At 39.3% G+C, this 136322-nt stretch overlaps 4 protein-coding genes across 8 annotated transcripts; 3 read left to right on the forward strand and 1 right to left on the reverse strand.

The window, feature by feature from the left end:
* Positions 1–8604: 8604 nt before the first annotated feature.
* On the forward strand, positions 8605–44441 carry rapgef4a (Rap guanine nucleotide exchange factor 4a; the record flags this gene model as incomplete). 3 transcript variants are annotated; one of them, XM_083922346.1, is made up of 31 exons in its annotated part: positions 8605–8672; positions 12070–12212; positions 12331–12419; positions 12852–12998; positions 25487–25559; positions 28674–28732; positions 29740–29790; positions 29905–30011; positions 30965–31086; positions 31190–31373; positions 31469–31553; positions 32024–32084; positions 32226–32302; positions 32410–32556; positions 33951–34066; positions 35421–35506; positions 35878–35984; positions 36525–36662; positions 38235–38323; positions 38470–38500; positions 38598–38676; positions 39042–39188; positions 40565–40662; positions 40988–41113; positions 41228–41406; positions 41502–41592; positions 41667–41717; positions 41880–41967; positions 42098–42162; positions 42270–42324; positions 44305–44441. In XM_083922346.1, the coding sequence occupies 31 exons, from the start codon at positions 8605–8607 to the stop codon at positions 44430–44432; spliced, it is 3087 nt and encodes a 1028-aa protein (XP_083778472.1). In that variant the 3' UTR covers positions 44433–44441. The 3 variants fall into 3 exon arrangements, with proteins under 3 accessions (XP_083778472.1, XP_083778473.1, XP_083778474.1); XM_083922347.1 differs by having other exon boundaries at positions 36534–36662; XM_083922348.1 differs by having other exon boundaries at positions 35878–35969.
* Positions 44442–46708: 2267 nt separating this feature from the next.
* map3k20a (mitogen-activated protein kinase kinase kinase 20a) lies at positions 46709–73127 on the forward strand. 3 transcript variants are annotated; one of them, XM_083922073.1, is made up of 20 exons: positions 46709–46875; positions 48327–48516; positions 49928–50015; positions 55957–56058; positions 56894–56959; positions 57073–57101; positions 58337–58474; positions 60264–60350; positions 61505–61579; positions 61686–61792; positions 64915–65050; positions 68274–68318; positions 68416–68446; positions 68539–68678; positions 68779–68841; positions 68946–69035; positions 71589–71705; positions 71843–71917; positions 72051–72201; positions 72339–73127. In XM_083922073.1, the coding sequence occupies exons 2-20, from the start codon at positions 48358–48360 to the stop codon at positions 73064–73066; spliced, it is 2427 nt and encodes an 808-aa protein (XP_083778199.1). In that variant the 5' UTR covers positions 46709–46875; positions 48327–48357; the 3' UTR covers positions 73067–73127. The 3 variants fall into 3 exon arrangements, with proteins under 3 accessions (XP_083778199.1, XP_083778201.1, XP_083778200.1); XM_083922074.1 differs by lacking the exon at positions 46709–46875 and having other exon boundaries at positions 48286–48516; XM_083922075.1 differs by lacking the exons at positions 68274–68318; positions 68416–68446; positions 68539–68678; ... (4 more) ...; positions 72051–72201; positions 72339–73127 and adding an exon at positions 65806–67165.
* A 1233-nt stretch (positions 73128–74360) lies between these two features.
* cdca7a (cell division cycle associated 7a) lies at positions 74361–77223 on the forward strand. Its single transcript, XM_083922087.1, has 10 exons — positions 74361–74421; positions 75197–75325; positions 75410–75535; positions 75631–75831; positions 75958–76035; positions 76122–76292; positions 76392–76517; positions 76622–76771; positions 76860–76996; positions 77091–77223. Exons 1-10 carry the CDS (start codon positions 74401–74403, stop codon positions 77122–77124), a joined length of 1173 nt encoding a protein of 390 aa, XP_083778213.1. The 5' UTR covers positions 74361–74400; the 3' UTR covers positions 77125–77223.
* Positions 77224–118299: 41076 nt separating this feature from the next.
* LOC310952893 (transcription factor Sp3-like) lies at positions 118300–129258 on the reverse strand. The gene is made up of 6 exons (XM_083921731.1): positions 129117–129258; positions 128661–128761; positions 123488–124724; positions 121630–121816; positions 121344–121540; positions 118300–120096 (listed from the first exon to the last, which is right to left on the reverse strand). The coding sequence occupies exons 1-6, from the start codon at positions 129121–129123 to the stop codon at positions 119804–119806; spliced, it is 2022 nt and encodes a 673-aa protein (XP_083777857.1). The 5' UTR covers positions 129124–129258; the 3' UTR covers positions 118300–119803.
* Between the last annotated feature and the right edge of the window lie 7064 nt (positions 129259–136322).

A 136322-nucleotide genomic window follows, 5' to 3' on the forward strand; every position in this document is an offset into this window, starting at 1 on the left:
CTTTGGCCCTGAGTCCCGAGACCCTTACTGATGTCGTCAAGGTTATCTTGGATTGAGATTTAAAGAGAAAATCCACATTATCAACTGGATGTTTGGGTTTTTTAAAGTAACTTCCATTGAAGAGGCATTTCATAAAATATGCTATTGAGTTGCATTATATAAAAATGTAAGATCCAAAGTTTGTTTGGAGCTCCTAACTTTATTTCTCAGCAGTTGCTGCTTCGTTTTGTCTTTTTTTAATCCCCCAACTGCATGGCCAAAGCCCCAGGCCAATGGGTTTTGGTTATCTGATTAATAGGCCCTTTTCAACAGAAGACGTTTTGTTGACATTTATGTCATAGTGTGGAAAGCAGTTGAAAGTGATTAAATCAGTGAAGGCTGAACTTGATTTAGTTGCAGTCTTCATTTCAACCTTCCCTTGCCTGGCAACCTACCTGGTATTGTCTATGCTGGCTCAGAAACAGAACAAAGCCACTGTAATGTTAACAGTAACACCTGTACTATGGGTGGAAATGTCTGCTGCGAGAAAGGGAATTTGCTCCACAAAATTAGGCCTACAATATTTAGTTTTTTGTGTGCAGGGGCCGCTTGTCATATCGCGTTATAAGACCATTGCTTTTTATGACTTACCTAATCTCTCATTGGGGAAATTCAATTGTTGTTTCATTATGTTTACCATAGTGACATATTCCCAGGGTTTAACGTTCTCAGGCATCTTGCCTGATTTAAGACATAGAGCGTAGACCCCTCATAGATTATGGTCTTAGTGTAGAAGTGTATAATTCAACCAAAGAGTGATTTCACACTAGAGGGATTAAGTATATTTATACATGGAAAAAATCTGTAGGAGTACCTCTTGGTGACGGTATGGTGTAAACAACAACAAAGGAAAGCAAATCTATAAGTAGCTATGGTACATTTTATACCCAAAAGCATGTAAAGTAAATTTGCCTTCAATCAACAGAATACACCGAATTTGCTCTGGCTGTGCAAAGTGTTTTGGGACATTGTTTGATAATATATATATTTTTTCATTTCAAATTCATTATGCTGCAAATATGAGTGATTTCACATAACAGATGGATAAAAAATAAAAAAGCTCAATGCATTTAGCGTTTACTTACTTAACAGTCATGTTGAAAATCATTGGTCCTCTCTCCAGAGCATTTTGGCTCTTGTTTTGCAGAACCGAAAGTTTTCATTGAAATCGGCCACAACAACACTGAATGAAAGTAAGATTTCCTTGGTGTCTAAGAACCTGCATTGAAAAAATATTATCCAATCAAGCAGACCTAAAGATCAAATGAGATAAGATGTTCTTTGATATGAATATTTGAATATTTTTCTTACAAGATGATACATTTGCATCGCTTTTAAATCCCAATGTTACCATGTATGAAATTTAACATGAGGAGTATTATGTAACAAGAGTGATGTAATTATTGATAAATATGAACCAGACTGCAGCAAGAGGCCTAAGCAGATGGTGATCTATTTAGAAGGCATGACCATTTTTTCGGTTGCCTACAGTGTAATCCCATTTACATTTTTAATTACACAAAACATGAAATATTGAACCCTCAGCGCTGAGTTTTTTCTTCCAGAGGGCATAACCGTTTGCCTTCAATTATTAGATTCTCTTGGTAGCATATTATGAAAATAGATCTTCATGTTGGGATAATTCAGCCCATCATAAACTGTAAATTAAAACATTCACCAAGACGTCTCTGGAAAAGGTCCAGTTCTCAGGCATTTCCTCTGGAGTTATCTGCCCTCACATTCCATTTGAGACTTGGTTATCTGATATATGGGGTTTTTATATAGCTCACATATATATAATTTATGTAAGTGTCTGTCTGTGTGTTTCTAATGTGTTTTGTATTCATTTGTTAAGTGTAAATCCAATGACATTTGGCACTGTGCAGGCATGTGAACTCTTGGCCTAGGAGTTAAAAAATTTGAACAGTGTTAACTATGAAGCAGTTTTTAACATAGTTTTCTTCGGCTCTGGAATTTGTACTTTGCTAAGTAAGACTAATGTCTGCTAAAACTAATCTGACATGTCCTCATTTTCATATGAAAAAGAAGAAACAAATCCATTTTACACTAATAGAAGTTTTACACGCCAGCAGGAGCAAACATCTTTCCAATTCCAAATGTTCATCAGCATTTGGAATTATGCTGTGTGGAAGAGTCGCATGTGTCCATGAGTTTACCATTTCCAACTTGCTGTATCATCTCCTAGCAACTGTGGATCTGAAAAGACATACTGTATATACACAGTAAGTGGGCTTTCTCTCTGGGGTAACATGGCACTCCGCAGCCAAGCCAGTGGTGCCTATAGCAACCCTTGAAACAACATCGAATGAGCAAGTCAAATGGAAACAGGAGCAGGTGAAGAGTAGGTCAGATTATCCATTGGAACCTTTGAGGCAATGTCTCAAACTCAATCCAGCTAGGCACAGCTAACAGAACAAAACTCTCTCTACACCTGGTGTTGTTCTTTTTTGCTGAAGTGGGTTAGATGTTTAAATATTGCCACCGTCAGTGGAGTGCTTTTCAGTATGAATAGCAATTCTACAACCTTTTAAGGATACAGGATTGTTTGCACATTCATTTGGCTGCAGATATGAATCACTCACTGCAATCTTAAGTTGGCAACATGCATACGTATGTGATTTAATGGTTACTCAGAGAGAGCAGTAAGTTGCAGTTGTTTGTGAGCTGGTACCTTACGAGATAAGTAATAACAAAGGTGTAGTGGCAAAGTACTGCAGTGCATATTAAGATCTTCACACATAGTTATGTGTTGGTCTGTTGCTTCTGCGAGTTGTTGGTATGCAGCGTTACAGGAATGTATGTTTTGTGTTGTGCATGCTCCAGCCTGAGCTCAGTCTTGCATCCTCACTATTTATCTTAGTGGGGGGGGGGGGGGCAATGTTATAGGAAGTGTAAAGGGTGGACATCTGAGAGATAGAAATGATGTGCACCTTCAAAGTGTGGTTGTGCTCATTCTTGACTACTGGACCAGTAATTTGACAAAATATTCTTAATTCCAGGTCCACTTACTACAAATAAAAAGCTAGTAAGTTGACCTTTAGCTAATATATTTTAGAAAAGGCGTTTTCAGTAGGTACAGGACAGTATACTAATTTAAAAAAAATATGAATATATAAGATGTCGGCAACACTGTGACTCAAAATGTTTCAAAATGAACTATAAGATACAGAACATTTCTTGGAAACCACACATCGTTGTGGACATTTTTCTCATGCTAATTAGCCCTTAATATTTCAGTGCCAGACTTAGGCCTTGGTTACATTCCCAAACAATCTTTTAAATCAATGTCAAGGCAGAATGATACTCCTTCTTCACTCTAAATGGGGGAGGTGAATCACATCCTGCCCTGATATGCTCATCTACTTCCCTGTTACACATAAAATGCTGCCATCTGGTGGCAGATAGAAGTAGATGATTTTAAATATTAGTCACAAAAATCTGATAAAAATCCTAAGCAGTGACAACTTGTATCATCATCTCCATACCCCTAAACAATAAAAATAAATGTGTGTGTGTGTGTTCAAACCATGGAAGGAGCAAAGAATGCTTTGTTATTTTTTGTAAAACGGATAAAACCCCTCAAGCGTTATACTATTTTGGATGCACTTTGCTGATTCTTTTGTGGTTTAAAACATATATAACACACATTTTCAATTTTCACCAGGTAAAGACACAACTTATTTTTCATCCAAGGTCACACTCTTCAATTGAGTATGTGAATGAACTTCATCTAGAAGTTCAGATATAAACTATAATTACAGCATATCGTTTGTATGCCTCCGCTGAAAAGTTGAGTTGCACTTTACATCCAAACTGTTTAGACTTACATAATATAGGAAGTGGAGACTTTGAAGGAATTTAATAATAACCCCAAAACATATGTCTCCGGCGGGGGCTGTCGCCATGGGGTATTGTGGTTGCATGAGACATAAAACAGGTTTTGATTTGTGATGTTTTGTGTTTGTTTTGTGTTGTATGTAATTATATCCTCAAAGCAATTTCAGTCAAAAACAACTGGACTGGTTGTTTGTCTAAGAAGACGTTTCACCTCTCATCCAAGAGGCTTCATCAGTTCATGTACGCATCTGACCAGGCTGGGACTGGTCCAACTAACTGGTGTGGAGATCCAGGTATTTAACCTCTCACAAGGCCGATGATGTCACTGAAACCCTTTGTGCTCCAAGTGCCCACGCCCGTCGTTAGAGTGACAGTCGGTGGTGGGCAGTTGGTTTCGACGTCGTTAGTGCTCTATTGAGTCTGAACGACAGTCGTTGGGGTCACCCGGGCCATGTGTGAACAGTTGTCCTTTGAGGTTAGATTGTTGAATCTCCTGGGAAGGGACGAAAGGGCGGCATTGTAAATTGGAGATAAGTGGTGTCTCAGACCCCCTCCTCTGTTTAGCGATGGTTTCTCCACTTTAACATAGATGGCTTCTTTTACTCCTCTTTCAAACCATCTGTCCTCTCTGTCCAAGATTTGGACATTGCTGTCATCAAAGGAGTGGGCTTTCTCCTTGAGGTGTAAGTGGACAGCCGAGTCCAGGCCTGAGGAGTTAGCTCTCCTGTGTTGGGCCATGCGTTTATGCAGTGGTTGTTTTGTTTCTCCAATGTAAAGATCTTTGCATTCCTCGTTGCATTGGACAGCATAAACCAGGTTGCTTTTGTGGTGGTGTGGTGTTCTGTCCTTCGGATGTACTAGTCTCTGTCTGAGTGTGTTACTGGGTTTGAAATACACAGGGATGCATGGACTTTGTGAACAAAGTCCGAGACCTAAAAATGGATCCAGATGAAACCATGGTGTCCTACGATGTGACTTCCTTGTTCACCTGTATTCCAACCATGGAGGCCTTGGCCACGGTAAGAGAGCGGCTCACACAGGACATTTCCTTACAAAACCGAACAAATCTCAAACCAGACCACATTTGCCAACTTCTGGATTTGTGCCTGAATACCACATATTTCCAGTTTAATGGCATTTTTTACAGACAGAAACACGGCTGTGCCATGGGTTCACCAGTGTCCCCGATTGTGGCAAATCTGTACATGGAGGAGGTAGAGGGCAAGGCGTTGAACTCCTTTAAAGGAGTAACCCCAAGCCATTGGTTCAGATATGTGGACGACACATGGGTTAAGATCAAATCCAAAGAGGTGCAAACTTTTACTGAACATATCAACTCAGTGGACAGAAACGTCAAGTTCACCAGAGAGGAAGTTAAAGACAACAGCTTGCCCTTCTTGGACTGTGACGTCCATATGGAGAATGACAGGAGCCTCCACATAGGGGTATACAGAAAACCCACTCACACGGATCAATATCTACTTTTCGACTCTCACCACCCTTTGGAACACAAGCTTGGCGTAATCAGAACACTGCAGCACAGAGCTGATAACGTACCCACTAGCTCACAGGCTCAAGGGGAAGAACGCAAGCACCTGAGAGGCGCCCTCACAACTTGTGGCTACCCCAGCTGGACCTTTGTTAAAACGGCAGCTGCCTCCAGAAAGAAAACCAAAGTGGTTGAGAAAGAAAAAGATAACAGGAGAAACAACATAGTCATCCCATATGTGGCTGGGGTATCGGAGAAACTCAGGAGGATTTTCAACAAACACTGCATCCCTGTGTATTTCAAACCCAGTAACACACTCAGACAGAGACTAGTACATCCGAAGGACAGAACACCACACCACCACAAAAGCAACCTGGTTTATGCTGTCCAATGCAACGAGGAATGCAAAGATCTTTACATTGGAGAAACAAAACAACCACTGCATAAACGCATGGCCCAACACAGGAGAGCTAACTCCTCAGGCCTGGACTCGGCTGTCCACTTACACCTCAAGGAGAAAGCCCACTCCTTTGATGACAGCAATGTCCAAATCTTGGACAGAGAGGACAGATGGTTTGAAAGAGGAGTAAAAGAAGCCATCTATGTTAAAGTGGGGAAACCATCGCTAAACAGAGGAGGGGGTCTGAGACACCACTTATCTCCAATTTACAATGCCGCCCTTTCGTCCCTTCCCAGGAGATTCAACAATCTAACCTCAAAGGACAACTGTTCACACATGGCCCGGGTGACCCCAACGACTGTCGTTCAGACTCAATAGAGCACTAACGACGTCGAAACCAACTGCCCACCACCGACTGTCACTCTAACGACGGGCGTGGGCACTTGGAGCACAAAGGGTTTCAGTGACATCATCGGCCTTGTGAGAGGTTAAATACCTGGATCTCCACACCAGTTAGTTGGACCAGTCCCAGCCTGGTCAGATGCGTACATGAACTGATGAAGCCTCTTGGATGAGAGGTGAAACGTCTTCTTAGACAAACAACCAGTCCAGTTGTTTTTGACTGAAATTGCTTTGAGGATAACGATGACCTGGACGAATGAGAACATTCACAGGCCTATGTAATTATAAAAAAACAAAAAAACAACTCAGACCCAAAAACTCAGTGATTGGTTTAAAGTGATGAAAAAGAAAGAAACGTTTTTCTTCACTCTTTTGTCAGCACAGAAGGCATTGTGAAGCTGCACCACTGAGTCTTGTCACTTCTGTCTCTGTGTCAGTTTGTTGCCAAGGTAACTGAGAGACACCATGACCCTTCCATTATGTGGCCTCTTATTACAAAGCATTATTTTCTCAGGGACATAATGAATATGCTCACTTCGATAGGAGGCAAGCTGTCAGTCCCTATAGAAAGTGTGGCAGGAGGCATTCGAAGTTAGTTACACAAGCAGAAGTACTCAAGGAGATGCAATGTTCATGAGTCAGTGAATGTTCCTGATGAGCTTCCATGTCGATACTTATCATGATTACATGGATGTTAGTCCCTCCATAGGGTCACCTCTTTGACAGTCACTCATTTTGCTGACTGGCCACTTTATTCAAGGCACACGTACCCATGTCCTCCACCTGCAGACAGTTGAGAGTTGCTCCATGGTCAATGTATGCAGTCATGCATGTGGCAACATGACATTTCTAGACCTCAACCTGCAAGGCTGTTTAAATGAAAAATACTTCACAGTCACATCTTAACATCAGCGAGCGTGGGTGTGGGAGTGAGATTGTGACAGAGTAAAGGCATTAGAAGTAAAATAAACACCTCTATAGAAAAACTGAACAACTCGATTTCAACTTGAAAAGACATTGCCAGCAGAAAATGCCTGGAAATGATTTGGTGCTGAAGCTACAGTGAAAAAAAGGTTAATGTTTGCAAAAATATAAAAAAGCTGAATATTTGAAGAGAAAATTGAAAAAGCTGAATATGTGCGAAAGTATGAAAAAGCTGAATATCTGAAAAGAATATTTAAAAAGCTAAATATGTGCAAAAGTGTGAAAAAGCTGAATATTTAAAGAAAATAATAAAAAAGCTGAAATTGTGCAAAAGGCCAGCTCTGTGAGAACCAATCAGAAACCAGCTCTGTGTGAGCCAATCAGAGGCCAAGTCTGTGAGAACCAATCAGAGGCCACCTCTGTGAGAGCCAATCAGAGGCCAACTCTGTGAGAACCAATCAGAGGCCAGCTCTGTGAGAGCCAATCAGAAGCCAGCTTTGTGAGAGCCAATCAGAAGCCTGCTCTGTCAGAATCAATCAGAGGCCAGTTCTGTGAGAGCCCATCAGAGGCCAGTTCTCTGAGAACCAACCAGAGGCCAGCTCTGTGAGAGACAATCAGAAGCCAGCTCTGTGAGAATTAATCAGAGGCCAGCACTGTAAGACCCAATCAGAGGCCAGCGCTGTGAGAACCAATCAGGAACAGCTCTGTGAGAGCCAATCCGAAGCCAGTTCTGTTAGAACCAATCAGAAGCCAGCTCTGTTAGAACCAATCAGAGGTCAGCTCTGTGAGAGCCAATTAGAAGCCAGCGTTGTGAGAACCAATCAGAGGCCAGCTCTGTGAGAGCCAATCCGAAGCAAGCTCTGTTAGAACCAATCAGAGGCCAGCTGTGTGAGAGCCACTTAGAAGCCAGCTCTGTTAGAACCAATCAGAGGCCAGCTCTGTTAGAACCAATCAGAGGCCAACTCTGTGAGAGTCCATTAGAAGCCAGCTCTGTGAGATCCAATCAGAGGCCAGCTCTGTGAGAGCCACTTAGAAGCCAGCTCTGTTAGAACCAATCAGAGGCCAACTCTGTGAGAGCCCATTAGAAGCCAGCTCTGTGAGATCCAATCAGAGGCCAGCTCTGATATATAGGTATATTTTGTTTTATTGTGCAATTATTCTGTATTAATGTGATAAATAGGAGCTTAATCTGTAGTTTAAGCCATTAGTTAGTGAATAAACATCTCACGTGACTATGTGAATTCAACATAAGGCTGCATAAATTGAGCTCTTCGGAAAAACAGTTGCCCTTTTCAGCTTTGCGAAGTAGTCACGTTGTTTCCCTTACTTCTACGGCTTCACAGCAGCAGCAGCAGCAGCAGGAGGGGCAGTATACAGACCGTCAGCACAGCAGTGAATGAGTGGAGGCAGATGAAGTGTTGTGGTCCAGCCCTCTCCTCCACCTCCACCTCCACCTCCGCTGCAGCAGTAGCAGCAGCAGCAGGATCTCAAGATGGTAGCAGCGCACACTTCTTCACATTCGTCGGAATCTGCCGAGTGGATCATTTGTCTGGATAAGAGGTATTTATATCATGCCAATGCGAATCATCTTAGGCCACTGTGCGATTCACGGAATAATGACACGTTTTTTAATTTCATCAGAACTCGGGCGTTGTGTTTCACTAGCTTAATTAAAACATTGTCTGCTCTGTAGTTCTAATTTTCACTACTGAATTAAGACCTAATTCTCTAGAGCTTTATTGAGGTTTCTCGTGCCGTTACTGCGTTCATATCAGGACACGACTGTGCACAACTGTATAGCTCTGGGCAAACTAAATTAAATGACTATTACAGAAACACTGCAAGAACAAGGCTGCTAACTTTGGACAGGCGTTTGATATATGCTGGTAAATGTTTTATTTTCACCACTGGCTGCAAATATAGGCTACCCTCTGGCTGTTTCAGTTACCCACAAATTGTGATCATTGTTAATATCCAGGGCAAATACTGTGATGGTTCATACCTATAACCACAAATCACTGCAGAACACTTGACCAGCAAGTGCATGAACGCCTGCCATAGGAGGTATTAAATCCCCAAGCAGCTGCAAGGGACTGCTTTAAAAAGTGGTCTCATAACAAGATCTATTATAAGATCAGTTGTGTTGCACACCTGTAACGTAGCCTACATGTCTGTCAGCAAAGAATTGCAATGTGTGTGATCGTGTACGTGATATGTGCAGATTGATTAATTCCATTGGGGGATTTGTTGTTGCATACATTTTACACACTAACTCAAAATAGAAGAAAGTGAACATTAGTTCTTTACCTTTATGTTGTATGTCACAGCTCAGGTGTGCAAACGGACCAGAAACAGGGGCTCTGACAAAGAAAAGGTCCAAAGTGCATCAGCTATAAACAGCAAAGTGACGCAGTGTGCCAGATGTGTTTACACAGTGATGTCCTCTGGCTAGTCCTAGAAGCCACCTGTGTCGCTTAAATAATACAGTTCTTGTATGACTCACCTTTTCCAAATACCTGTAGCAGCATGTACGCTGCACTTTATTGTTCTGTTGCCAGTTTTTGAAATGCAGGTCAGGGGAGGAACATGTATGTCTCCATGCATATCCTAAAATATAAGTGACACAAAACCACAGTTGTCCCTTAAAGTGTTTATATTGCCACAGTTTAATACAGAGCTTTCGGGATCTCACTCTCAAAGTGGCGCAAAATAAATCTGTGGTCTTTATCGACACTTGCATACATCAAATGTGTATGAACTATCAACGGAGAAATCTGGAAGAGTCGGACGTGACTAACACTGATTAGCTCGGGCAGTTTGGTGAAGGCATTCAAATGAACACTAATATTGCTCAAAATAGCACCATCCTCTACAGTAGCATGAGAAGAGTCCCTAAAACGAAGCACCAACAATGTAGTTAGCGAACCCAGACTTTATTAGAAGAGTGTTTTGAAAGACCTACAACTGGCCCTGGTACCAGCTCCTCTCGTAATAAAGTCCATTAAAGTCGATTACCAAATGCGATCCAAAATGAGCCCATTGGTGCTTCGCCTTATGCGTATGGACTCTTCTCATGCTACTGCAGAGGTTTGGTGTTATTTTGAGCAGTATTAGTGATTAAAAAGACGTTTTAATGCCTTTACCTTACTGCCCCAAGCTAATCATTGTTAGCCACGTCCGGCTGTTAGCGGCTCTCCCGGATTTCTCCGTTAATAGTTGTTACATGAAAAAAAACTGTCTCCATGGCCTTACTTGATGTTTATAAGAGCATGGGATGATTTTGTGCCGGAATTACACTGAAAGACTTTGAAGTCTCACGCTCTGTAACTGGACTGTAAATTAGAGGCAGCTGCTACATTAGGCTCATCGCCCTTTGTAGTGTTCATCCTGCAACAAGCTACCTTGTGAGGAAAACATTCTCAGATTCAGCACCTTTTGAAAACTTTTTTGTTGTTGACCTAGCTGGTTTTCAAATAACCACCTTGGCTTTGAAACTCAGGCTCCCACACATCTGCCATCACATCTTTGCCTTGTTGTCCTCACTGTGTAGCGTGTTTGATAAAGTACGCAGTGCTGAAATAATACAGAGTAGTGGTGTGATCATACAGTCCAATCACAATGACCAAGGGGAAGAGATACTTTAATGTGACAACTGTGAGTTGGAAGTTTACCAGGGAATACACAATGAGGTCTATTTTATTGTACTTTGACAGGACGGATTGTTGACGCAGCCAAGCAAGCACTTGTTTCTCTTTCTGAATCATTGATACAGTTTGGATTCATTTTTTTAAAGGATGGATCTGGATTTAAAGGTGATGTAAGCTACAGTACATCCACCCACATGTTACATCAGAGGCTCCAGATTCAGTGTAATACATTTTGGGGAACAGGCAACAGAGGAGTGAGAGAGATAAAACATACACCGACACATCTGTGATGATGTGAACATGATCAGCAGTTTCCTCCACAGTTTGGTCCACTCACGTTGTTAGAGCTCAATGTGATTAACAACAATGTAAAGAGTAGAGCCAGACTGATATATATTGGCCTATGCAGACATATCGGTGTCTATCAGTATTGGTATATTATGCGCGGATATGAAAACCTTTTTTACGTAACATTTAATGCAGTAAACAATACTTCAATACTTGATTTAGAAATGGTGTAGTGCATATACACTTATTTAAGTGCAAGGCAATTGACTGATACTGAACAGACTACTGTTTACTGTTTAGAAGTACATAATGTTTGGCTATTTATTTAATTTAATTCATTTTAATAATGAAGTCAGTGGTAAAATCTCACTGGAGATTTAGAAATATTACAATGCTTAAGTTTCCAACTGAGCCCCCACTGTAACTGTAGTTAAAATGAATAATAATTAAAATGATTATTTATAATTATTTAAACATTAATAATAATAAGGCTAATATAGGTAGCCATAATGTATTATTATAAGCCCCAACAGTCAACCTTTAATTTCTAACTAGCGGAGGGTATCCATAAGACACATATGCATCAGAAAGCATGTTGTGTGTTTATGAGTGTAGTCATAAACCATTATGAATGCATTATAATTTAATATGACTACCTTCATAATGGACCATAGAGGTGGTCTTCATAGAAAGTGTTACACACAAAATCACGCACAAAACAAAATAACAATGAATAAAATGAATGATAAACCGAAACACAAAGTCAGAATAATACATTTCTCATGAACACCACTTAAGACTTACATGTTCGATAAGCAGCAGGATGAAACTGGACAAGAGGACAGTGTTCCTCAGGGATACTTTGGTGTCACATCTTTTCTGCAGAGGTGCATGTTTTCAGGATCCAGGACAAGATGCACTTACAGTATGCTGACTCAAGCTCTGCAGCCTATTTTGGTACCTTATGTACATTTATTTTCACAGTTACCTGTACATGGACACTTTTCTTTTTATTTGTTTAGACCAGCAGAACGCTCTGGGGAGGATGTTGACATAATCCTGGCACGTCTGAAAAACGTGAAGGCCTTCGAGAGATTTCACCTCAGTTTGCTGCAGCAGATTTGCCTGTGTGGATTCTATGAGTGCTTGGAGAAAGGCATCACCTGTAGGTCAAATTACAGGCTGAAACAGTCATTATTGGCCCTAAAATAGAAGAATACTTTTATTATTATGTATTTTTAAAAAGTATGCTGATTTTGTTTGAAACTGTGCTTTGTTTTTAGTGTATCGCCAAGGAGACATTGGCACCAGCTGGTATGCCGTCCTCTCTGGTTCACTGGATGTCAAAGTTTCAGAGACATCAAGTTATCAGGTTTGTCTAAATTGGCATTTCAACATTACAATCTTTGAGTGAAGATTAAAATGATTTTGTGGGTTAAGGTGCACTTTAAATCCATTATGCATGCACCTGCAGCTTGTTTGGAGTGTGGGCTGTAAAGAGAATTTTGCTTGTTACGTTAGGGGGCATTACTGATTAGTTTTAATGCTGCAGCTTCATGCACGTTAGTCGGTTTGTCTGGGTGCTGATTGGAGTAATTTCTTCCATCTATCACAAGTGTCCAGGTGATTGCCTGTAGCATTTGAAAGAGAGCTGATCTGTGCTCCTCAAGTGCCTCATACAAAGGCCCTTTTCCAAGCAGAATAAGGACATTACATTAGCGTTTTACAGGTTTGTCTAGATGGATGTTTTGTCCTAATGGAGGAATGATGGTCATTCAGAGCACCGCCTCTGTTTCTGTTACAGGATGCTGTTACTATATGCACGCTGGGCACTGGCACCGCATTTGGGGAGTCGATCCTGGATAACACTCCCCGTCACGCCACCATTGTCACACGGGAATTCAGTGAGCTCCTACGCATTGAGCAGAGGGAATTCAGGTCTCTGTGGGAGGTGAGTACCTTTATCTGCTTCCTTCTTCAGAGTATCTATGGCTACATTGCAGTTTGTTGTGACACATCTCAGAGATTAACTCAAGGTAGGTGCCTTCAGAGGACTGCTAGCAAAATATGTAGACCCTACAAAACATATAGACATTTCTGCCAAGGATTCATTTATCCACATTTTCTGGAATAAAACTAGCCCGCAATTAGCAAAAATAATGAGGTAATAAAACATTCAGCCAGACTATAAGGCTGCAATGAAACATGAATCCCATGTGTATAATCACCCATATTAACAGGTAAAATATGTCTGTTTTTGTCATCGATAAAGCAGATCTTCAACAGCTCAGTGGGTCACTCTAAGAAAGCCTGCATCTCTGATCATTCATCCTTTCATTTCTGACCTACTGAGGGGGCTGATATAAGCCAGGGAACAGCCACCTGTCTTAGTTTGTTCTTGTTATAATTGAAATGTTGAATGTAACAACTGTGACGAATTGAGCGAAGCGCAAGCCAAAGCGTGGGTTGGCGTTAAGGCTTCTGTGTCTTGTGGATTAGTGGAGGCTGGATTGGGAGGTTAGTGTTGGTCCCCCTGCAGTAATAACATGAGCTGTACATTTGTTATACTGTAACTGTTTGCTCCCAAGTTTGTGTGTAAGCAAAAAAATACTGGCTTTATCAGGGTGTAGACGGTTTACGCTGTTTGACCACTAGATGGAGGTGCAGTGCTGAAGAGACACAGATTCTTTCTGGTTCTGGTGTTTACTGGTGTCCTTGTATGCGCTAATTCAGTCGCTCAACACAACTATAACACAGATCAACTCTTCATATAATATAACATGATACCATAGAAGCATATCTCGCTGTACTAGGACGAACATGACATTCAACATACAAGAGTATAGATTGATTTTGACAAGATACTGAGGAGAAATTATATTTTATCACAATGCTCATCCTTCCATCTCCTGCATGTTAGTTGTGAGGAGTCCTGTCTTTCAGCTCCCCCCCTGCTGGAGCCACTTCAATGGGCTGGTTTACACAAAGAGACAGCCCATTTCCTCTGGGACCAAAGGGCATAAGTGGCTTTTAGATTATGGGCTGTGTCCGTGTCAGCGTACTGGCCAGCAGCAGTGCGACCGGATATTTAACCCTGTCTGGACGTGCATTGAAGTTCACGTGGAAGTACTGCTAGACTACACGTTTCACCTCTGCCCTGAGGCGACCTCTTCACTAAGGTGCGTTTCAGATGAGAGTTTGTGGCTCCTGATTCTGGCGTATCTTGTCCTTAGATCTATCTGGTCTCGTTTTTTTTGTTATGTGATGACACACTGTGAAGTGACTGTTGAGCTGTAGTTTGGCCAAAGAATGTTTAACAGATATTATGGGACTGCTTTTATTTTGGAAAGTATCTGATGTGGTTGCAATTTTATTTGTAGTATAACCTAGTTATGATGAAGAAGCAGAAACCTTGTATCACAAGTTTTCACTGATGCAGCTTCAGTTTTCTTAATTTTATGTAGCTTCTAGCATATTTTGGCTGACAGCATTGGGTAAATCATTTCTAAACTTGTGTATATTTTCCAGCTGTCTTGCTTAAAGGATTAACTAAAAGTATAATTTTGGCGCAAAATCGTCACATGGTCTTTTTTAATACTTTCATACATCAAATAAGCCATCAAGACAGTTTTTTTATGTATAAAAGCCCCAACAACGTAGTTAGTCGACCCAGAGTTTATTTAAAGAGTGTTTTGAAAGACTTACCAACTGGCCACGGTACCAGCTCCTCTCGTAGTAAAGTCCATTCAAGTCGACTACCAAATGCGATCCAAAAGGAATTAGCTCATTGGTGCTTCATTTTATGTTTAGGGATACTTATTACACTACTGCAGAGGTTTGGTGTGATTTTGAGCAATATTAGTGGTTAAAAACCCGTTTTCATGCCTTCACCGTACGGCCCTAGCTAATTTGTCTTAGCCACGTCTGGCTGTTAGCAACTGTCCCGTATTTCTCAGTAAATAGTTTATACACGGAAAAAACTGTCTTGATGGCTTATTTGATGTATTAAAGTGCCAAAATAGCCATGGAATGATTTTGTGCCAGAATTACACTTAAAACTCTGTTGGAAATTATTTTTTTTTGACACTGTTATCAACCACTGTATCATACTAAAGTCCCCCTCCACTCACAAAGATGTTCGGATTATTATTAGTTTACTTGGATATTTTAGCTTCACTGTGCAGAATGATGCATCTTCAGAGTTTGACACTGGAAGATGATTTTCACATTTATCTGCTAAATGTGGAAAGTTTCTCTTGCACCTTAACTCTAAGTTAAGAAGTCTGAGTACGGCAGTTGCAAATTTTCTCAAGTTAAAGCTAAACAGTACACTAAAATGTGTTCCTGAAAACATCTGAGGTGAGAAATAGGCAATACAGTAACAGTTCGACAGTTACGCAAGTTCTAGCATGATGCTCCAGTCAGGCCAGTCAGTCATCCTTTTATAAACCCACCCCACATGAGATAAACGGTTGTGGTTGGCCCGTCGAGGACATGGTCTGCTGTAAATCTGTCTTAATGGGAGAGGAGCCCGGGTGTATCTGCCAGAGAAAATGAAACATAAGCTCAACAGATTTGTCTGGTTGGCAGGCTAAGAAGTGTGATGCGGAAACGTGAAACTTTAGTGCACAAACACTGTGAATGGACTTTTCAGCGTGGTAGCAGAGATCATTTATTTATCAGTTAGACACGATCAATTTCCAACAAGCACTTATAAATCCTGGACTTTTCAATGAGGGAGAAGGATTCGATTTGAAGATTTTTTTAACAAGGTAATTAACTTTATTCACATTATTCAGTTAGTTCTCAAACATGATTGTTTTCCCTTTTTTAAATGTTTGCATCAGCTTCATCAATCCTGCAGTCAATTTTCTCCAAATGAGATATTCACTCTTTTTGCCCTGAGCAGGTGTTTCCAGATGTACTTAGCCCAAAAAAACACAACAACTATTTACAGCATCAGTGTCAATACATGGATCTTATGTTGTTAAATGTGCTGAGCTGGCTTTGCCTTGCAAGTCGTTCAAGCTGTGACTAAAGGGCTGTCGAGTCAAAATTCACGTATTCCGCTTGTTGACAGATAATCGTTACACAGCTCTAAGTATTTTACAATTTGTTGTTAGTACAACAGTTTCACCAAATGATTCTGCCTGGAGTTATTCCTCCCAGTACTGCCGCAATGCAGAACAATTGCTTTTGTAGTATCTTGTTCCTGATGGCAGACTCCAGATTTTATCTGTCAGTTCTGGGGGCGACAAACTGCTTCCAACTTTCCTGGTCGTCTTCTTGACTGTTGAAGTAAATGTTCATCTACTTCACGCAGGCTTTATTAAAGCTTAAGCCATTTTGTGGTGCATGAAAAGCCTTAAGCTGCAAGAGATCTGTGTTCTTGCTTACAGCCCTCTATTGATTGATGCCAACTGATGTGGGGAGATAATAAAGTTAAAACCTACCCTGCTTCAAGCTGAGGAGAAAGCCCTGAAACAAAGTTACACACCTCCTTTTCCTCCCACACACACATCTCCTGTGACTGAACACTCAACAAAACTCCACAGTGAGCATGAACTAATGAACCAGTGGATAATATTATTTATTCATAATTATCCATTTCAATTATTCAGTATATATATTTCTCCAGTTTTCTTCTAAAATCTTCCACTGTTCAGTAAATTTGAGTTTATGTATTTGTGTCAGTGTTTCATGCATGTGACTGTGGTGTATGACAAGTACGCACAGCAAAGTCACAGCATGTATTAGCGTCTGTGCGTGCAACTTGAACATTTATTTTCTCATGCTGCTGACTGCTGCAACCGTTGGGAGCGAGCAGCCGCGTGCTGTTTGTTTAACAGAGCAGACATGAGCCGAGCTCAGCACACACGGCCATGCTGACCCAAGCTTAGATGGCCTAATCATCAATTTTCTCTTCCCTTTGTTCCCTGCTTCCGATGGGCTATGTGATTAAAACAACACAATTGTGATTTTTAGGTCATAAGACAGCTCTCATACAGTTACGTCAGCCTGCATGTGGCCTGAATAGACCCGCTTTTCATTATCTTCACATGCTAGGAGGACAGTCTTATAAGCACGGCACATGCTTTTGTATGTTGTATGTACTGTATTTTGCATGTTTAGGCTTGAGGCGTATCTGTAGGGTGCCGAGCAGTGAGTGGGTGGGTGGGTGTTTCGGTGGTTGTGATTGGTGTGTTGTTAGTCCATAGAAGAAGCCTGGTGGGCAGCCAGTGGAGAAGGCTGATGAACAGGAAGTGGCAGGGACGCAGCATGCCCTCTGGTGTCTGAGGATTGAGTGGAGGGGGGTTGGAAAAACAAGGCCACATTGGATCCTTTGGTAGTTCAGCATCCAAAGTAGTACGCCACATCCAGGGGCGGGAGTCCCTCCAAGTGCACAGCGGATATGTGCACGGAAAGAGCAGGAAGATTATATCAAAACATTTCTGTTTGATTCCCTTATCTTTGCTAACAGAGTGGTCACATCATCAAAATCCCAGAACTCCAACGTGGAAAATAAAACATATTAACTGCCACTGACCATGCTCAACTTTTACTTCTTAATTCACTCCACAAATTGACATGTTTTGTTGCAAGTGCTTTTACAGGATTGATTTAGGACTCTAGTGATAATTAGATGAAAGCAGAAAGATGAGAGTTAAGAGTTACAGCAACTATAAACTCACAAATCACTAACACAAACTAGATTTCTTTCGGCTTTTATCTTCCATATCATTGCTATGTTTTTGCATTTCCACATGTAACAAATATTTGAGAATTTTTTGCTCAGTTGATCTTTATCTTCAAGTTAAACGCAACATAGAGGAGCTGACTAAACTGAATTCAAACCAGAGAAACAGTAAATCCATTTCAAATTTAAAATCAAATACATTACTGGCATGGGGAGTCAAGAAGGAAAGTATGTTCTTCCTTAGTCCATCATATTAGCGTCCAAAATACATTTAGTAAAATTGCAATGTCGGATTCAGAAATAATTTCTCATCATATGCGGCTTCACTGAAATTGTAGCAGCTAGGCCGCTCTGTTGAGTCAGTCGGGAGTGTTAAGTGACATGGTGATTCAGTGACACGCAGCTACACCTGCTCAGCCCCATCTCTCCATTACATCCATCCATTTTACGTTTTCTCAATGTGATAAATGAAGGTAATACTGTAGATGGAGAAATAACAAAAGAAGAAAGTTAAATACAAGTAAACACCAAATATCATGTATATGTGTTTTATACCTTTTGAGGGATCAAATGTGTGGCGTCACGGTTTGTAACCTACGGAAGGAAATGTACAAAACCCATTACCAGATTTTGTAAATTAGCAATGAGCTCACTATATGGCACACCAATTCGATTATTGTCCTAAAGTTAGAAAGTGGAGGGCACAGAGTTTGTGGAGCAGTTTATCGACGATGGAGTTGTATGTATGCAGGTCTTAATGAGGAAATAAATTTCAGTTTTGTGAAATATCTTAGTCCTTTTAATGTTGTTGTAATTTATGTTACTTTCTCATTATTGTTATCAATATATTTATTACTGTGACTATTCATTTCTTCGTTTTCAACATAGCCTAGCTGTGAAATGTTGTGTGATATGTTGGTGAATTTTACCCTTGTGGCCACTAGTTGTCTATATAATGAAACAGGATGTTCTACTCTGGTTGATCCCTCTTTCCAGTAACTTCCTAAGGAAGACCCAGTGTGGGTTGAAATCGGTCGGTGTAAACTTTTATTTGCCTTAAAACAAATAAAGGCATTTAAACTACATCTGGCTGGGTGCTAGTGTGCCTGAAGTAAGCCTAGTTCCTGTGGCTCCCCCTTTTCTATACATACTTTTACTACATATTTTATGAACCATCACTGACTATTTCCCATGATTTAATTCACTGTTACAACATTAATGAGCACTAAAATGAGCGGACAAAGCTGCTTGTGCAATTTTTGTGTGTGTTTGATTTGTAATCATTCTATTCTTTAGAAATTTCTCACATATTTTTACTTTAAAAGAAAAGGTTGAATTCATTCACACTCCATTTGATTAGAGATTCAACATTTACAAGCTGGACGTACGTTAGGCACCAAATTGACAATATGAAACATCATCTTTATACAAAAGCCACACGCTGCAACAACCAATTAAAGATAAAAGCAAATCTCAAACACCTGAGACAATAACCACATCAATTATTAATTAAAGCATCCTTATAATAAATAAATAATATATGGCACTGTAAGCTCTTGATGGTGTGATTAATTTCTTGGTTGGAGCATGTTCGTGGAGTTCAGTGAAGCTGTCTTGGATAAGTAACAAGGTCAAAGATAAGACGCCATCTGGTCTGTGTCCTTGAGAGGAAGGAGCTCGCTGATAGGAAAGGGATACTGGATGGTACTCCATGTACGTCTTAGAGTTAGAGTTGGATGCACATAGGAACATTTGCACGTTTAACTCAATCCTGTTGGTATGTCCACCGAGGAAAATGTCTCCCTGAGGAGTCATATGTTGATGGAAGCAGCAGAGAAATTTCTTTAATATTTCTTTATTATATTTTTTATGATTAGTGGTCTTCATATCCTGTGTGTGTGTGTGTGTGTGTGTGTGTGTGTGTGTGTGTATGTGTGTGTGTGTGAGTGAGTATGTGTGTGTGTGTGTGTGTGAGAGAGAGAAAGAGAGAGAGAGAGAAAGAGAGAGAGAGAGAGAGAGAGAGAGAGAGAGAGAGAGAGAGCGAGAGCATGCTCTCCTGTGTGCTCAGTGACTGGAGTTGAGTAATCACCTAGCAACTGCTGCTCAGAAGAAGTCAGCGGCTGACTGCCACTCTGCTGGGCTGACACAGTCTGCTCACTCTGCTCTCAGAGTGGCGTGCTGGCTGCGGTGACGGAGCTGCTGGATCATGCTGGACCACGCTTGGTGTGACCCATAACTCCTAGAATTGGATTTCCATGCTTGGAGTGTTTGTTAACGGCTGGATTAAGACTAACACTAACAACAATAAAAGGCTGTATGGGACGCTGGTAGCACCTTTAGGTAATTTTTGCCAAACTTTTCAACAATCCAGTGCATTTTGCTGCATGAGAAACACTGTCTAATATATGGGGAATGGGAAACAATGCTTTAAGAAATGTGTACAGAATTGTTCTATCTGGAAATTCAAAATTTGCAAAACAAATGTCAAAAGCAAAATGCTGTATTTTTACTCCTACTAAAAGTATGAACAATTATTTTCTGTTTGGGAGGAAATCTTAACAGAGCAGAAGATAAGTGAAACTCTTGGGAGGGGTTTTTACTCCTTGCCCCAAGTGGCCTGAAGTGCCCGTCCGAGTTCAGGATCAACAGTGAGAACAGTTTGCACTATGCACGTTATGTAATCTAGGGTGAATTATTCAAAAATACAGCAGGGCATTCATGCAAATTGATGCTCACAATACAATAATGAGCTCAAGCATGAAAGACAGAGGAGGAGCTTGAACTGCACTGGGATGACTTGGTTGATGTGTCGTTATGACAGAAATAGGAGTAAACGTATATGTGAACTCTAAAGCACATCAAGCACCAAATAGAGTTTTGGACTCCATGGTGTAAACCTAAATAAAAAGATGGTTTGCTTCTCCAGATTGGGAGATATACCTCAAATGAGAAAAATATATGTTTGCGAAGTTATGTTGCTGTTAGTGATAGATTTTATTTCATGACTACATTTCTCAAAATGTGATTATCAAGGATGTGATGGGATTTAGACTCCTTATTCTGGAAGTGTTTGTAGAACCTGTCACTTGCTCCGAGTAAATCCGCTTGAAGAAACACATCCTAATCCATAATGTGATGTTATCAGTGTCATAGAAATAATTCGTAAGAGACTGAATCAGAAGCTTCATGTTGCCTGACTAAGTCATTGTGTTGCTGTCTGCCTGTCAGATTGTTACAGATGATTTTACCCAGTCAAACTCACCTAAGGGTGTATCCGTGCTTTACACAGTGTGTGTAGTAAGAAACAATTGTGCAGCTAAAACAAAAGTGGACATTCTCTTCAGGGCTGTCTGTGAGTCCCAGTGGAGCTTATTTGTGGCTTTTGACTATTGATTGTACATTTGTCAGTAAACGCTGATGTGCAGCAACAACTTTGTTATTCTAAAAAAACAAATTACAGCTCTGTCTTTCCTCTTCTACTGGAGATAATGGCTGATAAGAACAGATCTGTCAATATTATGGTTATAAAATGAGAGACTATGTGGAAGTTGCTGCACAAATCACACCCAGTGGTTGTTTTATTGTGATACGAAGTATTGTCGTGAATATCTGAATATGCCTTTCAAGGAAACATGTAACATGTAGTTCTTCACAAGACTTAATAATCTGACATTTAGGCAGTTTGTGTATTTATTATAACACTAACACTAGTTCTAGTATATCTACAGTTTAAGTCGCTATGATGTGTGGATTGATTTAATGCTCTTATAATCTTATGAAGTATACTGCTTGAAAAACGACTTAAAGGATGAAATAGTCTGGCTGTTGATTCATTTTCTCTTGATCGACTGATAAATTTATCGAATAAATCTTTTCAGCTCAGATAAAACACACAGACAAAATTCTAAATAAAAACACACATGACAAGTAAATGACTTAATGGAAAGCTGTAGGCTTTAAAAGAAACAAATGCATTGTGTGTCATTAGCGTCAGAGAAATCATTACTAACAAAATAGAAACAGTGAGAGTGCTTTTTACGCACCTGACAATGGTCCTAAGCCTCGTCTAAAACACACCCCCACCCTGCGTATTGGATCCTACCCCTCAGGGAGCGGTGCCTTACTGGCTCAGAGCGCTTGAGTTCATTTGTTCATGTTCTGCTCAATTTAAGTGCTCCTCCCTCATCCTAAATCCTTTAATTGTCAAGGAAGATACACAGATTGGCTTGTTGAAGTGACTTTGAAGGCTTCTGTTCTGTTGATTAACTCTGAAAGTTTAAATCTGTTGGCATGTGTCCCAACCACAAAAGAAGCATTTTAATAATAGTTCATTTTAATAATACGTGTGGCGTTAGTTTACATGAATCTAGGGCTGGGCGATATGATGATATACATATGTATATTGTTAAAAAACAAGATATAAAACAAATATAAATATGTCTATCGTATATATATATTTCTATATCATTCCTCAAGTTCTGATATTTGCACTTTATCGTTATTTTGCACTAAAATCCTCAATAAAATGAGAAAATACGCAGTACATTTAATTAGTCAAGTATTTAATTCATACAGAAACAAGCTTTACCATGTGGTCATTCCATATTTATTTATTGTATTACACATTATATTGGGAAATATATCATAATCAAGTATCTTAATGAGCAGCAAGTCAATCCTCATTTTGAAGTAGAAGCATGGTTAAAAAACTGAGGTCACTGAGACGTTTCTGAACGGCTTCTTAATTGAGGGGAAAGCTGTGAGCCCCTAAAGGGTTGCTAAGGAGATTAACTGACTTCAGGGGGTAGAATTGAATTTAAAACATGACCTCTGAGAGTACATTACACATCCAGGCACAAATGGCTCTAAAGCTCTAGCTGTCGTTCAGACTCCTGTGAGCAGATGATATGAAGGTAGAGAGAACTGGTCAGTCACTAAGTGGTCTTCAATCAGCTTTTTATCAACTCAGAACGTACGTTGCTTCTGCACATAATCAGTTTTTTAAAAGTTTTTTTTTACCGCAAATTATTTTGAACTATGAGTCTATACTTGATTGTTTACAAATCAGATAGAAAAAACTATTTTAAGAATAAACGTCTATCAGAATAAATACTACATTTGGTGGGAATGCCTTTATATGATCAAGTGTGTTTTTTTAAAGCTGCATAGTTGAGTACTTTATTTAAAAGAAAAAGCATCCAAGGCAGCATATTAGATAAAAATAATTAAATGATCAACTTCCGATTGCAATATCCAAATATTTGGTATATTTTCCGAGCTAGTGTATGCTAAATCGCTGCCAAGGGGCCATCCATGTTAGTGTATACGGTAATATTCTTTTATCGCCCATTGTCACGAACAGGAACATGACATTTCTAAGAGTGCATGGATGCAGTATGATGTTCATTACATAACATCTGTGATGCTGCAGGGCACACTGATGGAAGAAGGCATGTACAGTTATATTGTCATGCTCTGTTTGCTCTGTGGCTCTCTGCATGCATTCTCCACATTAAGGACTTCATGACTAATTGAAACGAGTAAAAGAGGACTAGAAAGTGACACTGACATTGAGAACATTTATTCAATTGAATACTGCATTCAAGTGTAAAATGTACACCAAGGATTTTTACATATTTAACCATGTGTGTTAGTTTCACATGGTTTTGAATATAATTGTAATAATGCCTTGCCTTTTCTTCTTGATTATTACTCATTGAAGCTCACTTACATTTGCATGTTAGGCCTACTAAGGAGATAAATCATAGACTGTATAAAAAATGGACGTAGACTCTCCGTCGAGGTCCGTTCCCTAAACTTGATCCAATCGTACTCGCCTACGGGAGTCGCCATCTTGTCAGGTTGTAACTCCGCCTCATTTCTTCTTACCAAAAAAGGGCATTGATGTGACGTTGGGGGGAGGGAGATTTCAATTTCATTTTCATTACCCTTTATTTAACCAGGAATATTCCCATTGAGATAGGTAGTCCTGGCCAAGACTGCAGCATAAACATACAAGTTTCACATTTAAAACCAAAACAGCACACAACTAAAACATTACACAGAATTAAACATGATAAATCAACAAAATAAAACAGCATTAAATATAAAAAAGCAGATCAGTGCTCAGAGACAGTACATGTGCAAATTGTATTTAAAAAGTCCTTAATCCTGCTTTTGAAATGGTCCATGCTGATGAGGGATTCCAGTTTGAAATGATCCTGTAGTTTATTCCAAGATAGGGGTGCTAAATATTTAAAAGCACTTTCACCAAACACAGAGACGTCCATCTGGCTGACGTTTACCTCTGAAGAGAAGTGAAGGCCACTGCCTAGCTGTCACTCAAGAGGCCGCGCCCCTAATTAGTCATACATTTTAAACTCCAATAAAATAAAAACTAGCCTGGGACAAAAGATATCACCGCCCCTCAGTGTTGTCATGGAGATATGACCTAAACATACAGACTATAATGTTTTTTTGTACCAGGCCTTAAATAGGTTTATTATTCTTATTAAAAAAAAAAGTGGGGCAGCAGTAGCTCAGTCCATAGGTGACTTGGCTGGGAACCGGAGGGTCGCTGGTTCAAGTCCCTGCGTGGACCATGAATGGAGCGTGGACTGGTGGCTGGAGAGGTGCCAGTTTATCTCCTGGGCACTGCCGAGGTGCTGTTGAGCAAGGCACTGAACCCCCAACTGCTCGGGGCACCGTCACTTGCAGCCCCCTCGCTCTAACATCTCTCCATTAATTGCATGTATGTAGTTCCTGTCCGTGCATGTGTGTGTATTTCGGGCCTGTGTCTGTGTAAAATGAAAAAATAGAGTTAAAATTGAATTTCCCCATTGCATGACAAATAAAGGGATTCTTCTTCACGTGATGAAGTGAAAATGGGGGTCAATGAAAAATGACTCTATTATGAAACCTGTCCCTAGTGGCCAGTCAGTGAACTGCAATTTTTGGCACTTCCTTATTGGAAGAACCAGGAAGTTGCTGTGGTGGGGCCTTGGATGAAATATGGAAAAAACAGCACAAACTCTCATCAACTTTGTTCTTTGCCCTTTACAGCATGGAGACAAGTGATGCTGATTTAAAAACATTATGTTTTTAAGTTTTTGTTGAAACTGAGATGCTGATAAGCTGTATGATCATTTTGGAAGCTGCAGTTTGTGGTTAATTATAGGTTAGTAATTCAGTGCTTCACATATTTTGTCCATCCTACTTATATGAATGTGATCAGACTAAATAACAGAAACAGTTTGTTTTACCTTGGTGTAATAGACTGGCATCAATATATCAGTTCCAGGGTTCATATTTTACTGAAGAAGGAGTACTTTTACTCTTGATACCTACCTACATTTTGTTGTATTTTTACATTGTTATATTGATAGTTTTACCTAAGTAAATGATCTGAGTACATTTTCACCTATAGTCATCCTGCCCTGTAGAGCTGTGTGTGAGCGATTTAATGAAAAAGGTAAGATGTTTGGCCAAAACCTCAGTACTTATGCAAAGTAACAGCTGTTGAGTTTCATTCCAGTTTTTTTCAGCATATCATCACACACACCTGGTCATGGGACATTACCTTGGCCTCCCAAGTTTACATGTGAGGAGACACAAGGACAAAGTTTTCTTTACCCAATTATAACACTGCTACGATTCTACAGTCTTCTTATTGATACACTGTTAAATTCCAGCTATTAACTGCTATGACTGATCTGTTCCATGTATTTTCTTTATTTTCATAGAAATATCATCAGTGCATGGCTGGACTGCTCGCACCACCCTATGGTGTGATGGAAAGCGGTTGTAGTGGTGACAGTAAGTAACCCTCAATTACTGTTTTTACAATTACATTTCTGAGTGGTTTAGGCTCAGCAATCACACGTTTTATTCAAGTTCGTCACAGTTTCTGCTTTAGTTGTTGTATTTATCACAACACAGTACGGGCCTTTGGAGATTTAAAGCATTATTTGAGCTTGAGTGGAGTTGAGTTGAATTTTATTGTAACAGGATCTTCAAGACAACATTTGACTGGAAAATATCACAGTGAAGGGACTTACAAATGTTTAAATGTTGCAGTTGGTGCAAATGATTTGGTAAGATGTTTAGTGACATTGTTACCTCATCAGAAAAAGCTACAGCAGTGCATTTAGTTTACTCTCAGTTGCGTTTCATGTCAGTTACTCGAGATTTAGAGCTGAAGTCTTTTTTTTTTCATATTTGCTAAAACTGAGACTATATCCTGATGGTACAATGCAATTTTATTGATTAAATTCATCCCGCAATGCATCATGGGAGTTTCCGGTTAGGCTTTTTCTGCTGTATCTCGGTAACAGAAGGTCGTAGAGAGATTGAAGTTGATCCCTTGAATTTTTTTTCTTGTACGCCCTTTCCACTCCAGTGCCAGTGTCTACGACCTTTCGTTTCCGAGAAATGCTCAGTGAATTTGTTCGTACGTCAGAACTTCTTTATTTCCATATCCCACTTAGTGCATCAACCCTATTCTGATAAAGACAAAAAAACACCTCACGCTAGTGTAAAAACCTTTATTTACATTTGCAGAAGTTTTATCGCATTTTGTTGTTTTCATTAAGCTTTTCAAATGTGATTCTTCAAACTGTGCATTAAAATGTGATTATGGAAAGAGAGTTATTGAGCCTGCATCAGAGACCCCTTTAGGTTGTCTTGGGTCGGTCACGGTGGAATCTTTCAGATGCCGTTATCAGCACACACACAGCAGCAGCTCGATGCAGAGGTACATGACGCAGATCGTCAAAAAACATATTCCCAAAAGTAACTCTTTGATTTAGTTTGTATTATAAGATCTAACAATCTTTAGGTTGTGTAATATAACCTAGATCATCTTATGTTGTACAATATGTAATGATAGTTTTTCTGTCTAACTCCATTACTGTCCGACTGTGCTTTATCCTGTTGCATTGTGGTACAGGCAGATACTTTTGTTTATGCTTTTCTGTTCCAAGTTAACTCAATATTGACTTTGCTTTGCTCAAACAGAGCACTTAACCCGCTCTAAAGTCAAGTGCCATAAAAATGATGAACAGCAGTGAGAAAATCCAGAGACTTTGTCTTACTGGCAGCGTGTTTACTGTGATTTTTTTTTTTTTAAAGTGAATAAATAAATGATGGACACATTTTAAAGGGAATGTTTCTCTGGTTGATTTTCCAATCAAAAAGGATTTGATTGACCACTGTAACCTTTTAAAAGTCGATGTTTTTGCTTTAGTATTCATCACTGTTATGTGCTGTGGAGCAGCGCTGTAAAAGCCCTGCTCAGTGAGTATTTTTGCAGAGTACAGTAGTACTTAGGGGGTTTACAGTATGTACTCTCTATGCATGAATACACCAAGACAGAAATCACACAAGCGTCAAGCAGCTGGAGGCTGATGCACTCTCCTGTGCAGCGTATCCACAGCAGCTTAGTGGTTCTGTAACTGCGGTGGCGAAGTTGAATGAATTAAACATATTTAAAATTGTTTTCTTAGCTACAACCGCGCTGTGCTTTTTCAGCACTCTGGTGCAAACAGGTGGAGCTCTTAAAGTCAGCAATGTTTCGTTCACTCATGCATTCAGTAGCACTTGACTGAGCACCTTGTTTTTCACTAGTTATTCAATAAAACAAACTAAAACATATCTTAACATATGTTAACTTCTCAACAAAAACAATAAACAAGCACAGATTCTGTACAGACCCGCAGGATATAAATCATATAAATATAGGTGCAGACCAAGAGTGTGTAAGAAGATGACAGACACCAAGATGAGACTCTTTTTTAAAGTAGTTATAATCAGTATTTTTATAATAATAATAATAATAATAATAATAATAATAATAGTAATTATAATATTAATAATAATAATGTATTAAAAGATAATGTCATAACCAACTGTTTTTTACCCAACTTATTATTTGCCCAGTGGTTAGGCGGTCTAAATACTAATACATTTTGCAACATGAAGGTAACAATAAAAACAACAACTTTTCAGCGATTTACAAAAAAAATATTCAGGAATTTAAAGTAGCCAGGAATCACACAGATTATACAAATGCATTAGTTTTATTCCTGGATTTATATCTTGAAGCATAATGTGAGCTGCTGCCCCCGCGACCCGACCCCGGGTGAGTGGTTGAAGATGAGAGATGAGAGCATAATGTCACACTTCTATGTTCCAGTCTCTATGTATTGCTCTGTTTTTGTGGTTTCAGCAGTCTGAGAGGCACGTCTAAGAATAGCTGAGTTTTTTCCTGGAGATATAGTTGTGACTGATTATTATGTTTGTCCCGGAGGGGGAACTATACAAACTTAAAGGTCTTAACACTGAGAAATAACCACACCCTTTTGCATCCCCTTTCTGCCCCTGCACTGTGACAACCAGTGCAATAAAGTCTAATAGTAGTTTATTTAGCAGCAATGTAAAGTAAATGACAGGAAATAGGAAAGTCACTTTTCTAAGCACATAGAGGCCCCAATTATCACAGTGTCAGAACAATAATTGAAAGTGAAATAGGATGTCATTGAAAGACATTAGAAATTACATAAAACTGGCTACTGATAAAGTTATGGGTATATTTCTTTTCGGTTCATCTACAGAAGAATATGATTGCTTTGCATACGAATATAAGAGGATTACGGACACAGCAACTTTTCTAGGAATATGAAAAAAACACATTGAGCAAGTCTTTTATACTTTCAAGTCCATTCATTGTTTGCTTCTGATTTTTTTTTTTTTTTTCAATTTTGTGCAATGACAATAAAGGACTTATATTCTGTATTTACTTCATTTTGAATTCCTTTTTAAGGGATTACATGGGCTTTAAACACAAATAAATAGTTAGATGCAGCTTGTTGTTTATGTGTTTGCTACATGAATTTTAACTTTGTGAATATTCTCTCTGTTTTCTCCCACCAGGAATGCCGGACAAAGAAAACATAAGCAACAACTCACTAGTCTCCAAACATCCGAATAAGGTAGTGTGCTTGACACACATGAATTATTTGTAAGATGATTTATTGCTACCACTAATTCTAAAACATGGATTAAGACTGAGAGGGTGACACGATGCAGATTTATTGGCTCTGTTCCTGTCTAGCAGAGTTTTACTGTTTGGCACTTAAACTATAGACTATAAGTCATTCTGTTGCCTGACGTAACAGCATCCTTTACCGTTGCCCGCCTCTCCAAAAGAGGATGGAAAGGAGTGTGGAATGTGAAGTTTTGTTTAAAGTTGCTCTAAATATAAACAATATGATTGAAGTTTTTTGTCTTCATCCATGACAGTTCCTGTCCCACCTTTCTCCTGTTGTCGTTTCCTGACCACCGGGTTGATAACGGGGCACTACAGCAGATTTATGATGCCCTGTTCCTACACTGAGTCACAACTGGGTCACAAGATTATAACAAACAAACAGCTCCCATTTAATGTAACATATTACATAAGTATGAAAGCCCAGCTTATTTGGTACTGAGTGGACTAATTTTCTTGTAAATAAATCATGAACTTCACATAAATGCATGAGTTGTGCTGCTCTTTGAAGCATGCAGAATGCACTTTAAATGTCACAGCCCCGCAGCCCACCCCATGGCTCCAGTAGGAAACGAAAAACACATTTCCATACAGTAATTCACAATATCTGTGTCCCATTTAAGCAATCAAAAGCATCAGTCAAGAGTCTGGGAACAGACTATAAGTGAGAAGCAATATAGAAAGCCTGAAGTTAAAGTTAACAGCGAATGTCAACTGTGAGTCAGTGCAGGAGACATCCTGTGGCCCACAGCAAGAGGGAAAACACTTGACGTATCTGCCACGTTGTTGTTTCCCTGATGTCTTGTTTTGCCCATTACTTTTCGGTTGTTTCCTACAACAACAAACCTTTAATTTCACCCAATTTCTCTGATGTTGATCCTCAGTTTCATTCTCATCCATGATGTGTTTTATTTCAATTCCTCTTATGTTTTGTTTCATTTTATTTTGCAGAAGTCATTCATTGAAAGTCCAGCCAAATCCCACCTTAAATGCATTTCTCAGGTATTAAAATACAGTCAACCTTCTGTATGTAGGGACCAATCATTTCCTGTTTATGTGGCAGGTGCTCAGCAGCACTCCACTGTGCTGAGATTTAACTTGCATCTACACGTGCAGGTCCCCTCCGAGAAGATCCTGCGGGCGGGGAAGATTCTCCGTAATGCCATTCTCTCCTGGGCGCCTCACATGATCAGAGACAGGAAATACCATTTGAAGACGTACAGGTTAGTTGACATCCTAATTCTTTGATATTTTTGGAAGACTGCACCATTCAGAAAAGTTTGATTTAAAATAGGGGCTGTAAGAAAATATCGATACACTTGAGTTTTGTGATGTTTTGTTCCCCACTATTAAAAATTATTTTAATTCATCTTCACATGAAATTAATTGTGACAGAACATGGTTCATTTTGTTGTTACCTCCCTTTGATAGAAGTGTTCTAATGTATCTTCAAACTTAAAAACGTCTTATCAGTATGCATCGTAAAGCAATACATCCTCCAATAAATGCTCTAACTACAATGCAATAGCTACTACAGGGACGATTGTCTCATTGAATCCACAAGAGTCTCAGCTTTTCAGTCAGACTCAATTTATGCAAGTCCAAGACTGTTTAGGGACCTCCGTATGCAGAAGTACTGAAATAAATTTAAGAATAGGCTAACATTAGTACTGCATTAGAAGACTGCATGTTTTTTGCCCCAAACTGTCTGGGATTATCATAAAAGTGGTATTTCTGTAAAGGGAAGACTCACTGGAATCCATGAAACACATTCAGATATGTTGAGGTAGGGGTCAAAAGGCCCCTTTGAAAATGGCCATACCAGTTTTCACTCAGCAGAATTTAGCTGCACTTTGGAGCATTATTTATCCCACTTCTTGACAAGCTGGCATGTCCGTTGGTACCGATGCACACTTTCAATTGTCTAGTTTCAGATGATACGTCAAACTATCATCTTCACTATAGGCTCCTAAGAAAAATGTTAAGAGGTTAACCTCCTGACTGAACATTCAGGCCCTTTTATGGCAACGCCCTGTTAACAGTTTACAAAGCAACAGAAACCAAAAATAAAAAAAACAAGAACAGGCAGATTCAATTTACAAAATCAGACATAACATATTACATAGCTGCTCAGCATTGTATAAGCTCTTATATATTCCTTTCCTGTCTTTCACAGGCGGTGTTGCGTGGGGACCGAATTGGTTGACTGGCAAATGCAGCAGAGCTCATGTGTTCACTCTCGTATTCAGGCTGTGGGCATGTGGCAGGTGCTGCTGGAAGAAGGCGTTCTCAACCACGGTGAGACTCTGTGTGATGATTGTGTCTGCGCCACATGTACATGCAAAGCATGGATTTTGACACAAATTCGAGCCCTTCTGTCTGTGTCTGTGTTGTAATACAGTGGACCAAGAGATGAGCTTCCAGGACAAATACCTTTTCTATCGCTTCCTGGACGACGAGCAGGAAGATGCTGCTTTACCTGGCGATGAGGAGAGGAAGGAGAGCCAAGAGGAGCTGCAGGACACGTTGCTTCTCCTCTCGCAGATTGGACCTGACGCCCACATGCGAATGATTCTGAGGAAACAGTATGGCTATAAAACAATAATCTCTAAAGCAATGCAAATAAAAGTGAATCAGTGTTGATGGATATGATTTCCTTTACATATTTCCTGTCTTTCAGTTCGTCTGAAAGAACAGCAGATGATTTGGAGATCATTTATGAAGAGCTGCTCCATATAAAGGCCTTATCTCACTTATCCACCACTGTGAGTTCACTGTCTAATGTGGTCATATGAACCCTATTGTCACTGTGCAGACATTAACATTAATTCCGTCTCTTGTGGCAGTAAAAAACATGCTTATCTCCTCTCAGACTCTTCTTGCATTTAAGAGAAGAGTGAAGGAAAAGATGCACACACACCTGTCCATGTGTAGTTATCTCAGTACTGATGATCACATACCAAAAAACATTTAAATACATGCTCTGCAAGTCAAATCATCAATTTGCAACGCTTTTGGGACTTAATCAAATTCAAAAACAGGTTATGTGAGAACATCTGAAAACTACCCTTTTAAAAGGATTTTAACTCACATTCACTTGTAGAACAATCTGTTACACTGGCGGGGTATCGACTAGCAGGAGTAGCACTTTGCATGGTTGTGCTCTTTACGTGTTGCGTCAGGGAATTTGTGTTCATATTGATTTGACTGAGTTATGAATCTGTCTCCTCTGCAGGTAAAGAGAGAACTGTCAGGAGTGCTGATCTTTGAGTCTCATGCAAATGCAGGAACAGTGTGTAAGTAATGCAATAAAATGAACAGCTGATTCCAAACTATTAAATTCATAAATGCATCACATAGTCAGAATTAATCCAATAAATCCTAGATTAGGTTATATCAGACAATCAAAACTTTTTTTTGTTTCTTTTCTCTCTCAGTGTTCAGTCAGGGGGAGGAGGGCACATCATGGTACATTATTTTGAAGGGCTCAGTCAACGTTGTCATCTATGGAAAAGTAGGTATTTCTCCAGATGAGTTCACACTATTTCCAAAAACAATGAGCTGATTTTGTCCCTGGGATTCATTGGTCAGTAACTGATCTGATCTCTACGTGTGTCGCAGGGCGTTGTTTGCACTCTTCATGAGGGAGATGACTTTGGAAAGCTCGCTCTTGTCAATGATGCTCCCCGCGCTGCATCCATTGTCCTGCGAGAGGACAACTGTCACTTCCTGAGAGTTGACAAGGAGGACTTCAACAGGATTTTGAGGGTGAGTTTCTGTTTAACATCTTTTAATGCTTTTATGGTTCCATTTAAAATGCTTTATCGCCCTCTGTTGGCAAACCCTCAGCAATGCAGCCATGAAAGTTATTTAATGGGTCCTTTGAGATAGTCCTCCAGCCCTCTGCTGCACCCGTTGGCTCAGTCATATACGTAAATATAAAATATGTTGGAAATGAGTTTAACTTCAAGCTAGAGTTACAGCACATATATGGGATTAATGAGCTCTGAATGCAAACTTCCATCTGGGAGTTCTGACGTCATCTTGAATTTACTGTTCAGGCTGCAGAGATTTGACAGTATGAACACACTCACACACTGAATAAAAGTAATGCAATGTAAAATAGGAATCTTGTAACAGTTAATTTAAAATTAAAAACTTCAATGGCTTGAATATGTTAAAAAAAACTAACAATATCCAATAAACCCCTTAACATAAAGTTTCCACATTTGTTTCCCTTGAGCAGCTTTATAGGGAATATAACGTGAAAAAACTGAACACAGATATATTCAGAAAGACATTCAGAGTGTTTTTTGAACATTAAATCATGTAAAAATGTTCTAGTATAAGCCCAAAATACAAGTATAAACCTAAAAATGCACATAATAAGTCTCCTTTAAGGTTGTTAAAACCATCTTATTTCAGGGTCTGACTGCATCATATTAATTTCTGTATCAGATCATCAAAGGTATTTGATGTTTACACTGACGTGAAATATTGAAACCCAAAACACTTTATCGTTGCACTGTTCCACTGAATAGAAATATTCCAGGTGCATTGTCATATTCCCCCAAAAACTTGAACAATGTAAAGACTGACCCCTCCAGCATGCCGCTGCTTGTTCAGGGGGGTTAACAAACCTGGTATAGGATGTAACTCTGGACGTTTGTCTTGAAAAAGTTTTTTAAATCTCTGTTTCAATAAATTCACATGCATTACCACACTAAATCGTAGACTGTGTTGAGATTCATAAAAAATTATATGACTTCATTGCATTGTCAGGAACTTTGTTTAAGCCACCTACTTGCTGCCGTTAGCGTAACTGTGCGCTGCTGACTGTACACCTGACAAGCCAACTAATCCACTCTGCTCAGTAACCAGAGCCACTGTTTCTGTAGTAGTGAAAAGGGCGGCTAGCTCCTATTCAGGGAGCAGAGAGGAGTCAAACCTCTCTGCTATTATGAGATGATTGTGTGATGATGTAAACATTGCCCTCAGTTTTCGACGTGCTATTCTGTGTTAGTTGTGGAAGAGCCAGCTCATATTCATTAAAACAGAAATAGACTCAGACAGAACAACACACAACCTTCCAGTGTTTTTTTAACATTATTATAGCTGTTTTGTCAAAATACATAACTTATGTGTGTCCGCTTTGTGTGAAGGATGTGGAGGCCAACACGGTGCGTCTGAAGGAGCACGGTCAGGATGTTCTGGTGTTAGAGAAGAGTCTCAGCAGCAGTCGAACCTCCAGCCACGGAGCATCGTCCTCCCATTACAAGTATTGTACCCACAATCCACTGCACTGCACTTCACTGAAGAAACGCTGTTTAAAATGCTGTGTGTGTTCTTGTCTGGCAGGTGTTACGGTCGCCTATTTAGCATTTATAAGCAATATATAAACACTGAATACACTATGAGAGGAGGCTGTTAATAAAAAATAAATAAAAAACAAAAGAAAAGAAAATTTGTCTTCATAGGTAAAGCTATAATTGTGCACAAATACTGTATATTGATTTACAGTTTTAGAAAAAGCCATTTTATATGCATCTAAATACATTGTGTGTTATAACCCATGTATTGAATCATTATATCCTGCTTATAAATGCTTAATAGGGGGACTTGAAATATAGAATAGAAAAGATAAAGATTAAAACCTTAAATGCAGTTCTAGTCAACTGTGAGTTTGTTAAATTTGTTACTTTACTTACTTGTGTATAATGTGACGCAACTACGTAATGGGGTCATAATAAGCTGCTTATACAAACAACCTATGGGGTCATTTTTTTGCGGCGAGGACAGTCTCAGAATTAACTTCAGTGTCCATGTTCATCATAATGAAGGAACAAATCACCCACTGAATCACTGTGGCTATTTTATATGTTTTTAACAGTTTCTAAAGTGGAGATAAGATCGATCTTTGGCTACATCAATAATACTTTATTGTTGGTTTCATAAGATTAGTTGACGATAAGACAAATGGAGAATATCACCAGCCTTATCCTTAAGAACAATGACAGCGTCTGGTGAATACTGGACTCCATCAGTCTGACCAGCAGATGAGAATACTTCCTGACCATATGGGCAGCACAAGCAAAGGGCAATCCAGTGAGTACTGTCTTAATAGAGACATCTATCACTGCACCACAGTTACGGACTGTAATATAGAGAGACACATTAATGGTAATGATGGCCCTAGCTCCTAGGGGAAAAAGAAAAGCCCGGCAAGTCACAATTACTTGTTCGGGGTCGCCCTCTAATCAACTCGGCTCCTCACACATGAGAGTGTCAAGACTGCGGAGAACACACAACACGTTTTGTGCAGCTCCCTCTTGCGATGCTGTTATCAAGTAATGAAAACAACCGAGGCCAGGTCGTGTTGGTTCTCCTCCCCAGAGAAGATGCCCCTACATTTTTATTTTTGCTCCTCTGACAGCTCTTAGCCCACACTCCTTTTAATCTTCAGCCAGGCCAAGAACCCTGTGATTGTAAATAGGGTTGTTATCAAATGAAGCAATCACAAGACACACGTTCAAGTAAGACAAATCAGTCGAGGGCCATAGAGGTGCCACAGAGCATTAAGAGCCAGTGTTTCTTGATTAGTGAAGGGCGCCTTTTATCCTGTGTTTCTCCAGATACAAGGTAATGTCGGGGACACCAGAGAAGATTTTGGAGCACCTCCTCGAAATGATGCGATTGGATTCTCAATTCACAGAGTCAGGTACCGCTCAGCGTGCAACATTCAACACGTCAGATTATTGCCATCTAATACAATTTATCAGTATGATGATAGTTTTGTGTGAAGGGTTTTCTTCTGTGCAGTATATTTATTCTCTCTGGCGTAGAGTTTCTCTCCTCTGTCCTCTGCCTTCTGCTCTGCACTGACCTGTTTGTTCTCATCTATAATTAGCCGCACGTCACAGAGCTGATCTAATTACTCCCGCTTGTGTGGATACATATGGTTTTCATTTGCCCCGCAGAGGTGACAGAGACAGCGCCATGCAGGATCAAAGTCTGATGGCTCTGGACGCTCTTTGATCTACTCTTACACAGGTGCTTGACATAACCATCTCTTTTTTTTTTTTGTCACAGACTCAGCCTTAGATGACTTTTTGCTCATGCACTGTGTCTTCATCCCAAACAGTCAGCTATGTCCGGTGTTGATGTCCCAATATCCTTTCCGAACTATGTTACTTAATGTGTATGAGTATGGAGTCATGGGAGTGCTATTAAAAAGAACACATCTGTCAAAGAACAAGATAATATATGTGGTAATGTAAAAAGAAAAAAAAAATTAAGTAAGTAAATGAAAACATGAATAGAAATGAATAAAATAATAAATAAATGTGGAAATATAAAGAGGAATAACAAAATATAAGATAATTATTTTTTTGTAATTTTTTTTTTACATATTATTCATTCGTTGACTTCTGTTCATATGTATTCATATATTTTATATTTTATTTTTAATAGACATTTTTGCATATAGATTACTCTTTTTTCTGTATTTTTTTTATTTATTTATTTTTTTTTAATATAATGTCATTTAATTATTGTGTTGTCAATGTGATAGTGGCTTTCTATATTTCTTTTGTTCTTTCGCAAATTTTTTTCCTATGGCACTCCTATGATACTCCATAAATGTGGTTAAATGTGAACTTGACATGAAAAAACAAAACCCTACCCTGATGTACTTACAAGGCTTTGATCTTTAACTGCTGTGCACCTACCATGCCCAGGCCTCGCAGGGCTCTGATCAGGAGAAGCTGGACTACACACTGAACAACAAGCGCAGGGTGATCCGCTTGGTGATGCAGTGGGCTGCCGTCCACGGAGATCACCTGCAGCAGGAGGACGCCTCTGTGGCCTTCCTAGAGGTCAGCATGTAGACATGAGTAACATTATAACCACTGTTATAACTACTGGTATTTATGCAGCATAATTACAATAACAAAGCAGTATATTAGCCAATGTAAAGTCAATGTTTTGGAGACAGTGTATGATGTTGTAGAGTCAACAACATGTAACAGTTTAAGACTACAGGTAAATAGGGTAAAACTTAAGATTAATATCACAATGACTCTTCCCCAGTTGATTGCTTACATTAAGACAATTATTATCTTTATTACAAGTTTCCTGAAATGTTATTACATATTATTATTATATCATCATAACTATTACAATGAGATAAGGCCTGCTAATTTGCAAACATTTCCAGAAGAGAAATCTGAACATTGGATAAAGCCAGGTTCAAAATTCTTCTTTGTTGACATATAAGAGTTTAATTTATAAACTTAAAAATATGGAGTTTATTTATAAACCCCTTAAAATCAGAAAATAACAGCCATTAGGGGGAAAAAAAGAACATTTTTCGACATATTTTTTTAGGAATAAAATGATAAATAAATTCGGCTATGAATGATATGTGAACAATCCCCTCTGTGAAAACCTTAGAATATAGATAGGAATGAAACTCAGGAGTTTGGTTTCTGTAAGTTCTACTGAAGTGGAGATTTCTGGCTCAAAGTATGAGAAAAAAAACATCATAAAATTCCATATAAATAGATATCACTATGACACATCCTCAGTTGATTACTTACTTTAACACAATATTCATTTTGTAATACAAGCTTTCTAAAATATGTTTAAATATGCAAATGAAGAATTATCTAATGATAACGTTTGTTGAATTCAGGAGAAATCTACAGACACAAATAGACAAAGTGAAGTTAAATAAACACCTAAATGTGTTTCTTGAATGTTTTCGTCCCACTAATCTGAAAGACGACATGTTATGGAAGCACACACTCCAAACTGACCAGTGCATGATGTTTTTGCCTTTAGTGTTTCGCCTTCAATTATTTTATATTAGGAATAATATATATGATTAGGAAAACAAGTATACAATGACATTCAAGTAAAAAGTGTTAACAAATGCATTTAGAGAAGGAGGGTAAAATAGGAAATAATACCGACAAGTTTTTAATTCCAGGATTGTAATAAACAATGTGGTAATCACTGATCATCTGTGTTTCATTTGATTGATTTTTATATTGTCCCTGTTGCTTTCTTCAGCCCGAGTTTACTACCGGCACTTTAATTTACAACAGCAAACATTCAGCGGTTATAAATGGACACCTGCCAACCAATCAGAGGAGAGGACACTCGGTGATAAAACAGATTTATCCCAAGATTGATTTGGCGATTCAGAATATGAATTTCTCATATTAAATGTTAACGACATGATACAATGTATGCACAGTTGTGCTGACTGTTAATCTGGTTAATACTTCTCTGCTGCCCTGAGCAATAATTCTGGGTGCTGAAGATGAACTGCATTTACATGTTTTTTTCGTCTATGATGTGATGCCAGATGTTATACAGAAAGAATATGTCACTGTATACGTACTGTATGCTTATTTTAATTCAGAGCTTGTTATGTTTTCCAGGAGTTTCTCATGGCTGTGTCTAATGATGCCAAAGTGATCCCAGCCCTCAGGGATCAACTAACAGAACTGGAGAGAAATATAAAGCAAAAGTAAGTGAATGAATGAATCTTAATCCCTATAGCTGCCGTTTGTACTCGCCACGATCCTCCTGTATGCGAGCATAATTAAAAAGCAACAGAAAGGTTGTATTTTTAGATGAGCAATCACAAAAAATTGTTCTTTTTTAATGTTTTAGCACTGACGATGCGAGAGTCTCACACAAAAAGGTAAGACTCTGTTCCTTTCAAATTAAAGTTTCTGTTTTGATTGTGTTGTATTGTGCAAAAATGTCATGAGGCCTGAATCTGATTAACTATGTCACAGCACAAAGTCCTACTGCGGCAGTTCAGTATGGGAGATGAGAAGCTTCAGAAACGTCAGCCCATCAAAAGTAATGATGAAAGTAAGTTACAGATGTGTCTTCACATGTTCAGATCAATGTATGATGCAAAATGTGAAAAAAGACGATCAAACGATCATAAACAATATATCGTTGCTACAAGCTGCTGTTTGTCACTGTGTTGTTCTCTCCGCTATTCAAAGTTTTATTTAGACTCACTCATGCCTGTCTGTATTAAAACTATACGCCCTCTTCTGTTAGCAGAAAGGATGTCTTTGTTTAATGTGGAATATAGTTGTTTTTTTTATTCTTGTGAATCATCCCATGAATTATTCCATTAAACTGCCTCCAACTTTCCGGTGCTGCTTTACCTCTCCTTCTTTCCGTCTTGCTGACAGTCGCATATTTGCTCTGATTCACGCCTCCAGTTCTGCTCAAAGTCTACTGCTGCGACCACACCTATACAACGATCCGTGTCCCTGTGGCTGCCTCAGTCAGGGAGGTCATCGGTGCTGTGGCCGATAAGCTGGGGTCGGCGGAGGACCTGCTCCTTGTCAACCTCAGTTCGGCAGGAGGTGAGAGCGGCGGCAGCTACGTGTTAATCAAATGATTGAAGGCAGCACAAGGGGGAGCCCATGCTGGGTGATATACTAATGAATCCCTGGCTGATTTAGTGAGAAATTAGCTGCCTTTTGTGGACTGTGAGTTGCTGCTATAGTAGGTGCTGAAGAATGGCCTTTAAAGCAGCTTGAGAAAAACCTGAGCTCAGTTTTGTCTCATGCCATTCAGCATAAGTGGCTGCTCTGTATTGTAGTAATGTTCCGTTGTGTCTGCCAGAGAGCTCTAAAACAGCTCTTTTGTCCACACTTGACCTCGCAATCTCCTTGTAGAAGTAAACAGAGCTGGAGAAACTCTCCTGCTTATAATCTTATCATACAGCACATGTACGGCATCTCTAACCAATGAACTTTAGCTTAGCTTAGATAGTATGAGATAATCATATAACAGTACACGAAAAGGTGCTGTCCAATACATCAACATATTTCAGTATGAAAGTCTGAGACTTCACAATTATCGTAGTACTTTGTTCAAACTAAAAAAAGGCAGTAGCAGACAAAGACATTTTTTTTAAACTAAGAGTCTACAGCAATGCTACTGTCAGTGAGGCTGCACTTTGAGCTAAATGCTAACATCAGCATGCTAACTTGCACCTTATAACAATGCTGTCGAGCTGATGTTTAGAAAGTAATGTTTACTATGTTCACTGTCTTAGTTTAGTGTGTTAGCATGCTAACGTTTGGTGATTAGCACGAAACACAAAGCTGATGGGAATATCACCGTTTTGGGGGTATTTGTATAAATGTACAGTAAAAAGCAGAACATTTCAGTTTCAATTACGATTCATCCTGAGGGGGGACATTTTGTTAAAAAAACACAAATGTCAACTTCCTATCGGCTCTGTGGAAAAACTTGGATTACCAAAGTCTGTAGGATTGATCCTCTGGGAACCATTAATGTTGATATTTCAGTTAAATTCAATTAAATTTTATTTACGGTGCCAAATCATAACAAAAGTTATCTCAAGACACTTTATAGAGTAGGTCAAGACCACGCTCTACATCTTATTCAGGATTTACAGAGTCCCAACAATTCCCCCATGAGCAGCAGCAAGTTGCACAATCTTTAATAAAAAATATTAATAATTATTATAGTGAGTACATACAGTATTAATCCAGCAATCTTGTGCACACACCTTAGTCAGTGCCCGTCAGTATGGCTAAAAAATAAGGCATTAGAGAATCCTCTCTTTATCATTTGATTTTGATGTGATCCTATTGAATATTACATTAAACTAACAGTGTGCAACATTTTCCATAAAATGACAGTTACAAATTTAAATATTTTCTTTTAACCCTCATGTGTTAAATTGTTTGTTTTTTTTGGTGCACAGAGAAAGTCATCTTCAAGCCCAATGATGTTTCAGTGTTCTCCACTCTCAGCATAAATGGACGACTGTTTGCCTGCCGGAGGGATCAGTTGGATTCTTTGGTGGGTTAATCTCTAATTACACAGCTCATTGTCATTTTGAGCAACCTAGTGAATGTGCAGATTTTTTGTATATCTTAACATGGGAATGTTTTGATACAATAATTAGACTTATAAGCAGCTCAACTGCCTTCTTGTCTTGTCATCTCTTTTTTTGTTTTTGTTTTTTAAAACACATATTGATGTATTTTGACTCATGTATCTGTCACAAGGAGATATATGCCTCTACTGGTCTTTGCATCATGTTTTAATGGCAAAAGTAGAATTCCTGAAACAATAGATTACATGTAATATTAAATTAAAGAAGCTGTTCTTTCTTATTTTCTAGACCCCTTTATCGGAGCAGGAGGGTTGCTCTTCAGGGCCGTTGGTCGGTTTTGAGTTAATGAGCTCTAAGGATGTGGCTTACCACATGACTTCCTATGACTGGGAGCTTTTTCACTGTGTACATGAGGTATGACTGATCCATGATTACAACACCTGTTTTAAAGTTTATAGTTAATTTGGTTTACTTTCAGCTGATCCACTATTTTGTTCACCTCAAGTGTTTGTCTATGGTGTCCAACAGCTTGAACTGATCTACCACACATTTGGGAGGCAAAACGTCAAGAAAACTACTGTGAACCTGGACCTGTTCCTGAGGAGGTTTAATGAAATTCAGTTTTGGGTGATCACAGAGATGTGTCTGTGTTCTCAGCTGAGCAAGAGGGTGCAGCTTCTCAAGAAGTTCATCAAGATTGCCGCCCAGTAAGTGGACTTTGTTTCACTCTGTTCTGCTTTGCTCAGCTTGCAGCTTTGTTTATTCACTACTCTATCGTACCTTTTCATGTTTTCTATAAAAGCTGCAAGGAGTACAGGAATCTGAACGCCTTCTTTGCTGTCATTATGGGACTAAGTAACCCAGCAGTGTGCAGACTGAATCAGACCTGGGAGGTGGGTAAATGTCTGTGTCAGAATTATTCTTATCCTAACTGCAAGGTAACCTTCAGTGTCATCCGTTTTCACAGAAACTTCCCAGCAAATTCAAGAAGTTTTACGGGGAATTTGAAAACTTGATGGTAAGTTCAAACGACTCATTTTGTACTTTGAATCGTCTCAGCAGATCTTGCACTGTCAGCTGGTCAAGTGTCGGTTTAGCAGAGTCATCCTCGTCCGGCACATTGATGGATCCGTTTAACACGGCGACGGCAGTTCTCAGAACAGTGTGATTGTTTCCACAGGACCCGTCCAGGAACCACCGGGCGTACCGACTGACAGTTGCCAAGCTGGAGCCTCCCATCATTCCCTTCATGCCGCTGCTGATCAAAGGTCAGAGTCGTTTATTTGATGACAGTTTGTTTTAAAATCAACATAATTTGAGCTTTTATGACACAGTGGTTCTGTTGTTCGATTGCTTTTTTAAATGGCTTTAACCATCTAAACAATTGGTCTTTTTCAGACATGACATTCACTCATGAGGGCAACAAGACGTTTATTGACTATTTGGTCAATTTTGAGAAAATGGTGAGGCTCTTAAGGTGCAGATTGTGGCCTTGGTGTAACTCTTTTTTTTTTTGGCCATTCAGTTGATTGCTGATATCTGTTGCTGATTATAGCTCTTTGTCTTTCAGCGGATGATCGCTAACACAGTGAAGATAGTGAGATACTGTAGGAGCCAACCGTTCAGTAAGTGTGTATATCAAAAGTGTATTTCATAGCGGGGAAAATTAGAATAGAATAGAATAGAATAGAAATACTTTATTGATCCCAAGCTGGTAAATTGCAAATTGGGATAAAATATCGAATGGTCTGATAACAAATAACACATTTAACATCCCATAACCTAAAAAGTGTTTGCCTTAGCCCGTCAGACTGGACTGATAGCTGACGGAAAAAGTGGAACCATTTTTAAACTTTTGACAGCTGTAGCCTGATTGGCTGACGGAGATCAAGGAGAGACATGATAGGATAGAGTGAAGTGGTGACCCGCCCACAATTAGCTGACAGCTTAAAAGTGAGACTGTGTGTGTGGTGGAGGATATGAAGTTACTTAGCGGTAACATTGTGAACTCAGCAGTGCAGTGTGTGTACACTTATATTGTCTGTGAATAAATGCTACAACTCCTCAAGACCCAAGCCAAGTTGCCATGTCTTTCCTCGCTTCCTACAGACTGAAGTGAGTTAGCCCCAAAGCTAGCAATAAGTTCAGCTCAGTCTCACGGGACCAACTTTTATGTTGGACCAGCTATTCCAACATAAAAGTTTTGCTCAACACTACCTTGATGCTCAGCTGTTATATATATATGTTTTTAGAAAGCACACTTTTATTAGGGCACACTCATACTGTCCATTTGTACCGTGCCCCGTGCTTTAGGGTAATTGTTCCCCCCTCCCTCTTCCCCCGCGGCCCAGGCCCGTTTGTACTTACATTACTTGAAATGAACTGGGCCGCGGCTGCATTGCTTCTTGCCTATACATCATCACCCCTCAGAGATTTAGTTTTGTCAGACTGTTTTTTCATATTTTCATATGACCAAATCTGCAGTAAACACTCCACTTCCGTATCAAACCACCGTAAACCGTTCGGCGCCATCTTTTTAATTGTCCGTCACATAGAACAGACGCATGAAAATATACATTAAGGCCGCCGTGCATTAAGACGGCTGTGTTTCACTCAACCTGGCCACAGCCAGCAAGCGTGCCGTGCCTGGGCGTGATACAGTTGTACTCACACTAGTCAAAAGAACTAGACTTTAGCCGTGAAGCGTGCTTAGGCACAGTACGAATGGACAGTGTGAGTGAGCCCTAACTCCCTCAAGTGGTTAAGTAAGGGCGCAATCACACTGTCCTTCCGCACCGCGCCCCGGGCTTTAGGGTACTTGTCCCCCCTCCCTCTCCCCCCGCGCCCCAGGCCCATTTCTACTCACACTGCCTGGGCCTCGCGCAGATGCTTCTTGCTGTCCATACGTCATACGTCATACGTATGTCCGAACAGGCGCACATAAATTACGTCAGAACTGTTGTAGGCCTCGTGCTCGTACACGTGCGCGCGCTCGTGCTCGTACATGTGCAAACGGGCTCTACAAAAGCCCACTTCTCTCAGGCGGGCAGTGGACGGCCCGCTGTCCGCAGTTATGCGCGGAGCGGGTGCACTCACACTGCTCAAACGCACTAGGCTTTAGCTGAAAAAACGGTTTTGGCCCGGTGCGGAAGGACAGTGTGAGTGCCCCCTTAAAGTAAACAAATCACTCTTTATTGAAGTGACGAGCCACTCCTCTGAGCAAACACCCTGCTGGGCCTAACAGCTTTTCTGGGGAAGACCCTGTATATGTAGATAGAAAGTGCAGCCACAGTCATTCCCCAGCTGAAATGATGCCAAGAGCGCAGACGCTGAAGACCCAGAAATGCTGACTGATCAGAGCAGACTGGGCTGTTTCAGGAGGGGGGCTTAAAGAGACAGGCGCTATAACGGAGCGGTTCAGACAGAGGGTGAATACAGGTATATTCAGATAGACAGTATGAGAAAAATAAAGTGTTTTTTGAACTTTCACACATGTGAACATGTTCTAGCAGAAACCCATAACTCCATAATTTGGGACCTTTAATATTAGACTCCATTTGATTTTTCAGGGAATTAATTTTTATTCTTCCTTCCAATTTAACCAGGTCCAGATTCTCCTCTGGCCAGCAAGAACCACTCAGATGTTCGGACTTACGTACGTCAGCTCAACGTGATCGACAACCAAAGGACGCTAGCTCAGCTCTCTCACGGACTTGAGCCCCGCAGGTCTTAAAAACCACTCAGGGACAGAAATGTTACACTCTGATGCTGCTTCACTCCATGACATGCGCTTGCATTGGGATGAATTTACTCCAACACAGGCAATCACATGGAGGACCTAATGACGTATTAGATAATGAGATATTGTTTCAGATGCCTGACTTGTTAAGCCTTTTATTACAGTAATTTGTGATACTTTAACAGCAGTAATTGTTGGTGGGTGAAGTACCTCTCATATCACTGTGCTGCATCATCTCCAAGTCGAACAAGAGCGACAATTGAAGGAATTAACGATCTTTGGGGGGGATCTCATTCATCAGATTAACGTTTCCAACGTAAACACTATGTGATGCTGATGCTTTAAAATGCAAAGTCTTGATATTCCTGATATTCAGTTGTTTCATATCTTTTGTATCAAACAATATTTATACATACAGTATTTAAGTTTGTGAGTGTTGTAAACTGTATACAAATATTTATTTTGACATCTGCATGCAAATAGTTATTATGATTGTTTGCCTTTTTATTCACGTGAGCACATTTCTCTTTGGAGATACAGTAAATGTCTGAAAAACCTTTTGTGTGCTTAAGTATTAAATATTTTAGATGTATTGGTGCATCAAACTGTTATTATTGTTTTTGCCATTTCATTAATACATTGTTTACTATCGTCTTAAAATAGCATAACTTTTTGTAGTTTATTGTTTAATTGATCAATTCCCCAAACATCTAAGGTGGACTTGTTCAGTTAGGAGCCCAGTTTCAATCAGGTCTGTCCAAGATATCATCATTCGAAAGGATTGGGGAGGGGAGGACTACAATATCTGGGGCAATAGAAGTAGAGAAACCTCCAATCAGAAGTCAGTATTACTCATGATCTCCTGGATTCAACTATTGAGGAATTAATTCATAGTCATTAAAATATTAGTTAAATTTAATCCTCATCCTAAATTTAGACTCTAGTGATTCAGTGCATTCAATCTGAGCAATACTGTATACATTTTTTGTAAATGTCCTGCATTCAGAAAATATTGCTTAAGTATTAGCATGCATACACTTAAAGTACCAAAAGTAAAAGAACACATTGAGACTAATATTAACTACTTAATATATTGCTGAGTAGCTTCATCCATAGCAATATGTTTTAATTCATCAGTTTATATTTTGTAGTAAAAACCTGAATCTGTAAAGTACTGTTGTCAAATAAATGTAGTGGCGTGGAATTGTCATTTTACCGCTTTCATATTAATGAAATTGAATTGACTGTTGTTTGTTTTGTTCTAAGGAGCGTCTTGACTCATAAATAGTAGTTTGAAAGTGTGTTACCTCCGACTTATAGACCAGATAAGCGTTGATGCCATGTGGCTACATCTAATGTATTTGCTAATTTTATGCTAAAAACTCAGTCGTGCTACTTTCAGTCCTGTTACTAAAATGGAGTATTTGGCATTGAAAAAACAATGCAAAAAATAAATGTAATGGCCTCAGATCGACCATGACACATTTTGAGTAGTTAAACATGTATGTTAATAGATTCAGGGCTGAAAGAAAAAAAATTGGTAGTTTAAATTTAAACAGTTACAAAATCCAAATAAAAGTTATATGGCTGTTTAAACAGATCTGATTTAAAAAAAAACAACGTATTAGTAATTTTACCTGTTTTTTATCAATATAAAAGGTCTCTAACTGACGAAAGAGGTGATCGTTATTGTTCACATGTTCGGCCGTTGTTGTCTGTTTTGCTTCAACGGAGCGTTTGGACCCGGAAATTTTTATTTTGAAAGGGTGTTACGTCAGCCCTAACAGCTGGGTAGTGCTGTACCTGTGCTATTTGAATATATGACTTTTAATGGGGATCTTAGCTGGTCTGCGGACCTGACCTCACTAAGGGGGCCCCATCTGACTCCATCCACTCCTGTTGCAAGTTTGTGTTCTTCATATTAATATGTTTGAATTAAGTTTTTTCATTTTGATATTCTTATTTTTAAAAATAACAAACTTTGAAAATAACTAAAATGTTTACCTTTCAGATTATTTATAACATAACGATGATGAGCGCTGGTTAGAGGGGCCCCTTGTGAATTTTTGCCCTGGGCCCCAACAGACTGTAGAATCACCCCTGCACACATGGAGCACCACTGTCCCAGGACGGTGGAGAAAAACAACAGTGGAGGAGCTCTGAGTGTGTCCCACTTTGGTCCGGCGGGGGGAGCTGTTGTCATCAGGATGGAGACTGTAAAAGAGTCCAGTGTTGGCTGCTGCTGGCAGAAAGTTGTGCAACCAGTAAAACCACCGCGGGCTGAGTGAAGACCTACAGCCTGTTGTGGCGAAGACTTAAAAAAAAAAAAGTCACATGAGATTTCCCGGAACTGTTAACTTCTCTCGTTTTCACTTTTCCCGCTAACGTGCACCGACGACGAGCCGCTGCGAGGAGGAAAACTTCACCCTGAATGTCGGTATGCCTGTTTACAATGTCAGTGTCAGAGACAGTACTCACATGAGAGCTTAGTGGCATCCATGTGAGTCTGAGCAGCCTTATGGACTGCTTCAAACCGCACTGTAGGCTACACATGAGATTTATACAGGTTTACTGTGTATTTAATGTCTGTTCAGTGGGAAACATAAAGCAGTGTTTATAAAGTGATAAAAATGATATGATAACAAGTACAGTCATAATACTGGGAGTGATAGTAAAGCACGTTATTAATCAATCCCTAACAGTAAACTATGCCCTTTTTCAAGTTTGAATATTGTGAAATGTTTTATGCAAGTGACCCCAATAGTTTAAGCCCCACGTGGCATGATCAACAACTTTGCACTGTAAGTAGATTTATTATCTATTTAAGATTGTGCTATAAACATCTGGATGTGCCACCACGCTGCTGACTGTTTGTGACATAGAAGCTGACAGGTTAACCTCCTATCTACTGACTCTGTGTGATTTATTTTTCATTTAGTTTTGATTACAGTGACTACCTGTGGTTTGACATATGGCTATCAAGCCGTTATTGTTGCAGTGTTTGCTAATAAGTGAGAACTGGCAGGAAGGAACACAGGAGTGCTACCATATCCCAGTAACCCTGGCTTTTTGAGTGGACGGACAATACCGAGGGGCTGGTCCTCTGAGCAGATTGCTGTGAGGCCAAGTATTGCATGCATTCAAGTAAATCAGCATAAAGCAATGCCCACCCTTTGTGACAATAGAGGCATTTCCTGCTGGGGCTGGATAGCAATCCTGATGAAGACCCAGGCAACAGCCTTTTAAAAGCTGTGATTGCTCCCTGTGAAATGTGAAACCTATGAACAACAATAGAGCTATGTTTTCCTGTAATGATAGATTTATGTCTTTTACAAGATGCTTTTATGCTCCTACGGACAAACAAAGGGATGTGATAGTCAATCCACTTGGGGAGCCGTGCATTTCTAACCCTGGTTTACAGAAATACTGCATGTATGGCCTTAGAGGATATGAAGGGTTTCTCTATGCTTTAGCCTTTAACAGTCAGAGCAATTTCTTTTGCTCTCTCTACCAAACACATTAGACCCTGCTGAAATAGTGTGCGACTTTGGCCGCATGATCACAGCATACCAGGCATGCCATCGTCCTTATACAAGCAAAGTCTGGATCCTGATCTCATTGCTTACTGGTACTGATGATGAGAAAAGAGATGGTCAGTAAACAACAGAGCTAAACCAGGGATAACGCTGACACTGCATGCAGAATCAGCCACGATGGCCCCCTTTTTCGGGTCATGTAGCCATCTAACCTGCAGTTACATTCTCAAATGGGATGTTCCAGAGTGAAGCTTTGAAGCGTCTTGCACCGCAGGAGTACGTTTGTTATACCATACAGGGTTTTGTTGAGTGAATCAGACTTCCTTCCTTCCCTATGACCTCCCCGTCTTAGAAGCAGAGTTGGCACTGAGTGTCAATAGGAGATGTCGTCTCCAAGCCCCTCTTTCGTGCAAATCAAGTTCGATGACATCCATTTCTACGAGAACTGTGGCGGCGGGAGCTTCGGGAGCGTGTACCGAGCCAGGTGGATCTCCCGGGACAAAGAGGTGGCGGTGAAGAAACTGCTCAAGATTGAAAACGAGGTAGGAGTCATAATTGCCTGGGCTTTTCATATACTTTTTAATTGTCAGTATAGTAATCATTTTAATTGCTGCCTCATTTAGCGGGCTGTGGTGACTTCTGTACCCATCACTCATGGTCATTATACACCCCCTCTCTTAGAAATGTAGAATGAAAGTAGAAAGGAAAGAATGTATTTGGCCCAATTACAGCAGGGACTGCTCTTGAGATCTCTTTGAAAGCTCAGGCTCATTGTCTTACAGACAAAAAAAGAATTATCTTTGAAATCTTTTCAGGGAAATTGTTTTACATTTGTTGGCCTGCGATAGCGTGTTCAGAAAGTGATTTGTGGTTTCTTTTATGAAATTGTAAAATATCTCAGATATCCATTTAACTTCACTCAAGTGATGGAGAGATGATTGTTCAGTGAAAATAATAATGTAATCCTTTCACACTGAACCAATTGTTCATTTAATTACAGTGTTTGGCTACAATTAAATGGTTTGTCAGGTTTCTCTTCATTCTAGGGATGGTTTCACAGTGATCTTTCTGGACCAGTTTGTTATTTTGATATATATCTATATATACTTTTTGTCTGATGCCCCATGGCTATATGGATGGCATGTCTGTCTGTTGGACGGTCGACTACTTTGGTCTAGACTTAAATATATCAGCAAGTACTTTGTGGATTGTCCTGAAATTCTGTACAGGCATTTATACTTCCAAGAGGAAGTGAAAGATTCAGACATTGGTGATCTCCTGATTTTTTCTTTTGCGTAATCATGAGGTCGACATTTGTGTTTTTTATTAAAATGTATCAGCAACTACTGGTGTCCAGCTTGTGATGCGAGCGCCTTAAAGCAATATTATGTAACAATTGGTATCTGGTTTCAGAGTGCAATTCACTTATACACTGCTGTCATAAATATGGACATCTGTACATGTGCATTTGTTATAATTACTTTATGATTAAAAACAAAGTCAGTAACTTTGTGAACACATTCAAACATCAAGTAAATGCAACAACACGTCAGCTACAGTTACCAGCAGTTAGCGGTTAGCATTACTTTAGCAACAAGTAGAGCTTTCTGTCCATCAGGAAAATAATGAAGAGAAAACTTGAAATGGTTTTCTCCATAAATATGATCTATTACAAGTCAGTGTAGCATCAAAATTAATTTGACGCTGTTATTCTAAGGGGAAATAGTAAGCATGGTAAACTTTACACATTCTTAGCATCAGCATTTTAGCACTGTCAGCGTGAGCATGTTAACATACTGACATTAGCATTTAGCTCAAAGCAGCACTGACCACTATCATGGCTGCAGACTCTTGTGTCTTTGGACACTGATATAATGATGTTCAGACATTTGCATAGCAACCTGCATAATAATAAAAAAATGTATGTTTTGCTCTTGTGTGTTTATTGTTTAGGCTGAAATCCTCAGTGTCCTCAGCCACCGTAACATCATCCAGTTTTATGGTGCAATTGTTGAGGCACCCAACTATGGAATTGTCACCGGTAAGATTTTTGAATTCTAACGCCATTATATTGACCGTGTCATAAATACAGTATGTCTCAATGATAATCAGTGAACAACAGAGCTGCCAAGCTACATCGTGATAGAAAACGCAGCGGCTGACTCTGTTTGCATCAGTTGCAGTTTGCTCATCACTGAATGGTGCAGAGGTTTCTATGGAAGCATTAGTGAATGCCCGAGGGTTCAGGAAGTGCACACATTGATACAGTAGCTGTGTGCCCCTGTTTTTTGTGTGTGTTTAGGTGCGAGGCTCAGAAGAATAAAGCTCATGTAGCAAGGGGCCCTGGGTCCCTCTGCACAAACCTTCTGTGGTGATGGCATTCAAGTTTTGTTGCATTTTAAACTTACGCTGTTTTGAGTCTTGTTTTAATAGCATCGATCTGCCTTTTTTCTCCTGTAATGATTAACCTCCACATTGGGATTTAAGAACATCAACTGGATTCTTTTGTTGTCCTACACTCCTTTTTGGGGGTAAAGTTTCTTAATTTGTTAATTGTTTAGTCTTTAAGATGTGAAAGAACAGGAAGAACAGCGCCTTAATAGCTGAATGGTTACAGCGCCTCCCTTGTTTCCTGTCTGCGTTTTCGCTGTCAACTGTCAGATATTGCCAAAAATTCCCCAAAATAATGTTAAAACTTACTTCAAATTCCTTGTTTTGTCCAACTAACAGCATAAACCAATATATTAATTTTGCAATGGTATATATCACACATTTCAGAAGCTGGAAACTGATACTTGATACTTACATTTGTACTTACATTTGTACATATTGTTTAAAGCAACTACAAGGACCTATCATTTTGTGTTGATCCATGAGCACCTCCTCCTTGTGTGATAAAGATCTTGATTGTTTTGTAAGCAATTGAAAGAGAGATGCAACTTATTTGTAATGCTATTTTTCTTTTTTAAACACGGCTGTTTGCAGGGTTAAAACAAACTACTGTGGGTTGCCTGTTGGTGCATGTTGGTCATCGTGCTCATAGTTACAGAAAGCTTTGCTGTGCTTGCTTTGCTCGGTAAAGGCAGTTAACAGTTGCTACATTCAACTAATATTCGCCTTGGGGTTAGCTAGCTTTAACCACCAATGTAAATATAATAATGTAAAACTATGTCTCGCAATGTATTTTAATACATAGAATAGATACAGTCTAGGAGGAAAAGGATCAATTCAGGATCAGTTTTGAATACTTTCAAATCCTGCAATTCTCTCTGACCAACGGTGACTATTTTCTGGTGTGTTTGTTCTCGTTCTCTATCACTGTCCCTTTTACCTTTTTTTGTTTCTGCGTCAATTCTTTTCTTTTTCGATTTGCTAATGCGCCCTAGTATCAGCTATAACCAAAACATATAACATCACAAATATCTAAAGAAAAATCCCCTGCTTCCTTTGCTGGCTAACGTACTATTCACTGCCAAACTTTGCCTGGGAACATGCAAACAGAGGCTCTAGTGGTCTGCGTGCAGTAAATCATTTAAGTTTCCTGGACAATCGAACCCGGTGGCAGGCAATAAAAATAACTATATAGAAATATCCAATTCTCTCACTGATTGTCTCGTTTGCTTATGTAGATCCTTTAGAGCAGGGGTGTCAAACTGATCCAGTAAAGGGCCTCTGTGGCTGCAGGTTTTCATTCCAACCAAGCACGAACACACCTGATCCAACAAATCAACTGTGTGAAGGCAATTCAGGTGATTGAGTAAGTCGAGTCAGGTGTGTTCTTGCTTGGTTGGAATAAAAAAAACCTGCAGCCACAGTGGCCCTTTACTGGATCAGTTTGACACATGTGCTTTAGAGGCATCAGTGGTAAATGAACTGTTTCATAACGAGTTAAATACTGCTCCTAGCTGCTTTAAACAAACACAACTCTTTTCATTAAAACATTAGAGCACCACCAGCTGAAAGTCCACCAGGCAGCCCTACAGCAGCAGCTCAGCCTACATGTAGATAGGAAGCTGTGTTATAGGCTCCTAACATGTTTACTGGCTGTACATCAAAGACTAAACTACTGAGCTTCTTGGAGTGGATGAAGAAACACCACTTCTGTTTGACAGTGCCTCTGTATGACATTCAGAAGTCACTGCATGCTCAAGAAAACGTTGGACTCCCCACAGGTCATATCATTTTAATGTCTTGTCCACAAAGTTATGCAAACTTCCAGTGAAAGTCAGCCCTGTCACATCAGGGAGTGTGACGTCCTTTCATCATGTGGATACACACAACATCGCACTCAAACACATAAAAGATGCTCTTTGTTCTGCTGCCCAATGAAACTGATAAATAAAAGAGCAAATAGGTCACATTTGTCCTGGCTACATCAAATGCGTTCATTGTCTGTTATCTAATACAGCATTCTGAGATTTGTTTCTTTACATGAGAACAAATAGTGCACGTTCTCTTGCTGTAAAACATGCCTTGATCTGGTTGATGTGTGCTATCTGGACGGTGAAAGGTGAATGATAAACACTGCTTTTCTGAACTTACCCTGATAAAGATGTTATAGAAGGAGCCCTGTATTTGTTTGTCTGTTTTGCATTTGCAACAGTCTCCAACTGTAACCTACATAATTTAAAGTGCTGCAAGTAAAACTACACATCTGAGAGAACACAGCATACACTATATTTAGCTAGTTAGCTTAACGGCTAGGTTGGCAGTATGGTTGAGCCTGGGATTTAGAAGTGTTATTGGGGAGTGTTTCTTTAAATAGAAGTGCCCACAATATAAGCCCACAGTTAATAAATACAGCAAGGATGAATAAAACAAACATGTCAAGTCAAGGCAGGTACATTTCTGTTCTTTATTGTCCCATTAAAGGAAATTTGATAAATAGCTGCAGTTAAAATGACTGTTATATGACAATATGTCGTAGAAGACTGCAACACAATAATAAGCAATAAAAAAATTAAAACAGTAAAAGGACACTTTGCATGCCGTATCTGACAATGTTTATGCTGTGAGAATTGTCACAGTTAACAAAAGTGAAAAATAATTTGTGTTATTACCCCCTGATACAGAGCCATTCCAAAGTTTTTCATCGGCCAATGCTACACTCTTCCACCAGGTTTCATGAAAACCGGGCCAGTGACAGACAAACAGACAATCTGAGCCAAAAACAAATAATAAAACTGTGATCTTGATGTGAGGTGGTATAAATTGTGATGTGCAAATAGCAGAATTTGGGCTATTTATGTAAGCAGTGTCTTAGTGTGTGCGATTGTTAAAATTGGCTCTCAACTACAGTGTTTGTCTATTGTATGGATGAGCTGCTAGAAACACGATGTTGGGTTTTGAGAAAAGGTGACACAAACAACTAAACTGTGTTTCAGTTTGCAGAACAGCAAATACCTCAAGTTGTGGTGTCTTCATACAATTAACAAATTGGCAAAGAAAATGCTGCAACAAAATACTCCTCAATCAAGATAAAAAGAAAAAATATATATAAACATTCTTTAAACAGCCCGTATTAATAAGTGGTGATAAAAAGAGAGAATACAACTGTTTTCTACTGCAAATCTTTCCTGTCATTTACATCAGGATATCTTTTTCTTTCATCACACCCACTGAAATGTGTTCCCTTTATGACACATCCATCGTTGTCATGACTACAGTCATCTCAGGCCAAGTCTGTAACCTCGGTGACCTGAGATTTTTGTGTGTGTGAAATAATTGTCCTTTTATTGAGGAATAGAATGTTGCAGAATACTTTTCTGAAATCCTACATTACAGTATTATGAAACCTCACATTGTACAATATGACGCTGTTACAAAGTTGGGCAACTGCTGCCTCTGTTTCCCATCGAACAGTCACAAAGCATGTCCTGCGGGTGCGTATCCTCATGATCTGCTTTACCTTTTTAAGTAAACACCAGGTAACTCACCTGCAGTCACTTTTCATGGGACTTTACACAGTTTATGGATTCAAACGTTTTTAATATGTCTGCATATTCTCATGCTGGGACACAGCTAAAAACAGATCTTTGAGATTGTGAGCAAAATACGCATGTGAAACCTTGTACTCAGTGTCTTCACTTAGATTAAATGTTATGCAAACCATGCTTTCTATGTACAGGGAAAGAACTGAAATAAAAAGAACCAGTAATCATTGACAGATCAGGGAAAGCATTTGCAATGATCAATAAAAACAAAGCCCTCACGGCACCTAAGCAGCCGCTGTAGTATTTTGCTGCTGTGAAAGAGAAAGGGTTTGTGTCAAGGAGCTTGTTGGTGTCTCTATTTATCAAAGCCGAATCTAATTAGCACCAGATCAAGGAAAAGGGTTTATGGCCAACCTGACCATGACATGTCCACATTCATCAGCTCTGTTATAAATATCCTCTGTCTGTTGACATACAGCAACAGGCTGGGCAGTTTCCTCTTTCTAACAACCAATATCTACATCCTATTTGAGAAACCTGTTTTTCTCTGTTAACCTTTATGAGGTTAACAACATCTGTTGTCACACAGAGGCCTCATAAATCTCCATTAAAGGTCCCATATTATGCTCATTTTCAGGTTCATAATTGTATTTTGGGTTTCTGCTAGAACCTGTTTACATAAAAAAAAAAACTGTATTTTTCTCATACTGCCTGTTTGAATATTCCCGTATTCACCCCCTGAAACTCTCCGTTTGAGTGTCTGTCTCTTTGAGCCCCCCTACTGAAAAAGACCAGCCTGCTCTGATTGGTCAGTGTTTACACATCTTCCGCATCTGCACATCTCTGCGCCATCATTGCAGCCGAGGAGACAACTGTAACGACGCTGTAACTGCACTTCCTACCGAAATATAGTACAGTTGTGACATCACAACTGCACACAAGTCCTGACGGCTCATTTAAAGGCACAGATTCTGAATACAGGCTGTGTGCATTTCTCTGTGGAGAATAAAAAGATACTTTCACACTACTTATATAGCACCTCAGCCTGCTTTTAATATAGAAAGACATGAAAATATTACTTTTTTACAATATGGGACCTGCAGGATTAGTTATTGTTAGTTATTTATGTCATTTACCTGTGAGATACACAGCAAGGCTGTTTGTTGTTTCACTCAAAACTAATTAAAACAATTCTATGATATTAGACTAATGGATTATACTTTAATCAAAGTGCTGTTTACCCACAAAGCCACACGTAGACTTACTTATTATTTCTGGAATGCTGATTAAAATGCAGAAGTAGTCTTCACTTGCACACACAGGTGAAGTAAGGTGAGCTTATTTGTGTGTCTGCTGTCAGCCAGTTTTTGCTACAATGCAAATAAAAAATGCAACAGCCAATGCAACTCATGGTAGACTCATAATAATACAAAAACATGGGTGAATTTTATGATTTTAATTAGATTCCCTTTGGCGCCTGTCCATGTTTACATTACTGTGTTGGAACATGATGGGGTTATTATGCACAAACAGAGGTTTCCTGCTGTTGTAACTGGTTTGTTAGTGCTTGTTTATATCTATTCAAGCACTAACCTCAGATCCCAGCCTACAGATAGCAAAACATATGATTTGCCTTTGTTTGTGTTTTTATCAATGCTTTGTCTCTGTGAGGGGGATTTTTTGCACACGGCACATTTGAAGTGTGCTAAACATAAGAAAGCAGAGAAGAAAGACTATTTATTTATGTTTTATTTTGAGTTTATAGCATTTGCTCATAGTGTTCAGCTACAGTTAGAGATAAATTGAGCTCATCCACAGCGACAGGTCAGTGACAGGAGCAATCTTTTAACAAGAGACTGTCAGCTGGCTTCCAGGAGACATCTGGCAGAATTTCAATTTTCAATTGTTTTCACATAATGCTCTCACATACTGCAGTCATATGTACAATGTAACGCCTCAGAAGAACAGTTTTTGTCACTGAGAAAAACATCACAAACTGTCCCTCACTCCCAATGATGCAAACTCAAACTTAATCTCATTCCTTCACAGAGTATGCAAGTGGTGGATCCTTGTATGATTACCTGTCCAGTGCTGAGAGCGAGAACATGGACATGGGGCAGATCATGACATGGGCCGCAGAGATCGCCAGAGGTAAATATGACAATTATTTTAGCTACTTGATTATATCAATAACAGCTAAACAATTGTGCCTGCCAATCACAGTGTCTTTGTATTATTTAACTGAAAATCTTTTGCAAAATAACAATATGTGACTCACATTGTTGATGATGGTAAACTCAGACTACAATTCATGCCAAATGTAGACAGCTGTTGTAAAATAACAGCCGCTAAAAATCTTTTTTTTCTTTTTACTTTGAGAACTGAAGGAAAATATATGTTTCGTATAAAAGCCAACTTCTTGCTTAGATAGAACAGTTCTAATAAAACTGTTATATGTGCATATAAACTATGTCACAAATGTCAATAGTTTGACGAAATGAAGCCTTACCACCTCCCTCAGTAAAACATTTTATGTTTCTATAATAAAGTCAACTTTGAGTTTAAGGTGCAAAAGGTCTGTACTTGAAATACTGAAAAAAGTTGCCTACACATGGTTCTCACCGTCCCTTCCCTAACTCTTAATACTGACGCTTTGTCATGACCCGTCTGATATAAGCAAATATTGCAAAAATATAGCAAATATGCATTTAATGTTGTATTGATGTTCTAAATGTTGAGTATGGCTCCTTTAAGCTTCAGCGTCTCTTCCTTAAAGTGACCCTTAAAAGTATTGCTATCTACCCAAAATCCATGATGCTTTGAAGTATTATAACATTCAATATAGTTTAGTTATATACTTAACGTATACATTTGTATTCAGTACTCAATGTTTCAAACAGGATGAAAGATGCATTATTTCCCCCCGTGATTGATTAAAGTGACCATTGTTCTGCGTCTGAAAAACTTCTCTTTATTTACTCTGTAGGAATGCACTACTTGCATTCAGAGGCCCCGGTTAAGGTGATCCACAGAGACCTAAAGTCCAGGAATGGTAATGGATTTGAATAGCTGTCCAATATTAATTGTATGCCTATGAATGCCACATATGCTTTAAAGTTAATACATATTTGTATTGTTTTTTAAAACATTTTTTTTCTCTTGCAGTTGTTGTGGCAGCAGACAAAGTTCTCAAGGTAGGATTGTGTTATGACTTGTACCAAGTAGAGTTCTTAATCTAAATCTTATATATATGTTTCTGCAAAATAAGCCAGCTCTGAAGAGGAGACATCGTCTGGTTTTCTCAGTGTTTCAACTTTTATCTCAGATTTTGAAAGGACTATGATAAAATACTGGTACGTTATTTACCTACAATATGTGGACACAAGAGGGCAGTGACTTACTAACTTAACTTAGCATGTTCAAGAACCCACTGACAGCATTACAGGGGGCTTTACTGTAAGTGCTTTGATGGATTAGACTAGTATAAATGAGATTTTACAAAAACTCATTACAATATAGTGTACATTTTATTTGCAAGAGCTAGTTTATAATGGAAAACTATTCAGTAACTCCAAAACACATTTTCTGTATTTTTCTGTATGTATCTGATGTATCATAGAGACAAGAGCATAATGTGCCAAATTGCAGTGACGAAAATAGCATTTGAGTCCAGGCCTAAATGATGTGATTAAAGTACAGTAGACACCCACATTTGTAGCATTTACTGACACCAGTATCACCAGATGCACAATAATAGATTATGGCAGCCGCTGTTCTTTTTTAGTAGAGAAAAACAATCTGCAATACTGGTTTGAATAGTGCATAATCAGGGGTGCAGATCGCTGTATCATCCATTCAGCGTGTATCACTGCTTACTTAACTGTTAGTAAATCATCATTTTAAGGGTCTCAGGCATGTAATGTGTACTCACCCCCCAGTTCTTCTCACCATCTCCCTTTTCTCCCAGTGTATGGGACTACTTTATGCAGGATTAATTGATATGGATGAATATCAAAATATGAAGCCCTTTTTTTAAAGCCTGCTGATCATCAGGGTCTGTGTAAGAAACTACCGGTTCGTTTGTGTTGTAGTGGAGGAGAGCAGAGATGGATGTGATGGAGTCAGGAACATGTTTGTCAAACATTATTTGTTCCACCTTTTCAATCATTTCTTTTTGGATGTGGATCTAAAATGAGAAGAATGTGTAGTCTAAAAAATACATTTGTTCAATTTTGAATAATTTATGGTATTTTTATTGGAGGGGACAATTCATGAAGAAATTGGGGGGATGTTGGGGGGGGGCATGCCCCCTCAACCCCCCCCCGGGATCTGAACCGACGTGCATATTAAGTACATTGTTCTATGGGTGGTACAGAAAATAAGCATTTTGATGGGTTGCAATGATAATCTCGATTTTGTTTTCGTTCAGATCTGTGATTTCGGGGCATCCAAGTTCGTGACGCACACCACACACATGTCATTGGTGGGTACGTTTCCCTGGATGGCTCCAGAGGTGATCCAGAGTCTGCCTGTGTCTGAGACTTGTGACACCTTCTCCTACGGTGTGGTGAGTGACAAGAAGCAAAGGAGAGTAGTGTTGCATTCTTATTGAGGTCATGGTTTTGGCACATATTGCCTTCTTCAGGGTAAGAACCAGTGACCACCTGACTTACATGGTGTCTAGGACAGTTGCCCTTCTTCTTATAATTAAGAGTAAGTTCTGTGCAATGTTCCAAAGTGTTATGACTTGGTCTCAGCTACCAAATTACAGTTCCAGAGGTCTACTGCCCGATTATATGACAAGCCATTCTGATGGAGTATACTGTCCCCCTTTAGCCAGCAAAAAGTGACTTTTAGCCTATTAATACAGAGTTCCTGCCTCCGAGTTTTACTTTTTAATAAGAGTCAAACTATTTTTTTAAAAGTTTTATACATTCTGGTTTATGTAATTTATTTAACAGTCAAATCATTTCATCCAATTAAAAAATTGTGGCACATCACACATCACAAAATTGATGAGAACAATGAGACTCACAGCCTCACCCTTTTATAAAATGCTTTTTGGTTTTTAAAGGAAAGATTTGACAGTAATGACAGTAATGCTTTTTATTTATGTCTTAAAAACACACCTATGTTAAATTGAACACATTTGTAGAAATTGCACTGAAGTCACTCAAGCTTTAAAAAAACAACTGTCAGTCAAGCACTTCCACTGATATTTTCGTTTCTGCATTTCTTCCTCCGCTGAAGTGGACAATAGAAGTTACTCTGACCTTTGCTGAAGTGCAGCCTCTCTCTGTGTCTTTCTTCTTCCTGGCACACTTGTGAAGTTTCTGTCTAAAGACTTTTCCCCATGCAATCCGTATTATACATTATACACTTCTAAAATTCCATTTCAGCCTCTGTTTGATTATCTCTGAGTCTGAACACAATGTAGATGAAATGTGAAAATATTTGTGTAGCTTTCTTTTTTTTTTTAGGTAAAAAATCTGCTAACCCTGCCTGTGTAGTGCTAATGTTATTATAACGGTATGCTTTGGAGCGTTTCTTCCTCTCCGCCATGACTCCTTCTCGTTGCAAGTTTCCAGCTGCGTATGAGAGCGTACAGAAAAACATGCCATCATTGATAAAATGAATTAAAAAAGCTTGGAGACTTGCGATTACGATTCCACTTTGTTACCGGTTCTCAACTGGAACCAGCTTTCAATTCCCATCCCTATTTCCTCAGATATAAAGTAGGTGAGTTTGTTAAACAGACCATGTTTACGACTGCAATGAGTGCTTTCTATACAGAGGTACAGCAAAAGTATTGCATATTTACAGTAAGTATGCAGTTTTCCGGCTCAGACACTTTTCTGAGGAGCAGATAGATTCTATAGTAAAATGCATACATGTGGTGAGAGGCAGCTGGCAAGTGTAGACATGCAGAAGTATGGTACACATATACAGTAGAGCCCTTTGGTGTTTGAAAAAATACCTCTCCTCCACCTTTTCATCATCATTTTTTTTTTTAAAGATGTCAACGCAGGTTGTTAGAAATCATGGCAGCCTTTAATCGTTGTTGGAAATCTAAAATTAATGTTTTTGTCTATTTTGTATGCTGCATTTGGCCTCGAAGAAGGAGTTTTTTTATGTTAATTTGAATATGAATACACATGCTGTCGAAACAGATAAAAGCTGCTTATTTGCTCACAATATTTATGTATTTATACCTTTTTTTGTGTGAAAGCCAACCCAGTGGATGAAAGCAGAAGATTCATAGATACAGTGTCTATTGATACAGTACATTTATGCATATCCTTTTACAGTATTATAACTGCTTGGTTACTGACCTTGGCTCTCGACCTCTGCGATAGGTACTTTGGGAAATGCTCACCCGTGAGATACCATTCAAAGGCCTGGAAGGTTTACAAGTGGCCTGGCTTGTGGTGGAGAAAAATGAGGTACTTCAATGTGTGATTACATATACTGTATGGAGTGTTGACCTTTGGAAGAGGGGAATCATTATTGTCCAGATAAATAAACTTTACTTCACACTGAATCAGTATTTTGGTTCATCAGTGTATATGGTCAAGAATCAACCTTGACCATATACATATACATATATATATATATATATATATGTGTGTGTGTGTATGTATATATGGTCAATGTTGATTTTAACTGCATTTTGTGTGCTTTATTCAAGTCTTATGTCCTTGCTTGATCATAGGTGTGAAATATAGACATTTTGGGAATTACTCCAATTTCCTTTCTTCCAGAGAGTTAGATGAAAAGATGGAAACCACACTCATGTCTGTGGAGTAAATGTGAAGCCACAGTCAGAAGATGGTTAGTTTATTGTAAAAAGTGTGATTCCCATGTCTTTCTTTATGAAAAAGCAGCTCAAGGTGCTAAATAAATACAGTGAAAGTCTCAAAATGCACAGCCTGTATTCCGAAACTGTGCCTTTAAATGAGCCGTCAGGACTTCAGTATAGTTGTGATGTCACAACTATACTATATTTAGGTAGAAAGTCATTCCCCAACTTCAATGATGATGGAAAGGCCATCATGGATGTATAAAGAGAACTGGATACAGCATTCGAGGTGGAGCCCCTGTTCATTCCTATGAAAGCTGCTCAGTGGTGCATGAAGCCACAAAAGTTCAACTGCCATATCTTAAAATAACCTGGATGAGCTACACTCTGTCCGCACATAGCCCATAGAGCAGGCGCATTAGAGACCTTCTGTGGCCGAGCTGGTTAATTTGGGTAAAGCGTTAACTTTAATGGGGATAAAATGAATTATTTGTAAGGCTCTTCTAGACTTTTGAAATGTTATCGGACCGTATGGAGCAAATTCTGATAGTGAAACAAGTCATTTTGCGGGGTTTGTGACGCTAAAAACAATATATGTGTAAATATAATGTAAGTCAATGGGCTGGCAGGCATCAGGTGACAGACTCAGTAGTTTAAGCAGACTGGGCTTTTCAGGCTTAAAGATACAGATGCTAAAACGGAGTTAACTCAATAAAGTGAATAAGTGATTATCCCAAGATGTCAAACTATTCCTTTAAACAGCAGAACTTCAGCTCATTCTACATCTACGTGTTTCAGAGGTTAACCATCCCGAGTGGCTGTCCTGCCAGCTTTGCTGAGCTCATGAAGAAATGCTGGGAAATAGAGCCAAAAGTGAGTGATCCCAACATTACATGATTCATTAGTATGCAAATTATTAACATATGTATGCTTTCATTTGAATCGCATACAGAGCAAAAATGATTGTGTGTTGTTTTAGGAAAGGCCGATGTTCAAGCAGATCCTCTCTACTTTGGAGTCCATGTCTAATGACAGCCAACTTCCTCAACAGTGTAACTCTTTCCTTCACAACAAGGCTGAATGGAGGTAATGTCAGCAGCCCAGTAAATGTATTTATAACTCTCTTTTTTCACCAACATACTGCCTCAGCCTAAGGAAATGTGCAACTGTTTTCAAAGAATGATGTGGAAATGTAGCTGATGGGGGCCGTGAAATTCAAAAAAGGACTTGAGATCGTGCATATAGATCTTTAATAATTACACTGATAGCTACATAAAGGCATGAAAACCTCCAAAGAATCATCCATCTGGATATACTTCCTCTCTTTACCCATAAGGCCCTAAAAATAATCACCATCTTTTTCAAGTAGAAGTGTTTAATTGGGTTGTATGAGCAGCTGGAGGTTTGGTGATGTTCAGCACAGCCTGAGTCTCAGCTGTTACTTTATTCTCTGTTTGCCTCTCGGCGGGGCTTGTCTGTTGCTCTGAGGTTTTTCCTCAGAAGTTGTGCTGGTGGCATCGTGTCCAGGCAGCCATCTGCAGGTGGGGCAGGTTGGACTGAAAATCGCTGCTGGAAAACAGAAACGGCGAATGTGTGACACAGAAAGATGCAGCTCAAGAGGACTGATACTATAAGCGTAGCTGGCTTAAAGAGGCCTGTGGGTGATCGGAGCAGGAGGTAGCCTCACCAGGAAGGACGGAGAGATGTTGTTGACCTCAGAGAGATCTGTCAGTCTTGTTGCAGTTTTTTTTCAGTTAGGTGATTTGCATTACCCAGGAATAACTAACGAATAGAGCACAAAGTGCGAACATTTATGGTTCAAGCTAAACTTGAGCATTTCTATGGAGTAGACCTTTTATGTTTTCAGCAATGTTTTTCCCTAGATCATATGTATGATTGTTGATATACCCCACATCTTATAGCTTACTTATGTTATGCACCTCAATACGTGCTCAAATTTGCAGGCAAGACAGTTTTCTTGAGAGATTTGTACCTCCACAGTGACTGAATGTATTTTTACCTTTCACACTACATTTGAAATATTATTAGTTTGTTTATTATTCGTTCTTTTGCAACATGAGCCATGAAGATAACCCCTACCGCTTCCTTAGCAGTGTTAGTCTATATCAAGAGACACACACCGTACACCTAGGAATGTTATTATTGCTTTAAATCTTTGTTTAATCATAGTTAGCTCACTCTCTTGGAAAAAGGCTTATAAACCAAAGTTCATTAATTTAATCAAAGAATTGTCCATAATTCTACCTCTGGAAAAGATTACTTTCATTAGAAAAGGTAAACAACCAGTCTTTGGAAAACATTTTTGGAGCCCTTTTATACAATATCTAGATAATTTTTTAGCAAAGTAGCTGATATTATTCAGTTATTACTATGTCTTCCAACCACTAGCTCAATTGCTTGTATTGTGTGACGTAACTATAGACTGAGTCACATAAGTTAATTTCATGTAAAACTAAACAGACACTTCCTGTTACACTCTGAATCAGACCACTTCAGACACAATAAGAACAGACTTGTCATTGGCTTACTCTTACTCTGCATGGTACATCTTCGACGTGAAATGCCAAAACGTTAGTCAGGAAAGTGGGAGGAAGTAGAACAAATTATTTGGAAAGCTGAGCAAGAGTGGAAATTGTTTGAAGTGGGGAGCGCCTGGGTGGAGGAACTGGAGCACTGGGAGGCCTAAGGATGGGCTTTCCTGCATGTGTTTATGAACAGAAAGTGTGAGAACTAAGTTTTTGTTGTGCTGTATTTCCATAACACGCTGTGCAGCCCCATCTGCTGGCCAAACAAACTTTTGCCAACGTGAAGGTGAACGAGAGACATTCGTCCTGTCCTCGGCATTCAAAGCTTCAGACAAACTGATCACCTTTTGACTGCAGGGCATCACTGGTGTAGTTGACGGTTTTATTTTGTTTTCGTTTTTGTCACTGCTTACTGCCCGAGTACTCCATCTGTTATTCATTTCAATTGGGTTGTTGGTGATATTTCCTTTTTTCTTATTGTCAACAAATCCAATGAATAGACCAAAACTTAAGCCAAGAGCGAATTACTCATTACAAACTACAGCTGTGCAACCAAACCCACATAACTTCAAACTCTAGTGGAAACCCCACCCTGCGGCAAAATGCCGAGACAGATTCAAAGAAATGCTCCAGTGGCCAATAATTTAACCAGCGATCAGACTTTTCAGTGCGTTTGAGGCCGTGTGAGAGTCCTATACAGTCGAGTACGTAAGTAGGTAAATATCCCTGCCACAATCACTGCCACAAGAAAGTTTTAAAAAACTAAGAGGGTAAAAAGCAACAAACACAACCTCAGGAGTTTGTGTAACAGCTGATAGTTTCCTGCAACAAGCTCCAGCGCAGTCCCTCAGTCCCTCCGTCTCTTTTCTTTCTCTCTTTCTCCATGAAATGAAGCTGCCTTCAAGTGTGGTTGGTAATGATGAGATCATAACAACGATCTGACGGAAAACAATAACAGTGAACTATAAAGTCTACTTGTAATACATAGGTGGTAAAAGGACACAACAAGACGTCTCACAAACAGGCCATTTAAGTGACACTCCCACCACTGCACAGCCCTGCGGTGAATTGCCGGAGCCGTCTAAGGCTTTTAAATGCGGCCTTACATTGCAGCTCGCTTGATAGTGGACCAATTTCATTTTAGTCATTAGTTACTTAGATACAAAAACTATAAATAGTGTCCTGGTTGTAAAATACCAAAGTAAAAATGTGAAACTGGATTGTTAGGGGTTAAAACCATAGATAGTATGAACCTAGAATCCGCTGTGGTTGGGGCTTGGTTAAAACACATCAATGAGCAACAGAATTGCACTGGATGACATGTTTCTTCATCTGTAGTTTACGGAGTCAATCCCACATAAAGTACAATTTACCATCCTATCGCACCAAATCTGTATTAATCGGAAAATAGTCCCCGATAAATGCACTATTCAATCCTGTAAGACAGTTAGACATCTACAACTACAATTTCAGCTGTTTTAGGACATGAGATTTAAAAAAATGTATACATGCGACCCATAAAGACTTATGTCTTTATGCCACAGACAGGGTAGAAAAGACACGTTGTTGGTTTTGGTCTCTCTGTGGGATTTGTTGACAAAAAGAAAAAATACAGATATTTGGTTCGTCGTGACATTGTTCTGTTGTTGCTGTATACTGCAGGTGTGAGATTGAAGCTACACTTGAGAGACTTAAGAAGCTGGAGAGAGACCTGAGTACCAAAGAGCAGGAGCTGAAGGAGCGAGAGCGCCGTCTAAAGATGTGGGAGCGCAAACTCATCGAACAGTCCAACAGCCCCGTGAGTTACTCATTATCTCCTCTCCGTGTTGGTCCACCTTCACCCTCAGGGCAGCCGACACCACCTGCCGAGTGGTCACAGCAGCACCACCTCACGTTAACACTGCTGTTCACATGCGTGTTTCCTTAATCCCACTGGGAGAGGGACAGAATTCCCCTGATCTCCTTTTATTTTTTCTTACTTGGAAATGGGAAAGTAAGAAAAATAAAAGTGTGTAATGAAAAGTAAAGGAAAAAGCACATTCTGAGAACATTGTGGGTGGTGTTTATCACAGTGCATGGTCGCCCAACAAGTACATTTGCATCATGATGCACAGAGTGAATGCTGCATTGCTTTCTAGAATTCATATTGAATTGTGAGCATTGCAGAGCTGCAGTTCAAGTATTTGCTTTCCACTGCAAAAGTAACAACAGATTATATTCTGGTTTTCTTTTGTTTACACTTTCTGTGAACGCAAGACCGTGTATGACCTTATGCCACAATAGTGAACAGTATGGATAACTTGAACTCCTTTGAAATAATTTCCTGTGTTTCCTTTCTTTTCCTATTCTCCCATTATTCTGTTGTCCTTTTCTGTTAGCTTCCCTTTAGCATCTTGTTTTCCTCTTGGGTTGGGGTTGAAATTGTCCACCTTTCTTATTTAAACTTATTTTGTGGTTTGAAACTGATGACTTACTTTCTTTTCTTTTCTATCCTCTCTTCCTTTCTTTCACCCCTTTGTCCCACCTCTCTCTCCATCTGTCTCTGCCTCTCAGCTCTACTTACCTGTGGCAAAAAAGATAAGCTCTAAGTCGTACTATCAGTCTAAGACGGAGGAATCAAACAGTGCACAGATGTCATGTCAGATCACCACCTCCGGTAATGAGGATGTGAATCTGCAGTCCATGATGAAAGGCTTTGGGGACATGTTTTCCTTGGACTTTGGCCGGCCTGTCCTGCACTCGGGCATGCAGGTCAACATGCAGGCCAGGCAGAACTCCTCCGTGTCGAGCTGTGTCAGAGAAGGACACAAAATCCACATGGCTCTGGGGATGGGACGCTTCACTTGGTCTGACGACAGTGAATAAAGCTCTCTGACACTGTGTTGCCACAGCTGCATCTGTCACATACTGTAATCTCACTTCATGCATTATTGGTGTTGTGGAAGCACTATATTCGTTATGAAATGCTTGTTAAGTCGTGATTATTTTGATCATTTCTATAATAATGAGAAACACAAGAATTTAAATTAGAGGACAAACGTATCTTGGCTTACTTTTTCTTCTGCTTTGTCCAGGTTGTATTCAGAAATCGCTCAATGTAGCACAGAAGTATATTTGTAGCCCCTCCACCTATGGATATTATGGATGTAATTTACCGTATGCCTAATGTATTGGATGTATAGTGCCATGCTGTGAAGAAAGAGCCACGTGAGCCAGTTGCTTAGAGAAGGCCAGGCTTTTATGATGAAGTGACATTTTGCTGACATTAAGATTGGCCAATTTGTTCTGGATGTGGTGGAGTGCAGTTGTTGAGACGCAGTCTCTTACCAGGATGAGAAAGTACATGTTTTTTCCTCTGACTGACCCAGGTTCAAAACAGCAGGAGAATGACTTTCCTGCGTGATTGTCAGCTTCATTCTCTCATTTTACATTTTTACTTTTTAAGACCGGCTTCTTGGGCCTTAAAAGAAATCATTCATAATAACAAAGCTTCAGTCTGAAGTCACAGATTTGACCATTTCACATACAATATCACACCATACAGTCTAACTGAATATTACCCCCAAGACCGGCACTTTACAGTAGAGAAAATGGTATTAGCATTAGTGTTCAGTTAGGTATTAGGCTTCATGTGGGGGAAGGACATGCTTCCTTGAGCATAGCCCATTAAATTGTCCCCATGGCTTGTTATCATCAGTCAGTCTCATGAGGATGTAATCCTCTGTATTTCTGTGTTGTTGCTTGTTAGCATCCTGCCATGAGCTAATACTCCTATTCAAACACCGCCTGTGCTCCCGGGCCATCAAGCCCTATACACACTCAGCTAGACATAACAATTAACAGAGACTCTTACCAATATTTACATTTCCCTGTGTGATATCCAGAAACACTCCTCCTCCGGCTTTCACCAAAATCATACGGCCAGCAGCTTCTTGATGTGACTTATTTCCCTTCACTGTTTTGTCAATAAATCAGTTTTCTTTCAACTCTCTGCCAATCAGTTTCATGAGAATGATGTTGAGGATCTATTACTGCTGTTATTATTACTAAACATTTTTACGATAGAAGACAGAACAGAGCGTGACTGATAAGATTGTAAAATATATTGCTTCACTAGGCATTTATATTGAGCTGTATCTTGTGATATTAACTTTGTAGCTCTCTGTATTCTTGCTCTGGTTACCCATCAGCTACTTAGTTCACATGGGGGCTGGTTTGTGTGAACGAAACCCAACTCATCATCTTTTCTACCCCTTATTCCACACACATATCAAAAACACAAAATGCTCCCCATTCTGAAATTTAGAACGAAGCATGGCAGCACATTTGTGGAATACAATATGTTGCCTGAAAAGTGATGTTAAGTTACGCCAATGGGACTTTGGCAGCGGCAGAGTGTTTCTGAATCTGTTTACTTCCGAACCGCAGCGCTGGAGGAGGCGGAAAACGCTGCAGGGCTGAGTGGCTTTATGAGGCAGCAGGCTGCACTGAAATGTATGGCAGCGACTGTCTATTTAGACCTGCATTCAGCTCATAATCTGAGCTGTTATCCGATGTCATGGGAAGAAGACAGTGAATGGGGGATTACTCATTCATTTAGTCATCTTTCCTCCAATTTTCCATTGCATTATTTCTATCATTACACACCAGTCTCATGATCACAATGATGAAATCTTTATTTTGGCTGGCAAGTTTCTGCCTGATTACATTTAATGAGCTATAAATGATTTATCATTCAAACAGATCACGTTAGATCAGTGAGATGGACATTTTCGGTTTGATAGAGACCATTAGAGGCAAGTCGTCTTAATCACACAGCACAATAACCGGAAAAGTAATGGCTTTGCAGACATGGAAAACATGGCTATTTTCCATTTTTATAACATTTAAGTCTTGTGATTTTTACTTTAAGATGTGTCTGTTGTAAATACACACAAGTTTCATACTGTCTGTATCCATCCATCCATCCATCCATCCATATACAGTTGCTGTTACTTGTATTTGTCTTTTGTTTTATGCAGTTACTCCCCACCCTTGACATTTATACCTGGACAGAGGAGCATGTGGTTAGTATCATTATATCTACCTCATAACTAATATATCATTTAGATTCTCACAAACCATCAGTATTGAAATTAATGTATTACATTTTTATTCCTGCAGTATTTCTGGATGCAGCAAATATTTGGCGCAGGTTTGTTCTCTTACTTCATCTCCGACTTTATCATCGTTAACTCTTTATTCGTGATCTGTTGTTTAAAAACTGGACATATCCTTTTCTATTAGGGGAAAGTCTATGTGGTATGCAGCTGTATGCTGACCTGTTTAAAGAAAATCACATCACAGGAAAGAGGTTGCTATTGCTCACAGAAAACGACATGCGGGACATGGGGGTCAAGTCCAAAGGTCACGTCATGCATCTTAAGGCAAGACACAGTTAACAGTTAACCATAAACCACAACTGACCTATTTATTTTAATCCATACATGATTGTGAAAAATGAATCTCACATTTTGTCTTTGGCAGGGTGAAATTGAAAAGCTAACGAATGATTACCTCGGGTTCGTCCACTTCCCACCTCTGTTGAAGGTAATCGAAAGTAAAAGTATTAAAAGTTTCTTCTTTATCTTCAGGAAGAGTTGTGGTTTTTGTTCTGTGCATATTATGTGAGTAAAACTCTTTTTTCTACTCAGGATGAGCTGGGAAAAGAGGTGGATATGAGTAAAACCGTCAATCTGGAGCTGGTGTTTGGGTACCACTGGAAACCAGGAACTGGGAAATCTGTAAGCACTCACACACACACACACACACACACACACACACACACACACACACACACACACGCACACGCACACGCACACGCACACGCACACGCACACACACACACACACACACACACACACGCCAGGCTGTTCTCATTCACTGTTCGTATTTATACCTACGGAAAGTAACGCACTGTTTGAATATAACCCAGGTAACTGTGAGCCAGGACGTGCCTCTGGAGGAAGTCAGGCGATGTCGTATATAAAGTAGGGAGAAGGTCGGGGAGGACGGATAGATCCACCCCGACCTTGACTTATTTTAACTTACTTTAGTAACGTAACTTACCGATGTGACGCACTTATTTGAGCCCGAACCACAATCTTTTCCTAAACCGTTTCAGGCACAATGATCGGTCATGTTGCTGGACATTCTTAGGATTAAGCACAGAAAATAGTGTGTAACTTTTCGTAAGACAAGATAAGATAAACCTTTATTGATCCCCAGAGGGGAAATTCATGTATTGCAGCAGTGCAAAGACAGAAATAACAAGTACAGATAAATAGAGAGAGTAAAAAGTATAAATAAGAATAAATAAATTTGGAGGTAGGATACGTTACGACCTGTTGTATGAGGATATGTCGCACAATCACACACACACACACACACACACACTCACACACACACACACACACACACACAAGCACTGCATCAACAAATTCTGCAGGAGTGAGCTTCAGATGTAGTTCATCATTCGCTCTGTGAAGGGCAACCAAAAAATTGCGGATAATTCTGACTAAATGTTGTATCTTTAATTATTGTTAACATCTTCAATAAGTTTATTAATAATTGGTACTTTGTAAATAGATGTACAGAATCATGCTTTTGCCATGATTGAATCAGCCTCTTTGTGCTGAAGCTGTGTGTTCTAAGGATTCATGATGATGGCTGTTCTACTGACCATTGAAGGCATCACTAGACATGCACAAAACTAGACAAATAAACATTTCATTCTCAGCCATGTACCACATCCACCTCGACTCGCTCACAGCCCTTTGTTAGGGTCTCAAACTGTGGAGAAAGGGTGGCTCTTCACTTGCTGTTTGAATTTAATCAAAAATAGCCCATTTAGCCAGAAGTCATTTTCTTTTTAAAAGGCAAACGTTATTTAATCTTTCAGCTGTTCATTGTCCCATCATAAATAGTCCTCTTTCAGTGTGTTCGGCAGGGCTGAAACGAGCCTGCTAATTGCCTCCCATTTCTTCTGACATGTGGTGGTTTAGTGGGTAGAAAACACAGCAGGGAGAAGGAAACAGGAGGCTGAGAAAATGAGAGCTAATTATTTTCCCCTGCCTGGTGTCAGGTTCCGTGTCAGCCTTGTTTTTACAAACTGGAAGGTTTTTTTGCACTAAATAAAACAAACCCGCACTGCATTTTTTTCTTCGCCCCTCTTTGCTGGCGATGTCATGGAAGCAGCTGCACTTCTCAAAGACAAAATGAGGGCCTGCGATTGTGCGGCCACCATCTGACAGCCACTGAGGGTCCCCTACTAATGAGGATATCACCGTGCAGCCAAGTGAAAGGTGCTGAATTATGTATGAGTTGTCATTAGACGCACTCGGGTCCTAGGCATCATTACCAGACATTGTTTCTGCTGGAGTGATTAGACTAGCATGGACCTGGGAGCCCCGGTGCGGCCGTCCAGTGCAGACACCAGGCCAGCGAGGGGCCACTGGTGGGTTTCTGAGCCAGAGGCTTGCTGAAGCTTCCCCTTTGAGTCGTTTCCAGCCCCTGGGGACGATGCAGGAGAGGGCGAAGGCTCCTCAGACGAGTGTGTTAGTGCCACTCCTCTGATGTCTTTCTCTGTGATCACTACACAATGGATTGGCCTGTGCCATGAACCTTGTGTGGTTAACCGGTGACCTGTGGCTTCGCGGCCTGCTTATGGGGATCGGCAGAATCATTACTGCTTCGTCAGCATTCAGTATGCAGTAGAAGAGGTCTGGGGAATTGAGATTTGTGCTGCCTAGTGAGGATTTGATGTGTGCCGTATGCAGCAAGTCATGGGGAAAAACCTTTATCCCCTAAAATCAACCAGATTTCTGCTCCAAGAAATTAATTCTGGCTCAGACTGAGAATAATAGTAACATCAAGTATTTGACGAGGTATTTACAATGTCTACATAAACATATTTTCTACTCTTGTGATCTGTTTCTTGCTCTCTGTTAAAGTAGTTTTATAAAATGGGACAATTTTCCATGCAATGTTGAGGCATTCCATTAAGATCCATGTTTGAAAAAGCTTTAGATACTTCATAGAAATTGCATTTGATATCATTTCTTGCAATTTATTTATGATATTTTTGCTATGCTTTCTGTCCCGACAATAAGAGGCTTTGTGGCCAATGACTTGCCACTACCATTAAACTGCCTCTAGGTTGTGCTGTTGGTTTATGTACAAGAGTAACCAAGTTCTGCACACAGACTACTGCAATTATGAACTTTTCCATACAGTCAGGTGTTGTTTGAGTGCACCAGACCTGTGTTATTTCATCATTGTCTTGTTTTTTTCTCAAGGACTGCAAATGGAAAATGTACATGGAACTTGATGGAGATGAAGTTGCAGTAACCTACATCAAAGATGTCATCTTTAATGCCAACCGACAGGATGTGGAAATCCTGCGGATGACTAAGGTGTCGTCAGAAGCACACATGGCCACTCATGTTTTAATCAGTACTCAAATAACTGATTGCATTTGCATGTATAGAAGTGTTGTATTGTGGTTGCCATAACGATATTTTTTTAATGAACTAATATCTTTGTAATGCAGCCACCTTTTGTGATGGACAAATGGATCGTTGGAATACAACAGAACCAGAAAGTGGACTACACAGTCAATTATGAGGTGAGTCACTCATAAAACTAAGCAAATATACATGTCGGCCATATGAAATATTAATTTGAAAATGCATTAGATGCAGTCTAGAGCCCCGGGCATTGTCCTGATATTATCCTTCTCTTTTGGCTTCACACTGCAGAATGATGTCAATTCACCAAAATCTACCAGACACAGCTGTCCAGTGACGTGGAGTCACAGTGGTGGACAAGATGAGATTAAGACTGTGGAGCTGGTCATCGAAACAACACCAACTAACATTGAATGGAGCCCCATGGACAAGTCTTACTCTGGTAATATTATTTATAGCTTTGTTTTGAACTGAGGAGTGCCATGGCATCAGGTTTCACTGCTGGACAAATAAAGATCGTTGCTGTTGAATTTCTTCAAGATATCACAAATATATTTAACAGTAAATCTTCCATTTTAGATATTGATCCCAAATGGATGTTCAACGTAAGGCAGAGGCAGTTGATGACCCAGAAACCCCTGCAGACGACTGCTGCTCTGACTGCCTTCACCAGCTCTGACGCCCACACTCTGTCTCAGTTTCTGTCTGCACATGAAAGCCAGGGGTGTTCTTATGCTGCAGCTGTGCGTCGCTCTCCAAACCGCGCTCTTGCACCTCCTTGGATCAGCTCGCGCAGCTCTTCGCCAACTACCAGCTTTTCGGCCAAACTCTCCTCACTCCATCTTGGGTCAAAGGGCAGCAGCCCTTCCAGCACTACGTCAGAGAGCACCTCAGAGAGGGAACGAGAGCGCCCACTCAGTGCTGGAGCAGCGTATGACCGCCGCAAAAACTGCTTCTTTGGCAACACATTAACTGTGGGAGGGGGGCAGGGTAGGGGACATGCATGGACCCATACTAGAGGTAACTATATTAATAATAAAACCAGCAAAACCTCACGACAGCCAGGGAGGCCACGGTCCAACAGTTACAGTGTCACGCCACAGAACCGCCCCTCCATGATACCAGGTATATTGTCTGTGACAGAAAACCCCAGCGAGGAAAAGGAGGGGGCCAAAGCCAGTGAAGGAGGGTGGATCAAAGTGGAGCGACAGAAAAGATTACCACGTCAGGACAATAAACAAGTCAGAGGTCGACAGAGGAGAGGGAGCCGGGGAGGGCGTGGGGGCGGGGGCAGTGGACGAACTTAATATGGGCCACACATGAACTGACAACATGTCATGCACTGAAATGGTTTTACATATGAATTATGTCTCCTTACATGCTCAAAAATTAATTGATAGTTGTAAGAGAATCACGCTGATAACTATGATGTATGTATGTATGAACATATGGTTTTATTTTTTTAAACTGGCTCCTGTCAGGTTAATATAAATGATTTATTATTATTATTATTACTACTGCCTTTTAATATCAGATGCCAATCAGCATTACGGTTGCATGTTTTATTTTATTTATCAGCCCAGTTTCTCTCATAATCAAATAAACTATTATAAACACCCCTACCCAAGATAAAATGTTTTTGACTTTAAATCCATATTGTCTGAGTTGCCTCTTTTGTGTGTCTTCTATGGGTTATTTTAAAGTAAGTCTGTTTTTGCAGCAGCACAAGACATAAGAACAGACAAAAAGAGTAAAAAAGAGGTATATAGAACTGAAATAAGAATAGAATTTTAAAAAAAGCATACAAGAGCAATTGAAGACAAATACAAGGCAAATGGGGCAGTGGTGGAATGGGTTCAGTAGGTCAGCAGGGTATAGTATTAACAGCATATCATTAAATAATAATACTTGAGAAATAAGAATAATAAGAAATATGGCATATCCTGTACTAAAACAGTACAACATATTAACATAGTACAGTATGGGATAAAATATATAGTATAATGTATAAAACTAGCTTTATAAACCCAGCTTTAGTATTGTGTTCATGCCTGATTCAACCTCTCACTGCTGTTTTTCTCATCTTATCTCAGAATAAATCTTATTCTGATTTGTGACCAGTCCTCTACTACTACATTATTAGTATTAATCCCTTTTATTCAGCTTTATTAAATGGAATTAGAATTCATCCCTTTCATTTGTTAATAAATATCACTCCTTTAATTCCTTCATTCAACTGCAACCCACATTATCTGCAAAGTTGGACGGAACTCAACATTTTCCCCGCCACACATGCAAATTCACAAATAAGAATTTCGCGCCACGGCAAAGTACATGCAAGATACATCGCTCTCATTCCCCAAATTATTCATGCATTTATACCTTTATGACAGTCTGATACATTAAAAATATATCTAACAAACATTTAAGTCTAAACAACAAAATTGTGCTATGAATTACGAATTACATGTGTGTTATTTTGGTAAACTACCTGACATTTTTATACGTCTTTCAGGACCTTCCAGTGGCGCGGGAAATGAACAGCGCGAGGTCGTGCCTGCAGCTGCAGGACCTGCATTGTTCACTGCAGAGCTGCTGCGTTTGTGTGCCTCTGTGTTTGTGCCGCTATTATAGACAGAAAATGCCTTCCACCCGCTCTAAGGTAAGAAAAACAGCCGTAACACTCCCTTCATCTGTTTCATTAGCAACGATATTGTGTTTTGTTAGCTTTTTGATAAACACCACTGCATGCTTTCAAAACCACATCACAAGTTACAGTTTAAATCCTTCCAACGGGGAACTTTGTTCAGCACATTACTAACTCGAAACATGACCAAATGAGTAACACAACTGTGCAACATTAGCTATAATCCGTTAGTTAAAGAGTCTTGCTCCACCCTTCTTTGGTGAAGTAACTTCTGCCAACTTACAAAAGTTTTACTTTAATGCTTTTAACTACTAAAATCCACGTTACGTTACCTTTTGTTAGCATCTCATTAGCTAGGTTAGGTTTGCCAACAGGGGTGTGTCCCATAAACTAAACAAAGTGAGAGCTCAAACACGTGTTAATCTATTAGTCCATTCATTGACAGGAAAAAATAACAATTTAACAGATTATTCAAGTCGTTTTTTTAAACAAATCTAACTGACCGGTTTTAGATATTGATATTTGCTGGGTTTAAGCTGGTATGATGGAAATGTTAAACTGATTTGTTTGAATTTGGGCTTCATTTAAAAAAAAGATGTTGTGACATTTTATAGACCAAATGTTCAATTTAGAAATGAATTTACAATGAAAGTAATGGCCACTTGTAAATCATATGAAGTTTAGATCCAACTGTTAGCTATGTAGTTTGATCAGCTGTATCAAACCTTCCTGTGCACACCTGTAGCAGGTTATAAACACGCTCATGTTTTCACTTTGTTATAATGTACAGACACTGGCCCAGCTTCCACCTACCAGGATGAGTCTGAGGAGCTTCCGCAGCGTTCCTCAGGTTCCCATGGAGTCTTCCTCTGATGACAGCTGCGATAGCTTTGGTTCTGATGGAGGCTTTGCAAATACGGTAACAATAATCTCCGGAAGTCCTCCTGTTCCTTTCAAATGGTGGGGGAGTTTGTGAGAACTAAAGATTGTGTCTGTGTTTCAGAGGAGCAGCTTAAGACTGACGAGGCGGACGATGGCAGGGAAACCGACGGCGTTTAAGGCTTTATCAGAGGAGGATATGTGCAGCGGGTTTGAGGAGAGTGTGATCAACAGTCAAATGAATGCCATGGTAAGTTTTTCGGAGAAATACAAACGCAACATATTCCTAAACTTCATCGAAAACCACAAAATGTTCCTCTAATCATTAACTGCGTTTCCTTTCAGAAAGTAGACTCTGAGCCTCCCAGATGTGTCCGCAAGTCCTCCATCCTGAAGGTTGCCATGACATTCCCCGTCAAGAAGACTGGCACGAAGAGGCCTGCATCTGAACCACTGTCTCAGATTAAAGCAGAAGACTCTGAGGAAGAGGAAGAGGAGAACTTCATGGACAAGAGAGCCCTGAATATTAAAGAGAACAAAGAAATGGTACAATGTGCTTTTATTTATTTCCTTAAATTCCTTGCATCATTTGGTACTTTGACTGGAACAGCCTCCATTGCTATTGTGCCTTATCTACTCAATCATTCATAATTCACTTCTTTTTTTTTTTAGCTGGCAAAGCTCATGGCAGAGCTGAACAAAGTCCCCGGACTCTTCCCAAGACAAATGGCTATGTCTGCGTCCACTGCGGTAATTTAACCTGGCGATAAATATTTGAATCTGCCGTTGCATATCCCACCATAGCATGTGCATTAATTGGTATTTTTGAACTTCAGCCTCGACGAGCACCTCGAACGTCCATGGGACCTCCAGGAGCTCTTCGGAGAAACACAGAGCGTTTTTCTCGACCCCACACGCGGTCCCGCTCCCTAGTGGACGGACCTCCCAGCCCAACTCCAGAGGAAGAACCCGAGGAGAAGTTCAGCCCCAAAATCCGCTACTATGAGGTAGGAGATGAGTCATATCACAGCCTCTGTCTCTCGTCACCTTTTACACTTCTTCTAATAATACAGCAAATGCGTTAACTATATTTACTTCATGCACAGCCCCGCCGCCGTTCCTTCAATATCAAGACCATTCCACATGTTGTGCGGCCTGTGGATGACATCACAGAGGCAGATCTGCAGAACATCTGCCACAATGTGCGAGAGAAAGTCTACAACAGCTCCACTGTAGGTTCCACATCAACTGACATGCTAATAAGATTTGAGCACCTGCGTTTGCTTGTTCGAGCTTTTTCACTGAAGATCAACATTTGTCTTTTTTTCTTTTTAAGGGATCCACTTGCCACCAGTGCCGCCAGAAAACTATCGACACCAAAACCAGCTGCCGTAATCCAGAGTGTGTTGGGGTGAGGGGTCAGTTCTGCGGGCCCTGTCTCCGTAACCGCTATGGAGAAGAGGTCCATGACGCTCTCTTGAATCCGGTGAGTCCCTGTGCCTCCAAGGTTGTAATCCTATTTAATCGTGTGTGTGTTGGGCACTTCTGAATGACTTCTTAATTGTTCCTGATAGGAGTGGCAGTGCCCGCCCTGCAGAGGGATCTGTAACTGCAGCTTCTGTCGGGCCCGAGATGGCCGCTGTGCTACAGGAGTGTTGGTGTACCTGGCTAAATATCATGGCTATGATAATGCGCACGCCTACCTGAAAAGGTGACTGGAGCATTTGTAAAGTATAAGTGTATTTGTTATTTTTATTAGACTCATGTCTGCTTTTAACACTGAGGTTCTCTTGTCTTCACTGCAGCTTTAAAAAGGAGCTGGAAGAGAGCAGCGAGTGAAGCACGGAGGAGGGCACTGATCCCAAGATTGACCGACATGCTCAGCGGCCATTTTTACACACACACACACACACACACACACACACACACACACACACACACACACACACACACACACAGTTCAAACATTGTTCATTGCGTTTCAGGCATTTTAACACAATGCTTATTGTTCCTGTTTGTCAAGTTTCATGTTCACTTTTTTGATTATTGACCGACAGCTGGAGGAAGCACACGCTGCCAGTTGTTTTGGTTTTGTCCTTCCACATATTTGCCTGCTTGTTCTAAAGAGCTGATCGTTGGCATTAAGACTGGTTGATTGTAAAATATAGTGGACCAAAATTTTGGGGAATTGGCTCAACCTCAAATTGTTGACGTGTCCAAGCATTCCTCTGCAATTTTTGCATGTTTTTATAACAGTTGATGTACATATTCCTAAAGCATGTAAAATATCTCTTTTTTAAAAAATAGCTGAATCATTCAACCTGCTGCCAAAATAATCTGGCTTGTTTAAATGATCTACTGTATCTTACATTGTTTTAAATGTGTACATTTTGACACTTCTTTCATGAATTGGCCTCCAAGGAGTTCATATTTGTGCCTTTTTTTTGTCTCGTTGCATATTAATGCTTGTGTTTTTACAAGTTCTGTAGCCTTTTATAAATCTGCTGAAAGGGTAAATAAAATATTTGCTTTACTTGGGATGTCCTGGAGAAATGACTCAATGATCTGCATGCAACGGAGGTGGTGCAGGTGGAAAGGGCATAGGCTCTGGGGTCCACTGCCTCTCACTTCTAAACCGAGAGGAACTGTGTGATCTACTACAGCGCCTGGTTAAATATCCTTCATTAGATAACTGTCACTAATGGTGTGGAAACAATTAGCACACTCTAATGGGAATCTCATACCTGTAAATCATTTTATCCTGTTAAAGCACATTCTCGCTCTGCTCCAGTCTCTTTGGCTCATTTTCTGCCTTACACTGTTAAGTAGAAATGGTTGACGGTGCCACTGAAGTGGCAATAGAGTTATGGCCTGCATTTTCTGTTCAGAAGTGCAATACTCTACGCAAAATGACATGGAATTAACCTTTGTGTCGCTCATCTTTGAAATGTACTTCATTCGACCTGCACCAGGACACACTCTTATATGATACTGTTTCAAAAACAATCAACGGTTGAGATTTCTTAAGTGTAATGGCAGCTGGAGGTTATCGTACTGCTGCGTGTATTTATCAGGCACGCTTTAACAGGAAGAGTGATGCTGAACTGTTGATGGGAATATCTATTATGGTGATGCTTGCTTTGTGCTGATTGGGTTAACTGTACATTTTCATTAAAGCGTTAATCGCTGCAGAATCACGTTATCAATTTTCTTTGACTTGACCATCACTCTATGCAGAACAGTGGCAGCTGTAATTACCGTTATTCAAACATGTAGGAGAAATCCTGAATGCTGGTGGTGATTGAAGATCTTGAGGAGAGTGAAGGCTGGAGGTTTATTAACATTTCCACCGCATGTAGTACGGTACAGTGTTTACCGTAAGTTTGCATTCCTTAAGAAGGTAAAACTGGCAGAGAAGTTGACACTATCGTACAGGCTGTCATTGAACTGTCTGCACAAGCTTAAATGGGGCAAATAATCAGAATTTGCTAAGATCCATTAAAGGAACTACACAAACAAAATACAAACATTTGATCAACTTATCAATTCAAGTGTAACGAAAGCATATTGTATATGCCCTTGCACCAGTTTCTGTTAATTCACTAAATTAAAAATTATGATAAAATCAGGTAGCATATAAAAACTGATTTGTCAAATAAAAGTATATATTATAAAATATTGAAAATGAGGCCATGGTGACATCTGACCAAATGCATAAAATCCAACGGTATTCAATTTACAATGCTTTATACTATGAAAGGCATAAAATACAATAGAGAAGTTGAAATCTAATGAATGTTTTCAGAATCCGAATCAGAAATACTTTAATAATCCCGGGGGGAAGTTGTTTTCATTGCAAACTACAGCTATACAAACAACATATTTAACAACAAAAGTATGCATATTATATAATATTTTGCATGATTGAAAGACTAAAACAATTATCAAAATATTTGATGATTATTTACTTTTTATCACTCTGATTGTTTCAGCAATAAAATTATGCATAGCCATTAAATTAGTACTCAAATGATCATCTCTGCAATAGAGTACTTTAGAGACACAGAAGTTGAAATTTGGATATGAGTGCTTTACGGTGTTTAGTAGAAAATGTCGCTGCGGTAGGCAAATGAGTGTGCTGACCTAATGCCCTTGTGCTCTCAGTGGCTCTGAGAGAAAAAACTCTGCAAGTAAAAGCAAAATCTATTTCTGCTATCGTGCAATCGTGTGCGGTAGGGAGGTTCGTCTGCAGAACATGGACTTCGCCATCTTACACACCCAGGTTAATGTGCTAAGGGACCTGCCACCGTCACCATGATGCACTATTCATGCTTTGAAACAGTGTTCCTCAGTCCACTGGTCCCCTGGGTAGAGTCTGCATAACTGGGCCAGTACTATGGAGACTTTACATACAAAACATCTGCTCTGCTCCCCTTACGTTCATTTACTGGAGACATACCCTAACTATTATCGCTGTCCCAAAAATCTGCTTTTTCCAAAGGTCAGGAACACACACACACACACACACACACTTTACCTGTCATGGATCTCCTACTTGATGTCAATTAAATCCGTGGCCTGCAGAGGAGTTGATGTGTCCCCACAGTCTGTTTGGGTGAGCTGTCTAACTTGAAATGTTACCTCACACAGAAAGGCAAGAGTTTTTCAGAAGATGGAGCAATTTTACATTTTTAAATGAAATATGATCTACACAGTCACAGGTTAGCTAACCTAACAACAATCTGAGCCTCTCGTGTATTTCCATGACATTAAAGTCACAGTGGTAAGCATCCGGTTATTGAAGAAAGAAAATACAAATTTCTTACTGAGGGTTTGGTGACAAAACACTTTCATGTGTGTGCATGATAAACATGAAGCCGTAGCCAGCAGCTAGCTTAGCATAAAGATTGGAAACAAGGGGAAACCATGGATGTATTAGGTAAAGGGGAAACGAGCATAATGTGCAGTGACATCCTGGAGTCTCCCATGGTTGCCTGGCAACCTGTGCATGGTCAAGAAATATAACCCACCTAAATTGGAGAGTTGTTGTGTTTATGCTTTTATGGATAAAACAGATGAAATATAATTTGTTAAGTTAACTAAAGACCATCTTTTGATGGGATCACTTACAGCCACAACACCAAATCAGTTCTGGGGTGTAAAGTGGAGGCCCCCCTCCCGACTTCCTACCCGCGTACTTCTTCTCCCTTGCTCTGACCACACCCAACTTTGAACTCGCCTTCCTTTTTAAACCTGTTAAGTGTCGTGATGGTATCTTGCACGGTTATACTATCACTAAATCTGGCCAGGGGCGTAAAGTGGGGGCCCTTCCCTACATCTGGCCCCCTTGCTTGAATCACACCCATTTTCAAATTTGGACTGCATTTTGATCTCAACCACTTAAGTTTCATGACTGTACTTGCATGTTTGACGATCCCATCCGGCTGTCAAGTTGTGATGTAACGCCCTTTCAAAATATGATTTCCAGGTCCAAGCCTCGTATCTCTACAACGCAGCAGTGCTGTTTTCCCCGTTGTTTGAACAGATCTAAGTTTTTAAAAGAGCAACGTAATTGGTGGTGTGGTGGTTAGCACTTTCGCCTCACAGCAAGATGGTTCCTGGTTTAAATCCCGGCTGGGGCCCTTCTGTGTGGAGTTTGCATGTTCTCCCCGTGTCTGCGTGGGTTTTCTCCGGGTTCTCCGGCTTCCTCCCACAGTCCAAAGACATGCAGGTGTTGGGTTAATTGATGGCTCTAAATTGCCCGTAGGTGTAAATGTGTGTGTGAGTGTGAATGGTGAATGATCTCCGTCTGTCTCTATGTGCCCTGTGATAGACTGGCGTCCTGTCCAGGGTGTACCCCCGACTCCGATAGGGACAAGTGGTTGAAGATGAATGAATGAATCATCAATTCATCATTCATTCATCTTCAACCGCTTATCCCGGGGTCGGGGTCGCGGGGGTGCTGGAGCCAATCCCAGCTGACATCGGGCGTGAGGCGGGGTACACCCTGGACAGGACGCCAGTCTATCAGCCTTTGACTGTAGGAATGAATGAATGATAATCGTAATTTTTCCTCTTTCTAATCAATGAAAAAGATGTCTAACTGACGTTGCCATGATGACACACACAGACACACACACACACACACACACACACACACACACACACACACACAGACTCACAACGAGAAAACAAAACCAGCGTTGCTGTCGCCTAGTTATGAGTGCATTTTAGAGAAGGCTGTAGGCAGACGTTGTCGTTGTTGTTGTGTTACTGGCTAAACTGTAACTATCTCAAAAGACTTTGTGAGCAAAAAATATATGAATTTACAAATCCAATATGTAGTCTTCTATCAATGGTGATTATTCATAATTAAATCTGTAAATCTAGTGTTTATCAATTACACATCTGTTGACACATCAATGAAACATACAATAAGATACAATATTATTGACAGGGATGTTACACAGATATTGACCTAACAATAAACATCCTGAAAATGCATATGCAGTCATATTTTATTGGGCATACAAAAATGCATAACCACATTATTAGATACATTTAGCATCATTTTATGTTATATCCAGTAATGTATGATACACTAATGTATCCATTTAGATATACCGTATATGCATATGTATATAAGTACATATATTTGGAGTACCGCTTTATATAATACAATTCACTAGAACAATAAAGATGGTTAATGGTTAACTATGCAATTGAATTGACACTTCTCATTATTTTCGTATTGTAGCCTACTGCATTAATAAAATCATATGCCAATACTTTGTAACTTCTAATAAACAACTCCCATTTTCTTTCCTTCCAAAAGGAACATTTCGAAAACTATTATTAGTATAATAAAGATGCACTTGAAAATACTAGTCCTGTATTAAATACCAATGATCATCCACTTTGGGGTGATGAATATTTAGGGAAGTAATTGTTTACAACGCTCAAGCATTGAGCTGATCTGGTAATCAGGCTATGAAATACAATATTTATTCATTAGAGCAGATTTAATGAGGCCTTGCGGCGCTAATTATGAAAACCAGTGTAGCAGTAAATGAGTAGTGCACGGTGGCGGGCTGCGGGGTACCTGTAAGGAGGGACTGGGGGTTGAAGTGCCCTGAGTGCCATGGCACACTGAGCAACGACACACAGCCCTGACGGTGGCTGTCCAGCCCACAGCTATACATCACCGGACCTGCAGACAGGTCACAGATGGGCCCCACATCCCAGCATGCCCTGCACTCCTGCCTCTAGGAATGAAACCTTGATTTCCCCAAAGCATCTTAATGTCCGGATTATCTGTTTTATTGCTTATCAACAAAGTAGAAAATACACAGTGGTGCTTCAGGTGGACTTCCTCAGCAGCAAGGCTGTTAAATATTGTGTCACTGATCTACTGCCAGCCGTAAAGCTGAAACAGGTTTCCATAGACAGAGATATGTGGTAGGATTTCGCAGCATAATATGGGTTTTGATTGACTGATATTTTCATTATGGCTGCAGGGTAGCGTGAAGACTGTTAATTTGCTTGGGAGTCCTGCAGGTCTACGGTGATTGTAGTAGAGCCTGAAAAAAGCAGAATAAATGAAAATCACAGGGCACAATCACAATCTGTGGGTCAAAATCAACTGATTAATTATAATTTAGAATCAATCTGTCAGGCCTTGGTAATAAACACCCTTGTAGGCTTGCTGCTTAATAACCAGCTTTACATGGTACAAATGTAACATGGTACACAGCGGTACACCATGTAATGCCAAGTTATTACAGGGAATACATACAAGCTAATTGGATAATACAAACTATGCTAATAAAATTAGTTTTATCGACTGTTCCTACTTCTTTTTTTTTGATACAATTTGGCAAGGCAGCTTTCCACATAAGAATCTCCATTGTGGCTGTGACCTCTACATCCTGTAAAGTGTAGTGAGGAGAGTGCTGTTAAATGCACAGTAAGTGACTCTGGGTGGCAGGAGGCTTATGACATGTTCCTTTCCTCCTGTTCCAGCCTGTAAAGTGATGGAAACAGCAGTTTGGTCCAGGTGTCAGGGACATTATCAAAGAAAAGGGCTGCCTGCAGTTGCTCCATCTCACAGGAAATTGCCAACTCATCCTAACAAAGAAAGGCATAAGTGCACTTGCTACTGCCTTCAAGGGGAGCGTGATAAGATGACATTATAAATACGGAATTGTTCATGGAGGTGGAGGGCTAGGCACATCAGGCAGCTGAACTTGACAATTCTGTTTTTCATGCGCGAGTCTAAAGCCCGTATGGGTTTATCTAAAAACAAAATCCGCTTCTTATCCACTTGGGATTCATATTTTCGTAAACGTGTTAAACTGTAATTATGGATGATTTGAAAGTACTTGCAGCTTCACGTATAGTTTACTTCTTCAGCTCCAAGAGGAGTGAGACAACTAACAGAGGAAAAAAATATGACACAGAGCATGAAAATGATTCACATAATCTCATGCACATGTATATATATGTATATATATATATATATATATATATATATATATATATATATATATATATATATATATATATATATATATACAGTGAGTGCAGTATATAGTAAGTATACAGTGAGCTGTGATGATGATTTTTCATGTTTCTGCACATTTTGCACAATATACAACACAGTAACAATAGTTAGTATGGGGGTTTTAATTGCATTTTTTAGAGCTGCAAAAATGAATTGATTAGTTGCCAATTAATTAATGAATCACCAACTATTCTGATTATCAATTAATCAGTTTGAGAAATGTTTAAAGAAAAAAAAGTCTGGATTTTCTGATTCAAATTGTTTCTTAAATGTGAATATTTTCTGGGTTTGTCCCTACTCTATGACAATAAACTGAATATCTTTAGTTGGGCATAAAACAAGACAGTGAGGATCATCTTTGGCTTCGGGAAACACTGAATTACGTTTTTCACCATTTTGGAGAGAAAAGAATCGACGGATTAATCAACCTTGACAATAATCATTAATTGCAGCGCTGCTGGTCATCAAAAACATTTAGGAGTCATTGTCAAAAACATTTTTCTTAAAGACAATAAGGCAATATAAAAAAGATACTTGCTCATGATCTCTCGATGCTGATGCTCAGCAATGTGGACCTCCTGTGATGAAACGCTGCTGCTGCTTCTCACCATATTGGGTTCAGTCTCATGATACATGCTTCTCTGCTGCACCTGAAGGGGGAGCTCTAATACAGGCAACTTGCTGCACTTTATCTTCCTTCAACTTTCAACAAGTCTTGAGGAAGTGGAGGAGAAAGTGGAAGGGCTATCAGAGGTTTACCTCACATATCACAGACATTTAATCAAATTAAAAGACACTCCTGCAAACCAGGAATTGCTCAGAGTCTTATAACGCGTGACAGAAATCCAGTACCGTTTGCCTTTAAAGAAGAGGTCTTTGCACCTGCAGCATCGGAGCTGAATATTCAGCAATGTGACAGTAGGACGATGATATTGTCAGTGCACAGTGTTGTGAAACTTCACATTAAATTCTCTTAAGGAGTCCAGCAGCACACTTTGACTGTAGGAGGAGGAGGGGAAGGTGGGTGTAATTATGACCAGGGGAACACAGGGCTGTAATCTGTAAATCTATTCTTACCCTAAGTGAGAACTGGTACATTGGATTGATTTTATTGAGATCATACATTATAAATGGGGCATGGAGGAGCTTACAGCCTTGAGATGGTGGTGCTCACGTGCTTCATTAATTTTTACTTCATTAACTCTCTCCTTCAGACCCTTCAACAAGCAATTCATTGCCGACCATGAATCCAGGCTACAGGCAAACGGACGAGCCCGGGACGACTTTCAGTGGAGTGATACACTGAAGTAACGCTGTCAAAACAAATCAGTAACACATGAAATATACATAACCCCAGATCAATCTGTATTCATGTGCGAGGTGAAGTCTTTTTTTTTCAAACTTGTGGCTTTGCATAAAAAAACATGTTCATAAAGAATAAAAGTAATCATTCCAGTCACAATAAGATGAAGTGCTGTATCCATTTAGCTGTCAGAAAGTCATTCCAGCCACAGAAACAAAAAGCACGGGAACAAAAACACAGAGAGAGTTCATTAGAAATCTTATACATAGTGTTTCTGGGTAATTCTGCTATTGACAACAGGGCATTTGTGTCATCATTGCTGCTTTTTAAATGCACCATTGAATAGTTTAAAATCCAGCATGATAATTGCAGCTTACTGACCTTTGTCCATAGCTACTGTATTCCTGCAATGTGCTACTTCTGTGTTCACCGCTTTACAAACCAAGGTGCTGCAGCTGTCGCTTTTGTTTTGCAGCAAGGTATTTCAAAATTCCCCATGGGCCCTTTAGAATGGACCATTTGCTTAATATTATAGCCTTAAACCCAACAATATCAATCAGTCATGAAAGCACCTATGCATGCTGCTCTGCCCAGTGTCACCATTAACTCCAGACAAGCGACGGCCGACGGTGTGTGTTTTGTAGTGAAAATCAAGTAGTTGCAGAACTTTTAAGAAAAGCTGGAGTGAGACTTGGAGAGTGTGTTTGTTTTTTTCCACCAAAGCTGCAGGTGAGAAACTGTCTGTGGCAGTGAGCTACAGCTGAGCAGTTTCAGTCTGCAATGAAATGTGCATCATTTGAGATTCCTTTTGAGACCTCCTCCAGATGTTTTCAGACATAGCCTATAACAAAATACACTTCTTGGAGAAATGATTTCTGTCTGACATGTTTTGTTTTTTCGTTTAAAGTCATTAAGAATTCTTCTTCTCCCTCCAGAAACCATGAATATGCAACCCTGTCTCCCACAAAATTACCTTCCCATAAGCTAAACTTTCGAGGGCAGCGATTTTCCTCCTAGATTACGGTGGCTATTTTAAACACCTCACGAATTGCTTCAAAACTACTTGGTTAGGTTTAGGAAAAAATTGTGGTTTGGGTTTAAGTGGAGCAGGTTTGAATCACACTACTTCACTGAAAAGTCCATTTCTGTGTGTGTGTGAGTGTGTGTGTGAGTGCTATAGGATTCTAGTTTTGCACCATGATTGGAGGTCAAACTAGCGATGTCACAAAATCCTGCTGTTAAATCTTAAACTCAGATTAAAAGTCCCCCTCCATTCAAACTTGTGTTTGTTTCTAATGTTTATGTCCTTTAAAATGTCGGACATTGACCCCAGTGACTTGTATCTGAGCAAGAGTTGTCATTAGAGAGGTGTTTTCACATTTCTCTTCTGAAGGAGGAGATGTCTGTGCACAAGGTATCCAGGGACATACACAGACACTACATACATACATACATACATACATACATACACCGATGCTGTCTAATATGGGAAACACTATTGGATGGGGGAATGACTTCGACACAACACTGTCAAAGAAACCGAAAACAGTACAGAGAGAAAACACACCACCATCATAGCTGTCACCCACTGACAGTTACAAGCTAAGAAGCTAAAAAACAACAGAAACTAATAAAAGATGCTAACCGATTATAAACTACTCAGACTCCTCATCTGAGTCTGGGTCTGACTTATGCCAGGTTCAACTAGTTTCCAATTGCTCTGTAGCAGAGTACCAAGTGCGGGTGGCGATGTATATCATTCGCGTCAAGAGCAGCCAAGAGTTGTAGATCACAAAGCGGCCTCACACAAAAACCTACCATTATCAAACTTCTTTGCCATCAATTGTAGTTTTCTTTTGCGTGAAAAATTATTTTAAAAAACCCCAAACAACATAAGTGAAATTCATGGCACAATCCATGATGCACCTGAAATACAAAGGTGGGACTTCGCCCCTCTATTCTTTCCCATGTGTCTAGCCGTCTTGATGCAAACTGCTCTTTCACCAGTCTACAATTAAGTCACCGGAAAGACTCAGCCTAGCGTGAGCACGAGCAGCGGTGATGGGGGCGAGGCGAGGCCAGATCCAGCATTTCTCAATGAAGGAGAAATAACATTAGAAAAAGTTAACACATTTTAATGTTTGTTTGTTTTTTTACTTTCAATGCCGGAAAACAATGTTAAACAAAATAGTAATCGTAGCAGTTATTTTTACATACTTTAAAGGTGAGTAAAAAGAGAAACTTTCCTCCTTTAGCAGATGTTCAAACAGCCTTCTAGTGTCAAAGTCTGCACAGTGAAGGCCAAACAATCATATAAAGAAACAACAACAACACACATTTCTGATTGGAAGGGTACTTTAAAGATATCACAGAAGTCAATGATACACATTTACTCGAAGGATAATAACATGATTTAATACCCATAAATGCCGAGTCGGAGGCTTTTGTTTATAGCTTGAGTGCATCTTTGTTGAGTCTTGTATGGAAGCTGTGTAGTTGCTCACGCTTCAAACCTGTTGTCAGACTCTTCCCTCGCTGAGCATGAGAACAACACACATCAGTGGGCAGGCGCTGAGTGCTTTTCCTCTGAGGAAGCAGAAACTTCTCAAAATTTCAAATATGTTACGACAGCTGTCCCGCAGAACATTTGTGAGGTCTGTTTCACCACACATGTTGAAATGATGATTCCCTTATTACGTTTGCCATCAAACAATATCTCCAAAGCTAACAGTTGACAAAATCCAGTGATAAACATTTGAGGGGAAAGCTCTTAAAGGAAGAATTAATGGGAGCAAAAGAAAAACAGCTCTTAGACAATTAGCACCAGAGACCACTCTATAATCTTGAGATTATTTTCACCACTTAAAAGCAGCACACATGGTTTGTATTGTGGCGGGGCAGAACGAACAACACTTGAGTGGATTTGATTTGGTCTCCCTAATCTGCATTTCCTTTGACATGCCTTTCTTCTGTTCCAAAATGTCAGCGTTGATCAAATCCAGCTGGAATAAGCCAGTGTGTCATCCTGGTTGCAAAATCTTTCTCAAGATTTTTCCCAAGAAGAAAGAACAAAGCGTTTTGGTCTGAGGCGTGTTTGTAGTTGTCGCCTGAGATTCGCCATTTATTTAATTTTCTTTTGTGTTTTTGAGCGTAAATCGTCTTGACATCGAGATAAATCTTAAGGGAAACTTAATATAGCATGTGTAAGTGTTGAAACATCATTACTCAGATCAGAACTACAGATTATTTATCATTTGAAATATGAAGGATTCTCAATTTTACAAGAATACAGGAAAATATCAAAGACCTCCAGCATACATATAGAGACGTCTCATTGATGACCCAAAAACAGATAATCTATTCTCCCTGTATGAAATCACGAGTTAAAATAGAGTGAAATTAATCTACAATTCATTTTTCTGGGGAACCCCCCAGGGCACTCCAAAGGGCCCACAGGGGTCCACAGACCTCACTTTGAGAACCACTATATTGGATCTGGTTAACAGAAACATCCCAAAGCTATGTTCATTTAAATAACACATTGTATTTTTTTTGTGGATTAAAAAAAAAACTGTAATTGCAAAATCTGAAATCTAACCCTGGGGCAGGTTGCTTCACCAAACATGCTTTGGCTGGTTAGGCTTAGTCACAGAGGAAATGTCTGGCACACAGATTGAATTTGTTCTCTCTGAAGTCAAAGGCAGGAAAACAATTAAGTGTCTGCCGCACATTTCACTGTGTACCACTTGACACAGTTTTTCACATCACTGGGGCAATTGTCTGCAGAGAGCGACGAGACAAAGACATTACTTCCAATGTCTCAGAAAGATGGCATTGTTATTTTGTGATTTTGAAACATTTCAATTAAGCCACTGATGGAGCTAATAAACATAATGGTGGGAGACTTGCACTGTTGTCTTTTGTGCTGTCACGTCAGTTTTCAGGATGTTGTTAAATCAGAGGTGAATCAGAGGAAGCTTTGGTCCCAGAGGTAGATAGGTGTGTGTGTGTGTCGCTATCCTCCAGAGCCCCTTCCCCTCCTCAACCTTCGTCTTTCATTCAACGTCGAGTCCTTTCAAAACAAGGTGAAGTTCAGCAAAGTTTCTCTGCAGAGATGATCAAACAGTCACATCACTAATGGCGACGGGTGACAGGGCCAGTGAATACAGATCAGCTTTAATTGTGGTGGGTCTTACTGCCACTGTCTGTCAATCTGAGCCTTTGAATTGGTGGAAATTTGCTCTGTTCATTCTGTTAAATGACGTATCCAATTAAATGCTTTAGAATTCATGATCTTCAGTCAAGGTTAAATGAAAGCAGTTACTCCTGTCAGTAAGGTGATTAAAAGCTGACTACATCAGGCACATTTTGTGCAAAAATTTAAATTTGGAACTAAAGCATGAATCTTTATTCATTATGTGCAGTCCTGCTACATAAATGTCCAGCACGGCCGCTCTTAATCACCTTGTTCATTTTAAATCTCACTTTAGTCTTTTTTATTAAAAGGCATCCCAGTATTCAAATGACAGTGTTTTACACATTCAGATGAAACTGTAGACAATTAAAAGAACTTTCTCAACAGCAAATACAAAATACACTTTTGTTCTTTTTTTTCGCCCCGCAGATCCACCAAAAAAAGCAGGTGCACACCTTGATAGCCAGCGGGTTTAATATAATGCAAAATAATATTTGTCCCATTACCCTTTTAACTATGATTGAAAGGACAGAGCGATTCCTTGCCCGGTAAAACAAAGAAAAAAGGTTTTTGACAATTGGTTTAAATGAACAAGTGCACCATAGCAAGGAAATTAATTTCCTTCCAGCAAGATGAATGTTGTACCAGGTTATTAATGAGCATATAATGTGCTTGTGCAAGTAAGTTTTCTGTGTCGTGATAAATGTGACGATTGAGGTGAAGAGCGTGTTGACTAATGAGTGTTGTCCAGGGATCTGATCCCGGTGGCTACATGGGGAGAAAGCTACCGTCTGGATTTCACACTCCAGATGATGTTAATACCTCAAGGTCCACCAGTCAAGATGCTTGTTAAAGAATCACCTCTGTCATTTCTACAGTCCCTCTGCCCCGTCCAGTTCCAGGTTCACTTTACACTGTATGTGTATGTAATTGAAAGTTGTGTACTTACAGCTTCTGATAAGATCGTATTTGCTTTGAAACAGCATTTACTGGTAATATGAACTCTAATTCAAAGTCCTCCTCATCCCCCAAGTAGTAACTAATGAGACAACTAATATGTCAAATAAAGGGTCCGAACGTTTTTTGCATCTTTAATAATACCTCAGATAATAAATAAAATGTATTTGGCACAGTTTGTCAGTATCAGATAAAGTGAGCACCTTAAGCTTTCACAGATGTCTAAAGAAACACCTCAGCACTCAACACTTTGATGTTATTACACCTAAAGTGTAGTTTTTAAAGTTTTGCACTATTGTCCTAAGCTTGTTTTTGTTGCCCTGTTTTAATTTACTGTCTTTATGTTTTATTGTCCTATGCTTTTTTTAATCGTTTTGTTTTAATTTCCTGTCTCTATTTATTGCTCTATGGCCCCAGGGACACTATATTTAGGTTCTGCTTTGCATAATGGCAATAAACTTAAAAAAACAAATTAAACCTCCAACTTGTTCCAGAGTTTGGGAGCTACAGAGAAGGCAAGATTTCCTCTGTGCTTCAGTCCTGTTCTTGGGACAACAAGGAGAAACTGGTCATTTGAGCTGTAACTATAAAAACAATTAAACATTTAAAACCAATTCTTAAACGTAGGGAGCCAGTGAAGTATGGGGAAAATGTGCTTGTTCTCCAGCATTCTGGACCAAATCCAAACGTGAAAGGGGGGTCTGGCTAACACCAACATAAAGCATTACAGTAACTCGGGTCAAGATAAAAACGCGTATAACCCTCTCAGAATCACTAAAAAATAAAAAGAACTTGACCTCATATAACAGCCTCTGCTTGTTAAGGTGAAAATCACCGTCCATTATCACACCCAGAATTCCAACAGTAGTGAGGGCTCTACAAAAACACAAAATCTAATGTAAAATCACTGATAATGAGCAACCATTGTGAGATATTCTCATATGTATATAGTTGCACGATACCAAAATTAAAACTCATAATACTACGGGTGTCAATTTGGCCTTAGCTTGTTGGGAGAGACTGTGGCGCAGCTCATTGTAGAAGTTACAAGGGACAAAGAACGCAGCGGCAGTGAAACATTTAAGGGAACAAAATGTAACCTCCATAGGTTCCTCTGCATCAACTCCTTTGGATACATAATGGGACACAGGCCTGAGGGCAAAGATGCACATTTGAATCACTGCCAAATACATAAACTAGGCTCACTCAGGGGTTCCTGGTGAATAAATAAGGCTGTGGATTACATCAAATCTCTTCTCAAACCACTGCTCCTCCAGTGTAGAGACCATTTAAACTCTAGAAGGGGCCAAACATCAGCAGTTGGTCTCCTTTAAACAAGTCTGACTAAAGTAGAAAAATAAATAAAGCCTCCGGCGCTCTACTTTAATGTATTCAATTAACTGGGGTCCCTCTAGAGAACTCCAGCGCACACTTGGATAAAGAGAGAGCATATCGCCTGGAGATGAATACGCTGAATGCATTCATTCTGAAGACCATGATTGGAAATCTTCCTCAACAGGTTCTTACTTAATTAAACTTCCCTTCATCTGACTTTCTGTCGCTTTCGAGGGAAAAATTGGGAGAGGCATATTGAAAGCGAAAGAGAAACTTTGCATCTTGTTTATAGGGCAATTGGGGGGACTTGTAGCACCCGTGATAACCTCCACCATCACCGTAGAAAGTCAACTCAGCCTGAAAGAACAGAGAAGTATATAAAATCTCCAATTCAATCACAGACAATTATGTGGTGAAATGAGAGAAATTCTGCAGCCGTCAAGTCTGAGTGGGAGGGATAATTATCTGGCAGTCATTACTGCTCCCATAATAGCATTTAACGGTATTCATATACTGTATGAACATATTGCGCTGGCTGGAAACATGTAAGTTGAAAATAATCAGACCAAGCTTGAAAATATATGAAGTCCTCTGTACACTGGGAAATCTAACATGTTCATAATGTCTTGAGTGAATGATGTGTGTTAGTGTGAAATTTATCTAATTATCTCAAATGTGTCTCGTGAGAATCCATTCAGCATCCCTTTGTACCTTATTTTCCCTCTGCAGCTCCATTGTGCAGCAAAGCCCCAACAGAGTTTCTTATCTATTAAAATCAATCTCTCATCATGTCGCCTACATCCACCATTTGCCGCACTTTTCCATAACAAATCAACTTAATCAAGCTCATTAAGTGTCATTATTAGCTATTTATTGTTATCTCCCTCAATGTAGCGCTGACAGGTCCACCCCGCCCACGCGTGTCCCCCGATACCGGGACCTTTGCCTGTCACAGCGGCTCCGCACTCAGTTCTAATTGGCCTTCATATTGTGTTGTTCTCGCTAGGAAGGCGAGAGATGTGGCATTGTCTGCATCATCTCTTTACTGCTCCTCATCCTTTGGAAGTCGCTTAAAAACAAGTCATGTGAGGAAATAATGCACTAAAATGAAGCTATGTGGTGCAAGGTAGTGGAAAACGGGCATGAAGAAGGTGCCCCAGATCCCTTTTGTGTTTGAGCGTGGTGTTAAACACTGTGGATGCTCCTTAATGCAGCATGGCGAATGTATTTCCACAGCTGTCAGGATGATGGACAGAGGGGCGAGTCTCTCCTTTGCAGCGGCATGCTTCTACCTGCACACAATAGACCTGCAGGATGGGAGCGTAGACTGATGAGAGAGAGGGAGGGAGAGTATATATATGTGTGTTGCTGTGGAAGGGGGGGGTTTGAAGGGTGCGGGGAAGTTTGTCCCGTCGCAGGAGTTATTAAGTTTGTCTCTCGGACACACTTGGTTTCACCAGGGTGCCCGTCCCTCATTCATAATAGATGCTAATCTGTTCAGGGCTGACTGATGACAGAGCTTCCTGCCCTTCATAGAATTAGTCCTCAGCTTTATCAAAGGACCCAAACTGCCTGCTAATTAGACTCATTTCCTCCAGCATGAATTATTTATTTCCATTGTAACTGATCAGAGGCGATTGTGACGCATCATGCTGCCACCAGTTTTCACACAGATGCGCATGCCACCACAAGTTCTCAAAGTCTAAGCTGAGTATTTGAAGTACAATGGGAGCAGCGATTGATTCAAAATTCTTATTTATGTGTGTTGCAACAGGATAGGTTCACTTTTTTCATAATTCTGTTTTAAATCAATACATTTACAAGTACAATTTGGAGGTACGTTTACTTACTCAACCAGTATTGCTACCTTTACATAATAAAATACTATGAAAATATAGTACTTCTTCTACTAGTATACAAGCCAATATGAATATTAAATGTCTGATATTGTAAAAAGTGAGACTTCCATGTCATTTTTTGTATAAGGCAGGTCGAGGTTTAAATATTGTGTATTAAAAACAGCCGTATTCAGAAACTGGTCCTTTAAACAACATAGCAATGACAGTGCTGCACTGACGGTGCAGAGACGCTGAGAGTGCAGACAAAGAAGAAACACTGACCAATCAGAGCAGTCTGGGCTATTTTTCAGGGGGTCTTAAAGAGACTACTACTACTAGAGTGCTAAAATAGGGCGTTTCTGACCGAGGGTGAATACAGGTTCATTCACACAGACAGTATGAGAAAAGTAATGTGTTTTTTGAACATTAAAGCCTGTAAACATGTTGTATAAGACAACACAGAATACAAGTATGAACCAGAAAATGAGCACTATATGGTAACTTTAAATCTTTTAAAGTCATTGTTATCATTGCTCCTATCCATATTGGCTGTGACAAGATCCCTTCCTAGATCAAAATCCAAGTTCCTTTTCTGCACAAAAAAGTTTAACCAAAGTAAATAGGAGGCTTCAGCATTTACAATTAGTCAAATACCAGTCTTTTTGTTAGGAAATTCACTCTTTTTGTTACTGCGTCTTCCTGCAGCTCAGCAAGAAAACATTGTCAAACAGAAAGAGGTTATTTAAACTGAAAATTACCAAAACAGTGCAAGATACCCTATTAGTTTCAGCTGATCACACAGAACAAGGGCTAAGTAACTCTTATCGTAAAGCAACCATTAATGTTTTTAATCTATACTTATATGGACATGTGAGTATTGCATCAAAATACTGTAGTAGTAATACTGTCTAAAATGTAAATCAGTCATCTAAACGTGAGACATCACACAAAATTACGAAAACACACTTCCTATAGATAGTGTACGATGTTGCAGAGTAAAAGTTTATGGATATATTCCATAAGCTCTGTTCTCCTCATCAAAACATTCACTCCCTAATTACATCTACTTAAGCAATTTTGTCGAGGGGGAAAAAAAAATGTTGCGCTTAATTGCATTACTATCTGGAAGGCAGAAATATGCAGAGCGAAAAAACGTATAGCAACGTGAGGGAATTGCTAATTAGTCCGATATTTGGTTTGCATTACCAAATAGCACATTAGCACAGATAGGAGGCTAAAGAGAGTGAGGCTTCTGTTCTTGAAACTGTAATCAAACAAAGGCAGATGTACAGATAAACACTAGAGGGAAAGTTTGGCATAATTGTCCCTCTGTTCAAACTCTTCTTCTGGGAGAAATCAGCGTGCTATAGATGCTTCCTTCTTTGTGATTTCACATCTGTAGGTGCTAGGTATCACATAAAGTGCGTATATATCTCCAACCACAATACCTACTGATAAGGTTAATAAAAAGCAGTTCAAGTATTACAATAGCATGAAATGTGCATCAGCTGAAACATTCATGATGGAGCATTCATGGTGCTTTTTTAAACGCCTATATTTGCAAATCAGCCCAATACAATGCGCTTCGCAAGTCTGCCATTTCCTCCCTCAGTGGGGTTCTGTGCACAATGAGGCTCAGTTTCATCTCACAATTTGAAAGTTTATTCAGACTTTGAAGCGGTCTTTAAAAACCGAGATGCCCTTTTCCCCACAATAACACTTAAAATGCTCCTTTGCCTGCCATTTTTTACACGAACAATAGGAAATTATGTTGAGGCAAGAAAGAAAATCTTTTATAATGAATACCACATTAAGTGATTGCAAATAATTGCGTTAAGTGGCTTATTTGCCTTAGGTCGGGGAGGGTGACTCCTGTATAACTAATATAACGACGTGAACCCTCACCTTCACTGATGAGGTCTATTCACAGCTTGGCTGCCCTGTGCCCCCTCCCAGCTCCTTGTGCACCAACCTGATGAGGAGCGTGTTGTTAAAGTTTCAAAGCAATGATTTCACACAATGATATTCATTCCTCTGTTATGGAAGCAACAGACCAGTGACCGCTTCTGTTCTCAGCCTGGAAGGAGACAGCGGGAGCTAAAGGAAACTGAGTGACAGCATATTGTGCACAAATGTGATCAGTGGAGGAATTACCTTACTGGGTAGAATTAGCCAATGTGGGCTCAAGATAACGAAACTCCATGGATAAGTGGAAATATCAAATTTTAAAAAACAATTCTTCTTTTTCTGTCTTTTCTTTTTTTTTTATCCCTGGAGTATAATGGTGGAAAAGGACATTTATTTAAATACAGCTATTACTGCAGTTGTTTTTAATTGGCTGGACAGAGGATTGTGTTTAAAGGTCTCATATTATGCTTATTTACAAGTTCATACTTGTATGCTGGGTTTCTAGAACATGCTTACAGGCTTTAATGTTTAAAAACATATTTTCCTACACTGTCTGTCTGAATATGCCTGTATTCACCCTCTGCCTTAAACTCTCTGTTTTAACATCTGTCTCTTTAAGACCCCTCCTGAAAAAGCAGAATATGCTTTTTCTTGTGATACTTTTATCTACTGATAAAACTTTCACAAAAGTAACAATCTCTCCTCTATACAGGACTCTTTTCTATTTCCATACTCTTTTTTTATTAGTTTACCTGAATAACATAAGAATAACATTGCTCTCAAACTGGCAGAATAAACTCCTCTTTTGTGTTTTTTGTGTGCAGTTAATGTGATATTTATTTAAAAGAGCGTTCACTAATAAATTCCTAAGCCAAAGAGCTGTAAAGAGGCGGATGCAATATGACTTCCAGTTTGTTGTACCTCACACTGAGCTGTGTGCATCTTTTTGCAAGTGAAATGAAAACTTTGAAACGTAAACTAGAATGCAAAAAAAACAAGGATTTCCACATGCAGTGAACATCTGTTTATCTCCTCTGAACACTTAAGCATGGTCTTGAAGCAATTTTTGCAAATAAATGATGCTGTATATTATTCATGGACACACGTCATGCAACATGAAGCCTACAATAAACACAGTTTCAAAACAAAAAAAAAACTTGATCTGTTTTGTTTTCGCCGCTGACCCTTCCCATTTGGCTGTGCTCGGTTACAGCGTACCTTCCAGAAAAAGGCCTTCATGCATTATTAGCAGTATTCTGGCTGATGTTGGAAAACAAAAATATAGAAATGATTGCGCACATTGTCCTCCATTTGAAAAGAGATACCAAGGGAAATCATCAAGAGAACAAAAAAAACAAAAATTCAGGATGCTGCAATAATTACTTTAGGGTATCCAGTGCTCTCTCATGGAATATATCAGTGGCCACCATGTCTGGGGTTTGACCCACAGTTGCTGCGGAAATCTCAAGCAAACAAGGGACAAGAAATGAACCTCCCATTATGGACAGCTAAAACAGTCCTTGGTTAAAAAAAATTAAACCCTGCACAAACTAACCACCTGGACAATGAGCACCATGCAAAGTGTCGACAAGACTCTCAGTCAATTGTATTCTGCTAAATAAAATAAAAGGTATGCAGTGCTGTTCAAAATTTACATAAAAAGTCTAAAAAGGTATTGATGCTCCAGCTGATACAAAAGTATAACAGAGTGCGGATGTACAACTGTCTTGGAATTATGGATCAAGAAGCGAGTTTGGCTTCATTTTCACAAAGACAGAAAGCCTGACATGGCCTCTAACTCCAGGAGGATGAGGATGTTAACCAGATACCAGCAGTAATGTCATAATAAAATGTACAATTTATGAATTTAACTTTACGTCACATTAATGTTAGATTTGACATAGATTTAATGTTTATCATGCCAATTATCGGCGTCAAACATCCCTCAAATTTCTTTGTGAATAACATATTTTTAGTTTCATGTGTGTGTAACAGTAAATCTACACATTCATACACCGATGGCAGAGGCTGCAGAGCAAGGTGCCTCTCATCATTAGAATCTAATGTAACCATTCAGACGTACAATTAACACTTTAATGGCACAGCCTTCGGGAGCAATGCGGACTAGTGAAACTGGGGATCGGGCCGCCGACCTTACGATTAGTGGACTGCATTCCCTGAGCAAGTTTTACTATTGCTGTACACTATCGTCTGCCACATGACTAATGTTTTGTAGTCTTTCTTGATAAGTAAAATACATAAAAGTAATTAAAGCTGTGTTTTAGGGTGATTTGCCATCAACACCAGCTCCTCTGTGTGACTAACATGCAGGGGGTTGGCTACGAAGAACTTGGAAACCATCTAGATGGATTTCCTTAAATTATCGAAAAAAACAGAAAACATTTAGATTACACATTTTCGGGTTGTGGTGGACTTAGTGTTCAGTGAGGTGTTCAAAGTTGACTACTGCTGCATGTTGGGAAATGTTCCTTGTGAGTCTCTCTGTTGAGATGACTGTCTGAACATTTGGGGGAAACTTAAATCCAAACCACAATAACATTACCAATGAGTGCAGTACATTGGAACATGAACGCACTGTGCAGGAACTTAAGCACACATTTTTGCAGTGGTAGCGCAGAACTGTAACATACAGAAGAATATTTTCTGGCAATTGTCTTCAAATACAACTGAGTGCATTTCAGCCTGAAACTACGGCACATTTACTAAAATTACATCAAGTTTCAATATTTTTATAATGATAAACATGACTTCCAATAATTCAAATTATTTAATTTGAGAATAAACTGAAATTAAATATTACTGATGTGATTATTACTATTTCACAACTCTTTAATAGAAATATCTGTGAAGAAATGGTTTCATCTGTAATTTATGTGTACGTGTGTACACACAAATCTAACAGATCAGAAAGCGTGATTTCTAAGATGATTAAAATAATGCGTAGTATAGGGGTTGCAGGAAGGAGAAAAGTTTTGCAGTTCATGTATAGTTCATGTAGACACCGTAGGAGCCAACACTTAGCCTATTAGGACTAGTGCCTCAGCAGCACGCAATTAAATGTCTCCATGCAAAATGAGCACTCAGGTCATGTTTAATGGGCAGAGAGCTAATAAAGGATGGGCAGAGCGGGAGGAGAGGTGACTCACCCTACAGTAGCAACCCAAAGGTGTTGCAAAGACAAGAGCAGGGAGGGCCGCTGGTTGCCGTGAGGACTCCGACAGACACCCTATCATCAGAGACACATCTCATCAGCAGCTACGAGCCTGCAAGTGCACACAAACTGAAATGAATGAATCTCTTCTCACTGCGCAGGAATCACAGCTGCAAGTAGAATAAACACCTCATATGAAGACAGATATTAATGTAAATATAACTCCTATACACACACTTAAATGATAACTTTTTGTTTCAACTTTTCGTATGTAATGAATGTGATATTTGCTCGAGCTGACACTTGTAGTATTACTGTTGGTGTTGTGCATCATATTGGACGTTCATCAGCTGGACACTCGACAACATGACAACATAACACATAACATAAACCTTTGAGTCGATACTTTGCTTTTAATGGAGAAAGATGAAAATATCAATACCAGCTCATTTACAAATGCGTTTTGTTGCTCTGTTACTTATAGTTAATTGATTTTAACAACCACATGGGGGATGTAGCAAGAAATCAATTGAAGGGCCAAGTTAAGTGACTGCATGACAGCTTCTATTGTGGCCAATTTGACATAGTCTAATCTGAAAAGACAATAATCCAAAGAGGACAGGCAGGAGGAGTGAATATTACAGCTGAGGTTGACACCCCCACCTCCACAACAGCAATACCAAGCTGTCTGGTGAGAAAACATGAGATGAAGTGGAATAAATTCTCCTGGTAAATGTTATTACAAACAATATGCCTTCATGAAAAAGAAAGAGGGGAGAGCAATCTGCGCGGACTGACCATTCTGCCAACCGTTTATCAGCTCCAAATGCTATTTCATGCATTAATACTCCACAAACTGCATTCCCCCCAACACTTTCGGTACAAAAGCCCTCCGATTTATGATTACCAGTCAACTAAGCAATAGCCTGTGGCCCCCGCCGACACACCACTTCCTTTTACTTCCCTCAACGGCAGCTCATCTCAGGGCCCCTGCAGGTTCAGAGACAAGGCTGTCAGGGTAATGTGATCAAGGTGGATGCAGGCTGAGAGAGGCTAAATTGTGGCTGGGGGATGACATTCTTTGATTTTTAACCATTACAGAGTTTTCATAGAGCTGCAGTCAATTTATTTTATTTATTCTAATGAAGAGCATTAGGAGTGCCATACTGTGCTGCACTGCACATTGATCGCCTCGTTAATCACACTTTGCAGACACTCGCAAATCAAGTTCTAACAGCAAGCACTGAATCAAGTGCAATGAAGCATAAGCTCCTTCACAATTTATGATCTTTCAAATTGCATCTTTTCAACCATTAAATTGCAAGATACCATAAATTTTTATCCTCTCTTCTTCAGTCCTGGTATTGATTCTGTCGTGTGAAAAATAGAAGAGTAGTAAATTCAGGCAGTTAGACAGAATTTAAGCCTTGTCTTCGGAAAGGAAACTGAATGGCACAAGAAAGGCTGTTAATTTGCCATCGAGAACAAATATCAGGTGTGATAAAAATTTAAAAGTCCAACAGGGGCTTCAAAGACGTGGCTCAGATGGGTTTCAGTCCTCTACAACCTTGAATTCCTTTACTTCACTACTTCTGAAATGCCAGTGCACCTTCATGGGTCTTTTACCTATACCATTCTTTAAGATTAGGTACCTGATGTGCTGCAGAATTAGAATTAAGTCACCACATATGAAAATGACTAGCAGACAGTAACAGATCCTGCAGCTTTTAAAGGACAAACTGCAAGAAGTGGTGAGGACATGAGTATTAGCAGTTCATATGTGATGCCATATCTGCATATATAATGTACAATATCATTATTTCACTTTCTTTTCTGGTCCTGAGCAAAAGCAGTGAGTTTGAATATATTTAAAAAGTGCACAAACAACACTTCAGTGGTTATTTCATTTAACCTGTGAAAAAAAATCTAAAATGCTTACCTGCCCCATACTGTTCTCAGAAAATGGCATAATTGTGTTCAGATTGCATCCCACTCACACCAAGCTGTAGGAGAAGTTGTAAGGAACACTTGTCAAACAATGCAGTCAAATTAGTTCTCTGTGATTGAGCACGTTGAGGACCAATCCAGTGCATTATGTGACTAGGAAAAGAAACAGAAGTGCCATGAAAGCGTCTCAATTAATGCGTTTAAGTAAAAGAGAGGTGAGAAAACCTTTCAAAGTGTTCTGAAAGTGAAGGATTAACCTCTTCACATCTGTACGGACCAACTCTCAAATAATGATTGGAGAGAGTGCCTGCCAGTTACATGTGGCATGGAAATAACAATGCCTTTAATATGAGATCCTTTCTTAGAAGTCAGACGCATCTGCATGTCTGTCTGTATTTTAAAATTGGATTCATATTTAAGGAGAACAGCAGCTTGATGATGAATCTTAAAGTGTAATTCCGGCGTAAAATCATCCCATGGTCTTTTTCGGCACTAACATACATCAAATAAGCAGTCGATACTACCAGCTCCTCTCGTAGTAAAGTCCATTCAAGTCGATAACCAGATGCAATCCAAAAGGTAGGAGCCCATTGATGATTTATTCCAGCAAACACGAAAACTTTGTGGTTTTCTGGCAGTTTGGTGAAATATAAGTTAATAATAGGTGTAAAAAGTCTGAGACAGCGGAGTTCCCTGCAACAACTAAATGTCACGCGAGGGGGCGGGGACGTCTGTTCCCGGAAGGGGCTACAGGTAGATGTAGCATTAGCAGTTTCGTGTGAGGGCATTTTTTGGTGTGCCTGTGACGACTTTGAGCCCATGGGCACCGAAGACGAATGTTTATGCTGCCAAGAGAGTGACATTTTTCACCATGGCCTGGAATCATTGATACCACAACACGCTGTGTGACTGCTATTTTTTTCATCTCCCCAAAATAAATTGAAGATGTGACCGATTCCTAAATAAATCATCAAGGGGCTCCTTCCTTTTGGATTGCATTTGGTAATCGACTTGAATGGACTTTATTATGAGAGGAGCTGGTACCGCGGCCAGTTGGTAAGTCTTTCAAAAATATCTTTTAACAAACTCTGAGTTCTCTGACATAATTGTTGGTGCTTTGCTTTATGTGTAGTGACTCTTATCATGCTACTGCAGAGGTTTGGTGGGGGGTAATGTTGTAAGGTACCGTTTAGTGCTATTTTGGGCAGTATTAGTGGTTAAGAAAGCCGTTTTAATGCCTTCACCGTATTGCTCCGAGCTAATTAGTGTAAGCCACGTTCGCCTGTTAGCGACCCTCAGGACTTTTCTGTTATTAGTTGATAAATGAAATAAACTGTCTCGATGGCTTATTTGATGTATATAGGTGCCAAAAAAGACAATGGGATGATCCCGGAATTACACATTAAAGAGGACATACTATTCTAATTTTCAGGTTCATACTTTTTGGGGTTTCAACATGTTTACAGGCTTTAATGTTCAAAAAACACATTATTTTTCATAAAGTCTGTCCGAATATACCTGTATTCACCCTTAGCACCAGTCTTCTGAAAAAGCCCAGTCTGCTCTGATTGGTCAGCGTTTCCGGGTATTCCACATGTGCAGGCTCTGTGTCTCTGTACAATCCGTGATTGCGGCTGAAGAAAGACCGTAACAGAGTTTAGAGACACTTTCTATGAAGGTATTGGCGCAAAACAACTGAGCCCCTGTGTCAGTGTCAGAAAATAGTCACATGTGCATCAGTAAGTTTGAAGTCACAGAGAAAAAGCTCAAACTTGTAAAATATTTATCTCTCCCACTAACACAACAGTTATATATATATATAAAAAATCATACGCGCAGTTTTTGCTACAGTGAATATTTTTCAAAACACATTCACACACCCTTATCAAAAAGGGAAATCATGGTTAAATTTACACACCTGCAAATCAGTATGGGAATGCAATGAGAGTCAAACACGTCTACAATATTTTCTCACAACGCTAGCAACCGTTATAGATGACAAGCTAGCTAACGTTAGGTAAAAGGTAAGTTAAGACAAAAGCTAACTTATAACTTAATACAACAAAACAACAGAACAATAAACTTTAATAATCTTGTAGGAATCCAGTAAAATTATCTAGTGAGTAGTGAACACCTAGTGCCGATGTTTAAAGCCAAAACCGAAAGGAAACTTGCACTTGCCGCACTGAACAACGTCTGGGGTACTGAGTTGTCACTCAAAATCTCATTGCCATTGATGCATCCCGAGGAAAAAAAATACCCATGTGAGACAAGAGTGCCTGCCCCTGACTACTGATCTGAGCACTAATCACTGCATGAATTCACATACTGATTTGCAGAGGTGCAAGTTTTGACCATGATTTCCTATTTGTTGGTACGGGTGTGGGAATGTGTTTGGCACCGTATTCACTGCAGAAAACTGTGCAGTGAGTTTCTTTGTGATCTGTATAATAGGATTTGTCCACTGCAGTGACTAATGACAAGGTATAAATGTGGTGTGTGTGTGGGAGAGAATTTTTTTATTTATAAATTTGAGCATGTTTCTCTGTGACTTCAAATGTATTGACACACGTGTGACTTCTTTTTTCAACAGCAATACAAATTCCACTATCCCAGGTGCTCAGTTGTTTTGCTCCAATAATACATTCATAACTTTCTAACATGAAAAAAATCCCTAATAAAAGCTTCTAAACCAGAAACTAATCTGGAGGGCACGTTACAGCAGGAATGTGATCCAAAATTGGAGAATTAAAAAACATCGGCAATCAAGATTATAGGTTTGCCTTTCGTTTGCATGTAGCAGTGTATGTAACATAAACACTGCAGTAACGTGCCTCAAGACCATGGCCATATAAAGAAATCCGGCACAGATAGACGTAAGATTGAGACTAAAGTAGTTCACAACCGTCTGCAATCTGAGGTTTTGCTCACAGGGATTTCTTTTTAGATTTTAAATACATTTACCACATTATTTGAAGCAATGGCCACCTTTAACATGACTATCTGGCATTGTAACATAAGGACTCAAATAAAAATAAGGAAGAGCATAATAGGTCCTCTTGAAAGTAAAGTGAGAAAATCGGCAAAGGCTGATACCAAGGAGATTTAAAAAGCTAAGAGAATTCAAATGGTTTAGCAGACACAAATGACATTTTCAAATGTCTAAATTAATTATTTTACTCCTCAGAAGTGTGGAGAACAAAAGCTTTCACTGACCTCTGCACAGAGGAAAGCAGGGCAGCCTTAATCATACAGCGCTGTGCCAGACAACTGCTCTGAAAAGGTGAACAGTAAAAACTGCAGCAGCATGGCCGACAGGCGTGGAAAATAATGCTGCTCCAGTCACTTTCATGGGAGGTGGAACCCAACTCAGACAGCACACAATGTGACTCCACATCCTGTGAGAAGTAACGCTGGTGAGGCAGCAAAAGTGTTTTTGACACAGACCCTCCCCAAGGGAAGGCAGATCAGCAGAGGAAATAGCACGTAAGGAAAACAAACCATAATAAAAGGCATAAAAGCTCACAAACATTGGATTGATCAGACAATTACAACCCATCTGGCTTGTTAAACTCAATCTGCTATCACACACAAGCTGGCAGTTTCGCTTTTTGCAGTTCGTTGTGCAGTTGGACCATTCCCAGACCCGCTGACAGCTGAAGCTTAAAGGACAAGTCTGGTGATAATCTATCTTTTACTTATTATCAAGCCCATGAAAGGAGAAAAACAAGAATCTGTTGATTCTACTGAACAAGAAAGGGCAATGAAAAGCTTTATCTATGGAGGTAAAATGTTTTGAGCGTTGAAATACATTACGTTGTTATTTTACAAATCCAGCCTCCGTGCTGGCAGCCTCTTTGATTTGTTGGTATGGGAATTTAAATATGAGAAACAGCAATCAACTGGGCAACGTCAAGGTGGCAATTCAAATCGTTGGTGAGCAATGGCCTTCTTTATCAGACATTTTCAGCTAGCAAACCACATGGACAGCTAAATTCATCATAACAAATCATAACCCTCCTCTTCTTCAGGACCTCCTCTCGTATGAAAGAACTCAGAAATATAGGTTTACATAACCGAGGTGCAACTTGTTCACGTTTTCATACATTTCATATGCAGTGAGTGCTCTAAATTTAGATATAGTACCATTAACTGACATGTCCGCACTTTATCTTATCCCTGTTGTTGTTGTTGCAGCTTTTATTCAGTACTTCACAAACAGTACACACACTTTTAATGTATTCAAATGTCCATTTGTCTTTTTATTGTGCTCATGTTTTTACGCTGCCTTACTGCAAAAATAACTTCCCCTTGTGAACAATTAAGGTTTGAATTGAACTGAAGAAGTATTGTGTGTAAGGCCTAAGTCTGATATACTGTACAGTATGTCACTTATTCCCCTGTACCACAGATCTCTATTGATGTACAAAAGCTCAGTGAGCCACACTGTTACACTGGGTGACATATTCCTCCATTACCATGAACATGTGCACTTAGTTCACATACTGTACCTGCTGATGTAAATACTCACTTGAGCACCAGGTGTGTATCAATCTGAAACTGAAAATAGTCCAGAGAAACTACACTTATAACGTGCCTGGCTCTTTAAGCATGTTATTTAGCCTCTTTTGAAAAATTAAACTATATATTTGTGATGCATTTTGAAAAATTATGCATTCAGTTGGAAAAATTAGACTTAGGCTAAGTGCAGCAGACAGTCTGAAGAAGTCGGAAAGCACTGCTACTTCGACTAAAGCATTGTTGGTTTTGGTCTTTTCATGGGCTTTGTGACAATAACAAACACATAGAATTTTTCCAGCCTTAATGTTTAAGCTGCAGCAGAGTTTAAATCTAAACCAGAGGGCAAGGCATGCTGAACGCTGCATCCAAAACACAACAAGTACCACGTTTGGATCTAACTGTGATGATCCATGACTAAGGGATCTTCTGATACTCTGCACTGATCTACTGTTGCAGTTGAACTCTACACAATACGCCGCACTCCTCTTGTGATGACTCAAATAGATAACTGGACCAAAACACTCTATAGGCAAGTGCACAATAGTGCAATCAAAAAGACACTTTCACCAGGCCAACAAAGGGAGATTCTACAGGGTATGACAACTTCTAGTGAACAACAAAATGCCGTCTGACAAGCTTTCAAGGGATGGTTGAGCGCTGGCAGATTACAGAGATCTTTATCTTTTCATAAAACGGAGTGCAGCATTTAAGTGCCAATGACTGAGAATACAATCTGAATTGTAAAGTGTGTCACAGCCATTACATGGAGATCTAGGGCCAGTAATGGTGAGAGTAATTGTGTGATGACAGTTTCACTGCACAGTGACATTCTCCAGGGCATTGTCATCATCCCTGACAGGTAATACGGGTCCACTGGGAATTGGGTATGTCTTACAGTTTCTTCTTCATAAACACCCCCCAACCCATCTTTACTTACACCTTTGTCAAACCCCAGAACTCGCAGTGGCTTTTCAATATAGATGTGGGTCTGAGCGAGGTAATTAGATGTTAATGTGAAATAATGGAATCATGGCGGGTTGTTACATAGGGAGAAATGCACACCTTGGCGTGATCTCTGAGTGAAAAGCACAATTGCTTAAAAATCAAAACATGCCGTCAGCAGCTCACCTAAGTAGCAGAAAATGCCCTGACTTTGGAATACATTACAATGGTAATTGCTCTGACAAAATTACCTTGTCTAAGATGAGCTCGACCAGACATCTGAGACATGCATGTCGATTGGCTCAATTTCATAATCATTGGGAGGCTGAAATCAAGTCCTTTATGTGAGAGAAAATCAACAGGGAAATTGACATAAACATCTCATCGGAGAGATTACAATGAATGGTAGAGGGAGCTTTGGTATTACATGGTATTGTTATGAGTATATTTAAAGTGTAGCTATACTTTAAAAGACCCATTCTCCAGGTGGAAACTTAGCATTTGAAGCAGCAAGACGTCAAAATGCGGTAAAATGGAAATACTGTGCATGAATTATGAATCTGATATTCTTGATTAGAAGACAGAGCACGTTGCTGCCCCTAGTGGTTAATTCACCTTTTGCATTTTTTAATAAAATGTTTTTCATGTAATGTTTACTTTGTACAGCTGGATGTCAGATCTCTTTTTACTGCTGCATTAGACACCAAACATGTGCTTTTGCATTTTTAAGAGTAACAAAAGGAGGTTGAACAATAGCCAAGACGAGTGAAATGACTTAATAAACAAAAACATAGCATCAGACACTGACTCCACCTTTGATTGTTAGTTGTGGCTCTTTCTGTCTGGTCTTTTCTTCACACGTATCAGGACGGGGAGAGTTAAAATGCCTCTTGTGACTGTGATCTGATGAGGATCACCTTCATCCATTTGAAAGGTGATTTCCGAGCAAAATTGTTTTTCCGAACACATGCTGCTTGAGCCGAGAGCATATTTTTCCAGCATGTTAACAAACATGTAATTTCCATAAACACGTCCAGTAATTGACAGCTTGATTTGGGCTCTGCCAGGAAGCTGACAGACAGTTCTTGGCTGCTTTAATGCAGGCTGCACAGGCTTAAGGCCTCACCAGGCTGTAATGAGCTTCTCAGGGCTTTGTCTGGATTAGACCACCAAACAGAAAAAATCTCACACAAATCCAATTCAACATTCTTTATCTTGTTAGAGTATACTGTTTTGTGTAATTCAGAATTACAGTCAAATTAAAAAAAGAATTGCAACACATTTTCACATTTTAATCTAAATGAATTGCGGTCAACAGGAGATGGTGAGTCTAGCCTGACGCAAAATGCCGGCAGATACTTTTTAAGACTAAATGCAAAGATCTCCGTTCTGATTTTCAGGTAAATCATGCAGGAATGTTTTGTCTGACTTCCCTCCACAGGAACAATAAGACAGACAAAGAGAGCTGATCTAAAACGGAAACAGAGATGCATGACAGGTAAGTATGAAGTATGTGAATGGAGGATCCATGTCAAGGTAAACATTATGTGTATGGCCTTTTAACATATAAAACTGATTTGAATGGGAAAATATCAGCCACACATGACAAAAGGAAAAATACATAAAAGTAGCTAAAATGTTCATGTTGGAATTAAATTAAAATGTAAGACAATTTAATGTTTTTTGTTGTAATGGCCATAACTTTAATACTAGGCATACTTCAAGAGGTTGTTTTTCACTTCCTGTTTTTAAAAAACAAATGCATGGCACCGTGTTGTTATGTTCAGAGACATTAAACTCTGGAATGGTTTGCCATCAGACATTACACATTCACCAAAAATGTTTTTAACTTTAACGAAATACCCCTTTATAATGTCCGACTATATGATCATAAATGGGATTTGCTTGGTAATTTTATTTTCACAGTCGATGTATGAAGCTGTATCAAATGTTTTGCTGACCAATAAGATACTGTGTATTTACTTGTCATTGATATTAGCTTCATTAATTATTGTATTGTTGTTGATTTACTGTTTTCTTTCTGATGTCTGTTCCCTTGTGCCTTAGATTTCTAATTACATTAGAAATTATAATGTAATGTTTACTTGTGTGGACCCCAGAAAGTCTTGATAGTGTCTAATGGGAATCAAAAATAAATAAATAAAAAGTGTCTATTTGTAATTCTGAATTTCATACATTTTGAGATTTTTTTAGGAACTTGCAGCATTAATTAATTTCACTCTAATCCACATGTACATTTCCTAATTTCTTGTTAAAGCTAACCCAATGTCACACTACTCAAACAACTCATGATCACAGTGTGAAATGTTTCACTATGGAAGTTGCTGGGAAAAATATTTACAAAATGTTCACACATTTATTAGATAAATAAACCATGGTGGATTTTGTCAGTGGACTCTATATTGAACCCTGCAGTATCTACAAGCAAAGGTTTGATGCTTTAACATCAGCAGCACATTCAGGTCTATTCCCCTCATAAAAACTGTCTGTGGTTCAAGAGCAGCAGAGAAATGATGGCGAGCACAAGAGGAAAAATAGAGTCTGATAAATCTGTATTGAACAGTGTGTGAAGGATGTTAATACATATTAATGGTGACAGGAATATTTGCAAGTGAATACACTGGCAAAGGGGATTAAACATAACTCTCCATAGAAGGGGAGGTATCATCACTCCCATTCTGGCGTGGGACTCGGCCGTATCAGATTCATCCCCATGCACATTGCCAGCAAACACTAAGCCCTTATCTTTCCACTGGGCCTCTCCGGAGAGTTTACAATTTCTCGCTTCGTTGGAGCCTGAGCTGAGCTTGTTACTGGCACAAAGGCTGAGAGGTGGCCTGGTTGAGAGCACAAAGCCGCCCTCACCTCTGGACGGACACATTTCCCTCAGATAACGGACGACTTGTTGGACAGCGGCACTAGAGTGTCCCTATACATTAGTATGACAGCCACAGATCGACCGCATGCTGGTACTCAGTCACAACAAAGTTAAAGTTGAAAAAAAATAGATGACAGAGTGACATGGCTTCAGTAAAAGATCCTTATTAATGAGTTGTGTTAGAGGTGGCAGAGGGACATGAACTCAGCAGATGCGGTCTGGTCCCTGGGAGACACTTTACCGCCCCGCCATGGGCGCTATTCTCTAAGGGCACAAGCATCAGAGGCAACGTCCCATTTGCTACTCGGCTGATCGTGTTAACTCCCAAGGGGATTAATGATAGGAACACAGACATGAAATTTAGGGTAAATGTGCCTTTAAACCACACCAAAATGTATGTTCGGTCATTTGTAGACGAATGAGCCCATTTAGTAGTTAAACTTATCAGGGTAATGTCTATATATATTTTCCAGCCCTGTGAAACCTGCTCTTTATTCAGCTGTTATTTTAAAAAAAAACACACAGTGCTATAAATATCCATTAGATGTGAATTTTACGGAAACAAACGACAAAGACAAGGTAATTATTTTCTGGGGCAACCCTTTTGGCTGTTGAGACACTACATTTGAAAAAATACTTCATGCAAAGGCCAGTTATGAAAGGCAAATTAATCAACAAACAACTCTGACTTTGGATTATAACATTAAGTAGTAAATTACAATCACATTTCATCAGTGATAATGTAGCCTGATTTTAGTGATGCAAATTGAAGTCATTTAAAGTAAGACAAGCTTGTGAGCTTAATCAGAAGATGATTTTACTGAAAATAAATCAACACATTATGGGATTAAAATGCCATTTCAGTACCTACACATATTTTAAAATTAAAATATGCCTGGATTCTTCCTCTGAGCCTTATTCACATGAACAATATGGCAAATTAGTAGATGTGAAAATGGTGAATTTTTGGTGACCCACAGAACATCACCATCTTCTTTGAGTATTGAAAACAAATAATTATTACTGGAGCATAGGGATGTGAATCACAAGTTTTATCAAAGTACGATATTATATCATATTCAATGGCACGGTTGCCGATATCACAGAATCTGCCATGATACAATTACAAATTAATTAAATCTATATAAATATCATGTGCCCATTTAATGCCATCAGCTACATTTATATCAACTCACAAAAATAAACTGAAATATGATTTTGAACTTTTCCAGACATTTAAATGAAAAAACGGTCTATTCTTTTTAATAAAAAAAGAATAAGGTGCATCTTAAAGATGATTATGTGTATAGATATTTTCACTGTGCATCAATGATGTTGGATCACTGATCATTGAATCGATCGCTACTGGAGAATTGATCATCTTATCTAACCTACAGCTGCACTTAGTGATGACAAGTTCAAATGTTGATACTGTGAGTTCAGGAGAGTTTGTTTATGCCGCATCTCAGACTGCATAGATAATACTGAGCAAAAGTAAATGGATGTGTTTACCCCGACAGGATGCATGGAGACCCATAAAAGCAGGTTGGGTCATAACACAACAGAAACTGTGCACATAAAGCTCTAAGTGCTTCGATGAATCCAGGTTTACATGTGGCCCTGCATGACAACATGAAATAATCCAAGTTATTTTATAAAAGAACAGAATACCAATATGGCTTCAGCAGGTTTTAAGTTGACAAGTAATATTGGATTGCTGCTTGTCTTACAGTAGGTCTCACAGTCATAGCAATTTCAGCAGACATGTTGCTGAGACAGCTCTGGCATTGTTTTCTGGGACACAGTGAAATTCTATTTTCAGTTTTACTTGGTGCAGTAATTATCTGCATTGTTGGTGAGAATAAAGAAAATAAAGTGCATGAATATGTGCCGGTCAATTGGATTCTGTCAGTTCAAGCAGAATTGGGTACACAAGCGAGCAGCTTGCCAGCTTGTAATAACGATGGTGTTTGCGTGGAACAATTTCCTCTCTAAAACAGCTCATCAACAGCAGAGAGAGTCTGTCACCCAGGGTACGGAGTGACAAGTCTTCTGCATCTCTGTCTGTTATTAACATGTCTCTTACGACAAGCTCAATTATCTGACACTGCCCGTAATTTCCATTCCTTTTTCTGGCACAATGTAAAGTTCCTCTCCTTCATTTTCAAAGCTGGTCGTTTTGGATCCGGCAAATACTGATATAAGACGTGTGGGAGGAGGAAGTGAAAACTGAGGGAAAAACATCTGCAAGTCAGAGCAAAGTTGCTGCATGCTTGTTATGCTGAGGCCTTGATCATTTCTGTTCTTTGAAAGTGAAACATTTCTATTACAGTAATGTTGTTTGTTGGTTTCCATTTGAGAAAAATATTATATTAGAAGGAGCATACAGATATCATTCCCAACTCCCTGTTTTGTTTGTGACATTAGCTGATGTGAAACCTTATCAACTGATCAGATTTCTTCTTAATTCTGCAATATTCAGCTGGGCAATGCTGAGCGATTTATCACATTTTATTTTCAATTAGGATTTTAGCTTCCAATGTTTATGAAAACAAGATAATTAAGATAAAATGATTCTTGTGCCGTATTCCATTTAACAACGTTGCTCTAGTTTTGTCTTGTGCCATAAATGCAGCGCACCCCCTTTACTTCACAGCCGTGCACTTTTGCCACTTTTCACTGAGTTACGGACTGGAACATGTTTGATATAATTTACCAGAAATTTCAAAATACGTTTTCAGTAGGTTCTGGCAGTAAGCTACAAAATATTTGATATAATTCATTTTGATCTATTATCTATTTAAAAAAAATAATGGACAATATATACGTTTGCATAGAGTATATATATATATATATATATATATATATATATATATACCATATATATCATTATTTAACATGTATTCTTTATTTGTTTGTTTGTTCTTTATTTGTTTTTTTTTAATTATATTCAAAGTTCAAGAAAATCCACTGATAAAAAGACAAAAATATGTTTAATAAATGCATAAAGTCAATCAGTAATTGTATTAAATAATCCTAATCTAAATATTAAACAAAATAATCGTGATTAGGATTTTTGCCATAATCGAGCAGCTTCTGATTGGCTGATGAAAATCATATGATATGATGGAAAGCTCCTGAGCACCCACTGAGTGGATATTGAGGTGAGAAAATGTTGTCAACAAAACCAGAACTGTTTAAGTAATATAGATGTGATAAGTCTCCAAATGTTTTTTTCCCAATGATGCTACTGAAGTTCTTCATATTGTAACCACTGTGGCACTACGGACAGCCTTCACTTAAAAGACACATGGGAAAAGGAACTTGATGAAGATATTACAGATGACAAATGGGATAATGGCTGCTAGAGTGGGAGAACCGTCTGTAATAGAATAAAAGATATTCAACTCAAGATTTTACGCAGAGCTCATATATCCTCTTCCAAACGCCAAAACTTTAATGCTGATTTCTATCCTCTATGCCTGAAGTGCAAAATAGAAACGGGCAGTCTCAACCACTGCCTGTGTGACTGCTGGAAAATACAGTGATTTTTGGACGTTATAGGGCAGGAATTTAATAAAATCTTGGCCATTGATTTAAAAAGTTACCCAATAGTCATGGCAATATTATATTATATTTCATAGAACATTGTAGCCTTTTATGCACTATATTTATTTATGTGATATCCCCACTGTTCTTGCTAGAGGGTTTATGTAGCATTGGATTTTTTGGTTAAATCTTTGTTTATTTTGCAGTATGTAATACTTGAGTCTCTTCACTGTATAGATGTCTGTAGATGTGTCTTTAGAAATGGTGTGTGTTGTTTTACCCTGGAAAGTCAATAAACATCTATAAAAAAAATATTGTAATCATGTTGTTAACAAAAGCACAAAAGGGTTGTTGAAAATGTTAATCAGACCAGATTTCAGACAGCTTTGTAATCAGAAAGCTGTGTATGTTTGACGTCTGTGACCCTGACCTGTATGTAGTGTAGGCGCACTGTAGCCGCATGTACAACTTCTAAAGGATTGCACTAATGAAAAGTACAAATTAAGTTGAAGATGCTTCCTAACGGCAAGTCTTGATTAACAAAATAATGTAGAAGCTTTTGATTGATTCTAATGAACCATTCAAACAGAACTGCCTAATGATTTTCAGATTGTACAATCTTGCAATCATTTTCGAATAACTCAACTAAAATGAGAATAAATGCCTTTCAAATGACTGACCTTATATTGTTCACATTTTGACATGGAGGAAACTTTAGTAGACACCTTTAACAACCTTTTATTGAAGATTTTTTTTCTTTTTGGCAAGTATGGTTCTCAATCCTAAAAGTTTAAGTCAGAATCATAGCTGGTGACTGGGAGCTATTTTGGAAAGGTTATGTTTTAGTGCAGACCCCAAAGGCCTGTTAGAGGTTACCTTACTGCTTCAAATCTTCCAGCTAGATTGCCTCCCTCTGCTCGTGTACGGAGGGATGCATGATAAAAAGTGAAAATGTTCCACCAAAGTGAAATATCGCTGTAAGTGGGAGTGTCTGGGTTGCTGTGGGGGAACGTTAGAGGAAGTGGTAATGATGACAGCTCTAACTCAGTGCAGGTGCAGTAAAGCATGGCAGGTTGGTCAATTGCCCAGAACCCATTACTTCTCCCCTGAGACCAACCTTGTAATGTGCTAGGTAACTTCTGTAAAGGATTGACCTACTGTCAACAGAGAAATCTCTTAGGTTTTACATAAAGACACAAGTGTACCTCACAAGGTTACGCAGGCAGGTTAAGAGCATGTTGAATATCTGAGGGTGCTGTCTGCAAATATTATACACTATGCAAGAAAAAAACCCTTTAAATACAGATTAGCTTAATCATTAAGCCAGCAGAACACTCTTTGTACGGAGAACAATAGAGTATTGCTATCAGCAACACATGTTCTGTCTGAGTTTCATGGTTGGTCTTGTTGGACAGGTTAAGCATCGGCCCGTTGAGCTCTAGGAGACACTTTGCATTGTTTAGGCAGAGCGCAATGTTGCTGAATGTACTGTAAAATGCATGATATTGTTTCTCTCTCTGCGCCTTTAAAAGAGCTCTAAACATTTGCGACAGTGCTGGAGATGGGAATAGGATGACCTTGTGTGCCAGATACATCTGTTCCTGTTATCTTCAGACAGCCACTGTTTGACCACTATCTACCAGATGCATTCCATCCGACACTTATAACAATAGTCTAAATGGGACGAAAATTGAGCTCACCTTAAAGGCGGACTTCAGTCCTCTTGAAGGCTGAAAGCCCTGGATGAGTCCAGTGCCCAGTGGCAGCTCAGAGTCCTTGTTTTGCTCCCTGAGACGTGTGTAATCAGAGAGAAAGTCCAGCACAGATTACAGTCTTCAATCAGTCAGGGAGGAAAATGATATGTACATCATTGTCTCTGCCACACATCCCAGGCACTGTCAGCCTGCATGCATATTACCTGTGTCAAAGCTGCCAGGGACATGACGAGAGAAACTGAGAGCCATCACGGAGCCGCCACTCAGGGGGGTGTCGAGTCTTCGAGCACAGCGGCTAGATTCAGTCTCCATGGGGACTCTACGCTGACCTCCAGGATGTTGTTGACACCATTTAATGTACATTTTCAGATACAAAACATTTTCTTTCACATTTGAAATTGTTTTCAATGGGCTGAATAACACTGAAGGCCAGCTCTTGTCACCAAAAGAGAATATTGAGCATGTGCTTGCAGTTTATCCTCGACTCGAGTCTGGGGAAGTTGAAGCCGTTGTCACATTTAACCTTGAAACGCACAATAGAGACAAAGTTATTTCGTACAGTGGGAAAACTATATGACTGCTGGGAGGCTAAAAATCATCCCTCCTAATCTTCTCATAGATCTTAACATCATCGTATGCAATTGTCTCCTCACTAAAAACAGACACATGCTGTGTATGAGCACAAAGAACATAATGAGGAAAATTTGATGGAGGTATCTCATTCTTGTCGATTCAATTTTCACAGTTGGATCTGGAAAATAACTTACATACCGTAAATGCATTCCAGCAGGAGAGACATTTTACAATAAAGACAGCAAAGATTGCTCAAATCTGATTTCTACCTTCCTGAAATAGAACATGGTCAGACCATAATTTTCCTGAAACAAGAGTGTTTAATTTGAAGCTGTGAATGGCACCTCTGCATAGAAAAGGATGATGGACGATGATTTGCAGCCACACTGACGCTCATACACCATACTTTTATACCCAGTGGACATCTTTAAATTTAAACATCCAACCTAACACCGTCAACAATTGCCCAAAATACATGTAAAATTGAATTCAAAAGCCTGTAACTTCTGGCCGTGGTTCAGGTTTGCATAATAGCCTCCCTGTCCCTCACCAGGTATCTGTTCACCTTGAGAAGTCGACGCCTGAACGCAATGTCAACACAAGCACTTTCTAGCTCAACGATTCTGTTTGTCCTGCTGAGGCTCCAGAGGGAGGTCACCAAATTGTCTCTGGAATAAAAAAATAAATAAAAAAAGGCTCTGACCTTCTGCTAAATTGGCCACACTCAGTAGACAGGGAATATCAGGTTATTGAGTTGATCCATGCTGTGTTTCTCTGCCTGGGGAAAATGATCTGTACTATTGTCTGCCTTCTACAGTTGATCAAGGGCAAGAATGTGTCAGGAATGTAAAAACAAGGGACACCTTTTTATTTCATTTCAAAAATGCCCTTACGGTTTAAGAGAAAAACAACATTAGTACCCTTTGTAAACAAAAAAATAAGCAGGATGGTAAGTGCTTTTCACTTACGAAGATACTTTCGGTTCATATCCAAAAGGAAATGAATTACAATAAATACGGCTTTTTGCTAAATTCTTTTCAAAGACAAGACATATTGTAAATAAATGCAGCTGCAGAACATCAACAATTCTTTGCACTGTACTTTCAAGTTGTTGATTCGTCGGGAAAGGCAAATAATCACTTTGCAAAATTGCAGGCCTACCCTTCAACAACTGGGGAAAACAGTTAAAATTGGGCAGAGATAGGAAAGAAGCAGCTCTCTCGCTGAAGTATTTTGTATATTTGGGACAGTATATTGAAGGAAGTAATTTCTGCCAACAGTTCACATTACCGCCCAATGGTTAAGAACCATAATCCCAATAGCATTTTGCATTCTATCACACATACAGTTGGAAATGTTATTGCATGATTACAGGGTTTCTCTCCCTCTGCATAGTTATTGTATTTACGCATTTTGCACATGAATTGGAAGAGAAGTTGAGCACCATGTACAATTGCACCGCTATTCAAACGGAGCCAGAAGAACCAAAAGCTATTTGCTGCAATAAAAACACAAAAAAATTGTAGTGTAAACACTGTTTTTCTATCACAAAAACACAATACTGAAGGCGCATTATTGAAAAAGATTTCCTTCTACTCTCGAGTTGAATTGTGTTTTACTCTTTTGCAAAAATTGCTCCACATAATGTTCAAACTAGACCACTAACAATGAAGAACTAAGTGTGTGCAGTAAACACACATCAAAAACACGAAGCTTTACTTTTCTTGCTTGCACCACTCTTTTTTCTTTGAAAAACTAGATATAGAAACTGCCTCTCCAGATTCATTAACTGGGCTAAAAACGGTACGCTGCTCATTTAGTTGAAGACCAATGCTGACACACTCCTGTACTGTAAGCACGCTCACAGAAGAGCTACAACGATTTGTTGACAAAGTTGGCCTCCAATCCAGGTGGTCAGTTAAAATGACAGTGTGGACAGTGTCACGCTCAGCAGCTACCAGATCTCTCTTCCTCCCTTTAACCTGCCGGGGAGGATCTCACACTGATGGCAGCTTTTATCTGCAACAACCAGAAGAACCAAACCTCTTCCTGTTGCAATGCAATGGCACTTTGTCAAGCAAGACAAAGTTATTCTGGCTCTGGCACTGGACAATCACGCTCCGTTTCTCAATACATTTTCAACTGTGGGTGTGATTTGCATCATAAAAGCTAGAGGCAGACCATACACAACCTCTGGTAAACAATATTCAAGCACAGAGTATAAGTCCCCCAAAAATTGCAGAAATATTCCTGAATCTCCAACCTAAAGAATATTTCAAACGCTTGCGTATTTCATATCTGTCACAACTGGAAAAAACAAGATTCTCTATGCAGATTGTCCCAGAGGTCTGTGCATCATATAGATTCATTCCTGCAGGGGAGCAAAGATTATTACAATATTCAGATTACCGAGCAGAGGAAATTAATTGGACTAATTAACATACAAGTAAATGATGATACCGTTAACACATTTCATTAACTCAAACTGTCATTCGATGTTCCTGGTGCACTTGGTATTGCATTACAATGAATTGGATTCATTAAATTATGCAAATGAAAGGAATGACAAAACGGATGAGACCCTTTTTACGTTATAGACCACATTTTCTGACTCCTTCTCAGTAAATTGACAAAGACTCAAAAAGCATGTGCTTTTCATTTTGATTTACCAGATAAAGCTTTTCATAGACATCATTTTAATTATGTTCACAGGCACTAAAACCAGGTAAGCTATAATACATTTTTAACCCGCTTATGCTGCGGCCTAATATTAAAGATAAAATAGCAACAGTACCTAATTAGTAAAATGTCCTATTTAGTGTAAGGGGCACAGAAAGTGATGCATGTGTGCTGCTGTGTGATAGTAAAATCAGGTTAATATCTCAAAGTAAGAAATGATCGCTACGTCTGGCAAATGATAATGACAGGAAACTGTGTGCAGTTTTAAGAAACAAACAAAACAGAGCAGGTCATTTAAATCCTGATGATTCACAAATATACATGGGTCTAGGTCATAAAACCAGAAGCCGATATGTTTCATGCATCTATCGGATTTACTCAAAGTCGTGAGACCACTTTTTTCTCCTGCAGCAGAATATGTTCCTGACATTTCTGTGTGACTTTAACTCATGGTTAATTGAGGGTCCACACCTCCTGTTGGCCACAGTGACTCCTGTCTTTATCTTAGCAGTGCTACATGGGGAAGGTCAAGGGGTCAAACATACCTCTCATCCTGCTCCCTTGGCTGTAGTGACATCTACTGGACTACTAACCCAGAGTGTAAGCCGTCGGAGGAGAACGAACCTCCTGGCTGGATGACAAGTCTTCGAAAAGACACAGAACAAAAGGTTTCAAGTATAAGGAAAAACATCACACTTGTCTTTGGCATTTTAGTATGAAATATCAAGCATTCCTTGGAAAACATACATTGTACAACCTGCATACATTAGAACAGAACAAATAAAATAAAGTAAAAATGAAAGCAAATTCAAGTGTAACAGAAAAGTTTATATTGATTATATTGACATATTTATACAGAAGGTTTTTGAATGAGAACAAACCTTCAGTGTTTAGTACATAATATGAAGATGCTGTTGGGGGACGTGTCCACGTGAGCAAAAGAGATCACATAACATAATTTGCATTATGTGTTACAAAAAGCAAATGATCTAATCAAATATGCCATCATAATTCTTTGTTCAGTGTGTATTCATTTTAACAATTCAACACTTGGGGGGAGGGAGGTTCACAGAAAAAATAAAAATAACATTACATGAAACCGGGAAATGCAACATAAATCAAAATAATAAGTATCAACACAAAGACAGAAACATTGTACATTTACTGACAATGAATTTAAAGGACAGTTTCTTGGGAAGTATACAAAACATTTTTTATACAAAAGGATTAAACAACAAGATGAAAGTGATGAGAATAGTGCTGTTAAAAAGAGTACCGCTTTCAGTAATACATTTTTCTACATACTGGCGAAATTTCTCCAAAGCTGTGCCTTGAACATGAACAGGGGTTGTCTTCATCGTACAAACCAACATGGTAGAATTCAACAAGCATTGGTAACATGGTGACAGCTTAATTCACCTCAGCTTTTGGTCCATCATCAAATAACATTTCTTCACAGCATCACCACCATGGCCCGAGAAGCTACAGGGGTGATTCACTCGTTTTATATCACACAGTCACAAGTCACCCTGAGTTTGTAGTCAAATTTGGCAATTACCTCCAAAAAAAATGGCTTTTCTTCTTCATATTACAATGCATGTTTTTTGAAGTCCTCCAAAAAGGTTGTACAAAAAACACATTTAAATTACATATAATGGAGCCATTTGAAATAGTTTGGACTTGTAATATCACAAATGCATTGTCTATGTAAAGCCCAAATATAAATAGCTGTTCAGTCAAAATATTTAATAAGCAAATAATGCGTATTATATCAACAGTATATTTTCAAGAGGAATTACAATAAAAATTTTTTGATTGTTTTGATTTTCACCTGTATGTAGCAGGTGTGAGCAAAGGAGGGCTCGCTCATCTGCAAGCAGACTGACTGCAAGGAGGACACTGAAAAAATAATGCATACACACACGACATGAATACATTTGCATGGACGTAAGAAATACGTACTTCTGATGGATAGAATTAGCTCTGCTGTGAGATTTAGTCTTTGCTCAAAAGGATGGAAAAAACCTTGCTTACCAAGGACATAAGATTATACCCTCAACAAAAAAGACGAGGAGAAAATTACTCAACAGATAGTTTGTGTAAAACACATTAACAAAAAGACAACAAACAAAACACAAATGGCATCCTACATTTCCAATGACACAATATTGTACAAAATAAGGCATTTCCTTGTGTGTTTACTGCAATGTCTTTTTCCACCTTTATCTTCTTTTAGTCTCCACAACTAGTTTTGCCTCAGTAAAAACTGAGTATGGACATGGAGCGACTATTTCTGTGTTAAAATATATATATATATATTTATATATTCATAATTTTAGGTTTTCTTCAAAACTTGAATAAAAATGCAGGTAGGAGTATACAGTATGAGAGAAGTTGTAGAAGTTCATAAGTGGAGTGTAAATCACTCCATGACTTCGCTGGCCGCTACCGTGGTGACGAGTTGGAGAGGGATCTCTGCGTTGGCCAGGATGTCCTGGGCGTTGCTGGAACCCTGCTGGATGTTGGTGAGGATGAGGGTGGTCCCGCCTGCCGTGGTGATGATGCTGTCTGAGGACCCTGCGGATTCCATCGAGGCCACCACAGCGCTGCCAGAGTTCACGGCTTTTTTGTTCTGATGGGTTTTAATGTGCTTCGCCAGGTGGTCACTCCGCATGAAACGCTTGGAACATTCTGGGCAGACAAACTTCTTCTCTCCTGCCAGAGAGAAAATATAGTTTGAAAGATAGACTTTGATGCTGAATACATTTGGAGAGGGTCAAACGTGGCATCTATCAGGAGGTTGTACAAGTGAAGAGATAAGTTTAAGAAAGTGACACGCAAGTTGAATTTGCTCATTTCATGAATAAAATAACAAATGGAAAAAATGTAACTGAATTCGTATTAAATCGATTTTTATTGTAATTAGTTGCTGCACTCAAACCTGTCACTTACAAAACGTTGAACACCTACTCTTAATATCTGTGCTTGAAGCTGGTAATGAAGAGTCAGAGGCCTCACTCAGGGTTTATAAACTGGTCACAGCTCCTTCATAATTCTATTTTGGCTTACGTATTTGACTGGATTTCTAATGGGCTACTACGTCATAGGGCTGCATGATTAATCACAATTTAATTTAAGTTGCAATATGGAAATAGAAATAAATCATAAAAATAGTAATTCAATTTAGAAAAAAATCTCTGCAAACCTGAATGTGTGAGTTGTGAGGTGCGTTGGAGGGAAGTGTCATTTTGAAAACACTGGGAAAAACTCCCACAAACTGTCAACTTAATAATAATAATAATAATAATAATAATAACAATATAATAATAACAATAATATTATTGTTTAAGAATAATAATAATAATAATAATAATAAAGTGGACATTGAGCGGGAGTTAAACATGAAAATAATGATGTAAAAATGATCATTCCCTCCAATATCGTAAATCATAAATGTCATTCAAAATGTATCACAGATATTTTCCTCATATCATGCAGCCCTACGTTTTCTTATATTTCACCCCATGATCAGACAGGGAAATATTCTACAAATTTAAAAACAGATTAGGTGAGCCAATACGAGTGTTAAGATTGAAAGGAGAATCATGGGATGAAAACAAAACCTCAACTATTAAGAGAGTTACAGCTCTCTACTAGAATATATTGTACTGTTTTGTTATATAATCTGTTGTTAACATATTCTGCAAATTAGACTACAGAACAATCTGTTTGAACCACATACTGAACTGTTAAATTACAACCAAGTCGGTAAAATCTGGATATGTTTTTAAATAATGGCCTTCAATCCTAACCTGACCTTTTACATGTACTGTATATCCAGAGGGGGTAGACATTATTTCTTAAATGACTCACACCCTGCAGGGCACAAATTAACATATTTTTTTACATATTTAACTGATGTTTTCCTGATGTGCAAAACTGAAGGAGTGAAAAAAGGGCACCTGTGTGTGTTCTCCTGTGTCTCTGCAGCTCGTCGCTGCGTGTGAACCTCTTCCCACAGAACATCCAGCTGCAAACAAAAGGTCGCTCCCCTGAATGCCAGCGCAGGTGTGCTCGCAGGTGTGACGTCTTTCCATATACTTTCCCACAGCCGGCAATGTGGCAGATGTGTTGCTTCTTCTTCCCCGTGCTGGATCCTCTGAGAAAACACAAGTACAAGCAGTTAGGGTCCTGATATGTTTATTTCCTATGCAGAGCAGTACAGAGTATGAAGTCAGGCTTACTCACCTCCCACCTGACTCTTTACAGTTGGGACAAGTACACGCCACTCTGCGCAGCCTCTTGCCCTCCTGACCCAACTGATCCTCCTCATCCACCAGCCTGACACGAAGGTGGGACAGATCGCTCGTGTTCAGGGTGGAATCGGTGCTTAGCTGCCAGTCTCCAGAGTCTGGCTCCTCTTTTATCCGAATGTCTGGAATTAATGTGTACATTAATATCAAGCTCTGTTAAACGAATCAAGTAGCCTTCACAGTTAGAGCGACTTTATCATTGCGTGTGATTGACAGCACGGCAGCCAATTTCTCAAGTTAAACTCCACATAAAGCACAGTGATAAAATAATTTGTTGATTGACAGAAAATGTATCAATGACAATTTTGATATTATTTAAATGTACCCTGTGGACCTTTTAGCCCACATGAGTGGCAGAAAATGGATAAAAGGACTTCACTAGTACAATCAAAAGCTTCATCACAATGTTTTGATAGCTATAATTACATAAAAATTCAACACAAAGCAGCTTAAAGGATGCACACAATGCATTTTGTTGGGACGCTGAATGTAAACAAACTGTGTTTATAATGAAAACTCCAATAGTTTATATAAATTATCAACTAAAAAACACACAGCTTCTAAAATATAAAGGCTTCGTCCATTTTCTCAGTTTCATATAATTACATCATTGTATAGACCAAAATATAGACAATTTTCACAGGAGCCATTTTGACTTGTCATAGTAGAAAAACACAAGTGTTACCATTCTTATGAGTACTAAGGCAGCTTAACTGAATTCAACCATTCTTCAAAGGGCCAATAGATTGATTTAGTGAGGAAAAAGTTAAGTTTATCAGTTAAATCCCTACAAAGTACAAATTACTTCATACAGATGTGTCTGCTTTGGGCATCACAATCGCCATTCACCTTTACTGTTTATATAAGTGTAAAACATGCATAATTAAATACAGAAGGGCATTTTAAAAGTAGGTTGTGAAATTCTGAGCCTATACCAATATTTAAAATAACAATGTGGCCAATATGCGATCCATTTAAAAAAAAAATGTTAACTACTCAATGACAATCAGTTTTCAGTTAATGTAATATAAATATAAAACCAATTATAAACACAATGCAATATTAATATCCTGGGTGTATAAGTTTTTGTTGAGTTCAAAACTTTGTCAGTCCACTGTGCAGTGAGGCTAAGCATACTGGGGACCAGAATCCAAACTCAATAAATAACCTGTAACTTTCGCTCATGAACGTTGTCCACAAAGGAGAAAGGCTGGTCATCTAATGCTCCATCCTCTTGTTAATAATCGCTTTAGTGTGGTCTGTGGGGAATTTTCTCTCCCAAATGCTGTGGTTATCAAGGACTGAGTAATGTATTTCATATTTGTATTTATTGTTTATTTTTAAAAATGGGACATAACATATTAATGAATATTTACATGTAAATATGTGTGGTGTATTGCTACCAGTGTTATACACACAGCCGACCATTTTCTCTCACAATAAACAAACCACACATGTACAAGGCACCTTTTGACCTGTTACGTTAACTCAGCACCATGTTCACCCAGTGGCTTCTTCTCCGCAGCTGCAATAGCAGTATATGCTAGAGGGCTATAGTCCGAGTCTGACCACAAAAATACAACACAAACACATAAACACTGGCCAAGGCCATCAGGGAAAGTCATCTTATTTGCCGATAGGCTGATAGCGGTCATGGAAGCGAATATAGGCTGATCCCTATTTTAAAGTACTTTGCTGAAGATGGACCGTTTGAACAATGTCAAAGTGATAGGATTTTTAAATACAAATGCAACAAATTAAAAGTAAAGCATATTAGTACATCATTACCGTACCTCCAGGGTTGTCTGTGTCTCCTTCATGTTGGGCTATTGTGTTGACCGTCACCGTCTGCAGGTTGGGGAGCTGTCCCGTGCTGATGCTGACAGGACTGGAACCCAGAGATAGGGTCTGGACTGGAGCCAGGGTTATCTGCTGTGGTGGTGTTGTGGGCAGCTGAAGGTTCTGCAGGTTCTGCACTCCCTGCACCTGAAAAGTCTGCCACTGTATCTGACCAGATGGGGTGACTGTCTGGGCTTGGATGATGAAGGTTCCCGGGTTGATCAGCTGCACGTTTTGCAGGTTCTGCCCCCCTGTCCCCATGGACTGGACCACCTGACCATTGGTGGTCTGAATAGGCACCTGCTGCAGCTGGATGATGGACTGAGCTGAGGACACCTGGATGCTCTGCTCCTGATTGTGTTGGATGAAGCCATCCTGGAGACCAGAACTTGAGTCGGCATGCTCTGTAGCAACTGATGACAATGAAGTGTCTTGTGTCAGCAGACCTGATTCGTTTGCTGGAATGTGTAATTGAGAGGAAGATGTTGGCACATATATCTCATGATTTGCATTTGAGTCATTTACTTGTAGTGTCTGTGAGAGGAGATTATCAGTCTTCGCCAGACTCTCTGAACCATCCATGGGCTGACTCGTCATAATTAGCTGGCCATCAGCAGTGACCCCTGTTGCTATAGTCTGAGCGCCAGAGAGGCCTAGGGAGTCCAAGTCCACACTGTTAATAGGAACAAAAGTAATGTTCCCAGGCAAACCCACAGGCACATTAGTAAGAACCTGACCCTGGTTGTTGAAGGTGGAGCTGCCAAGAGAAACCCCATGGAGCTGCTGGACATTACCAGTCTGTGATATGAGGTTCTGGTTGTTATTAAGGATGTTTGCAGCTGATGTCACACTGAGACTCTGGCTACCGTCAGGTAAGATCTGGATCTGCCCCGTGGCATCCTGAGTCAGAGTCGCTCCTTCCACGCCAGAAGTAGAGAAGCTCAGCTGTCCATCTGCTGTTTGAATCTGAGGAATTACTTGGTACTGAATGTTAGGCACTGAATTGGCACAGGAGGCATCTGTTCCCGACGTCACAAAGATTGGTTGACTTTGAAGAACATACTGTCCGTTTGATGTTAATATTCCTTGACTTTGGATCTGTATCATCCCAGATTCATCCTTTACTGCTGTTGTGGGGGTTAACACCTCCCATTTATCAGTCCCAGTAAGCTGTGTAGATGGATCTGATGTCTGAGAATAGAAATGATTGACATTGAAAAAATAATTAGGCACCTGTCGCTAATAATCTTAAATGGTTGTAAGTGTAACTTTTAGAGTCACGCTAGCTTTCCGCATCACTCCATCAGCGCCACAAAGCAACTGACGGCAGATTCATGCCGCGAAGCCAAGCCACAGCCAGCTGTCCAACCTTAGCTTAGGTTAGCCAGCTAGCTGTAACGTAGCTACGCTGAATTGATGTGGAGCTGCTTGCTCGATAAGGTTAGCTGATAAAGTAATTTGCAAACAGAAAGCCATCCAGATCAGTGCCAGGGGTCTGGATATATTAGCTGATGTTATACGCTCAAGACAGTATTTTTGCTACATCAGCTAGCTAGCAATTCGGCTGCATTAGCAAGCAGGCTAACATTAGCCAGCTAAAACCACAACATACAGTATTTCACATGCCAGTTTTTCCGCTGGGATTTTTACCATGACCAGGAGAAAAGGGGTTTTGTTTTAACACCACAACACAGAGTTCATGCTAAGCCCCCACTACACACTCAGGCAGCCCCAACAGACCCTCAGCCGGTGTAAACCCCAGTACCAGGTGTCTAATCCCAGACAGACAGGCTCTTCTAGGCAACTGAGAAAGTTGGGGAAGGTCTCATTCTTAAAGTTACAATACAACCTGTTCGCTCACTGGCAATGAAATAATGATTAATACTAAGGGTGTGACGAAATCTTGCAGTATTAACAAATACAAACAGTATGTAAGCAGACGGTTCTATGGTGCTAGCGGTTCAAACAATCAATCAAGGAATCAGGGACATGAGGAGGCAGAGGGCAACTTTGGGTGGGCAAGACATTTTGATTTTTTTTCACATTTATGTTCCTGTTCTTGTTAATCTGTTGCCTCGTTTCCACTGCATGGTTCATGCTTATTTGTTTTAACCTATAATGTTTACACTTATTTATTATGAACCAAGATAAATCAAGAGTTGTTACCCTGAAGTCACAACAAAGTCTGGCAGGTAACTCATACATTAGAAAATATCTGTGATCTGTCATCCTGCATCGTCAGTACTACACTGACTTATGAAGGACATTTTATGGCTGACAGCAACTCCTGCTACACCTAACTGCACTTGTAGATTTTATTTATTTTCTCTAGTGGTCAGTGCTACCTTTTAAGGAAGTCTTGATCCAGATTTTGAACGAGGCAAAATAAACCTGAGCAAATGGGCAAACACACCACTTTGTTTCGACTTTATCAAACAAGTGCTGTGTGAACAAATCCAGACAGAAATTTCACAGTTTTCCTACACGTTCTGCTTGATGTTCAATTCGATTCAATTCAATTTTATTTATAGTGCCAAATCATAACAAAAGTTATCTCAGGACACTTTACACACTAGGTAAAGACCACACTCTATGACTTATTTATGATAAACATAGACCCAACAATTCCCCCGTAGAGTACGGTTGCAACAAAAACCTTCCCTATTTCAGACAGGAACGTCAGACAGACCCAGCTCTGTGGAGGACGGCCATCTGTCTTGACCGGTATGTTGACATCACTGCCGTAATAAAATGTTAATTTACTAAAAATATGAAACCTAACTGCTCTTGTTGCTGCTTTACAGGGAAAACATTTAAGGGGAACCATTGGCATCATGTTTTTTTGTCAGATTGGTGGATTAAAGAAATGAGACCAATGGAAATGGAACCACAACACTGCAGACACTCTCTTAATAGCAAAGTTTGCTAGCAGAATATATGAAGCTGTAATTTTTTCTCCCAACAGAGTTTAAACATTCATACTGCAATCTTTCTCTTCCAGAGTAAAATACAATCAAGCAACAAGACTATACACACTTTTATGTGCAATTTTCTGATGCATCATGTATGATGAAAACATAAAAAAAGCACAAATTTAGCAACTACAGCATATTGAAAAAAAAATGAATGCCATAAAGTATATGTATGAATTTACATCCTAATAATGGTCTGAAGAACATCTTGGGATAACAAGATCTTACAAAAGGGCTCTTTGAAGGCCAACAAAAACGTATACCCATATGGCTGCTGATAAACACATCAATAAGCACAAATCTAGCAACAGTGGTTGCTTGCATGGGTCTGTCGGTCTGTGTTTCTGAATTTGTGTCTGTTTGTCTGTCTCTCTCTCTCGTCAAAACAGATGGCCGTTTGACATAAAGCTGGCTTTGTTCGACAACCCTGCCTGGTAAAAGGAAGATTGCTCAATAAATATTGTAAATATATATATATATATATATATTTATATATTGTGACTTGCTGCTGCTTATAGAGGAATTGCTGGGTGTAAATCATAAATAAGTTAGTGTGTGGTATAGGCCTACTGTATATTTAAAGTGCTTTGAGATAACTTAGTTATGACTTGGTATGTAAATACAATTTAATTGAATTCCTTCCCAATCTTAAGATTTTCTGGGATTAGATTTTTGAATTCAATTTGTACTTGGATACAGTAGCCCTTATGACAAACAAAAACAGTGAATACACAGTGTTATATTTTTAACAATTATTTTCAGTTTATTGTGTTAAGTTTAAACACCTTATTTTTATATTTCCTTGAATTTATTTACATTTTCATATTTTGCTTGATGGGTGTCTCCTTCGGTACACACTGGGAACTTTATTTCTATGAGAATGTCCGATGATCTACACTTTACTGTACTTTACTGTAACTTACTTCAGTAAGAAAGGCTGCTACACTTCACTGTACTTTACTGTAACTTAGTTCTGTAGGAAATGCTGCTACACTTCACTGTGGTTTACTGTAACTTAGTTCTGTAGGAAATGCTGCTACATTTATAACACTGTTATCACTTATCGCTCTTTATCACTTATTTAAATTGTACTTATTTTATTTCAATATGCTGCTAAACTGCACAGTGCGTATTGTTGTATATACCTTAACCACAATGTCCTTTGCACTCTGTTACACTTAGTTATTGTTTGATTTATTTTATGTTAGCTTTATTTTGATTTGATTTATGTTTTTATGCTTATTGTTACTCTGATCCTTTCCCACCTTTGTATTGAAACTGTTGCACAATAATTTCCCTCGGGATAAATAAAGCTTCTTGAATCTTGAATCTGCTGAATATCTGTCTGTTCACAATGTTAAATAAAGAGTCAATTTTAGGGGTGCAACACGTATTCGTACCGAACCGTCACGGCACAGGCACTTTTGGGCGGGGACAGAGGTGGGCCGCAGTCCGTAAATGTGGCATACATAGCGTTAATATGGGGAGTGTAAAGTCTTGTTTTGAGGTGCGGAACTTAAAACTTGAAGTTGCATTCTGGACCATTTAGCGTCCGGCTCGGCTCGCAGGTCGCAGCTAGCGAGTGAGAGTCTGTGAGAGTAAGAGAGCAGGCAGCAGAAGGCAGGCATTTTATTTGTATGTATCATATTGACAGCTAACACTGTTTAACTGTTGAGTTTGACTGTTTACTAATCAAACATGTGTTCATTCTGGCAAACATGCGTTTTTTTCATTTCCTCTCTTAACTATGAACCGTACCGTCCTGTACCGTACCGTGACTTCAAAACTGAGGTACATACTGAACTGTGACTCTAATGTACGGTTACACCCCTAATATATATATAAAACAAGAGGAAGGAAGAGAATATTACATTTTTTTTCTTTGTATATGCACCTCTGGTATTGGCAGTTTTTGTACACTGTTAATGTATTTCTGTTGTTGAAATAAAGAATACATTTTTTTTTAAAAGGGGTTAAAAATGTTTAGGTCTGACTGGAGTTTACAGCTGGTCAATCCTATAGCTAAGGAGGCGGGATTTGCAAGAGAAGTCTGAGAGGAAGTGTTGCCTGGGAGGTTCAAATGTGTGAACTTCTGCTAAGCACCACAACGACGTATAAATGAGAGTGATAATCCCGAGAGAGAGGGAAACATTACCTGATGGCCCCTACTGTCTTGCTCCTGCTGCAAAAAGTCGCTTTGATTGCTATCCACGTCCAAGGCAGCCATATCTCCTGGTTTCATCGGCTGTTCTGGGGCTGTAGTAGTAAAAGAGCACATAAGAGTGGCAACAGCCGATACTCACATAACTCGAGCTAATAACTGTAACGTTGTTGTGACGTCAGTAGACTAACGGTGAAATTACAACCGCCGTTACCAACTAAAACATAAAGAAAACAGCCACGAAGCAATAATTAGCTTCAGGAGAGGCTCACTAATGATGTGTCCTAAACAAAGCTAACACAGTAGCTAAGCTAGTTTTAGTTACCAATGCTAACTTAGCCGGCGATGATTAGCATTATCACCAACGAGCATCCCTGTTAGCCTGCTAGCGAGCTAATTGTGGTAGCTTGTTAGCTTTACGTGGGTGAAGAAATATGAGATATTACGTACCAGTCATTACTTCAAACGGAGAGTCCCAATAGTCACAAGCCACCGGACATGATAAGTGAAATAAAATTGATTGTATGCGCGTAAAAATAGGTGATAACTGTCAGAGTTTTTTTCTATTTTGATTGACGGGCGGTAGGTAACACAAAGGGTGGGGCCTCCAGTGTTGACTGGGAGTGTTTGCGTCACACACAGGAAATCCCGCCGTCCTTCTTCAACGTGATTGGATATTCGTTTTGCACACCGTGTTGTTATTGGTCAATTGACCTGTCAATCATGCTTTTGTGAAATTCTTTTCCTGTTTATTATCATGCGTGTTCATTTTTTTTTTTACAGTACTAGCAAAGAACTACAGAGCGTCTGCATATCTGAGCCACCAGAGCAGGTTCAAGTAAAACGAAGTTTAATTCTGCAAAACATATTTTCGCTCAGACAGCTTTTTCTGTGAAAGGAGCAAAGTCCTGGAACTTGCTGCAAACAAGGTACCAAATCCTGGTTAGTTTAGCAACACACTTGAACTAGTTGTCTGTAGCTATGTTATTACTAAATGTGTTTTATTGCGTCTTGTTTTACTCAGTCTACCTTATTTTTGGCTCACTTTTTAACCTCTCACAGAACCCTTTTTCTTTTTACCTTGTGCTTTATTGTATCTCACTGTACTCAGTTTACCCCCTTATAGCTCACTGTTTTAACCTATTTTATCTTACTTTTAACATATACTTAATTGTATCCTCTTTTATCTTATTTTAAACCTGTACTAATGTGTACTGTACTCCATTTACCCTTTTTTAACCTCATTGTTTTCCTTCTAGGGACGAGTGTTACAAATTAGACACTGTATCTGTCCCAATCAAATAAACTATAAATAAACTTACACTGATGGCTTTTATACTCTTTGGTACTGGAGTTTGCAGTGAGGACTGTAGTTTACATTGACAGAGGAGTACAATCACACAATTTGCCAAATACATGTGAGGTTTTTTTTTTTTTGCATTTATTCATCCTAACTGAAGCCCAAGAGTAATGTCACATCACAACTTTTGCCAGAATGCCACTCTGACATCAGGAGTAGATCTTGAACCTGAGCTCCTTTCATTATGCATCACCACAACTTACTCAACATATTTCGTTTCATAACAGGCCTTTAAAAAACCACCATTGGAAGTTTTTTTACTTTTGAAGGATTGAAGCATTACACCTTTAATCAGGTATTGCAGTTGATCCAATAAGATTGTGCCAAAAACTGCGAGAGTTCTCCAAGTCTCCACTAGAAGTAGTTTGCACAATAGAGCAGTTTCTCATTGACCCCCTGAGTTAAATAGATAAATAAAGTTTATGAATAATTAGGGGTGCAGCCTCTTGAGTGACAGCTAGCCGCTGGCCCTCAATTCACCCCGGAGGCTAGTTGTCAGTTTTCATCTTGACCTCGACTGTGGTCATTCATGTGGTGGTGTTACCGTAAGAGACAAGATGGTTTGCTCTTTGATCTGTGATAACAAATGGTTTAGGAACACAACGTGTTAGCTTTGCTATGCTAATTAAATAGCCGCGCTTGCAGAATGATTTGCAGAATGACTTGCAATATAAGTTAGCCTACTATCTATAGCACATACACTAGATGCTAATATGGAGGAGCGGGAGGATTCGGGCCGTGAGGGTCGGTGTTTTACTGTCTATGGGCATGGTACTGTGTTAAATATCAATGAATCATAAATCATAAATGCTGCCTGCACTCGACTCGCGGAGCCGGAGTAATCTCCGCTAGAGACACGGTACCTGAAAAAATTCTCCTGTTTATCTAGTAGCATGTTCTGTTAGCCTAACGTTAGCTCCCGGGCGGTGGTGCTAATGTTGCTAATTCAGTATATGTCAGCAAGATGGAAGTATCTCACTCGCCCCCCCAATGTCACATCAATGCCCTTTTTTGGTAAGAATAAATAAGGCGGAGTTAAAGTTTGACAAGATGGCGGCTCCCAGAGGCGAGTAGGAAGTGGATCAAGTCGAGAGAACAGGCCTCAACGGAGAGGCTACGTCCATTTTAGTAAGTGAGTTATTCTTCTTACTACTCCTTTTCGAACCTGTTAAACTGTTTAAATATTTTGTTGGTTATTTTGTGTTTCATTACTGGCAAAAACAAACAAAAGAAACAAACAAAATAATGTTATTCTGATTTTGTTATTATTATTATTGTTTGTTGTCTTTCGTGGTTATGTTTTTTTCTTTCTTTTTTTACATTATTTCTATATATGTTGTTATTCAATTCACATGTTCGAAATAAAATAAATAAATAAATACATTTTTTTATACAGTATCAAAATAAAGGTAGTTAAATTCCAAGCAGATAAATCATTTCAGATTCAATGCACCAATCCAATTTAGTCTCTTTCCACTCCGATTCAGATACACAGACATCCAATACCAGTGCTGCCTTTCCCAAATTTAAAATGTGTATACCAAACTATGTAGTGAGGTATACAATATACAATAAGTTATTGAAATATGTGTTACAATAAGTAGTATAAGGCATTAAACTGCTGTGACCGAATAAATGGAGGCAACACTTAATTTTACAGTGAAACCAACGATGATGTTTGGTCAAGTCCTGGCAGATTAGACCAGGCTATCCATATTACTGAGTTTACAAAATGGATTTACTCTATTTATGGCACAAATACACAGAATTCGGACTCTATGATGAATCTGAATGATGCCATTTATCATGGCAGGTTTTCTCTCACATGTTTCTGCAAACTAATAGTGGCACTTTCTCACCCATGAATAATAAAGTGATCAGCAATTGAGTTTTAAGATGTGTGCTGATTACTAAGGACAAAAAAAAAAAAAAAAAAACACAACCCAAGACACAAGCTGAGTTTGTATTTGACCGGATATCTTCACTTCCATCTGATTTCTGCACAGTGCTACCATTGTGAAAGTGCATTGAAATGAGAGCCTGCATGCTATTGTACCTGTGATGCTATCAGGACCCCACTTCTGAGTATTATTTGTGGTGTGTCAGTTCCTCACAGTGCGCGACCGCAGTGAGGCTATTTCTTTCAACCTTCAATTCAAACTTGGCCCATTACAGCCAGACTACAAAAGCACTTTCCGTGCACTCAGGAGCTCACTGCAGTGAATGGTGGATATTTCCAATCACTCTGCTGTCAATCCAAGTGTCAGGTAAACACAGACCAATGGAAACAGCTTTAGAAAAACCTTGCAGCTATGTCTGTCTTACTCCAGGAGTCCTTGGAAACATATCAACAATTTCTCCGAAGACCTCCAAGTTAAAGGTAAAAGTCAAATATTCTAAAAGCAACCCAAATGCAACGCGCTGGTGGAAGCAGTGGCCTACATCAGACAACCGCCACGGTGTTTGTCCTCGGACCTGTTGTCTCCAGCTTGAGCTGCAAACAAAGGAAATTAGATTGTATTGACAGAAGTTGTATTCACCTCATGACAGGAATCTGTGAAGCTGGAGCAATTACCCAGTGGGGGATTCAACACATCTACAGTATAAGAATTGAGTGTGATAGATATAACTGTAAATAGGGGCATCAATGATCTTCTCACCGCAGAGACCCTCTTGCTTTCTGCCTTCCTTTAGTATTATTGTGGGGAAATGTGATACAAATGACCGTTTATTTTTTCTTAACAAATCTTCACAGAATAACAAATAACTATCTAACGCTATCTTCTCTGAGTGGACATTGCTGTTGTAGCGAAGAGCAGAAATGTAGAGCTTAAGAGGAGTAAACTAGTGAGTCCACAATGGCTCTAAATGTTTCATATTAACATATTGACAGTTGTTTTCATGATGGCCAGTCCAAGAGAGAGTGACCCCACAGAGAGAAACTACCCTGCTGGAGGCACCTCGTGGGACACCTCGTGTAAATGGGACCTGAGAGAGAGAACTGAAACTGGTGCAGCACAGAGAAATGTGGATGGAATATCAAATATATGTTATAGACTATAACTCTGAATCGCCTGAGACAAACAATCATACTGTTCTTTGTCTGAGGAACTGAGAATCTAACTGTTATACACACAGTGAGAATGTATGAAAGGTTTTTATCATTTTCTTTTTACTGTGGAAGTTCAACATACTTTAACATACTGATGTAACATATGGATGATTTCCCATATGCCTTTAATATCAGAATAAGGAGTATGAAAAAAGATATATTCATACACATAAACAACAATTAGACAACCCACATACACAAACTATATATAGAATAATTATTGTAAACAGGGGTCGAGGTCTGGTTGGTAGTGTGTGTTAGAAGCATGGCAGTGCAAAGAAATCTGAATAAATATGGTAATAAGTTTCTCTACGGTATGTACAGATGAGGAGTATGTGTGTCTGTCAGTCAGTGGCCACTTTATTAGGTACACAGGTTCAGAATCCAACTGTTCTGCCATAAAGCCAACTTTTAAGATGCCTTTAATGTTGTTTTGTTTTGACGGTCATTGAAATGTTAATGTTGGATTATATGTTTTAAAGGCCCCGTATATGCCCATTCTCAGGTTCAAACTTGAATTTGGGTTTCTACTATAACATGTTTACATGCTTTAATGTTCATACAGTCTGTCTGAAAATACCCGTATTCACCCTATGTCTGAAATGCTCCGTTTTAATGTCTCTTTAAGTCCCTGTCCTGAAAAAGCCCTTTGTGCTCTGATTGGTCAGTATTTATGGGTCTTCAGCATTGAGGCCATAGTTAACCGAATTAGAGGAAATTGTTGCATAAACTCTCATAACTGAACAGCAAGTGTTACTTTTGTCAAATCCTGATTCTATATTGATTTCATATCTGTTCTGTAGACAGTATATAGTGCATGTGTCAGACAGAGGAGTCGCACAATAGCAATAATTACAACATGGCAACACTTTTATTATCATCCAAAATAGAGATAATTTCCTCTCTGTAATGATATGATACACTGTGTTTACAATAACCATTGAATCCCCCGACACAATCCCCTGTGCATTGTAACTGTTCTGAAAAATGGCATCGTTATTTATATGTTTATTTGTTTATTCGTTATAACTCATACATTCCTTTTTAAATTGTTCATCACTCTTTCGTGTGCATCTGATTTATGACAGCAGGCGGGCTTTCCACTCTGTGCCCTTCTTGGTTTGATTCCGCTGTGGTTTGCCCCGGGGCAGAGTGGCACCGCTTGATTGATGGTGCTGACAGAACATTTGTACCAACAGGCAATCTGTCACATTTCTGGACTTGTTTTTATTACTTAGAGATTATACCAGTTAGACAGCTTTAACAATCCACATACGTCACCTGATAATGTTCATGAATACGTAATAAGTAACTAAATACATTTACTCAAGTACTGCAGCACAATTCTGAAGTATTTTCTTTAACGTTTTATGCTATTTTAGACTTCTACTTTTTACTTAACTACATTTATTTGACAGATTAAATTACTTGTTAGATTCATATTATGACTACAAACTATAAATCCACTAATGAATTATGATGCATTTTTATAGAACAAACTACCCAGCAATACAGTAAATGAGCTCCACCTTAACAGCAGCAACATTAAAGTACTGAACACATTAATGCATCAATTATTATAATCAAATCATAAAATATGTATTAGTATCTGCATTATGAGTACTTTAACTTTGGGTAAGTGTATTTTGATACTAATACTTTTGCACTTTTACTTAAGTAGGATTTTGAATGTGGGACTTTTAGTTGTACCATTTCTACACTGTAGTATTACGACTTTTACTTAAATATAAGTACTTCTTTCACCATTGTCAATACTTAATGTAATACTATATATGCTTGAATACTTTGAAATGTGCTCTATGGTGTCAGGACAGAAAGTATAGTTTGTAATTCATTAATTCTTGCCTCTCCTGTGACAGCAAAATTGTTACTACCCAACCCCACAACAGTTTGTTGAGGGTGCACTTTGTCCAGAGACTTTGTAATGGCGTTGTGTTCCTATACAACATCTGCATGATTTTAAATAGCTTTATTATTCCTCTTGAGAAGATTTATTGTCACTTTATGAAAAACAAAATACTCCAAGACCCAGACCACTAGGACCAACTCGTCAATCCCATAACCTCAAAACTACGGCAGATGAATACTCTTCTATGTGGGGTTTAGCTTGGCCAACAACACCACCACCCTGAGAGGAATGCAAAAACAGTTTCATCTCCAGCCCCCATTGTGCTCTCCAGAGGATCTGTATGGTTTCACTTAGAAAACAGTGAGCTGAAAACAGCCTGTTGTTGTATATAAGACAGTCTATGAGAGCTGTAATGATGTTGGCAACAGCGACTTCCTAGTCTGCTGCATAAAATGTCTTTAAGTGATTAAAATCAGCGGTTAATGCTAAAGCTACCAAGCAAAGTAAGCTTAATGTTATTTTATACACATGTTGTCATCTGTCTTTCGTTCCATCTAACCACAATAAACACCATCCTATATTTTGCCACTGATCTCAAACCTTAAAGACTATAATCCACCTTATTTTCATGACAAACACTGTGCTTTGTAGTGCTAGCAGAGGCTCGGCTCCTTTCCAAAACTTGGATATGCAATGCTATCTCTGCAAAATGACCATTTTTATTCAATCTTTTTGTTCCCATCAAAAGACCATTTTGTTCTCTGCAGTCTTAATGGTTACAAGATATTCACCGAAGCACTGCTGATCTACACCTCTTTGTTCGGACTCCCACAGAGAATACAATCTTACTTTGGAGCACTGCGGCTGCAGCCATACAATTCCATCAGCATAAACGCTTCACAAACACTTACACACAAAGTATAGGGGCGAGAAAAACACTACTTCAGACAACAGGAATCGTTTTCTGGTTGTGGATTGTCAACCTCTATTTTCATACTATACAGAATATTATAAAATGTGGACTTTTTTGTGAATATATGGTTTGAATGAATATTTATTTTATTTATTTGTACATGTAATGTGTATTTGCCCTCATTGTTCAGGGACAGGAGAAAGAAACAGTAAATATAACAAAGATGCTATTTTTTCATTATTTCTTATCAATAATTGAGGACTGTAGCGGAGTACTGTAGGGACAGTTACAGAGAGCACACACATATTCATCAGTCATAAATTAAATGGAAATTGTAAATGAAAGGTTAACTCAATCACTTTGCAAATAATCATTTAAACTGACCAGATCTTTTGGCCGAA

The sequence above is a fragment of the Echiichthys vipera genome (assembly GCF_963691815.1).
Source record: "Echiichthys vipera genome assembly, chromosome: 10".
Classification (NCBI taxonomy): Eukaryota; Metazoa; Chordata; class Actinopteri; order Perciformes; family Trachinidae; genus Echiichthys; species Echiichthys vipera.

What these genes read in the sequence shown, in the direction of transcription:
- map3k20a (XM_083922073.1), top strand. Translation starts at nt 48,358, where the DNA reads ATGTCGTCTCCAAGCCCCTCTTTCGTGCAAATCAAGTTCGATGACATC. An exon ending in AAATCCTGCGGATGACTAAG is followed by an intron (nt 71,706 to 71,842) that starts GTGTCGTCAGAA and finishes TTTGTAATGCAG; the next exon opens with CCACCTTTTGTGATGGACAA. An exon ending in ACTACACAGTCAATTATGAG is followed by an intron (nt 71,918 to 72,050) that starts GTGAGTCACTCA and finishes TTCACACTGCAG; the next exon opens with AATGATGTCAATTCACCAAA.
- cdca7a (XM_083922087.1), top strand. Translation starts at nt 74,401, where the DNA reads ATGCCTTCCACCCGCTCTAAG. An exon ending in ACAGTCAAATGAATGCCATG is followed by an intron (nt 75,536 to 75,630) that starts GTAAGTTTTTCG and finishes GTTTCCTTTCAG; the next exon opens with AAAGTAGACTCTGAGCCTCC. An exon ending in AAGTCTACAACAGCTCCACT is followed by an intron (nt 76,518 to 76,621) that starts GTAGGTTCCACA and finishes TTTCTTTTTAAG; the next exon opens with GGATCCACTTGCCACCAGTG.
- LOC310952893 (XM_083921731.1), bottom strand. An exon ending in AAGACAGTAGGGGCCATCAG is followed by an intron (nt 124,725 to 128,660) that starts GTAATGTTTCCC and finishes TTCTATTCTCAG; the next exon opens with ACATCAGATCCATCTACACA. An exon ending in TGTAAAGAGTCAGGTGGGAG is followed by an intron (nt 121,541 to 121,629) that starts GTGAGTAAGCCT and finishes GTGTTTTCTCAG; the next exon opens with AGGATCCAGCACGGGGAAGA.